The sequence below is a fragment of the Mobula hypostoma genome, chromosome 21 (genome assembly GCF_963921235.1).
Source record: "Mobula hypostoma chromosome 21, sMobHyp1.1, whole genome shotgun sequence".
Classification (NCBI taxonomy): Eukaryota; Metazoa; Chordata; class Chondrichthyes; order Myliobatiformes; family Myliobatidae; genus Mobula; species Mobula hypostoma.
In genome coordinates, this window is record NC_086117.1 from 21,346,807 (window position 1) to 21,490,985 (window position 144,179).

Consider the following 144,179-nt stretch of genomic DNA (forward strand, 5'->3'; position numbering starts at 1 on the left):
GAACCCCCACACTGATTTCCACCATTTCGTGTACGCTTATTCTCAAGTCGTTCCTCAGATAAAACTGTCACCTTTCACCCCACCGTCCTCTGCATGCAACATGTCATCCTTTACTGTTTCAGCCAGTTGCAGCATGATCCCACCACCACCAGGAACATCTTCTCCTCTCCCCCACATTCTGCTTCCTGCAGGGATACTCTCTTCTGGTCTATTAATCCCTCCCCATCTACCCCTCCAACTGTAGGAGAGGTATCACCTTCCCCATCACCAATTATCCCAGGGATACAAACAGCTCTGCCAGGTGAGACAGAGGTTCACCTCTTCCAACCTGGTCTATTGAATTCCATACTCAGAATGGTGAACCAGTTACTGTTTCTCAGAGGGTCTATATTCTGTCAACCATGGCCAGCTGGAGCTTTGAGTTGCATGTCATTTTAACTCTTCTCCCCACTCCCACATTGATCTGTGTGCCCTCAGCCTTCTTCATATACAGATTGGAGTAAGAACTTCTCACATTCCATTTGGGTAGATTACAACGGAATGGTGTGAACATCAAGTTTTCCATTTTTAAGTAAGCTGCACGCTTGGAGATCTTGACCCTCACACACTCACCTATCTACCTTGTTTCATTCTCTCTTTGATCCTTATTCCCATTATCCTCCTTCCCACCAGCTGGTTCAAGTTCGTTTAATTGTCATTCAACCATGCATGAATACCCAGGAATACCACCAAGTGTAACAGTGTTACTCCGAGGCCAGGGTGCAAAACACTGTACCAACAGTCAAACACAGAACAAGGCAAGTATAGCACATATAAGATAGCAGTAAAATACCGTCACACAAAAAATATACAGTCCAAGTTCCTGTGGCCATGAATGTTGCAGCAGTCTGCATCGAACACAATATAGATTGTCTTCTGCCAAATGAACACTAGGAGGCAGCACTGACTCCAACAGGGACGCCATGCCACACCTCCTCCAGCATTCCAATGGAGCGCTCGATTCCAAAGCTTTCCCCTGGGCAGCACCCTGGTCCACAATAATCCATTTGTCCATCTAGTTCCTCTTCTCACCTACCAACCTCTCTTCCACCATCCTCCCCACCACACTGCTACATATTGGCAATCCTTCTTCCGTCTCAGTCCTCATGCAAAGTGTGAACCCAAAATGTCCACTTCCAGCTTTTGTCTCACAGTTGCTGGGTAACCTGCTCAATTCTGTTCCTGCTCTAGATAGCAACATTTGCATTCTCTTTTATCTTTACATGTCTTCCGGTCCTTTTGAACCTCCTTCTAAAACACACACCTCATTACTTCTCTGCCTTTTCTTCAGGAACCTCTTCATTAACCATTGAATGTCAGCGTCATTTCTACACACAAAAGATCAAAGAAGGTTGCTGTGTCAATTGTTAACACTGTTATCAAAAGGCAAAAATAAGGAGAAGCCAAGCCTTTCAAGATGTTCTGCTTTTCAAAAGTATTCAGTACCTGTTCTAACTTTCTCCTTTAGCTCTGCACCTAACTCCTTCTGGAATACAGTTTATTCAATGCTTTGACTTCAACTGTAGCAAATTCCACGGGTTTTCCACTTGCTGGCGGAAGATATTCCTTCTCATTTCAGTTATTAATTTCCTGATCCTTAGGTTCTGAATCCTTGTTTCTGGACTTCCCCACCACCGGAAACATCTAGTCCGTCCAATTCCACCATGATGCCTTAAGTTACAGTGAGTTTTTCTCTCACTCTTCCAAACCTGAATATGAACCTGATTTTTCCAATGTCTACAGACAGATCCAGTTTACTGGAAATCTGAAAGTTTGCCAAGAATGCCAATTTTGAACAATAAACCTGAGATTAAACTCCTGTGGTTCATTCATCTCTTAAAAGATTAGACGATCTCCTCCAGTTTTTCCACGCTCACCTTCTGTTATAGCTGAAATCTTTAAACATTTTATGTGGTATCTCAGTTGTGACTTTGGACCATGACATCTGGATGTGTCTCCTGACTGACATCTGGAGGATCACATTCGGGAGTTGGATTTGCAAAGTGTCATCAGAAATGCATCATCTGATGCACGATATTGCTGTGCGAATTCCTGTGCATGGCATTTGTTAACAGGTGTCTGGAGTGCAGTTTCCTAGAGAGTGGTCTCTAAGACTTTTGTCCCGAGTGAAACATCAGGGATATGATGACAAGATATGGAGCGTGACCATGGAGTACCATAACTGGTTGTAAATCTGGTAGCTCTTTCCGCATCCTGACCTGGCAAATTTGAGCACAGAAAACAGCCAATTTGCTGTTTCTTTTCCTTCGTGCCACATTGACTTGTCCTCTCAACTACAGAGCACAGACCGGGGAACCTTCCCTCAGGAAACACTCTCATCCCTCCCCATCACTCCAACCTCCCAAAGCAGAAAACAGCCAAAATAGCTCAGCATGTGTCTAACCGCATACTCAGGTGGAATCAATTACTCTGTCTAATAAGACTTCCAGGGACTTTAATTAAAAGAAATTTAATTAAAACTAAGCCAGCTTTATATGATGACATGCTGCAGTTTACCCAGGGGGCTCGTGACTCTTTGGCGTAATTTACAAAGACGGAATTAATCACTGGCAATATGAGACGTTATGAACTGGTCAATTTTGCAAGCCTTGACACACCAACTGCACACACTGCTCTGTCTGAGTTTAAGGGGAAAAGAATTGCCTGACTTTTGACACACGTTTCATTACCACTGTTTGACAATGTGGAGGCACCTTGTTTGTTCATTTTCAGTCGGAGAAGGAGGAGACAAACAAACAAACAAGAGGAGGAAGGAGCAGACAAATTCTCGGTCTATGTTTGGGGTGAACGGTTGGCTTGCTGAATCGGATGCACAAAGTACTTCCATTTGTTGGCATCAGCCTTAGTGAAGTGTAGCCAACGCTAAGCACTATCCTCACACCCTGGATGTATTGGAACTCTGTTCCTAGCCACCACCGAGCAGAATGAGCTCATAACTTTACCTGGTCACAACACATTGATGCAGCTATAAAGGCAAAACAGCAGCTATATTTCATTAGGAGTTTGAGGAGATTTGGTTTGTCACCTAAAACACTCAAACTTCTACAGACGTACCGTGGAGAGCATTCTGACTGGCTGCATCATCGTCTGGTATTGGGGTGGGGGTGCTACTGCAAAGGATCATGTAAGTTGCAGAAAGTTATAAAATTAGTCAGCTCCATCATGGGTGATAGCCTCCCTAGTATCTCAGACATCTTCAGGGAGCGGTGCCTTAGGAAGGTGGTGTCTGTCATTAAGGATCCCCACCACCCAGGACATGCCCTCTTCTCATTGTTACCATCAGGAAGGAGGTACAGGAGCCTGAAGGCACACATCCAATGATTCAGGAACAGCTTCCTCCCTCTGCCATCCATTTTCGAAATGGACATTGAACCCATGAACACTACCTCACTACTCTTTTTTATTTCTGTTTTTGCTCTGCTTATTTTGACTGAACTTTTTAATATACATTTATATACTTACTGTAATTCACTATTTTTCTATATTTATCATGTATTGCATTGTACTGATGCTGCAAAGTTAATAAATTTCACAACATATGCCGATGATATTAAATCTGATTCTGATCTTACTACAGGCAGGGCATCACACCGATGGCTGCTTAGAATGGCACCATCAAAATTCTTTGGTCAGGGAAAGTATTGTTGAATTGTATGACACAGGCATTCTCCTTCTTTCTGAATAGGTAATAGTATTTGCCGTATTTTACAGAATGGAACCATTTGGCCAATCAATTGAATGCTCGTTCTTAGAGTAGTCCCAGTTTCACACTGATTTTCCCTGTAGTCTATCATTATTAGCTGCCCCCTAATTACATTAGGGACAACTTGCAGTGGTCAGTTAACCTGCATGTCATTGGGAGGCACAGCAAGAAACGGGAGCATCCAGGGAAAGCCCATGTGGTCACAGGGAGAACGTGCAGACTCCATGGAGGTCTGGATTGGATCTACGTTGCTGAAGTTACAAGGAGGCAGCTCCACCCAGTGTGCCATTCTGACACCATCTTGTGGTATGGGGCGAGTGTCCTCCATCTTCCTCAACGGTCATGACAATTTCCAAACTATGTATTCCTTTCGATTATACATACGTTCAATTTAGGACATAAGCGCTGAGATTAAGCACAGGAGATTCTGCAGATGATGGAAGTCTTGAGCAACGCACACAAACTGCTGGAGGACCTCAGGAAGCCAAGCTTGGAGAAGATCAAACAGTCGAAGTTTCGAGCTGAGACCCTTCATCAGGACTGACCTCAAATGCCAACCCAACATCAAGAAGTTGAAATTTAGAAGAACATCACCAGCTGCTTCACAAGTGCAGATGGCAAACAGAAATTGACTTCAAACCTCCTCAAGAGATACTTGATTGAATAGATCAGTCTTAAATCGTATTAATAGAGGTCAAGAGGTGTTGAGAGAGTTTGCAGAGCTTAGGACCCAGGTAGCTGGCTGGATGTATAACCACCAGTCTAGATGACCTTCCAATGGTTGTGTTGGAATTGGGAGGCAAAGGAATCCTACAGACCTGGAGTGCTCACAGTGACAGAGAGAACAAGACCTTGGAGAGGTCAAGAAACAAGCCGATCATTTGGCTGACAGTAACAATTATGGTCAGACAGACTAACTTCCTATTGACAGTAACACGTTGGAATGAGACTGGACTTTAGCCAGGTCACCCTGACGAGGCAGCCATCTTGATTTGGCAGCATGTGACCTTACATGACTTTTATTGTTCTGCTTCTGACAGCAGGTCAAAGAGGAATTGCATTTAACAATGAGGAGAGTGCTCAAAACGAGGGACAATCGTGTTCCGGAATGCACTCCCTTTGGAAAAGACTTACAGAGTCAGATGCGTGAAAGTGGCAGATTTCCTTCCCTAAAGGATACAAGCCAGCCCATTGGGCTTTTACAGCAATCCAATATTTCTAAAAGATTCGGATCTACCACAATGCACAGAAACAAAAGTTTCAGCTGAGCAGATCCGTGCTCATGCGAGTTTTCTCTACCAACAGTTTCTTCTAATCCCTTTCTCCATGATCAAGTGCCTTCCTAAAATAGGCTCAGCTATTCCATGTGACACTTTCTACGATCTAATCACTGTAGTGGAATTCCCCGTCTGTGCATTGAAGAACATGACCGTGACATCACTACGCTCTGCATAATGATGTCCCACTCCACCCGGTGGGAGCAGGAGGGATGAGGCAGGGGGAAGCGTGAAGCCCAAAGGCTGAGGCCAGATGTGTTAATCACAATGGTCTACGCGACTGTTCAAGTTTTTTACAGCTTCGCAAAAGGATTGAGACTCTTAACACTGCGCTGCCGTGGGGGGGAGGTTTCCAGTTAGTCCAGGACCTTGGATTGCTTTCACCGTATCACAATGCCCAGTCATGACACAGGCAGTTAGTGTAGAATATAGAGACCTTCAGGATCCATGTAGAACCTTTAAGCTGTGGCTATTAGTGTGATTGCTGGGGGTTGCTAAGTTCAAGCTGAAATGTCAATTTTCATCTTCAGGAATGGACTGGGTCTGGGGCTGAGGGATTTTTGAGCGGCCCTGACTGTGAAATCATCGCTCCCCTGGGGACCGCAAATTCTGGGCTGATGAGGACTGCCAATATTTACTTAAACGGATAAAGATTTACAAGGGTCACCCTCGTCAGGGCCCTGTTTTTAAGTCAGAAACTGTGAAGTCTGTTATTTCTTTCCTGAAGTGAACCCTTGGCCTCCCTGTCCAATTGTTTACGAGTTGCTTTAGGCTCTCGACACTGGCAGTGCACCAGGAATCCAGCAGTCAGCACTGACAGGAGTTTCTACTCTTCAGCTCGAAAGCCAAGAGCTGCTGGAGCCTAAGTTCGCAATTCACACTGCAACTTTGCCGTCTGACTCTGAAAGCCTGCAATGTCATCCTCGAGACCACAAACCCGGGGTCTTGCAGACCGGACTCTAGCTTGTCCAGTATCAATACTCAATCCCATTGTTAAACTTAATCCTGTGAGCATTGCTCATCGCTGGTTGAAGGACCACAGATGTCCAACACTTATTGCCCTGACAAACTCACTGTCAAAGTCTAGGGCAGGGGTTCCCAAATTTCTTTATGCCATGGACCCTTACCATTAACCGAGGGGACCATGGAATCCATGTTGGGAACTCCTGGTCTAGAATCTGAGAAAAACCTTATATTTCTCTCCACATCGCATGACAGAGACAAGGGGGAAACCTTTTTGTCCTCAAGATTAAAGCACACCCATCTTTTCTCGAGTTGCTAGCTCAAAGCTCAACCCAGAACAAATGGAAAGCGTGAAAGCCAGCCAGAATTGAACCCAGGACCACTCCCTTTGAAGTCCGGTGCAGACACCACTACGTCACCAGCCGCCTTAACACTGTCTTGAATATCTGAGGAATTGTAAGAGGACTGGGAGCAGGATGTGAGATAGAAGAACCTGGAACAATCCTAGACTAAACAAGTCTCTGTACCTACTCTTCCATTCAGTAAGATCGTGGCCTTGTCGCCACTTACCTGCTCTCTCCATACACCCCTTTATTTCCTATCAATAATTGTCAATATACTTCTCCTCCGTAACCAGGGTGAGAGTGACAAGATGATAAGAGGCATCGACAAGAGTGGATAAACAGAGACTTTTTCCTAGAGGAGGAGAAGATGGCGGCGCGACGCAGCGCGCACAGCCGTTCCGAATGAATATCGTATTTGTGAAGTAGGATGCCGTGCACAATCCGGATTTGATGGAGGCAGACGTGAGAAGCACGGAGGAACATCTGGAGAAACTTCTGAAATGCCCGCTTCGCTGCCGCTGCTACTGTGCGATCGAGAATCCCCGGAGGGGAAGGCCCCAAATCCTTGGCTTTGCCTATCGCCTGTTGCCGGGGCCGGGGTCAAAGCGCTCGGCAGAGATGGTGCTCAGTGCTCGGTGTCGGAGAGCTGGTCGGAGGCTCAGAGTTTTTGGACAGACTCGGAGTCAGACTGTGGTCGGATGCTTCCAGTATGCTGCATCGGCAAGTTGGCGGCGCTGGAGGTTCACCGTCTGCGTGAGATGATGGGACTTTTGAGAGACTTTGAGACTTTTACCGTGCCCCTGGTCTGTTCTTATCAAATTACGGTATTGCTTTGCACTGTTGTAGCTATGCGTTATAATTATGTGGTTTTTGTTAGTTTTTAAGTCGGTTTGTCATGTGTTTCTGTGATATTCTGGAAAAGCATTGTATCATTTCTTAATGCATGCATTACTAAATGACAATAAAAGAGGACTGTGTGTCCTCATAATCTAATCTAATCTAGGGCGGAAATAGCTAATTCAAGAGGGCATAATTTTAAGGCGACTGGAGGAAAGTTTGGGAGGGGATGTCAGAGGTAGGTCTTTTTGCTCAGAGAGTGGTGAGTGCATGGAACCCACAGCTCGGGATGGTGTAAGGGTGGATTCACTGGGGCATCTAAGAGACTCTTAAAAAGGCACGTGGATGAAAGGAAACTGGAGGGCGATGTGAAAGATTTTCCCTCTCTCACCTCATCTCACCAATCAACTTCCCAGCTCTTTACTTCATCCCTCCCCCTCCAGGTTTCATTCCCTCCCCCCATCTTTCAAATCTACTCCTCAGCTTATTTTCTCCAGTCCTGCCGAAGGGTTTCGGCCCGAAACGTCGACTGTACGTTTTTCCATAGATGCTGCCTGGCCTGCTGAGTTCCTCCTGCACTGTGTGTGCATTGCTGGGATTTCCAGCATCTGCAGATTTTCTCTTGTTTGTGGCTATGTGGGAGGGAAGGGTTAGGTTGATCTTAGCATAGGTTAAAAGGTTAGCACAATATTGTGGGCTGAAGGGCCTTTCTGTGCTGTACTGTTCTATATTCTATGTAACTGCCCACAGTAGAGAGTTCCAAAGATTCACGATTCTCAGGGAGGGAAATTCCTCCACTGACTTCAGTGGGTGATTCTATGAGGCTGTCTAATGCTATAATAGCTTAAAGATCCAATGAAAGTTGGACAGAGCAACGGCAGATGGAATTTAGTCCTGGCAGTGTAAGGTGATGCAATTTGGGAAGTCTAGAAAGAACAGGACGTATACAGTAAATACAGGGTGCTAAGGAATGTTGATGAACAGAGGGAACTTGGGGTTCAAATCAATAGTTCCCTAAACGTGGCCACACAGTAGATTGGTGAAGAAGGGATATGGTATACTTACCCTTGTTGTCTGGGACACAGAATATTAATATTCAGATGTTATATTGCCCATTCTAATAAATGCCAAGATTTCATTGGCCTTCTTAATTACTTGATTTACCTGAATGCCAACCCTTTGTGTTTCATGCACGAGGACCCCCTTTGTACTCTAACATTTTGCAGTCTTACTGTTTGCCGTTTCATTGTTCCTTCCAAAGTAGACCTGTTCGTTATGCGCCATGTCATATGACATGGGTGACCGTGGTCTTTCCTTGACCACGATTGCACTTGGTAAGCTTTTCCGCAGAAGTGGTTTGCCATTGCCTTCTTCTGGGAAGAGTTGTTGCAAGATGGGTGACCCCCAGCCATTATCAGTACTCTTCAGAGACAGTCTGCCTGGTGTCAGTGGTCGCATAAGCAGGAATTGTGATATGCACCAGATGCTTATATGACCATCCGCCATGCTCCCATGGCTTCACTGGGGGGGTGGGAATGTGGCGGGAGGGGGGTCTAAGCAGGTGCCCTGGGGTGACTTACAGGCTAGCAGAGGAAAGGAGCATTCCAGTAGGATCTCCACTTGTCCAGTGGCATCACCTTACTAACCCTAACCATCCATCTTTGGACTGTGGGAGGAGACTGGGGCACCCAGAGGAAACACATGTGGTCACGGGGAGAACGCACAAATTCCTTACCAACCACAGTGGGAGTTGAACCTTGACCTTAAAGCTGGCACTGTAAATCATGGCACTAACCACTATGCTACCATGCCGCCTACCCCTCTATGTCACAACTTTTTAATGTGGCACCTAATCAATTACCATCTAAAAATGCTAATATGCTACGTTTACTGTTTCCCCTTTATCCATCCTGTTCGTTACACCCTCCTCCTTAGCTTTCTTCCTTGGTCCACTGCCCTCTCCTGTGAGATTTCTTCTTCTTCACCCCTTTACCTTTTTCACCTATCCCCTACCAGCTCCTTACTTCATCCTCCTTCCCCCTCCCACCCATCTTCCCCCTCACCTCGTCTCACCTATCACCTGCCAGTTTGAACTGCTCCCCCTCCCCCCACCTTCTCATTCTGGCTTCTTCCCCCTTCCTTTCCAGTCCTGATGGAGGGACGCGGCCCAAAGCATCTTCTGCTTATTGCCATTCATAGATGCTGCCTGACCTGCTGAGTTCCTCCAGCGTTTTGTGTGCGTTGCTCACAGTGTCCTTCCCTCTCCAGCATATCCATTTCTCAGATCTAATATGCTTCTTGTTAGTTACAAAGTAAAAGTACTTGGAAAGCACAATGTCAAATACACAGGCAAAGGCTGCTAGAAGATTCCTTAGGTGTTCGAGTTGAGGAAAACTGTGAAATCACATGATTTTTTTCTCAGAGTTAATACAGAAACGTGAGTGATTACCATTGCCTGCAATGACAGCTTCTGAGCTGCTAATAGTTCTGAAGCTCAATCTTTACGGTAATTACATAAATCCTCCCTTTCATTCTCTCCAATCCTCCCCACATACTCTGCAACTTAACATTTGCTTTGCAGCTTTGCTGAGAAGTCAGAAATGACCAGAAACATTAACTGGGTTTCTCTCTCTCCACAAACTGTCCTTTTGGGTATTTGCAGCATTTTTTTTATAGCGATGTCTTGCTCTCCCACCGGAGAGAACATTGGACAGAGCACATAGAACACTCCAGCACAGTGCAGATCCTTCAGCCTGTCACGTTACACTGACCTTTTAACCTACTCGAAGATCAATGTAACCTTTCCCTCCTACATAGCCCTCCATTTTTCTATCATACGCGGGGTCCATCTAAGAGTTTCTTAAAAGCCATTAATGTACCTGCCTCTACCAGCACATCGGGCGGAGCGTTCCGGGCACTCACCAGTCTCTGTAAAAAACGTGCCTCTGTCATCCCCACATTAACCTGACAAATCCATGCAGATTTCACAAGTCAGCACATGGTGAGATAACCAAGTAAGGCAAAAGAGCAGGCACATAAAGGAGCAAGGAGAACTCCCTTTTATTGAATAAGTGTCAGGGTCACTGTTGGTCCTGGGTAACCTTCCACAGGCCCTTGTTAAGGATGTGTTACACTTAACCTTGGCAACAACTTGGCCAGGCTACTGAACACCAACTCTCAATTCAAGCTCTCAGTTATAAGTTCCATTATATATCAGCTCATGACAGTGTTAAGTTGTAATATACCTCGCCTCTTCATCATGCAACAGCATTTTTAATAGAGCACATTTAACTGTGAAAAGACCCAAAGCTCTCCTGTGAAGCTGCATCAAGAAATGTTAAGGCAGGTGACCAGCAACATGGTCAAACAGGTAGGTATTCGGGACTACCTTAACTGAGGAGACAAGGAGAGCAAGGGGAAGGAGTTCAGGGAGAAGATTCCAAAGCTTAAGACCCATGATGCTGGAGTATGGCCACCAGTGGTAGAATGATTAAAGTCTGGGGCTTTGCTGTGAAATAACCCCCTGCAGTATCTATGGATGAAGCAGGTCCATGGATTGAGACCAAGAAGACGTCTGAAGTATGATGCTAACACTGAGAACAGAAGGCAGAATTTCTGTGTGTGTGTGTGTGTGTGTGTGTGTGTGTGTGTGTGTGTGTGTGTGTGTGTGGGGTGGGGTGGGGATTAGGGTCACCTGTTTCCCTCACTGCGGCTTTTGCAGGGAGTTCAGAGGAGCTGAACAACTGGCTATTAAGTGGGACATTGGGATCATTTTGCAAATTCTAATTAGTGCCCATTTTGGAACTTCAATACTTCCTCCATCAGTAGAGGAAAAATTGAAGCTCTAAACTGGACACTCTGTTGTAGGAAAACGGCTTCATGTTGAGCAGGGTCTCTGGCAGATAAATTACCAAGAGACCAGTTTCTCTTCCTGCAAATTATAATTTGGCCTTGGCTTGTTAATTAGATACCTCCTCAAACTCCATGGCAATCGGCTTCAATGATTACAGTATCTTTTAATTAGTTAATCATTACTAACATTGGGATATTGGTTAATTAACCCCCTGCCCTTTCCAGGCTACTTTTGACATCAAAAGAAGAATTGCTTCATAAAGTAGTAATTAGTACGGGAAAGGGCAAAGGTCAGGTGAAATCATTCCTTGGCCGACTCCGGCCTTGTCCATCTGCACTTTCCAAAAGCAACCTTTCCCTAACGCTCTTAAACTACTGTCTACTCCCTATCCTACCTCAATTCTCCTCACTCAGGAATATCAACCACAAAGCTACTTAATGACAAGACATAACATAGGATCTGCTGAATAAACAGTCGACGTTTCAGGCTGAGATCTTTTATCAGGAGTCCTGATGTAGGGTCTGAGCCTGAAGTGTCGACCGTTTACTCATTTCCAACGATGCTGTCTGACCTGTTGAGTTCCTCCAGCATTGTGTGTGTGTGTTGCTCTGGATGTTCAGCACCTGTAGAATTTTTGTGTTTCAAATATGCTGACCCTGTTCTTAAACAACAGGTATCAGAAGTTAACTTCAGGCAAATTGATTGGTTTTAACTCCCATCCATTTAGAGGTGTTGAGACTAAAGGCTGATTTATACTTGTACGTCAAATCAACGCCGTAGGTGCAGCATAGCCGCGAACCCTATGCAGTGCCTACGTGGATCCATATGCCGTAGCCTGACACGCACCTCCCCCAAAATGTAACTACACGTCGCGGCAACGCAGACCGAACAACTGTGATTGAGCTGCTTGGTAGCATCGCATTTCCTCCTACGCTGCAATAGCTTCCCATTGGGCGACTGAAGGGCAGGGAAGGAACTCTGGCTGCAATGCTTTCCATAAAGCTTTACAGACCTCCGAAATTATGGAGGACACATTTCGCTTTTACGAGAAAAGGGCCTAGCTATGCCTGCCTTTTTGTTGCGTTTGTGGAACAATCTATGTTCCGTGCCTATTCTGGTATCTGTCCCCCACTTTTCCTTCGCTACATCGACGACTGCATTGGCGCTGCTTCCTGCACGCATGCAGAACTCGTTGACTTTATTAACTTTACCTCCAACTTTCACCCTGCCCTCAAGTTTACCTGGTCCATTTCCGACACCTCCCTCCCCTTTCTAGATCTTTCTGTCTCTGTCTCTGGAGACAGCTTATCCACTGATGTCTACTATAAGCCTACTGACTCTCACAGCTATCTGGACTATTCCTCTTCTCACCCTGTCTCTTGCAAAAACGCCATCCCCTTCTCGCAATTCCTCCGTCTCTGCCGCATCTGCTCTCAGGATGAGGCTTTTCATTCTAGGACGAGGGAGATGTCTTCATTTTTTAAAGAAAGGGGCTTCCCTTTCTCCACTATCAACTCTGCTCTTAAACGCATCTCCCCCATTTCATGTACATCTGCTCTCACTCCATCCTCCCGCCACCCCACTAGGAATAGGGTTCCCCTGGTCCTCACCTACCACCCCACCAGCCTCCAGGTCCAACATATTATTCTCCGTAACTTCCGCCACCTCCAACGGGATCCCACCACTAAGCACATCTTTCCCTCCCCTCCTCTCTCTGCATTCCACAGGGATCGCTCCCTACACAACTCCCTTGTCCATTCGTACCCCCCCATCCCTCCCCACTGATCTCCCTCCTGGCACTTATCCTTGTAAGCGCAACAAGTGCTACACATGCCCTTACACTTCCTCCCTTAACACCATTCAGGGCCCCAAACAGTCCTTCCAGATTAGGCAACACTTCACCTGTGAGTCGGCTGGGGTGATATACTGCGTCCGGTGCTCCCGATGTGGCCTTTTATATATTGGCGAGACCTGACGCAGACTGGGAGACCGCTTTGCTGAACATCTACGCTCTGTCCGCCAGAGAAGGCAGGATCTCCCAGTGGCCACACATTTTCATTCCACATCCCATTCCCATTCCCATTCTGACATGTCTATCCACGGCCTCCTCTACTGTAAAGATGAAGCCACACTCAGGTTGGAGGAACAACACCTTATATTCCGTCTGGGTAGCCTCCAACCTGATGGCATGAACATCGACTTCTCTAACTTCTGCTAGGCCCCACCTCCCCCTCGTACCCCATCTGTTACTCATTTTTATGCACACATTCTTTCTCTCACTCTCCTTTTTCTCCCTCTGTCCCTCTGAATATACCTCTTGCCCATCCTCTGGGTCACCCCCCCCCCACGTCTTTCTTCCCGGACCTCCTGTCCCATGATCCTCTCGTATCCCCTTCTGCCTATCACCTGTCCAGCTCTCGGCTCCATCCCTCCCCCTCCTGTCTTCTCCTATCATTTTGCATCTCCCCCTCCCCCTCCAGCTTTCAAATCCCTTACTCACTCTTCCTTCAGTTAGTCCTGACGAAGGGTCTCGGCCTGAATCGTCGACTGTACCTCTTCCTACAGATGCTGCATGTGTGTTGCTCGCTTTAAACTTGTTTACCCCGAGAAAGACTACCATGACCATGAAGCCTTGCGCGGGCAGGTGTGCGCGCATGCGTGACGTGCGCGAATTGCAGAGCGGCGCAGACACACCAACGCACAAGTATAAATGTTCACAACGGCGTAGCCCACTTGTGTACGCTACGGCATAAGCTGGTACGCGCAAGTATAAATCAGCCTTAACTCGAAGTCTTATAGCTGCACCCAAGTAGCAGGAACAGTGATTTTGCGGAAATGCTACTGAAAATTGCACAAGATGTGTTGAACTCCTTAAAACCATTGACCTTCAGAGCATGGAAGCCCAACATGCCCACGACAACCAACGTTTCTACTTGAGCAAGTCTGGTTTCCCCACATTTGGCCCATATTCTTCTAAACCTGCCCTATCCAGTGTACGTACCTGTCTAAATGTCTTTTAAACACTGCAAATGCACCTGCGGCTACAGCTTCATCTGGCAGTTCATTCCATATATCCGTCACCCTCCGTGTCTGAAATTTGCTTCTCAGGTTCCCTTTAAATCTTTCCCCTATTAGCTTAAAGCTAGAAGGCATCCGTTAGTCTTGCGAGGCCATGGATCTGTGCCTGGAAAGTCTTCACTCTCCAGGGCGCAGGCCTGGGCAAGGTTGTATGGAAGACCAGCAGTTGCCCATGCAGTCTCCCCTCTCCACGACACCGATGTTGTCCAAGGGAAGGGCATTAGGACCCATTCGGCTTGGCACCAGTGTCATCGCAGAGCAATGTGTGATTAAATGTCTTGCTCAAGGACACAACACGTTCTCTCGGCTGGGGTTCGAACTCACAACCTTCAGGTAGCTAGTCCAATGCCTTAACCACTTGGCCACGTGCCCACAGGGCTTAAACCCAAGTCCTCCAGTTTTAGATTCCTGTACCCCGAGAAAAAGACTATGACTGTTCACCTTATCTACTCCCCTCATGGTTCCTTAAGGCTGGTATATAGCTGGGGTTGGTAATGGGGACAAGCATGTGCCTCAAGTAGCCTCTGACAACCAAGTCCAGGTCCTGGTCTTCAGGTGTGGCTGAGCTACTAAGGTTACTGACAGGAGAAAGGGCAAAGGCGGGTTACTGGCGCCTTAAAACCAGTCGCTTTGGGAAAGTGGGGCTCGTCTGCTGTGGCTGGCAGCTCAGCTAGGAGAAGGAAAACTCTGATCTCAAACCTCCGCTGCCTTGAGGCTACACCCGCTCACAGGGAAGGCTTCGGGGGTAAACCCCAAGGAGAAAATCTGGAGCTGGAGCCCCTAAGGCAGTCTGATGTTGAGTTCAATACTGACTGGCCACTCCTGTTTCGTGGCTGGTACCGAACTGTATTGGTCTCTGCTGTTCCTTTGGGTTCATCAGATGCGTGGAGAGGGGGAGCTTGCTACACGGGCAACAGATTGCTCTCCATATCGAACTGCCCGGGCTTGCATAACTAGACATGGTCAACCCTGACTAATGGAGGCCCCACCCATACAACTCAAGGCTTTCAATCCTGGTAACATCCTAATGTATCTTTTCCCCACTCTTTTCAGCTCAGTGAGATCATTCCTATGTCCAGGCAACCAGAAGTGCACACAATATTCCAAGTGCGGTCTCACCAGTGCTCCCGATGCAGCCTCCTCTACACTGGCGAAACCTGACGTAAGTTGGCAGACCACTTCCCCAAGCACCTCCGCACCATCCACCACAAGTGGGACTTCCTGCTGGCCAAACATTTTAACTCCCAATTCTCATCCTCGTTCCAGCATGTTGATCCGTGGCCTCCTCTTGTGCCAAAATAAGGCCACCCACATGGTGGAGAATCAACACCTCATATTCTATATGGGTAACCTCCAACCTGATAGCATGAATATTGAATTCTCCTTCTGGTGAACATATTCCCTCTCTCCCTTCCTCTATTTCCCCTTTTGCTTCTTCTCATCTGCCTATTACTTCCCTCTGGGTCCCCTCCTCCTTCCCTTTCTCCTATGGTCCACACTCCTCTCCAATCTTTCTCCTCCAGCCCTTGACCTTTCCCACCCAGCTGGCTTCACCTATCACCTTCCAGCTAGCCTTTTACCCAATCACCACCTCTCCCACCTTTTTAATCAGGCACCTTCCCCCTTCCTCCTCAGTCCTGAAGAAGGGTCTTGGCCCGAAATGTCGACTGTTGATCTTTTCCGCAGATGCTGCTGACTGGCTGAGTACCTCCAGCACTTCGTGTGTGTTAGCCTTGGATTTCCAGCATCTGCAGACTTCCTCATGTTTGTGGTCTCACCAATGCCCTGTACAGCTCACTTACTGTTGATTTGCCACCCCCTCCATGGCCTCACCCTATCCTTAAGTTGCAGCCTGCCCCAGCCAATCCAACCCACAGTCTTCTGATAGTCCTGCCTTTGTCTCTTAGTGTCACAAAGTTTCTTCACCCCAGCTTTGGCCAATGAGTTTTCAACCACCTGGACCCTGAACTCAGAACTTCTCATCTCAAGACCTATGTTTCTGTCTATTCCCATTGCTTCTCACTTCTCCACCAAAACCATTCTAAAAGAGCTTTCAAACCCTACTTCTGATGAATAGCTTGGCCACTGGTTCAATTATCTTTCTTCTCGAGCTCCACCTGTCTGAGTAGGTTCCGGTGAAGTGCTTTGGGACATTTGGTTATGCAAGTTGCTGTCAATATAAGTAAGACGCATTTGAAATGGAAAGGAGTTGCACTTGCTCCATTCGAGTGAAGGGATTGCAGTTCTGTATTCTTCCTGATATGGATGACTTGCCAGACCTCAAACTCTATTTCATTATATCTACCCCTGCATAAACAGTGCCTAAAAATGGATGCCAAGGGGCCAACGTCTCGGTTTCAGCATACCAAACACAAATGCCCCAGCAGGGGTCAGTGTCAGAGTAAAGAACTAAATCTCTGACAGTGCTACTGGTTTCTCTTATCAACCTGATTTTCCTCCTGTCATTAAAGTAATGGATTACACTAAAACTATTGTTTGTCATTAAAACCACAAATACTAGAAATCTGACAAAGAAAAACACACAATACTTCAGCACACACACACAAAATGCTGAAGAAACTCGACAGTCAGGCGCATCTACAGAGGGGAATAACAAATCGACGTTTTGGGCTGAAGCCCTTCAGCAGGACTTGGCCTAAACCATTGGCTGTTGACTCCCCTCCAGAGATGCCGCCTATCTTGCTGAGTTCTTCCAGCAATTTTGTGAGTTTTGTTCAAGATTTCCAGCATCTGCAGAATCTCTTGTGTATGTGCATAATACTACAGCAATATCCTGGCAGAGAGAACCATTTCAGAACAATCACATTTACTCAGAGTCAGAAATGGTCTGCAGTCCCTTGATTTTAAAACTCTCCTCATTGTTTCCAAATGCCCCATGCACCGTCTGTCCCTCGAATCCTTGGGGGTCTCTGTGCCCCTCCAACTCATTCCCAATTTGGATGCAACTGTGCTTCATGTCACCTTGGCCCCCAAGCATGAAATTTCCACTCTGAACCTTTTCACTTTCTATCTTTCCCCTCCTTTAAGATGTCTTTTCAAACCTATCACCTGCCCACACAATGGCTGGATGACAGATTTGTTTCCAGTTAAGCAGTCGGGCAGGATTTTAGGATGTTTTAATACAAAAGCTGCTGTATAAATGTTAAATGGAACATGGTCCCTGCTGGAACTGGAGCAGGACAAGTTGAGGAGAGAAACAACGATGTATTTTTGGGTTATAGTAATGAGATAGCGAGGGAATACAGGGCATTCTGATGGGGTTCAGTGAGAGGGCTGGAAGGAGATGAAAACGGTGCACTAGCACTGACGTATCAGATGGGTCTAGTGGCCTTTTTCTGTGCTGTTTTTTACAATGCAATGCAAGTTGTCTGTAACATTCCCACTTCAGGAGACACCCCCAACCTACCAGGCCATGCGCTCCTGGGACAAAGGCACGTCACGAGAGAGGGAACTCCCTTCCAGTTGCAGTGTGATCCAAATCCAGTTGGAGGACTGGATCCAGGCGATTGGTCTGAACGAATACATTTTTCATTGTGCTCTAACAACAGCAGGAACTTCTGCCACTGAGTTAGTGAAGAAAAAGGATGAGAAGATTTCAGGCTTTTCATTCTAAGACGAGGGAGATGTCTTCCTTTTTTAAAGAAAGGGGCTTCCCTTCCTCCACTATCAACTCTGCTCTTAAACGCATCTCCCCCATTTCACGTACATCTGCTCTCACTCCATCCTCCCACCACCCTACTAGGAATAGGGTTCCCCTGGTCCTCACCTACCACCCCACCAGCCTCCGGGTCCAACATATTATTCTCTGTAACTTCCACCACCTCCAACGGGATCCCACCACTAAGCACATCTTTCCCTCCCCCCCTCTCTCTGCATTCCACAGGGATCGCTCCCTACACAACTCCCTTGTCCATTCGTCCCCCCCATCCCTCCCCACTGATCTCCCTCCTGGCACTTATCCGTGTAAGCGGAACAAGTGCTACACATGCCCTTACACTTCCTCCCTTACCACCATTCAGGGCCCCAAACAGTCCTTCCAGGTGAGGCATCACTTCACCTGTGAGTCGACTGGGGTGACATACTGCGTCCGGTGCTCCCGATGTGGCCTTTTATATATTGGTGAGACCCGACGCAGACTGGGAGACTGCTTTGCTGAACATCTCCGCTCTGTCCGCCAGAGAAAGCAGGATCTCCCAGTGGCCACACATTTTAATTCCACATCCCATTCCCATTCTGACATTTCTATCCACGGCCTCCTCTACTGTAAAGATGAAGCCACACTCAGGTTGGAGGAACAACACCTTATATTCCGTCTGGGTAGCCTCCAACCTGATGGCATGAACATCGACTTCTCTAACTTCTGCTAAGGCCCCACCTCCCCCTTGTACCCCATCTGTTACTCATTTTTATGCACACATTCTTTCTCTCACTCTCCTTTTTCTCCCTCTGTCCCTCTGAATATACCTCTTGCCCATCCTCTGGGTCACCCCCCCCCCGTCTTTCTTCCCGGACCTTCTGTCCCATGATCCTCTCGTATCCCCTTTTGCCTATCACCTGTCCAGCTCTCGGCTCTATCCCTCCCCCTCCTGTCTTCTCCTATCATTTTGCATCTCCCCCTCCCCCTCCAGCTTTCAAATCCCTTACTCACTCTTCCTTCAGTTAGTCCTGGCGAAGGGTCTCGGCCTGAAACGTCGACTGCGCCTCTTCCTATAGATGCTGCTTGGCCTGCTGCGTTCACCAGCAACTTTGATGTATGTTGCTTGAATTTCCAGCATCTGCAGAATTCCTGTTGTTTGAGAAGATTTCAGACCCAGATTGTCAGGAAGTAAAATGGAATAAGTGTTTGAAGTCCTTTTCTGAAAGAAATGTGTCGAGAAAAGCTTAAATTTTGTTTCTTGAATGAAATGCTTGGGGAATTTTTCAGTAGGATATTATATTCTGAGCTTTCTCTTTCCATAAATATTAAGGCAAAGACGGGAAAACACAGAACGAGATTAGTTCCCTATGAACAAAAATAATTTCACTTAAGTATTGTCTATGTGAGGGAGTATTTATAATCTACAAGTTGCCCAAATACTTAGAAGCAACTTTTTCTTTGTTAAAACATGACACAATTGTATTTAACACTTTTAGCTTCCACTCTCTTCGAACGTGCTCAGCTGCGAAATCCTCATCTGCAATTTTGGGACTTCCAGACTTGACTGTTCCAACACACTCCTGGCTGGCTGCCTGGACTTACTTTTTGTAAACAATCTCATCCTAAATCCAACTGCTTGGTCATGACCTTGAAACCATTCATCCACCATCTCTGTCTCATGTTGACTCCCAGTAAGGTAACACCAAGATTTTTTTTAAAAAATCATCCTTGCTTTCAAATCCCTTCATGGATTTGCTGATCCTCCTATTTTCTTAATCTCTTCCTGCACTTCATCTGTTCCAGTATCTGTACTGTGCTAACTCGGGACTTGAACATCCCTGTTTTTAATTGGTTAGCTACTGGTGGATGTGTCTTCAGCTGCTTAGCTTAAAATCCTGAAATTCCCTTCAAAAACATCTCTGCCTCCCTACCTCTCCGTTGTGACTACAATTTATATTTTTTTGTAATGTATTGCACTGTACTGCTGCCACAGAACAAGAAACTTCACAACATACGTCTGTGATAATAAACTTGATTCTGATTAATTATTTTTTGTCTGCTGCACGCATCTATGGTCTTTTTTTTTCAGAGAATCTTCCTACGTAGAGGTTGTGGAGTATGTGTTGCTTCATTTTTGCACCCACGGGCGTGACCGATTTGGTGTAAGATTCCACAGGACTGACACCTTGCTTGGGAACCCATTCTTTGGTTGTGAGCTAAGATCGCTGAGTGTCCATGAATTATTATATCAGAGCAGGAGTCCTTGTCTGAGGTCCACACACTTGCAAGGTATTTAACTATTGCTTAGCATTACGCAAAGTAAATATTGCATCATTCTGATGCTAAGTATTCATTGAGGAGCCAAAGCTCAAAGTCGCCAAACTGCTTGGTCTGAGCAGCAAACACACAAATTGCAGATTGCCTCCAGAGTACAGCTGTAAGCAAAACACAGAAAAATTTTGAAGGGCAGTACTTACTTCATTTTATTTATTTACAAATGCTCATCGGTTTCTTGAGACAATGTGGAGTGAATCAAGTTACCTGGAAGCTGTGGTGTGTGCTGGCAGGGATCTCAGGATGTTTCACTCACTCAGTGATACTTGGCTGTCGATGCTTCAGCCTCGTCCTTATTCACCTCAACGCAGGAGGCCGCTTGGCCCACGCCTGCTCCCAGTCGAGCAATCCCACCAGTCCATTCCCCGTCCCCCTGCAACTTGATCCCTCTCGCATGGGTTTGTTTATTATAGCCTGTAATGTCCCAGCACACTTTTGGGATGTTGGGGAAAACTAGAGCACCAGGAGGAAACCCACATGCTCAGGAAGAGGAAACGTGCAAAGTATACCCAGACAATGGCGGAGGTCAGCATTGAACCCAGGCTACTGGAGCTGAGGGATAAAGGCTCTGACTGCTCCAGCATTGTGCCAAACATAAACAGGGACCCTCTATCATTGACGCTCTTGGACTTTTCTTCTTCTTCTTCACTCATTGTTTAATCATTCATCGTTCATGACTGGACAGCTTTGGCCTTCAGAGCTTTGATGTGGTCTGTTGTTGGGAGATCACTCAGCTTGGTCTACTGTCATTGTTAAAGTCAAAGGCAAACGCCTCTGCTTCAGCTTCATCATGTTGACACATTTTTGGAGGGTATTTTCAGAAAGCGATACGTCAAGAGGGCAGCATCCATCATTAAAGACCCTCACCATCCAGGAATGCCCATTTCTTATCACTACAATCGGGGAGGAGCTACGGGAGTCTGGGGACGCACACTCAATGTTTTAGGAACAGCTTTTTCCCCTCTGCCGTCATTTTTCTGAATGGTCCATAAACGCTTGAACACGGCCTCACTATTTTGCTGTCTTTCAAAAACATTTATTTATTTATTTATCTATCTATTTATTTGTTGTGATGTGTCTAGTGTGGTAGTGTAGTGGGTAGTACTTGTCACTCTCACTTTCATCTCCCACTGTTAGCTAGCAGTATTGCGAGAAGGAGAGCTGAGTGTGCAAGTCTCTCCCTGCCTCTCCAACCGCAAGCCCCATGTAGTGCTTCCTCGCGGGCGACACACGGAAACTGAACTCCTTGTGAACTCAGGCTGAACTACAGAGGTTGGGGAGGAGGTCTGGCCCCTGCACAGGTAGCACGCTGGCCCACCGGCCTGTGGACACACCCTGGTGCTCGTGAACCAGATCCCCAGCCACGGGTAAATAGCCCCACTGCCTTGTGGGCAGCCTTGGGCGAGATGAAGGCTACGGGAGTAAATCCGGAGTGGAGCCCCCTGAGGCAACTGGACATCATTGAACATCCTCCCGGCAGCTCCTGCAGCCAAGCTGGTGCCAGACGTATTGCTTCATAAACTTTCATTTGGACTACACCGATGGTGAGGCCGGGAGGGGGATCTTGACAACTGGGCATCTCAGGATCTCCATATCCTGCTCAGGCTTGTGATGATGATCATCACCCATTGTCCTTCAAGACAGACAGCTGCCAACCAACCATTCATTTACTATTGTAATATTTTATGTATTATACTGTACTGCTGCCACAAAGAAAAATAAAACAAATTTCACGACATATATCAGTGAAAATGACTCTAATTCTGATTCAGAGGTTCTCCTGGTGCTGCTTCCATACACATTTCTGCCTTCATCATTAAACGAGGTCTAATGTTTTGATTTGAAGGGGTTGAGAGAGGTTTATGCCAGGTCACAGATTGTATGTGTCTGCTCTCACTGCTTGATGATTCACATACCCAGTTTCGAGCTGTGACATCCACTTGAATCTGAGTATAGGGTCTTACAGCCATTCTCCTAATATGAATGGGGAGGAGGTCTGGCCCCTCTGGGTATTTGTATGTGTCCCTTACGTGGTAAGACTTCTCCTAGGACAGGCCTAGCCTGACATGGTATGAGCAATGTAAACAAGTTTACCCAGCCTGGCTAAGTTCTGCAGATGCCAGTCTGCAGTTCAAATGTTCACTGACTCTGAAGGTGCGTCAACTTTACACTCTTCTTCATTATGTTGATTAAAAATTAAGCCATAAGAATGCAATGCTATTCCAGCGCCAGAGACCTGGGTTCAATTCTGCCGCTGTCTGTAAGGAGTTTGTACCTTCTGTCCGTGACCGCGTGGGTTTCCTCCGGGTGCTCCGTTTATTTTACAGCACGGTTATAGGCTCAACGAGCCCACACCACCCGACTACACCCATTTTCCTCCCACATTCCAAAGGTGTATGGTTAGAGGGTAAATTGGTCACATGGGTGCTAATTGGGCTGCGCAGTCTCATTGGGCTGGAAGGACTTGTTATCGTGCTGTATCTCTAAATCTAAAAACAGCCCGTCTGAAATGGGAACGTAATATAAGATTAATGTGAGTTACAGAGATGTAAAATCAGTGATCAGGAGCCATTGCAAACAGCAGATATTTATCAAGCTTTAGTTTTCTATTTGTGTTTTCTTTATAATTGATGAGTGCACCGTGTCTGATGGGTATAGTCGAGAGGTATCGTTGGGAATGCCAGAAAATGTGAAGTTATCCACTTTAGAAGGAAGAATGGAAAGCCAAACTATTATTTCACCAGACGGAGACAACAAAATGTTGCCAAGACAGGGAACTTGGGCAGGGGAGGTCTTAGTGCATTAGACGCAAAGTGTTGTCATGTAGATATTGTAGCAAGTAAGGAGGCTAATAGAATGTCACCCTTCACTGTAAAGAGTAAAGAGAATAAAAACAGAGATAGGCTTTGCTTTACAGGACACGGGTGAAACCACACCTAGATACTGCTTAAGGATGTGCTTTTATTGGGGGGAATGCAGAGAAGGTCCACTGAGTTGATTCCTGGAACAGAGGGGTTGAGTAGACTCGGTCCATGCTTATTGGAGTTCAGCAGAACGAGAGGCGATCTTAAGATGTCTCAGTGTGGATGCTGAGAAGGTCACAAACAAGAGAAAATCTGCAGATGCTGGAAATCCAAGCAACACGCACACAAAACACTCAGCAGGCCAGGCAGCATCCACGGTAAAGAGCACAGTCGATGTTTTAAGCCGAGACCCTTCGGCAGGACTGGGGAGGAAAAGACGTGGAGTCAGAGTTTGAGGGTGGTGGGAGGGGAGGGAGAAACACAAGGTGATAGGTGAAACTGGGAGGGGGGGTGAAGTAGGGAACTGGGAAGTCAATTGGCGAAAGAGATACAGAAAGAGATTCGTGAAAGAGAAAGAGATTGGTGAGAAGATGTTTACTCCGGAGGGGCAGTATTTAAAGCTACAGGACACAGTTTCAAGTGTCCTCACCCTATTTGAGATAAAGTAAGGAGAAACTCCTCTTCTCACTGGGGTGAATCTTCAAAGTTCTCTACTCCAGAGCTGTGGAGGCAGAGTCATTGAATATAATCAAGGAAGTGATTGACAGGTATTTAAATTTCAAGTGAGTCAAGAGAATAAGGAGTGAGTGTGAAAATGACCAAGTCTGGACTAGCTATGGCTTTATTAAATAGTGGAACCAGCTGGAGAGGCAAATGGCCAATTCCTGCTCCTGTTTCTTCTGTTACTTGACAGTGTTCTGATAGGTATATCAAAGAGAATCCTATAACCGGAAAGATTACAGGGACATTGGGAGAAATCAAGGGACTTATCTCATTGTTCCAATTTAATTTTATGTAAATAAATTAAAACTGAACAAATATACTTTCTCAAATGCCCACCATGCTCAATTAATGTTAACAAGTTAATGAAACAAGTATGTTCAACATTTAAAATGTTCTAAAAGACGATCAGAAAATTTTTTAAATAGCTGTGGGCTTTTCAGCACTGTCTTCCTTTTAGAACATTCCACGAGTTTGCCCCAAAGTCCTCTGAGTGGTCCTAAAATGGCAGGGAGACTCTTAATGGAGATAAGGCCACTGCCTCTTCACTTTCAAACAAGAGAAAATCGATGTTCATGCCATCAGGTTGGAGGCTACCCAAATGGAATATATGGAATACAAGGACCTGACGTAGATTGCAAGACTGCTTAGACAGGCACCTACACTCCATCCACCAGAACAAGTGGGATCTCCCAGTGGCCACTCATTTTAATTCCACTTCCCATATGTTCATCCATGGCCTCCTCCACTGTCGTGATGAGGCCACACTTAGGTTGGAGGAACAACACCTTATATTCCCTTTTGATCTCAAGGCAGCCAGGTGATTTCTGAAGTTATTCAGTTTAATAGGTAAGAACAAATAAACCACAGAGATGTAAGAGAGAAAGGTGAATCACATTATAGCACATTTTATCGAAGGAGAAATTTGGACTGTAGTTCCTGACCATTTCCTGCTGAACATCTTATGCACTTTTCACCCTCTCTGCACTGTGACTACATTTACTTTTTACAATTAGTGTAAGTGGGTAGTTGATGTTCTTGATGGGCTGAATGGCCTGTTTCCTTGCTCTGTTTCCCCATGACTCTGTAACTAATACTTGGGTCAAAGAGGTTGGTTTTAAGCAGTATCAAAAGTGGGAGCGGGGAGGGGATTCAGAGGGTTATGGGGAGATATTCCAAATCTTGGAAGTCAAGGACTGAAGCTATTGATGAAGCCTGGGATGAACAAAAGGCCAACAATGGAACAACGCACTCGGATCTAGGAAGTGTAGGATGAGTAAATGGGGCAGACAAAATTATATTTTGGTGGTGGTTAGCTCTGTGGGGAAGGATGAGGAAACGTGAGTGTTTGGGGCCAATATTGAGGAATTAAATTAACTTACTAAGACATATACAGTATATATATATATACACACAGTATGGTTCCAAGGGAGCATGTCTGGGTAGATACCGAGTACTCATGGATAATGTTGACCAAGGCAACATGGTTATAAGGGGTTGGGTTGGTTACTTAAAACATGTGCATAGGAGTTTCTTTTCAGAAGGAGTGGGGAAATTCTGGAATTCTTTACCCCAGCGAGTCGTGTAGACTGGGTTATTTACAGCGGAGCTGGACAAGTTGTTGAAAGATCAAGGAACTGTGGGCATTAGGGAACTTGTACATTTGCGGAGTTGTGGAACCTGTGTTTCAGTCGTGATCATATTGAATGTTGGGACAGGCCTGAAGGACTGGTGGCCAACTCCTGCTCCTACTTTCTGGTGTTCATGTGAATATGGGAGAAAACAGAGTACTGGGGATGGAGGAGAGCATGGTGATAACAGAGAGGAGGGAGAGCTGTACATAGTGGAGAATACTGCAGGGTTATAGACTCAGCCATCTCCAATACGGGATCTAGCCTCCTCTCCATCAAAGACATCTTGAGGCACCACCTTTTGAAGAAGGGCAGCATCCATCATTAAGGATCCTGGATATGCCCTCTTCTCATTACTACCATCAGGAGGGAAGTACAGGAGAATGAAGACACAATTTCAACGTGTAGGGTTCTCAGTAATACTAATTGTAAGGTTAATTGTTAAGGCTGACAAAATGGCTTCTCTGCAATGTTAACTGCTGAATAAGGGGTTCTCCGTAGCAGCATGTTTGGGTTATAATTAGTGATAACGGGACTTGTATTCATTTGCTAGCCTATGGAAGTCAAGTTATTCTATCTGTATAAGCAGGAACCGGAGGAGAAGCGCGGGCTTTTGGTGAAGGAGAAGAGAAGAGGTCGGACATGAGTCGAGCACTCTGGTAGATCACCGGGAGTGATCCCAGCCAAGGGTCGACAGAGTTCGGAGGAGATCGAGGGGAGGAACCGATACCGGATTTCGTGAGCTCCAATGAATTATTTGTGCACAGAACTGATAAATTTACTGATTTGGCACCTTTATTTTACTTGTTTCTACTAACCCATCACCAATAATTATCAAGTGTAATCATTTACTTGCCCATTGTGTATTGTCTGATATTTTATGTCATGGGCGTGTACCGGGCTGCAATCACACAGTACCCACACCAACACGATTACAGAGTTGGTGGGGTCAACGCCAGTTCACCCTAGACGAACGGGAGTTAAGTGGGGCATAGTCGCTACAAACGTTTTAGGGAACGCCTTCTTCCCCTCCATCATCAGATTTCTGAACAATCCACGAACAGTATCTCACTATTTCACTCTCTAGTTCCATTATTTATTTATTTTACCATATTTTTTTAATGAGGGTAATTTTTATATATTGCACTGTAACCGTGTTGCAAAACAACAAATTTTGCAACATATGTCAGTGATGATAAACCTGATTCTGAGAAGGGTAAAGTGGGGTTTGAGGAGGGGAAGGACAGGGAGAAGAAAGAACGTGGAAGGGGGAGGTTGGGTGAAGTGGGAAATGTTGTAATGGTTGAAGGTGTCAGTCATAAAACAGAGTTACACACGTAAAATGCTGGAAGAACTCAGCAGATCAGGCAGCATCTGTGGAAGAGAGTGAACAGTTGCCATTTCGGACCAAGGCCCTTCATTAGGACTAGGAAAAAAAGATGAGAAGTTAGAGCAAGAAGGTGGGGGGAGGGGAGGAAGAAGGTCAGGGTGATAGGTGATAGGTGAAACCGGGAGAGGGGGAGGGGTGAAGTAAAGAGCTGGGAAGCTGATAGCTGCAAGAGACACAGGGCTGGAGAAGGGGGAGTCTGATAGGAGAGGGTAGAAGACCATGGAAGAAAGGGGAGGGGGAGGAGCACCAGAGGGAGCTGATGGGCAGGTAAGGAGACAGGGTGAGAGAGGGAAACGGAAATGGGAATGGTGAAGGGAGAGGGGGCACTTACTGGAAGTTCGAGAAATCGATGCTCATGCCATCAGGTTGGAGGCTACCTGGACAGAATATAAGGTGCTGCTCTTCCAACCTGAGTGTGGCCTCATCGCAGCAGAAGAGGAGGCCGTGTTGGAATGGGAATGGGAAGTAGAATTGAAGTGGGTGGCCACCGGGAGATCTCGGTTTTTCAGGTGGATGGAGAGTGGGTGCTCAGTGAAGCCGTCTCCCAATCCACGTCGGGTCTCACCGATATGGAGGAGGCCACACCAGGAGACCCAATGTAGATTGGGAGACCGCTTCACCGAGCGGGATCTCCCGATGGCCACCCACTTCAATTCTACTTCCCATTCCCACCCCTCCCCCCTCCCGGTTTCACCTATCACCCACTACCTTGTACTTACTCCCCTCCCCCCACCTTCTTACTCTAACTTCTCAACTTTTTTTCCAGTCCTGATGAAGGGTCTCAGCTCGAAACGTCGACTGTTTACTCTTTCCAATAGATGCTGCCTGACCCGCTGAATTCCTCCAACATTTTGCACGTGTTTCTTTGGATTTTCAGCATCTGCAGATTTCCTCGTCTTTGTAATATCGGAGAGTTGGAGGATTGGGCGTGAGGGGTGGGGTTTGCTCGGGTGTCGGAAATGCAGAGAAAATATTGCAACCTATGCAGAAGTGTCAAATTACTCAACACCTGATCTGTGCCTCCAAGGAAACTTCTTCATGAATAATCACCCAGAAGCTGAAGAGGCTTCACTGCTGAATAATACATAGGGACTAGAGTCTGCCTAACAGATGGCACTGGTGGTTGTTACATGAGCTAGTTATTTAAGAGGGTGCGCACTCCAGAGAGACAAAGATCCTAGAGTTAACCCTTTTAATATTGATAGATTACTGATGCTGGATAATCTCGCTCTGCACGCTGCACCTCAAACTCAGGAAACTGATTAATTGCCATCCATCTCACCTGCTGATGTGCTTGCCCTTAATCCATTCAATCAGGCAGTAAATGTGCTGTTTATTCCACCGCTCTACTGGTGTTGGCAGCTAAAGCCGTGGTGGTGGTGGTTTGAAGAAACTAGGGGGTGATCCCTAGTTGCCAGTCCGTCACAGGCAAAGCCTTCCCCACTTCTCGCTCTCACCATCTGGAAGGAGGTACAGGAGCTTTAAATCCCACACCACCAGGCTCGGGAACAGTTATTACCCTATAACCATCAGGCTTCTAAACCAGCGCGGATAACTTCACTCACCTCAACTCTGAACCAATTCCACAACCTATGGGCTCACTTTTAAGGACTCTACAAGTTATACTCTCTACATTACCTACCTGTCTTTCTATTTATCTATTTAATCAATTTATGCGTAGTTTTTTTTCTTCTTTTGCACATTGGTTGTCAGTCTTTGTTTATGTATAGTTTTTCATTGCTTCTGTTGTATTTCTTTATTTTCCTGAATGCCTGCAAGAAAATGAATCTCAAAGTAGGATATCTTGACATTCTGTTTATGTACTTGGATAAAAAAATTACTTTGACATCCCCCCAACTCTAGAACAGCCAGAGACTTGCAGCTGAAACACAATCTTCAGAGGGAGGGGCCTCATCATTTCTGCCACCAACAGATTCATCCCAGGTTTCCCCAAGAGCAAAAGGAAGCAGAATGGAAAGACGTGATGAAACAATGGGGGAGAAAGTCACTTTGGTGGACATAATGGGACCTTACTGGAATGAATTGTGATTTGAGACTAGCCAGTATTGACATTAAAATATTTCACTCAACCTTCCTCCTGTTAGCTGAGAGTTTATAGTGTACATTTCCCTAATGCCATCACTTATTTGTGGCTTTGAGGCTAATATTAGGAATGGGAAAAGATAAGCCTCCAAACACAGACCTGGCAATGAGAAACTAGTCATTAAGCTGACAAGCCTTTACAATTCATCTCAATCCCATTGGCTCATCACATCCCTCAATTGCTGTTCTCTCCAGACATATCTCATTGTGGTTCGAGCCCATTTACGCTCCTCTCTTCAATCTCCTTCCCTGGAGGCTTCCTCCACACTAGCATCACTTGGCTGAAACAGCTCCACTTAAATTTCCCCTTTTACTCCTCATTTTTACACTCTTCCATCCTGGTATTTAAAATCTTCACCATGTACAGCAAATCAACTTGCAAAGTCCCATCGATTATCCTGAAAGAGCCTTAAAGGCCAATGGCTTTATGTATGAGCTGTGCTTGTGGCTGGATTGTCAATGATTGAGAATTATGTTCATATATTTCCTTTTGCCGTATAAGGTGGTCATAGAGTCAACGAGTAATACAGCATGGAAAAGGTCCTTCGGCCCAATTACGTCATCCTCCCTGCTAATCCCAGTGGTCCACATTTGGTCTATAACACACCAAGCCCCTCCCCTCCATGTACCTATCCAAGTGCCTCCTAAATGTTGTAATTGTACCTGCCTCGACCACTTGCTCTGACAACTCTGTATAGAAGCTACCTCTCACGTCCCTCTTAAATCTCTACCCTCTTATCTTGTATCTGTTCCTTCTAGTTTCAGACTCTAACTCTGGGGAAAAGACAATGACTATCCACCTTATCCATATCCCTCATGATTTTATGAGTCACACTTCACTCCCCTACACTCCAAGGATAAAGATCCAGCAAGACCAAGCTCTCCCTATAACTCAGGCCCTCTAGTCCGAGCAGCATCCCAACAAATCTCCTCCCCTCATCTCTCTAACTTGACAATGCCTTTTCTTTAACAGGATGCCCAAAACTGCACCGTGTGTGCTCGCTAATGCCTTATATAACATAGAAACATAGAACATAGAAACCTACAGCACATTACAAACCACAATGTCGTGCCGACCATGTAACCTACTCTAGAAACTGCCTAGAATTTCCCTAACACTTAGCCCTGTTTTTTTTAAGCTCCATGCACCTATCTAAGAGTCTCTTAAAAGACTTAGAAAAATAGAGGGCTATGGGTAACCCTAGGTAATTTCTAAGGTAAGGACATGTTCAGCACAGCTTTGTGGGCCGAAGGGCCTGTATTGTGCTAGGTTTTCTATGTTTCCATGTTTCTACCCTATTGTATCTGCCTCTACCACCATCGATGGCAGTGCATTCCACACACCCACCACTCTCTGTGTGAAAAACTTACCTCTGACATCCCCCTTGTACCTACTTCCAAGCACCTTAAAACTATGCCTTCTCATGTTAGCCATTTCAGCCCTGGGACAAAGCCTCAGGCTATCCACATGATCAATGCCTCTTATCATCTTATACACCTCTATCAGGTCACCCCTCATTCTCCATCGCTTTCCAAGGAGAAAAGGTCAAGTTCACTCAACCTATTCAACATTACAACATAATGACCCCGCTGCTAGACCCGATGCCCTAATGACAAAGGCCAGCAAAACACCTCCTTCACACCTTATCTACCTGCGCGGCCACTTTCAGTGAACTGTGCACTCATACTCCCAGCTCTCTCTGTTCCACAACGCTAATCAGTGCCCTGCCATTCACTGCATCGGTCCTACCTGTGTGAATGTTCAAAATGCATCACCTCACACTTACCCATGTTAAAATCTATCTGCCATTCCTCAGCCCAGCTCCCGAACTGATGAAGATCTCTTTGCAATTCACTGTAACCTGACTCACGATCAACAAGACCTCCTAAGTTAGCATCATCAAACTTGCTAATCATGCCACGTATGTTCCAAATTATTTACATCAATGAGCTCGAGGCTTTCACAGCAAAATGGAGAAATACAATAGAATGGATGAAAAACTACGCACAAAGAATGACGAAAAACCAATGGGCAAAAGAAGACATAGTGTTGAAGTGAATAAATAAACAATATAGAGGGCATGAGACGTAGGCTCCTGGAAAGTGAGTCCATAGGTTGTGGAATCACTTCAGTGCTGAGATGAATGAGACCGATGGTTGAACTGTTGTTGAACCTGGTGCTGTGGGACCCAAGGCTCCTGTACCTCCTTCCTAATGGCAGCAGTGAGAAGATGGCATCTCCTGGAGGGTGGGGGTCCTCGATGATGGCTGCTGCTTTCACATAGCAGCGTTTGTTGTTGACGTGCTCAATAGTGGGGGAGGGCTTTGTCTAAGATGGACCGAGCTGTGTCCATCACTCTTTGTAGGCTTTTCCATTCCGTTCCTTGGAAAATGCATCAACCAATTTGCGCACAGCAAGCTCCCATAAACAACAGTTGTGATAGTGACAAGGTTACCTGTTTTAGTAATGGGGGATAGAAACAGGCCAATGTTCAGGGGATACACATGTGGGGGATCATTTAACATCTCACGGTGAGACTACACTCAGGACTACGCCAGAACATAAAGCTAAAATTTTGTGCTCAGCTCTCTACAAAGTCCACTGAACAAACTACTGGCTGTTCCATAGGTGAGTGTGGGAAGAAAGATGTGAGGGATGAAAACTCAGATTCCTCACTCTCCCTCATCTTCGGTGATGTGAAGATCCTTTGCAACGTTTTGCTTCATTAAACACACCTCCTGAATGCATGTTGTTATCATCACCTTCCTCTTCATGAACCCATGTCATTAGCTCCTTACCCAGCTAAAGTGAGGGGAAATGTGCATACAAGTTGGTAATAGGTGAGAACTTTGAAAAAAATCAACAAAATGAAGGATAGAAAGGGAGGTGTGAATTTTCATGTTGGCAAAGAGGCTTAACAGTTAACTTTGCCTTGTTTAAATAACCCCCCATACTGTGAGGAGTGAAGTGATTCTAACCGTAGGCTGATATTTAATTGGTGGCCCAATATTTTATTGGTGGTCCATTTCATACCCAGCTGCGTTTCCCCATCCATTCACATGATTAGAAAGGACATTTAGGCATGGCGGCTAATTCAATAATCCCCACTTTATATTGTCAGTACAAGTCCCCTCAGTAGCCAGAGCTGTGAGACAGGAGTTCCAGAGTTACTAATGAGTCTCCGTTGGCCGTGCATTGACTTCAGTAGCTGTGATGGGACATAACAAACGCATATATAAACACACACAGAATAAATGCGCCACAGTTCTCCACTGCTTGGTGAAGTGTTCTTGGCCTTTGCTGCAATCCATAACCTTCTGCTTTTCCATTTTCTCAGGTACCTGTGAACACAAATCATTGTGACAACCCAATCACTAGGGGCCAAAATTTTATAAAACCTTACAGTTGTGAGCAATGATTCACTGCAAGAGCGTGTTTTGTGCTTTTGAGTAAATCTCTGCAAACGTGGGAGTTATTTTTGAATACAAACAGCATACAGTCTCCATCAGCTGGCTTTGCTTTGCTTTGCTTTTCCCCTTTCTGTTCCATTTTACTGACAACTGCATCCTAATAGTCCTTTTAAACTCATGATGAATGCCTATGCTGCATATTGATCGTCTCGGTGATTGATTACTGGATCCGTTTGACAGATGAGCTGCTAAGGTGCCTGCCAATATGGGGGCACCAAGGGGTGGATTACCTCACCGAAGAATCTAATGGATTCTGACCAGAAAGGGCAGAACGGCAATTCCCTCATTATGAGGAGGAAAAGGCTTTTCACTTTATAAGAAGAACTAAAAGAAAGAAAGACAATTCATGAGCCACTTAACATGGAAAGACTTGGGGAAATTGCAGATTGTAAAATATGATGGATTGTTGGTTAGAATGAGTAGACTACGGCAGACTAAATTGATCTGGTAGAAAATGTTTTTGTTCGCTAGTGAAAAATGCTCAATATCTACATGCCTCTGCACTCTAGAGGAATAATTTATTTTTCATTGCTCAAAAGCTTTTTTTAAAAAATTTCTCTTCATTTGTTTTTAAAGAAAAGAGCAAGGTCTTCCCACACCCCCACTACTTGCCCCACGTTTCAAAGGAGGTCCTTTAAACATTTCCCACTCCAGTTTTTGAAAATTAGAATCCTTGAGGCTTTCTGCGAGTTTAACCCTTTGATTACTGTGAATTAGGATTGCTGGTTCCAGCATGATTCCTTAACCCTAGCACAGCGCATTCTCATGGGGTGTTCACTAAGGTGGAGGCGGATGGAGAGAGGGGATTGGAGGAAAGGTAAAATAGATCCATATGGTGCATGACTAAAGAGATAGAAGATGCGAGAGTTGAAGAAAGGCAATACAGCTCAGTGACACAATAATAGAAATGATGCTGGAATGGTATCATTACTTGTTCTGCGATTATTCCCGTTATTCTGACTGGACAGAATGATCTGTACTGATCCTGATCACTAACACACCTCCCCTTCCAGACAGATTGGCCGAAGAGTGAAAACAATTTTCCTTTCACAAAGGGTGATTCACATTGGGAAGAACAAGATGTACACTAGGCAGCAAAATAAAACCTCCATTCTAGGTTATATAAAGTATTTTAAAATGTTTTGTCTCAAACTGGTAATATTGAGTTTTCATTTGATTTTTTAAAAAAAATTGTTTCCTTCTCTTCCTTTTATAAAGCCTCAGCTCCTTTTTCAGATCATAGATTATTTTCTCCTATTTTGAACATGGCGAGGGAAACTGGGTTAACTCTGCTGGTTGCTGACCCTTCATCAGTGTGTTAACCATTTCTCTCTGCATAGATGCTGCATGGCTGATCTTGTATCTCCAGCATGTCCTTCCTGTGTTGCAGATCCAATACTAGGGAAGTCTAAAATAAAGAATAAAAAGGAATGTGGTACAAAGCAATGATTAATCACATTAGAAACTTAAGGTAGCAACTAGAGACAAGGTTAAGAGGCATTCTTCATATGGCAAGTGCTTTACATGGCTCACTGTCTTTACTGCATACAATTCGCCTATTCCTCAAACTTGGTTACATACACTCGTTGGTCACCCTATTAGGTACCTCCTGTACTTAATAAAGCAGCCACTGAGTTTACGTTCATGGCTGTCTTTGCTGTAGCCCATCCACTTCAAGGTTCAATGCCCTTCTGCACACCACTGTTGTCGTCGTCGTCGTCTGAACCCTTAGTGCCTAGGCAGCACATGGGGCCTCACACCACTGTTGTAACACATGGTTATTTGAGTTACTGTCAATTTCCTGTCGGCTCGAATCAGTCTGGCCATTCTCCCCTGACCTCCCTCATTAACAAGGCATTGCACCCACGGAACTGCCGCTCACTGATGCTTTCTGCACCATTCTCTGTAAAATCTAGAGACTGTTGAGTGTGGAAGTCCCAGGAGATCAGCAGCTTCTGAAATACTCATACCATCCCCGTCTGGCACCAACAATCATTCCACAGTCAAAGTCACTTAGATCACATTTCTTCCTTATTCTTCTGTTTGGTCTAAACAACAACTGAACATCTTGACCACGTCTGCATGCTTCTATGCATTGAGCTGCTGCCACACGATTGGCTGATTAGATATTTGCATTAATGAGCTCATGTACAGGTCTACCCATTAAAGTGGACACTGAGTGAAGTGTGGAATTATTCTAGCTCATTTTAACATGGTATTCATTTCTATAGAGTGTTATAGTACATCGTTCAGTCAAAGTGACCCTTAGAGTACACTGTGAGCTTTCCACCATTTGCAGAACGAGATAAACTATCCAAACAGAATGCTTTTGACAGAAGAGTGTGCATTTCTGGACAATGCAGCCATTTGGATAGTTATTACAGATGATAAAATCAGATTAATTCTCAGACAGAGCAATGCTCAGGGCTATCTATTGCATTTTTAGATGTGGCAAACCTCAGCTACAAAGCAAAACCAACTGAGAGGGATGATCTGAAACGCAGACATACATGAGATTCTGTGAATGGCTGGAAATTTGGGCAACACACATACACAAAGTTCTGGAGGATCTCACCTCCCTTCTTTCCTTCCACTGCCCTCTCCTATCAAATTCCTTCTTCCTCAACCTTTACTTCTTCCACCTACCCCTCTCAGCTTCATCTTCAGCATCCACCATCCACCGACCCACCTTCCCCCCTCACCTGCTCTCATCTATCGCTCGCCAGTTTGTACTCCTCCTCCTCCTCCCCCGCGTTCTTATTCTGACTTCTGCTCCCTTCCTTTCCAGACCTGATGAAGGGTCTTGGCCTGTAAAGCCAACTGGTTATTCTCCTCTATAGACGCTGCCTGACCTGCTGCGTTCCTCCTGCATTTTGTGTACGTTGCTCACGACGATCTCAAAGCAGCCATCATCTAACCAGAGAAATCAGATGAAGGGTCTTAGGCTCATAGCATTGATGCTGTTTCTTTCCCTGCCTTTGCTGACAGACCAGCTGAGTATTTTTATATCTGTTGGCAACACAGTGACACAGCTCCAGGGATCCAGTTTCAACCCTGATCCCAAGAGCTCTCTGTACAGAGCTCGCACGTCCTCCCTGTCATGATGTTCCTTCAGCTTCTCCAGTTTTTTCCCTCAATTGTGGTGACTTGCCAGTTGATAGACTAACTGGCCACTGCAACTTACCCCAACCGTGTGGATGAGTGGTGGCATCTCATCTGTGGGAAAGAAAGAAGAATGAAACGGAATTAAAATAGTGTAACGCTCAGCTATATTGGCTGGTATATGTCTAGGGGAAATCCCGCCCAGCACCTGCCTGAACGCTTCCCACTGAGTTGGTCACTGCACCACTATCGCCCGAATCAATCCCAAACATCAATCATCAGCCAGCACACACAGTACGTTTTACCAAGTACACTTTATAGATATTACTAAGTCTATGAAATTAATATAAATTCGACACAGAAAAGGAAGTAATGGAAAAAAAAGGCACCAGACTTATCAAAGTCCAAGTTCTTCATGCACAACCGTTGGAGCTCAATAAATTCCTGACGACCACCCGAATCCTGTCGATTCCCAGCTCGGGACCACCCGGAGTGATCGACCGGAGCCTTTCCGCACGTCCACCATCCTCCTCGTCTCTCCTCCGACTCCCCGCCAAAAACCCCGTCCACAGTCCTCCCCGTCTCTCCTCCAACTCTCCGCCAAAAACCCCATCCACAGTCCTCCCCGTCTCTCCTCAGACTCCCCGTCTCTCCTCCGACTCCTCGTCTCTCCTCCGCCTCCCCGTCTCCCCTCCGACTCCCCGCCAAAAACCCCATCCACAGTCCTCCCCGTCTCTCCTCTGACTCCCCACCAAAACCCAGTCCGTCGTCCTCCCCATCTCTCCTCCGACTCCCCGCCAAAAACCCCATCTCCAGTCATATGAGACAGCATTATCACCCGAAAAAAAAGGATAACATGAATACCCATTGGCTAATAGCACCCTGATATCTGTATTAACCCAAGCAAATGTCTAGCTAGAGACTTTCTCAGCATTTAACATAACAAAGAAGCCATTTTAATTAGCCTATGCAGTAACATAAGAGACGAAACCCCCTTACAATAGTAAAGGAAATATTTGGGGAATTAAACGTAATGAGGAAAAGGCAGGTAGGTGGAGATGAGTGCATGGCCAGATCAGCCATAACTTACTGAATGGTGAGAGGCTTGACAGGTCACATGACTGACTCCTGCCCCTATTTCTAATGCTTTCATGCTCTTATTAGTGCTTCATGATTGGTGCAGAGTGATGGGCCGAACAGCCTGTTTGTGTGCTGTAAGGCACGGTTTTGTTTATGCAGTTCTTATTTTAGATTTCCATTATCTGCAAGGTCTTGCTTTTGTAATGGATTGAATTATTTTTAAAGTGTTACAAGGATATAACACTCAATAATAATGATCAGTTAGGCCCAGGGAGAATTACTGACAAGTACCTTCCTTGGCTCAGTTCACAAGCATGTGAATGAACACAACTGAATACCTGTGCGCACATCTACAGCGTTTCCTGACCCTCCCATGAACAGTCAAAGAAGAGGAAAGGTAATACCCAGGAAAAGGAGTCTATACTGGCTAGGCGTTCTTTGTGATCCTGATGTAATCCCCACCTCTCTGACATGGAGTAATTCATTTCTGTGATGGTTGATCTTCACAGAGTTGTCACTGCCTATGCTGCTAAAGTTCTGAATTCTCACTCTTTTCCTTATCAGATCAACCTATGGTGTTTCAATTTCATTGGAGCAACGTTGTCTGACTGAGCTGTGCCAGTTTCTCACTTGATGTTGCCCAAAGCTACAAGCAGTATTGCTTTACGGCTCTCCCTTCAGCCTCTTGACCTAGGTGATGTCTTTTCTTCTGTCCAACTCAGACTGGTTCAAGCCTATCTAACCAGGTCAGTCAAACACTGGACCCAAATGACCAGATCAAAGGCTGTTCCTTCTGCAAACTGACTTTTAAAATTACCTACAGCTCCTTGCCTGAGAATGGTCTCAGGTTTAGCAGATCATTAGCAGAAGCTCCTCCTGTCTACGGTTACCTGCTCTGATTAGTTGTCCTGGAGTTCACCTAACAATTCACAAAATGGTGGCTGCAAGGACAGTCTCACAGAATAGTTGCCTTCATTCCTGCCACCACACAGCAAGAAACAAAGACTTCTGTTTTATCTGTTTCCACCACCCTTGCCTCATTCCTGTTCACTGATTTGTAAATTGTAGTTATCTCTGGCTGACAAAAACAGTCATCAAACCAAACTGTAGCAGCCATGTTGTCTCCTTCTCTGTACGATTTCATACCTTGTGGCAATTGAACCCTGTACTCAAATCCACTGTGAACGTGCTTGTGCTCCTTGCACAGTGATGGCAGGAATGGACTGAAGTGCTTGTTGCATCACCTACTGTGTTGGCTCAGCAGGTGACCTGTTCCCCGTTCATCTTGGGGGTCACAAGGCCAGGGGCTAAGCTTCACCCTAAAGATCTGAGCGCATTAGCTGGGCTGTCAGTCCTAGCAAAGATATTGGTGATACTTTACAAATTAAACTTTAAACTAAGATCTTATATGTCATATCAGATAGATTTTCAATGTAATTTAGAAGTACTTGATGAACATGGAAGTTCTCCTTCACACCCTGTCCAACATTTTGTCCTAATTCCTTTTTAACAGATTACCTGATCAGTTGCTGTTGTTTATGAGGCACTTTTGTCTGCTTCACTTCCCTACACTGTAACAGTGACCACATGGCAATAGGTTTGAATCATGTGCACATTCTGAAATGCTGATCCAGGAATAGACAGTGTTCATGAAGATATCCTCCTTATCCACAGGTGAATGCTCCATCTTTTCTGAATTCTGAAGTCATGCAGTCACTTGAGTTGGGTATGATGTTCTCCCAAGGGGTTATTCCTTTCGTGGATTACACCGGTGCGTGACTTTGTATAACATGGGGAGGCTGATGCCTGGGCAGCCACCACACGGTCCTTGACAGATCGGGGTCAGAGTCCAATGGCTTGGCATTCAAGACAACTGGGGACCCGCCACTGCTGCTGCCTTCCTCCATCCTTAGTGCCATTGTGATGTGTCATCATCTTCCTCTGAGGTCCTGGTTGGATCACTCTTCTGTCTGGAACCTCTCCCCCTTGACCTTACTGCCATGGGTGACCCTACCAGGAGCTAAGCTCCAGACGGCCTTGCTCTTGGGATCTCCGGAACTGACAAGCCTCTCCACCACAACAAGGTGATGATCCTCAGAGGGGGAACTCTGAAGCACCCATTCTTGACCAGCTGCTGTTTAAACAGGAGAGCGTGCACGTAGAACTGTTACCCGTAAATGATGTACACGGGCCATTCAAGTGGTGAGTTACCCCCGTTGGGACTACAGTGGCCCTTTTCAGTCCTGGCACGTGGGAATGTCTGGCAAGAGCAGCACAGAGTATTCACCCTGAATTGGTTAGGAGTTGGTTTTGGTAAACTGAAGTGTTTCACAACACATGACAGTTAACCATCAACCTTATTGTGATGTGGCTGGAGTCACTTTCAGGCCATGCTCTCTTCTCGCTGCTGCCATCAGGAAGGAGGTACAGGAGCCTGCGGTCTCACGCCAGTGAGTTCAGGAATGGTTATTAGATTGTGAAGACACGTAGTCCTCTTTTATTGTCATTTAGTAATGCATGCATTAAGAAATGATACAATATTTCCTCCGGTGTGATATTACAAAACACAAGAGAGACCAAGACTGAAAAAAAACTAACAAAACTACATAATTATAACATATAGTTACAACAGTGCAACAATACCATAACTTGATGAAGAAGTCCATGAGCACAGTAAAAGTTCAAAGTCTCTCTAATGTCCCACATCTCACGCAGACGGGAGAAGGAAGAAAAACTCTCCCTGCCATACCCGACCATGGTCTAACCCTGAATCATCCGAAAACTTCAAGGTCTGATCAGCTCTCCGACACTGAGTACCGAGCGCCATCTCTATCCGAGCGATTCGACCTCCATCTCGGTCGCCAACAGCAGGCAAAGCCGAGGATTTTGAGGCCTACCCTCCGAAAGATTCCCAACCATGCAGTAATGACAGCAGTGAACGAGCGTTTCAGAAACTTTTCCAGATGTTCCTCTGTGCTTTCGTGTCCGTCTCCATCAAATCAGAATTGTCCACGGCCCCTATTTAACAGATATGATATCATTTTTCACCGGAGGGTGCGCTGCTTTCTCTCCTCCCAACCAAAATTATCCTTCAACCATCAGGATCCTGAACCAGTAACTTCACTCACCTTGAGAATAAACTGATTCCACAACCTAAGGACTCAGTTTCAAGGGACTCAACAACTTATGTTCTTAGTATTAATTATTTATTTATTGTATTTGTGCAGTTTGTCTTTCTTTTCACATTGGTTGTTTGTCAGTCTTTGCGTGTAGTTTTCCATTGATTCTGTTGTGTTTCTTTGTTCTACTGTGAATGCCTGTGAAAAAATGTAAAAGAGAACTTATGCACTTTGATAATAAATTTACTTTGAACTTTTGAGGCACAGGAAATAAGAGTAGGTCCCCTTTGCTGCATTGCTATTTAATAATTTCATGTTCTATTTTGTTCTATTAAGGTGGGGGTTTATATGGGAGGCAGGGTTTGAGGGTCAGCACAACATTGTGGGCCGAAGGGCCTGTACTGTGCTGTACTATTCTATGTTCTATGTACTAACCCCATATTCGTTGGAGCTCCTTGATGCTTATAGGTCTATTGTTTTCTTTTTTTGAATATTCTTTGTGACTGAGCCTCCACAGTCACTCGCTGGGGGAAGAATTTTCTGCTTGTCCTGAATAATCAACCACCCCCCCCACACACACTTTAAGACAAAGAGTTCTGTCTGTAAGGGGAGGAGAAGATGGCGGTGCGATGCAGCGCGCGCAGCTGCTCCAAAATGATATCGTATTTGTAAGTAGGTACTGTGCATAATCCTGATTTGATGGAGACAGACATGAGAAGCACGGAGGAACATCTGGAGAAACGTTCTGAAATGCCTGCTTCACTGCCATTGCTACTGTGTGATCGAGAATCTCCAGAGGGGAAGGCCCCAAATCCTCGGCTTTGTCTATTGCTGGGGCCAGGGTTGAAGCGCTCGGCAGAGATGGTGCTCGGTGCTCGGTGTCAGAGGGCTGGTCGAAGTTTTTGGACAAAGTTTTCAAGAGTCGGCTGTGGTCGGGTGCTTCCAGGGTGCTGCATGTTTGCAGCGCTGGAAGATCATGGCAGGGAGAGTTTTTCTTCCTTCTACCGTCTGCGTGAGATGATGGGACTTTCGAGAGCCTTTGAGACTTTTTTTTACCATGCCCATGGTCTGTTCTTTATCAAATTATGGTATTGCTTTGCACTGTTGTAATTATATGTTATAATTATGTGTTTTTTGTCAGTTTTTCAGTCTTGGTTTGTCTTGTGTTTCTGTGATATCATTCTGGAGGAACATTGTATCATTTCTTAATGCATGCATTACTAAATGACAATAAAAGAGGACTGTGTGTCCTCACAATCTAAATCATCTAAATCTAAGAGAACTTCAGCGAGTAAAAACACCAACTCCACATCTAGCCTCTCAAGGCAGGAGTTTTATACAATTCATGGGGATAGGGCCAGATGAAGGATGGCAGATTTCCATCCAGAATATGCATCAGTGAACCAGTGAAGTTTTCAGTGGCTGCTTTGCTTAATGGACATTTCTTGGGAAAAATACTTCTTCTAGGTTCTCTTAATTTAAGATGAATTTAAATCCCTCAGCTGCAACGTTGGATTTTTGCCTCTGTCTTTCTGGTATTAGTCTGGTTTACAAAAGACCCAACCATTAACCACAGCCACACTGACTGTTGCCCACGCTACTCCAGAATTTGCAGATCCCAGATCAGCCTGTGTAGCCTCCTGAGGGCCTGCCAATAGACAACTCCTTAGTTCAGGGGCTCCCAATCTTTTTATGCCCGACCATTAGCCAAGAGGTCCATGGAGCCCAGGCTGGGAGCCCCTGTGCGAGGAGAACATCATACTCGACTTGCGTGAGCGCATTACTACTACTAGTCCGGTAATCAGACTGCAGGCAAGTCCCTACAAGTCACTAGAAGTTTACCAAGGCCAAAATCTCGGAGAATGCAAATTCTTATGATTATTAAGGATTCAAGTTCATCATTGTAAGCCCATCAAAGTGGTAACAATGGAATCGGACGGGGGCATTTTGTTTATTTGTTCTGCACGTGGTGGTGGATGAAGTTCTAAATTGTACAGCGGTCGTTCTGCAGACAGTCAGATACTGAATATTCTCCCCTCCAGCTCATTAGCATTCCATCAGGGCCCTGTAACTGCTCAATCTCTGCCGCATCGCAAAGGCTGGAGGTGTATCCCAGGCCAATCTCCCTTTGAAAACCCTCCTGATTATATTGGACAGATAATTATTGATCGCCCTGCCGTTTATCCCCACTGACTATTTTCAATAAACAGCAGCTAGAAGAAATCACCAAGGGATTCCATTTTCAGGATTTGTCAGAAACAGGAAGATTTATTTGTATCCGAGTAAGATTCTCATTTGCTGAAAGATTCTGGGATTTGTGCACAGAAAACAAGGTGATGTTGGCTGATTGTGTTCTGATTTACAGAACTGGGCTTATGGATTTTTTTTTCTTTTAAAACACCTTGCAAGTATCCTCAGAGGGAAGGATGACACTCCATATTTCTAACATACATCAAACAGCAGGGGGTTTTACAAGTAATTCAACACACGTATGATAGACAGAGCTTAGGATGTAAAGTAAATTAAGGAATGCCCCTAGCTCTGTTAGGCCGACACAGAAGATGCAGCTGGGATCTTTGAACAGTGCATTCTCCATTGCTCCGGCTTGACATCAAACACGACATGGACAATACGCTGGAGGAACTCAGCAGGTCAGGCAACATCTATGGAGAGGAATAAACAGTCGATAGCTCGGGCCGGGAACGCTCATCAGGATTGGAAAGGAAGGGTGAAGAGGCCAGAATAAGAAGGTGTGGGTGGCGGAGAAGAACAACAAGATGGCAGGTGAAGCCAGGTGAGGGGGATGGTTGGTGGGGGGGGGGGAGGGGGTGAAGTGGGAGGCTGTGAGGTGATAGGTGGGAGAGGAAAAGGGCTGAAGAAGGAGGAATCTGAGAGGAGAGCAATGTGGACCATGGGAGGAAGGGAAGGAGGAGGGGCATCAGTGGGAGGTGACGGTTGGGTATTGAGAAGAGAAGGGGCAAAGAGCGACAGAGAGGGAGAGAAACTTTGGGAAGTTAAGATTAGTATAAATGGACATATGATAGTTGAGATTTGGTGACAGGAGGGCTTGTTCTATACAGTATCCCTCTATGACAACTTATAACAAAAATATAAATGTTTTATCATTATGAAGTCTGTTGGGCTGGAACATGATTTTTTTGCTATACCTACAGCGCAGTAGTACAGTGGTATCACAACGCTTTACTGAACCAGCAACCTGGCATATTTCCCACCACAGCCTATAAGGAGTTTGTATGTTCTCTCCGAGACTCCCACAGCCCAAAGGTATACCCGATAATAGGTTAATTGGCCATTGTAACTTGTCCCGCGATTAGGCTAGGGTGAAATCGGAGGTTGCTGACTAGTACGGCTCGAAGGGCCTGTTCTGTGCTGTATCTCAATAAATAGACAGAGACTATAGGTTTCAGGGGTATCTAGGAATAAGGGAGCATATTTTGTAAGAATACTCTGTGCCTAATAACAAAATGACCCTGAACCCTGGGCAGCTACCAAAAATGTAGGATTGGGCCTCTTCTTCCAGTAATGCTGTCAAACCACATTTTGGATCTCTCTGGGTGATAAGCATCTTTTTTCTCTCCTAAAAAAATCGATGGCTGATTTTTTGCTGTGAAGCAGGGAAAAACTCAACAGGGTTTTCAGTTGTGCTGACTCCCAAGAATTGTTTTCTGGGCATGGTCAGTGGGGCCGTCGGTGAGCCTCTGTAGTTGGAGAGCAGCCCTGAGCAAGGTCAGGTCGGTGCAGTTTCACCTTATTATTCAGCTCCAGGCAAGGGCATGTAGCCGTAGGGTCATAGAACATGGAAACAGGCCACTGGCCTAACATGTCCATGCCGACTAAAGCAACATTCTAAGCTAGGCTGTTTGCCCCAAAGGTTTTTCTGATCTGCAAACCTGTCCATACATCTTTTAAAAAACACTGTAATTGTGCTTCCTCTGGCAGCTCGGTCAATATACCCACCACCCTCTGTGTGCAAAATTTGTCCCTAAGGTCCCCTTTAAATCTTTCTCCACTCACCTTAAACATTTCGCCTACGCTGGAAAAATGACTGTGACTATCCATGATTTCATTCACTCCTATGAGAGTACTCCACAGCCTTGCATCACTCCCAGGAAAACAGGCCCAACCAATCTCCTTTTAACACAAGCCTTCCGATCCTTGCAAATCGTTCTGCAAGCTCACCAGCTTAATCACGTCCCCCCCATAGTCCCTGAAGGGCTGGGAAAGTATTACAAGTGTCTGCAGAAGCCAGTGACTGGATCAGGAGTAAGAGCCCTCTGCAAACTCTTCCCCCATCCACACCATTGAAAGACTCCCAAAAAGTTACCCTTTATCCAACTCTTATTGAACCCATGTATTAACTTCGTTTTGAAGATGCTGCTGAGGAATCTTGGTACACGAGTTCAAAGTTCAAGGTACAAAATTAAAGGTTCTTTAAATGCAGGCTGTTGTTTTAATTGAATTGCTCATTCTAAGCCAGGGAATGAAAGAAAGTGCTATCAAAGTAAACTTGTATGTTTCAATTACCACATATTGTACTACATTGAGATCCATTTCTTGCAGGCATTTACAGGAAAATGAAGAAATGCAATAGAATTTATGAAAAAAACTATACATACAGTACCGTATCTATCTATGGGGTGCCTAAGAATTTTGCACAGTACTGTACTTGTCAATATGGAGTGGAGAGCCAGTTTGTATATCCGCAGGAAGCAAGGATGTTGAGAATGGCGAGGGTGGAGCACTGTGGGAGGGGTGTGGGACAGGTGGCAGGTAAGGAGTGCCAGGGTAGGGGTGGCGCAGGTACAGACACACCCAGCCCCGAGACACCAGGCAAGGTCATTTGATTCCAAACAACTGATTTATTGATCATTACAGAATGTCTCTCTGTGCTTCCCACTCCCTCCCCTCTCCTGCCTCCTTTTCCCAACCATGATTGCCCTCTCCCTGCCCCCTTCCCACTCTCAGTCCACAAGAGAGACCCGTATCAGAATCAGGTTTATCATCACTCACAAATGTCATGAAATTTGTGGGTTTTTTTGCGGCAGCAGTACAGTGCAATACATAAAATTACTACAGTGCTGTAAGAAACTCAGCTATATATATGCACCTAAGACTTTTGCACAATACTGTGTATGAAGACCTGACAAATATCCAAAGTACAAAAGAAGTCAAAATGTGCAAATATTGAAAAAATACTGAGAAGATGAGTTGTCGAGTCATTGATCGGGGTGACAATTGCCTGTGTAAGGGGAGAAAGTATCGCCAGCGTTGCCAATAAGATCTGGCCGCAGAGTGTAACTGTGCAGTTTTCAGATGATAACTACGTCAGCCTTCCTTTGCACTCCTGGAGTTTTCATGGCTGTGTCATTAAATGAAGAAAGTGGGCAATTTATGGACAAGAGTAGGCTATTCAGCCTGTCCTAATCCACGATAGCTGCCAAATAGGTGAAGTTCTGAATACCTGACTTCTGTTGCATTTCCTATACAGAAGACACAAGTGACTGCAGATGCTGGAGCTCAGAGTGAAAAAATAAACTGCTGAAAGAACTCAACAGGTTGGGCAACATCTGTGGAGGCAAAGGAATGTTTAGTGTTTCCAGTCAAGGGCCTGAATCAGTCCTGAAACATCAATCATTTCTTGTCTCTATAGCTGCTGCTTGAGTTGCTAAATCCCTCCAGCAGTTTGGACTTAGGAGTTAAGACATAGGAGCAGAATTAGGCCATTCAGCCCATCCAGTCTGCTCTGACATTCCATCATGGCTGATCCCAGATCCCACTCAACCCCATACACCTGTCTTCTCGCCATGTCCTTTGATACCCTGACTGATCAGGAAACAATCAACTTCCACCTTAAATATACCCATGGACTTGGCCTCCACTGCAGTCTGTGGCAGAGCATTCCACAGATTCACTGCTCTCTGGCTAAAAATAAATTCTTCCTTACCTCTGTTCTAAAAGATCGCTCCTCAATTTTGAGGCTGTGCCCTCTAGTTTTTGTTCTATACAGTATTTCCTTTAATCTTGTTTTCTTAAGAAAATCTATCACCTGAAGCCCCAAGGTTTCTGATTTTACACTGCCCCTGTGTGAAAATGTACTTGCTGACATCGCTTCTGTGCAGTCTACCAGTTCATAGATCAGATCATTCATTGGATCATCGATCATAGTTGGGAGCTTAGCATTCAGAGATACACCCTGTATTAAAAGGGCAGGCAGGTAGGCAGAGGGGTGGGATGGCTTTGTTGGTAAGTAATGAAATCAAATCCTTAAAAAGAGGTGACATGTGATCAGAGGATGCAGAATCCTTGCAGGTAGAGTTAAGAAAATGCAAGGATAAAAAGACCTTGATGGGAATTATACAGACCTCAGAATAGTAGCCAGGATGTGGTCAAAAAATTACAACATGAGATAGAAAAGGTCTGTAAAAAGGGTAATATTCCTGCAGATTGGGAAAACCAGGTTGCTGGATCCCAAGAGAGGAGATTTGTAGAATGCCTATAAGATAGCTTTAGAACAGCTTTTGGTTGAGCCCACTAGGAGAATGTCAGCTCTGGATTGGGTGTTATGTAATGACCCAGATTTGATTAGGGAGCTTAAGGTAAAGGAACCCTTAGGAAGCAGTGATCATAATATGATAGAATTCACCCTGCAGTTTGAGAAGGAGGAGCTAAAACTGGAGTGGAAAAGTGGAAGATTGCGAAGCTTTTAAAAACCAACATCAGGCAACTAAAACCATTAAGAGAGAAAAGATTAAATATGAACATAAGGTACCAAATATAAAAGAGGATACAAAAGTTTTTTCAGATATATAAGGAGTAAAAGAGAGACGAGAGTGGATATGGGACCACTGGGAAATGACACTAGAGGTAGTAATGGGGGACAAAGAAATGACGGATCAACTTAATATGTATTTTGCATCATTCTTTATTGTGGAAGACATTAGCAGAATGCCAGAAATCCGAGTGTCAAGGGACAGAAGTGAATGTCAAAAGTTCAAAGGTTCATTTATAATCAGAGTATAAAACTCTGTAATTCTTCTTTTCCAGCTAGCCATGAGACCAAGAAGAGAACAGCAGCATGTCATAAATTCCAAAATCCCTCCTCCCCACACAAAAAAAATGGAATAAACACATCAATCCCCAAATTCCCCTCTCCCATACACAAAAAAAAATTAGAACGATCAGGTGAAAAACACAGAGTATAAAAAACTATAAGACTGAAAAAAAGTCTATAGTCCAAGTCCATATCCAAAATGCAGAAAGTCTGGGTAACGTTCACCGGGCACAGCAACAAGCCCTCCCTCTCTGGCAGCAGAACGATCTCACCAGCGATCAAAAGACAAGGCACCAGCACTCACTTTCTCCTTTTGCCTCGAGGTTTCAATCTCCCTCGTTGCTTTAATCGGCAAACAATAGAAGCTTTGATTGGTGAAATGGAGTCAAACATCACATCGGCTCGTGCCCTGCAGCTGTACCACAACCTTCTCGCTACAAGGTTCGTGCTCACTGCCTCTGCCTCCCGAAATCCTCTCGGAGACCGCAGAACGCTGATACGCTCTGAGTGTCATCGCTATTACTAAGAAGGAGAAGGTGCTTGAGAAGTATCTGGTAAGATTGTGGTGCACTTAGCTTCTAAGGGGGCCAACCAAAGGTGTTATTGCCTTTTTTTAAACATTTTTTTACGATTGCAAGACCCTGCTGGACATTGAGAACTTAAAGTACATCAGCGAGTTGTTCATCAATGGAGAAACTGAAGGAGCTGGACTTGGTGTGGACCATGATGCTGCCTGAGACAGAGAGGTGTCAGAGTCGGTGCGTGAAGGACGTGTGCAGTCTAACAGCAAGTGATCATCTCAGTCATTTTTCCTGTGATCGCGGGACCCTGTTGGATATTGTTAATGTGGAATCCTGCAAGTCCAATTATTTGCAAATGGTGGGGGGGTGGGGGGAACAGACAGCCGGGGGAGCTGTGTGACCTCAGCCATAGCAAGGGCTAGGCTGCAAGCTGTGTTGTATGTTTACAGTTGCCCAGGGGGAGGCGTTGCGTCGGGCACTCCACTGGAGTGATGGAGGCAGTGTGGCGTGGCATCTGTGCTGGAGTTGGTGCTGCCGCCCAGTGTTTGCTCAGCAGAGGACAAGCTATATTGTGTTTGACTGCAGACTGCTGCAACATTCATGGACTCAGGGACTTGGACCATATTTCTTTTGTGTGTGACTGTATTTTACTGCTACCTTATATGTGTTATATGTGCCTTGTGCTGTGTTTGACTGTTGGCACTGTGTTTTGCACCTTGGCCCCAGAGTAATGCAGTATTCATGGGTATTCATGTATGGATGAATATCAATTAAACTTGAACTTGAAAAATCTGATGATAGATGAGTCAGCTGGACCTTCTGCACACACCTTACTTCCTCAACACTACCTGCCCCTCCACCTATCTTTGTATCAATCAGAACCCCGGGGTGTAGTTGAAGAGATTGTGGAGGCATTAATAATGATCTTTCATGAATCATTCGATTTTGGAATGGTTCTGGAGGACTGGGAAATTGGAAATATCAGAGGGAAGAAAGGAAATTATGATGAAGGGTCTCGGCCAGAAACCTCTTCCTAGAGATGCTGCCTGGCTTGCAACTTTTATGCATGTTGCTTGAAATTATAGGCCAGTTAGTCTGACTTCAGTGATTGGAAAGATGTTGGAGTCAATTATCAAGGATGAGGTTTTGGGGTACTTGGAGGCACATGAAAAAAATAGGCCAAATTCAACATGGCTTCCTTGAGAGGAATATTTACCTGACAAATCTGTTGGAATTCTTTGCAGAAAATACAGGCAGGATAGACAAAGAAGAATTAGTGGATGTTGTTTGCTTGGATTTTTAGAAGGTCTTTGACAAGGTGTCGCAGATGAAGCCGCTTAACAAGATAAAAGCCCATGGTTTTAGCAGAAAGCATGGATAGAAAATTGGGACATGGGTCAAAGAGTGGGAATAAATAAGAGTCTTTTCTGGCTGGCTACCGGTGACTAGTGTTGAGCCGCAGGGGCTGGACCGCTTCTTTCTATGTAATATGCCAATGATTTGGTTGAAGGAACTGATGGCTTTGTGGTCAAGTTTGTGGTTGACCAGTGCAAAGACAAAGTGGAGGGGCAGGTGGTATTGAGGAAGCAGGGTGTGTGCAGAAGAGGTCGAAAGCAAATGCAAGAATGTGATGCTGAGGCTTTATAAGGCATTGGGCAGACCAGAGTATTGTGAGCAGTTTTGGGCCTCTTATCTAAGATGAGGAGTGCTGGCGTTGGAGAGGATCCAGAGAAGGTTCATGAGAATGATTCCAGGAATGTAAAAGTTAACTCATGAGGAGCATTTGATGGCTCTGGGCCTGTACTAACTGGAGTTAAAAAGAATGAGGGGGGAATCTCATTGAAACTTATCAAATATTTAAAGGCCTGGATAGAATGGATGTGAAGAGGATGTTTTCTGTAGTGGGAGAAACTAGGAGCAGAGGGCACAACCTCAGAATAGAGAGACATCCATTTAGAACAGAGACGAAGAGGAATTTCTTTATCTCGAGGGTGGTGAATTTGAGGAACCCATTGCCACCGGCTGCTATGCCGGCCAAGTAGAGGTTGATAGGTTCTCAATTAATCAGGGTGTCAAAAACTACGGGAGAAGGAAGAAGAACATGGATGAGAGGGATAATAAATCAGCCGTGATGGAATGGCAAGCTGACCCAGTGGGCCGAATTGCCCAATTCTGCTCCTGTGTCTTACGGTCTAAATGCAAGGTCTTGTACTCCAGTTACTCCTTCTAAGCTGAGGTGGCAGAGAGAGGGGAAAAGAGGGAAAATTAGAGGTGAGAGCCATTTTTAAACGATGTTAATTGACTTTACAATCATGGTGATTACATATTGTGGTGTGTTTTTTTTTTCCCCGAAGGCATCTATGAAAGAAACTGCCAGAGGTAGCTTTTGTTGAAATATTCCTTTTGAATTGCATTGCGGAGTTGGAGGGGTTAGAGGCATGGGGTAGGGGGTGGTGAGGGAGCATTTGGTATCGGACAAAGGGGCGATGCCTTTTGGATGCTGGGAAAGAAAGGAAACAAATTTTCCTGAATATCTAGGTGCTTAAAGTTTTGCAGTTTTTTTCCCCTGTTGCCCTTGTGCCATTTTCAGCAAATATAAATTTCAGTCATTGCCCTTATGCAGCAGATGTTGGTCCGATCGCTCTCCTCAATTGCTCCCCTGTGACAAGTGCTATTGATTTTTTGCCTTGGACTGCATGGCCAGATTAACACTGGTGATAAATGGCTAAGGATTGATTTGCACTTAATTGACAATTTGGTGAACCTGTTTTAAAATCCCTGGGTTTGGGTCTGAGAATGGAGTATTCATGGGTAATTTATGGTCTGATCAATAAGACTTGGCCTAACATCTATAGTCTTAGTGAGGAGGCTGGAGAACTGTCAAATTGTAGTCAGGACTTATATTGTTGCCCAGCCTTTAACTTACACGGCAATGTTACCAGGCTGACAGCAGAGGGCAGTGGTGTCTCGGGGAGAGAAACCTTGGGTTTTTGAGGTAATATCTTCACTTTGAGACAACAGATTTGAACTACTTGTCAGCTTCCTACAATCTTTCACTGTAAGAAATGCTTAGAAAATGCTACAGCTCAAACAATATTTGGAAAGAAATTGAGTGTGGTAATACAGGAGTGAAGTTCCTTGTCTAATACTGCAGTGGAGTGATTTACAATCTACCAGAATGTCAGTTTAAACCTCAGTCTCGTATTGTCAATTATGTTTTAGAACATAGAACACTACAGCACAGTACAGGCCTTTCGGCCACAAAATTATGCCAAACTTTTCACCCACTCTAAGATCAATCTCACCTTTTCCCCTCTACATAGCCCTCTGTTTTTCTATCATCTATATGCCTATCTAATAGTTTCTTAAACATTTCTAATATATATGATTCTACCAACAATCCTGGCAGGGCATATCATGCATCTACTACTCTGTGTAAAAAAAAAAATTACCTCTGACATCCCCCTATATCATCCTCCAATCATCTTAAAATCATGCCCTCTATTTAACCCTGGGGAAAAAGTCTCTGGTCATCCACTTGATCTATGCCTCTTATCTTTAAAACAAACCTTTCAAAAGTGTGGTACCAGTAACTGTGATCACAAAGTCGACCCTTTCTGATAAAAACCTAGCTGGTTCACTATGGGTTCTTTGGAAAGGGAATACGTCCTGCCTGCTTTATCCAGTTCTTACGCAGAACCTGTTCTGCATCTTATAGTGTTGACCTTTAACTGAAGTGGCCCAACAAGTCAGACAATATTAAATTATAGTGTGGCTTGCCAAGCTCTGTCTGTTTTTGGAGAATGAACAACAAAAGATGAAAGTCATGTTAGTTTATGGGCATATTCTTCCACTGGAGCTGAAAACCAGAGGAAAATCTAATCTAGTCTAATCTAAAAAAGCAAGCTTCTCCTTAAGATTTTAAGATGGAGAAATGCCGTACCTACTACCGTCAGGGAGAGAGAGGTTTAGTGATGTTTAATCTACTAAACAGGTTATCATCTCAGTGAAGGCGTATATATTAAAATATCATCAATGAATTACAGGATAAAAATACAAAACACAAATAATATAAGGGGGTAAATTGGGGAGTAGAGTTGGTTTCTGTTCAGTGGTCTCCTTCAGTCACCTATAGATAGGGATGGCAAAGTACTGGAGAGGGTGATGAGGAGCTGAAGCCTGAAGACCAAAAAAGTCGAAGGTAGAGACCGAGAGGAATCATGAGGGCCCAGGTCTTTGGGGTTGGAGGTCCATCTGAGTCTGGAGATCAAGGCCCGAAGGTCAAACCCATGATCGACTAAGCTGGAAGCTCAATATCTGTGAGTACGAGAGTCAAGGGCCTAGGACTGGGGGTGTGGAGGCAGCCTGTAATGAGGTTGGAGGCCTGTGTCTGTGTGAGGGTAGGGTGGAAAAGGGGCTTGTTTTGCTGTTGTTGTTGGTGTTGTTTGTGTTGTTCTGCTGAGCACTGTGAGTATTCTATGTTGTCCGATACTTGTGAGCCTCCCTCAGCACATTCTTGGGTGTATTGGTTGTAAAATCAATTGCTTCGATGTACCTGTGATAAATAAATACCCGGACAGTACCAGGACTTTAGTTCTGTGGAAAGACTAGGAGATGCGGGGATCATTTTCCAAAGAGCAGAGTAAGTTAAGAGGAGGTGTAACAGAGGAGATTAGATCTATTATGAAGAGTTGGGATTGGGTTAGGCCAAGATGCTTCCACTAGCAGACAATGATAAATAAAGAACACAAATTTAAGATAACCTGTAGTTCAATTTCTTTGAATGCAGCAGGCCAGGCAGCATCTATAGGAAGAGGGACAGTCGACGTTTTGGGCCGAGACCCTTCGTCAGGACTAACTGAAAGAAGACATAGTAAGAGATTTGAAAGTGGGAGGGGGAGGGGGAGATCCAAAATGATAGGAGAAGACAGGAGGGGGAGGGATGGAGCCAAGAGCTGGACAGTTCATTGGCAAAAGTGATATGAGAGGATCATGGAACGGGAGGCCTAGGGAGAAAGAAAGGGGGGGGGAAGCCCAGAGGATGGGCAAGGAGTATAGTGAGAGGGACAGAGGGAGAAAAAGAACAGAGAGGACAGAGGGAGACAGAGTGTCCCTCTCACTATACTCCTTGCCCATCCTCTGAGCTTCCCCCCTCCCTCTTTCTTTCTCCCTGGGCCTCCTGTCCCATGATCCTCTCATATCCCTTTTGCCAATCACTTGTCCAGCTCTTGGCTCCATCCCTCCCCCTCCTGTCTTCTCCTATCATTTTGGATTTCCCCTCCCCCTCCAACTTTCAAATCTCTTACTAGCTCCTCTTTCAGTTAGTCCTGACGAAGGGTCTCGGCCCGCAACGTCGACTGTACCTCTTCCTAGAGATGCTGCCTGGCCTGCTGCGTTCAGCAGCAACTTTGATGTGTGTTGCTTGAAATTCCAGCATCCGCAGATTTCCTGGTGTTCAATTTCTTTTCTCCCCCATCTACGTCAATATCACTAAGAAAAAAAAAAGCATTTAATCATAATCCCTATTTACAAACTGCAAATTCGGGGATGTTTTCCAAACATTGTTCATTTGAGAGTTTGTATTACTGACTGGAAATGGGCATTGATCATGCTCTTATGCTCCCCATCTGGCCCATAGATTCCACATCCTTTCTTTAGAAGATCAACCTAACTGGTGCATTTCCCCCACTCACTTCTTTTTATCCAATTATTGATTTGTGCAACTTGTTTTTGAAAACTAACATTAAATCTGTTTCCACCATCTCTCAGAAGAGAACGTTCCAAGTCTTCGCCATTTACCAATTCAACTATAAATTTTTTATGCCACTCGTCTTTTTCCAATCATATACTTTAAATCTGATCATCAATCCTTCAAACATTGGAAATAATTACTCCTGATTAACTGTCAAAATCTTTAGTTATTGTAAGCACCAGAGGTTCTGTAGATGCTAGAAATCCAAAGGAACACACATGAAATGCTGGAGGAACTCAGCGGGTCAGGCAGCATTTATGGAGGCAAATAAACAGTCAACGTTTTGGGCTCAGACCCTTCTCCAGGGTTGGAAAGGAAGGGGTAAGACGCCAGAATAAAAAGGTGGTGGGAGGGGAAGAGGAATATCTAGAAGGTGATAGGTGAAGCCAGGTAGGTGGAAAAGGTCATGGTTGAAGAGCCAGAGGGCAGTATTAATCACTGACAAGGAGCAGTGAGAGAGGGTCTCACTGAACTCCCGTTGAAGAGAAGATTTAAACATCTTCAGGGTACTATACCTCGAAGTTACTTCATAGTGGAGCAGCAAATCATATATTCAGCCTCCTCATGGCTTTCTCTGTTCTGTGGACAATACTGCTTTCTCCAGTAATCATTATCAATCAATTCCCTCATCCCTGATTTCATTATTCAATGAAATATCTTCCATATCTATTCCAAACCCTATAGACCTTCCTGAAGAGTAGTGCCAAGAAGTAAGCACAATATTCCAATACAGTTGATCTAGTGTTTATATAGATTAACAAAATATCTAACCTCTTTTTAAAACAATTGACAGTCCCATTCTTAAAGTCCAATTTCCCATTTGTATTATTGATTGCCTCCTGACCTGTCTTACCACCTTCAAGTATTAGATTACCCTTTCTGTGTACTCATTTATTTACAGTTAAGCTTCTCTTTCTGATCTTCACTTATTTAGTTTGCTATTTTCTGGGAGTTGCAAATTTTAAGATAAATTTGTTCACTATTATCAGGCGCACTGTTTGCAAGATAGACAGAGGTGTCACAGCAATGCTGAAGGCGCATTTGCAAACAGAACCATAAAATGGGACTAGTCCTGTATGGAGGAAAATTCTAAGATTCAAGATTGTTTATTGGCATTTTTCAGTGTACAAGTGTTAGGGAGAGTGAAAGTATTGTTGCTTCAAATCCAGTGGAGCATAAAAAACACAATATAAATATAAACGCAATCCTATAAAACACAATGTACAAGTAACTGTTTGAGTGTGGTTGTATATACACAAGATTAATTTATACACTCAGTTGTCACTTTATTAGGTACACCTGTACACCTGCTTATTAATGCAAACACCTTATCAGCCAAACACTTGGCAGCAACTCAATGCAGAATAGCATGCACGCATGGTCAAGACGTTAAGTTATTGTTCAGACCAAGCACCAGAAATGGGGAAGAAATGTGATCAAAGTGACTTTGACTAGGAAACAATTGTTGGTGCCAGATGGCATTGTTTAAGTACCTCAGAAACTTCTGATCTCCTGGGGTTTTCACGCACAACAGTCTCTAGAGTTTACAGAGAATTTACAAAATAAAACATCCAATGAGTGACAGTTCTGTGGGTGAAAATGTCTTGTTAATGAGAGAGGTCAGAGGAGAATGGCCAGACTGGTTCAAGCTGACGGGAAGGCGACAGTAACTCAAATAACCACGCGTTACAACAGTAGTGTGCAGAGGAGCATCTCTGAATGCACAAGCTTTGAAGTGGATTGGCTACAGCAGCAGAGGACCATAAGCATACACTCAGTTTGTCCGTTCATTATGCGCCATATCTTATGGCATGGGTATCGTGGTCTTTCCATGACCGTGATTGCTTTGGGCAAACTTTTCCACAGAAGCGGCTTGCCATTGCCAGGACTTGTGTTATGAACTGGCTGCTCATACGACCATCCACCACCTGCCCCCATGGTTTCACATGACCCTGAATGGGGGGGCAAAGCAGGTGCTACACCTTGCCCAAGGGTCACCTGTAGCCCAGCGGAGGGAGGGAGCACCTTACACCTCCTTCGGTAGAGATCTATCTCCACCCCACCACTCAATATACTTCGTGGTCACTTCTGGTCTTATAAAGTGACCACTGACTGCAGGAACTGACTGATTGTACGTAAGGACAATTCATTCTGTTTACATGGTTCCTCTTGAGATTCTACACCACTAAATACTACTTCCTCAAATCATCAACACAGGTTAACCTGTTCTCATGTATCAGCTCTCATGCGAAGCTGAGTATTCAGTTTAACATCCCCGAGCAGACACTAGCAATGTAACATATACCACATATCCACTATTAGGCAGATTAACTCACTAATTCCACATACGTTATCCATACAAACCATTAGAATATAATACCATATATATTATCCAGCTTAAACATAGCACTCATTTTGTATTTCACCTCAGACAGTTGAAGAAGTTTGGTATGAGTCCCCAGATCCTAAGGACTTTCTACAGGGGCACAATTGAGAGCATCCTGACTGGCTGCATCACTGCCTAGTAAGGGAACTGTACTTCCCTCAATCACAGGACTCTGCAGAGAGTGGTGCGGACAGCCCAGCGCATCTGTAGATGTGAACCTCCCACTATTCAGGACATTTACAGAGAAAGGTGCGTAAAAAGGGCCTGAAGGATCATTGGGGACCCGAGTCACCCCAACCACAATCTGTTCCAGCTGCTACCATCCGGGAAACGGTACCGCAGCATAAAAGCCAGGACCAACAGGCTCCGGGAAGCTTCTTCCACCAGGCCATCAAACTGATTAACTCACAATGATACAATTGTATTTCTATGCCAGAATGGCTGTTGTTTATTACATTCTATTTATCATAAATTACTATAAATTGCATGTTGCACATTTAGATGGAGACATAACGTAAAGATTTTTACTCCTCATGTACGTGAAGGATGTAAGAAATAAAGTCAATTCAATGTTGTCAAATCATTTCACTATAAAATAGTGTCATCAGCTCAATTATTTACAGTAATTGCCCAAACCATCACAAAATTTATTCAGTAATGACCAGCGTGTACCAATCTAACAGCACACATCTTCCAGCAGTGAAGAAAGAATTTTTCACCTCACACCATCGGCTGAAGAAAATTACCAGCACCTGTGCGCACACGTAGCATACTGTTCTCTCACACCTTGCTGTACAATAGAACAGCTTTTGTGATACTTCGAATTGGGTATTTCACAAAAGGTGTTAAATACATTTTCCACTGAGTTGTGTCTTTAGACTGTGAAGGTGCAATTGTTATGTAATATGTAAGTAAGTTGTGTGGTGCACAGTACCAACCTTGCACTCAACGTCAGTAAGACCAATGGTCTTCAGAAAGGGGAAGACAAGAGAACCCACACCAGTCCTCGTAGAGGGATCCTCTGAGTAATCAGGACAAGTTCAAGTTCCTGGGCGTCAATATCTCTGAGGATCAAACCTGGACCTAACATATCAATGCAGCTACAAAGAAGGCACGACAGATTTGATCTGTATCCTAAAACACTCGCAGATTTCTACAGATGCACTGGCTGCATCACCATCTGGTATGGTGGAGTGGGTGTGGGGGGGGGGGGTTACTGCCCAGGATCGAAGCAAGCAGCAGAGAGTTGTAAAATTAGCCAGCTCCATCATGGGCAATAACCTCTGTAGTATCCAGGTCACCTTCGAGGAGCGATGCCTCAAAAAGGTGGCGGCCATCACTAAGGACTTCACTACCCAGGACGAGCCCTCTTCTCATTGCTACCATTAGGAAGAAGGAGGTACAGAAGCTTGAAGGCACACACTCTGTGATTGAGGACCAGCTTCTTCACCTCTGCCATCTGATTTCTGAATGGACACCGACCAATGAACATTACCTCACTTTTTTATTTCTATTTTTTGTACTACTTATTGAATTTAACTATTTAATATGTATATACTTACTGTAATTCACAGGTTTTTTTCTCTCTATTATTACGTATTGCATTGTACTGTTGCTGCAGAGTTAATAAATTCCACAATATATGCCAGAGATTTTAAACCTGACTCTGATTCTAAGCACCTGATTTAAAAAACAATCCTGTGTTTTCTGTTTTGCTTAAATATGGGTTCCAAAGGAACAATAGTGGTTAATCCCTCCTTTTACTTCTAAGTCTTTTCCCACCTCTGCTGGGACCCGAGCTTGAACACAACGCATTGTCAAGCTTCCTCTCAGAGATGGTGTTTAATTGAGTGTCAGACAATGCCAACTTTACTTAATTATGCTTCGAGTCCGGGACACCTGATTTTGCCGATTTTCAGGGCTGGTATGAAGGCTTCAGCTGCCAGAGTACAATCAAGAGGAGGGCCATGTAGACGAAGTAAGCAGCTAGACAGTAAGGCGGTAAGTTTCCAAGATCAGATACGCATAATGAGGGGTGCAAGTTTCGTGCTCACTGTGTGGCATCTAATTCATAATGGAATGAATGGAATGACTTTCACCTTAACGAGTAAACAGAAGGCCAATTTGTTAAGTTTTCCATTGTGCACTTTCACCCACAGAATAAAGTCACGGGCTCACACAGCACTGAGTTCACCTTTGAACGTCTGCAAATTTTTTTGCAGTGAATTCACTTACAGAAGATAAGCAAAGCAACGCGACTAATCCCAATGTAATGAGTTTGGAAATCCCTCTGTGTAAATCAGTAGAAAGGTTAATACAGACACATTGTTTTGAAGTCAGTAGAACAGTGAAATTATTGGACGTTAAACCTCTTGTGTCACCTGCTAAAATCCTCACAATTCCAGGTGGCAAAGGGGGAAAAAAAAGGACAGCCATTTCATTGTTGTGTTTAGTTGCTCCACATGGCTATTCATTTCTGCTGAACTGTGTAATTTAATTTAATACCATTGTATATAAGGCCTTATTACCAGAGTAAAACCATATCAGTGGGGTAGAGACTTCACAAAGGCAAGATTTGAAATTCTTCATGGTAGGCATCCCTGGAAGAGACTGGATGAAGGATCTCGGCCTGAAACATCGTCTGTTTACTCTTTTCAATAGATGCTGCCGGACCTGCTGAGTTCCTCCAGCATTTTGCGTGTGTTGTTCAGTGGGGTATATAAGAACATAAGAAATAGGAGCAGGAGTAGGCCATCTGGCCCGTCGAGCCTGCTCCACCATTCAATAAGACCATGGCTGATCTGGCCATGGACTCATCTCCACCTACCAGCCTTTTCCCCATAACCCCTAATTCCTCTACGATGCAAAAATCTATTCAACCTTGTCTTAAGTATATTTACTGAGGTAGCCTCCACTGCAGAGAATTCCACAGATTCACCGCTCTCTGGGAAAAATAGCTTCTGCTCATCTCCATCCTAAATCACCACCCCTGAATCTTGAGGCTATGTCTCCTAGTTCTAGGAAAGGTAGAGAGTGGAAGGCCTTCATCCTATCACAGATGGCTGGCTCTTTGCAGCACACCATTTAAGCTTCGTGACTAGGTAACATGCTCTCCCTTTGGCAGGAGTGCTGTGCCAAGTTCTGGTGATGGAATCGAACCAAATATTGATAGAGCTGTACAAGATGATAAGAAGTTTAGATCGAGTGGGCAGCCAGAGACTTTTTCTTTCTCCCCAGCATGGAAATGGTTAATATGAGAGGGCAAAATATTAAGGTTTTTGGAGGAAAGTATAAGGAGGATGTCAGAGGTATGTGTGTTGTTATTTTACACAGAGAGTGATAGGGTCATAGAACATGTTGCCAGGGGTGGTGGTAGAGGCAGATACATCAGGGACATTTAAAAGGCTCTTAAATAAACACATGGATGAAGTAAAAATGGAGGGCCATGGGGCAGGGAAGGTTTAGACTGAACTGGTTAAAAAACTTGTATTTTAGGTATCCTCAGGATACCAAAGTATAACAGCATAGATATGAATTGGGTCGTGTGAATGGACGCAGAGCTTTGGATAGGGATTTCAGCCCACTTTCCTTTCAGTCACATTTTACTTGCAAGTGAGCTTCTTCAGTCACGGGGAGGCTTGGCTGCCAGTCAGGCAGGAAGGTGGTGGATCTGGAGGTGTTTTGATCCAGAGGTTCTTCTGAAGTCAAGAATGAGGTACCTGTAGTTATGGCTGTTTTATTAGGTGTTCATAAAAAAGAAATAATGGTAACCAACTTAAAGAAGGGAGAGAACGAAAGAACAAAGAAAAACAGAAAAAACAAGAACCATAAACCAAGAAGCTGGACAGGTAGCAAGACATTCCATTGCTAAGAGATAACCTAAGCGATAGTCAAATTCAGAGACATGACACAGGCTGCAGAGAACCTTCTAGAAAATAACAGAATCACCCATATTACAATTCCTGAAAATTCACTTAACAATTACACTACAATTACACACATATAGGTGATTATATGAAAATTATAAGCAAGCATAAGAAAAGTTAAACTGCAAGAAAAATAACAATTTTACACTCTAATCCAACAAAGGCATTGTCAATGGCCCCATGACTAAAATGCCCAAACCCTGGCCCCAACGGAAGGTGTCCAAATCCCAAGAATGAATCTGATGCCAAGAGGGAGCCGGAATATTGAGGGGAGTGGCTAAATAACCATCCCCTACACTTGGATTTTTCAATGGACAGGAATGCAACAGAGCATTGGATACTGGGGGAATTTGGGAGCTTGGAAAGAATGACTTCTGCTTTGACCCTGGATTTTCAAATGTGGGGTTAGGCCCCCTGTGATGGGGTGGAGTGGTGCCAGATGTGTTCCTGGGGATGACATAATTATAAAAACAAGTGCCTTTAGTTCAACTGTTACAATTAGGTTGGTGAATTGAGAGAAGAAAATCTCTCTGAAAAGAGGCACAAGACCAACTATTGAGAACCTCTGCTTTACCTAACAAAATGTACTTCCCTGTATTCTGTTCATCTGCCAGGTTTCTCAATGTCTGATAACATTCAACTTGTACAACAGCTTGAATCAGAGGTTACAGCCTGGGACCTGGTTAGCTGCTATCCCAGGAAAACTGGAAATGTCGCTGCTGGAGCGTGGCTGGGAACAGCTTTAACCCGCATCCTATAGCAGTTCACGGAGGCCTACTGCCACTTGCCTGCATCATTTAGGGGCGGGTGACAAACGCCACCCTTCCCAGTCCCATCCACACCACTAAAGCGAGCATCTAAATATAGAATGCCTTGGCAGCATTGGACATTGTGACCACATTTCAAAGTTCAAAGTAAATTAATTATCAAAGTACGTATATGTCACCCCGAGATTATTTGAAAACAAATTAGATATGTAGTGGCAAAATAGCAGGCCAAATGGCAAAGTCAGTTTTAAGGACACCACAGCCAGTGTGTAGAATAACCTCCCTTTTAATTTGCACGATTCTGGTCCTTGGTCAGCAGGTGGGTTCTATCTCATCCATTTCTGCACTTGGAGTTAAATTAATGCATCACATAGATACCTTGTAATAATTCCTATTCTTCCGCAAAGTACATTCCAGAAGGCATCAGTAATAAATAATTTGCTTAGCTGGTGGATATATGAAGATTATTAAGTACATTGCAAATGAACTCAGCCTGCAATAGAATCCATTTACAGAGGGTTCTTGCCCTATGTTTAAAGTCCAAGATCAGACACTGATGGTGGAGATTATTTATCTCAATCCCCCAAGCACTTGACATGTTTCCTGGTCATTAATAACTATAGCAAACCAAAATGAACTATCCCCGACATTACCACAATTAATATCAGAGAGGCAAAAAGCGCTAGAGGACGATGACTCTATTAAAAGAACAAATATTTGCTTGAAACTTATCTTTTCACTATTCTAATGATCTGATTCCATTCACTTCTCCATTCTTGGACCACTAGTTTTCAGTTCCAATTTAAAATTCTGGCTGGCTTGGTCTTTGCATAGTTTAAAGCACATCATCAATCCTTTACTGAGTAGTGAAGTGATCTATACCAGGATCCGAGAGATATTCCCATAAGGTCACATACGCTCAGTGACCACTCTATTAGGTATGCTTGCTTGTTATGCAAATATCTAATTAGCCAATCATGTAGCGGCAACTCAAAAGCACAAAATCATACAGACATGGTCACGAAGTTCAGTTGTTGCTTAGACTGAACAGTGGAATGGGGAATAGGGAAGAAATGGTCTGAAAGTGACTTTGACTATGAAATAACTGTTGGTGTCAGATGGGGTGATTTGAGTATCTCAGAAACTCTCCTGGGATATTCACACACAACAGTCTCCAGTGTTTACAGAGAATGGTGCAAGAACGAAAAACATCCAGTGAGAGAGGCAGTTCCATGGGTGAAAATGCCTTGTTAATGAGAGAGGTCAGAGGAGAATGGCCAGAATGGTTCAGGTTGACAGGAAAGTGGCAGCAACTCAAATAACCACATGTGTGCGGAAGAGCATCTCTGAACACACAACACGCCAAGCCTTGAAGTGGATGGGAAACAGCAACAGATGAGCATGAACATATACTCAGAGACTCTTCATTCAGTATAGGAGGTACCTAATAAAGTGGCCTCTGAGTGTGATAGATGTGAATGGAAACTCTTTAATCTGGAGAACAAACTCACAAACAATGTAGGAGCAGGGATCAGTCTGATCTGCTCTCCCACACTCCTGTTATCACAGCCGCACGGGATACATCTGTGATTATAATTGGTGCCTCCGTTTATAAGTTGGGTTCTACTTTGTGCAATATGGAATGTATTCGCACTGCAGCCTCAGCATGGAAGTTCAATGATCTCCCTCCATTCAGAATAAATTTTGGAGTTAGCACAGAGTGGGGCTGCCTGCAATGGGGTGACGTACCTTGTAGGTCTTTAGTGTGAACACAAGAGGAAGACCCCCCCAAAACAATTCTCATTTTCAATCAAACTCCAGGATTGGCACTTACATTTCTTAGAATCAGAATGTTCGGCAGTGTGTGTGGGGCCATTCAGCCCAACATGTCTCCCTAGCCCTTTACACCGAGTCTTCTGCCTTTTCCCATAACCCTCCAATATTTTTAATTTTCTTCAGGTATTTATCAATTCTCTTATTAAAATTGCACCAGTGCCCAGTCCTGCCACGTTTTCAGTGATTGAAATCCAGATCACAATAACTCACTAACTGAAAATAAGGTAATTCTCTCCCCTTAGACAATTATGTTAATTCTACACATCCTCCTGCTGGAAGTGGTTCCTATCCTTCATTGTCTCAAACCCTTCATTTAAATCTGTGTGTAATCTGCATAACCAGTCCCCACCCACAAGCTGGACTGCACGTCTCTCCATGTTAGCCTGACCTATCCAAAGATTGATTCCACGACCACCCTTTTTATCAAGAAGTCTTGAATTTATAGACGTTGAAGTGTAACAAATCACTGGGCAATAAAATTTACAGCCTTGCAGAATGTAAATTGACTGCATGGGCTCAGCGACCTTTGAAGCATGCCCTTCATTTCTTTAATACATTTGGAAATGTAAATATGCAAGCATCAGCCTGCAATCTGAATTTTATGTTAAATGCACACAATGTTCTGCCATAACTCTCGGTTGCATATGATAACATGAGAGTTCCATTCAGTCCATTACATAAAGAGACTGGTTATGGGCTTTAAGCCACCTCTCTTACGTTTATGGTTTTAAATGGCGAAATGCACTAAATAAAAGTCAAAGATGCCGGTGACATTTTAAAAATGTGCGTGCGAAAGGCTCGGCAGTTTTACGAGTCTCCCCTTCTGACATATTTGATTGCTTTCATTCTGATGGGCATTGCAGTAATGTACAAGGCAGCAACTCAGGCCTGGTTTCAGAGTGTTTCACATGCAGGTGGTGTGGGGGAAGAGAGAAAAAAGGGGATCAACTCTTCCAAGTGACTTTTTTTATGATGAAAGTCTGATGGGCTTTTTCTTGGTACTGCTTCAGCCAGTAAAGTGTTTGAGAAAGTCACACGGCCCACTGGGGCCAGAGCCCCCAGCAGACTGGATGCAACCTGCATCCCTGTGCTGTCGTTACCTGACACTTCCTTGCCTACCATCTTATTTTACCCGCAAAATGCTGGAGGAATTCAGCAGGCCGGACAGAATCTATGGAAAAGAGTAAACAGTCGACGTTTTGGACTGAGACCCTTCATCAGGAGATCTTCACTGGTCCGCCTGAAGGGTCTTAGTCCAAAACACTGACTGTTTACTCTTTTCCATAGATGCTGCCTAGCCTGCTGAGTTCCCCCAGCATTTTGTGTGCGTTGCTTGGATTTCCAGCATCTGAAGATTTCTTGTGTTTGTGATCTTATTTAACCTACTGTTTCATATAACCAGAGGGATTACAACTCATCACAAATCCCTTGATATCTGTGTTTGATCTGTGGGGATGGAGATAGAAAACAACTGAATTTAAAAAGTTCAGTCAAATTTTAATTCAACCCCTACTTGTTGTTGTAACTGAGAACATTCCGAACGCCACAGGTGCTCTACACAGACACGTTACGTTCTTTAGAGTTCTTTTCAGTTTTTCATGGATGTCTGCGAAGAGTAAGATTTTCAGGTTGTATACTGTAACTGATATTAAAATGAAACCATTTGAACCCCCATCCCTCCCCACCGATCTCCCTCCTGGCACTTATCCGTGTAAGTGGAACAAGTGCTACACATGCCCTTACACTTCCTCCCTTACCACCATTCAGGGCCCCAAACAGTCCTTCCAGGTGAGGCAACACTTCACCTGTGAGTCGGCTGGGGTGATATACTGCGTCCGGTGCTCCCGATGTGGCCTTTTATATATTGGCGAGACCCGATGCAGACTGGGAGACCGCTTTGCTGAACATTTATGCTCTGTCCGCCAGAGAAAGCAGGATCTCCCAGTGGCCACACATTTTAATTCCACATCCCATTCCCATTCTGACATGTCTATCCACAGCCTCCTCTACTGTAAAGATGAAGCCACACTCAGGTTGGAGGAACAACACCTTATATTCCGTCTGGGTAGCCTCCAACCTGATGGCATGAACATCGACTTCTCTAACTTCCACTAATGTCCCACCTCCCCCTCATACCCCATCTGTTACTTATTTTTATACACACATTCTTTCTCTCACTCTTTTTCTCCCTCTGTCCCTCTGAATATACCCCTTGCCCATCCTCTGGGTCCCCCCCACCCTCCTTGTCTTTCTTCCCGGACCTCCTGTCCCATGATTCTCTCGTATCCCTTTTGCCAATCACCTGTCCAGCTCTTGGCTCCATCCCTCCCCCTCCTGTCTTCTCCTATCATTTTGGATCTCCCCCTCCCCTTCCAACTTTCAAATCCCTTACTCACTCTTCCTTCAGTTAGTCCTGACGAAGGGGCTCGGCCTGAAACTTTGACTGCACCTCTTCCTAGAGATGCTGCCTGGCCTGCTGCGTTCACCAGCAACTTTTATGTGTGTTGCTTGAATTTCCAGCATCTGCAGAATTCCTGTTGTGAACCATTTGTAGATGCTTTTAATCATCTAGTCCTGTATAGTACAAATCTCCCAAAGCCAGTCTGCAGGTTCAATGACAAAATCCAGCTACTGCCAACACCAACCTCCCCTGACAGGAATGTTGCTGCTTGGCATCTCAAACCATTGGCCAGAGTCTCAAACTGCAGGACCATCTTTCAGAGCAGAGACAAGATGAAATATCTTCAGCTCGAGCATAGTGAATCTTTGAATTTCCTCAAGCGTGATGGTTGTAAAGATTTAATCACTGAGTATTTTTAAGACAGAGGCTGATAGATTTTTACATATTGCGGGGATTGAAGGAAATGAGATTAGCACAGGAACATGACGCCAAGGTGAAAGATCAGTCATGATCGTATTACTTGGCTACCTCGTGCTTCTACTTATACTCTTGATGATCAGACTAAGTGAAATGCGTGGGCACATTTACGTTTGCAGGTTAAGATTACAATAGAGAAAAAGACAAGTTGTAGAAGATATACTAGTAGGTGGGGTAGAATTTACAACATCTCCAGTTTACCTTGTCTAATTTTTTACAACATTGCAACTTGCCGTTACATTGACGGAAATGCAGAGGGGAGTGGTGTAAGTTCTCTGAAGGAACAGTTTGGCCAGTCCTGTCAGGTCTTATCATCGTTGATTGCTTGTCAAATGCAGCCAGGCTCCTCTGGTCTTTCCTCAACATTGAAGCCTTCCATCTTCGACATAACAGAATCAGAGTCAGGTTTACTATCACTGGCATATGTTGTGAAATTTGTTGTTATGCGGCAGCTGTATATTACAATGTAAAAACTGCAAATTACAGTGTAAAAGTTCAACTAAATAAGCAGTGCAAAAAGAAAAAAGTAGTGAGGTAGTGAATTCCTTCTGCACTTATTCTAGTGTCTATACTAAGTCAAAGTACTAAAATTGTTTGCTCTCCATTTTGTAGACTGAAAACCCACAAGACTGAAACAGTATTCCACATACATAATCAGCTGGACTTAATTTCATAGATCGGTGTGGACAGGTCCATTGTCCATGAATAAGACGTGTTCTCACCTGACACCCATGTTCTCTGGTTGCTGGATATTTGTGTCAGAGAGGCTGGAATAAACTGTATATAAATAATTGAAATTGGGGCTTTATTTGACTTTTAAGCCAAGTCAAGCAATGAATTCACATTAAGATTGCCACATTGCATATCAAGTCAAATTCCCTTGGCATTAAAAAGACTGACTTTTGTTTGAAACATACCTTTCATGTGAGCATAGGGATGCAAACTTACAAGTTAGGATCAGGAGTACGCCATCAAGTTCTTTAAACCTGCTTTGCTGTTTAAAAAAAACAATGGCTGATCAGACTACAAACCTCTTCTCTGCATTCTAGTCCAAACACAATAAACTTTTACCCTTTACTTTTCAAATATCTATCTACTTGAAACTAGTCAAAGAAGCTGCTTCCATCACTCTTTGAGGGAAGAAGTCCCAAAGGCTCATGTCCAAAAAAAAGGATTTTGCTTCTTCTGTGTCTTAAATGGGCAACAGTTTATCTTGAACATTGACACCTACTTCTCACAAGAAACATCCTCTCCACATCAAGATTGCCCACACCCCTCAGGAATCAATTAAGTCACCTCTCCTTCATCTAACCTCCAGTGTATAGAAACCCAGCAAGTCTTTTCTTCATAGGATAATGTGCCCATTCCAGAGATGAGTTCCAACCCTCTAAATTTGAAGATCACTGGAGGACGCACTCCTCCAGAAGTGGCCTCAGCAAATAGACTATTTGATGAAAATAGTAACCTCCTTACTTTTATATTCCATTCCTCTAGCAATATATCCTAGCATGAGTTTGAGGAGATTCAGCATGTTACCAAAGGCTCTTTCAGATTTCTACAGATGTACGGTGGAGAGTATTCTGACTGGTTGCAGCACCACCTGCTATAGAGGCTCCAATGCACGGGATGAAAAGAAGTCTGCTGAGGGTTGTAGACTTATCCACCTCCATCATGGTCACAGATCTCCCCACCATCGAGGACACCTTCAAAAGGCAATTGCTCGAGAAGGCTGCATCCATCATTAAGGACCTTCAGAATCCAGGACATGTCCTTTTCTCATTTCTACCATCAGGGAGGAGGTATGGGGGCCTGAAGACGCACACTCAACAACTTAGGACCATCTTCCATCAGATTTATAAACAGTCTATGAACTCATGAACACTACCTCACTATTTCCCTCTCTTTTTGCACTACATATTTATTTATATTACCTTATAGTCATGATTTGTGTATTGCATTGTACTGCTACTGCAAAACAACACATTTCATGACATACGTATATCAAGGGTAATAAACCTTATTCTGATTCTGATCCCAGGAGGTACTAAAGCTCTTCCCACCCTTCTAAGTATTCTTGAATTGTAATACTTGGTCATAGAGTGAAATGGCCCAGAGTCAGGCCCTCTGTCCCACCAAATCCACACTGACATTGACCGGTCACTGCACTAAGCCTGCACCAATCCCATTTTTGCTTATTCTCCATCAACATCCCCAGATTCTACCACTTATCTTCACATGGGGGGTGGGGTGGCAGTTTACTGCTGCTAGTTAACCCACTGGCCCATGTCTTTAGGATGTGCAAAGAAACCAGAGTACCCAGTGGAAACACATACATTCACAGGGAGAACGTGCGAACTCCACACAAGCCTGTATCATAGAATTGAACCCATTACTCTAGCACGGTTAGACAGCAGCTCTACTGGCTGTGCCTCTGTGATCCTGCAAACGGTGCCCGATTGGTAATCAAATAATCTTAGTTGCAAGAGGAATGTAGGCCAGGATATTGGAACAAAGTTACATGTTCTCCTTCAGTAATATTTTGTGTACATTCATTGGAAAGGATGTACATAACCTTGGATTAATGTCTCAAACTAAAACAACATAGTTGGTTTTATGTCTTGTAACTTCAAAACATTAAACTAATTGAAAGCAAGACACGAGAGTCTGGGAATGCGGGTCTAACTTTGAGTTTACTTTAAGCGAGGTGTGTATGTATCATGTGATGACATACGTAATTCATGTATTTATATGTATAACCAGTAATGAACTATTTAAAGAACAAGAATGATATATATACACACACATACACAAGCTTACTTAAATATATCTGAAATATTAAATACACAACACTTGATTGCACAGTTCTTTCTCAGTTCATGAATTAGTATTTGAATGTCTATTCCAAAATTCGTTCAAAAAACAAGGATGCTCCTGCTTTTTGCTGAATATGTTATGAGCAATCCCCTGTGAATCTTTCGTTTGTGTAAGCGGTTCAATAGGAATCTGATATCTAATTCTCACAATACAACCCATTGTAATGGACGGTCTCTTATTGAGAAGCTGAGGGTCCTTTTTATCCCATCGACTGTGGGAAAGCTATCAAGCATTTTATAGATTTTATAAGCAAATTATTGAAAGAGTTAACTTTTCTTTACATCATCATTTGCAGTGTTCTATTGATTATTTTCTCCAAGACCATGTAATGATCTCATCAAAGAATTAATGGAGTGCCTTCCACTCTATTTAGGAGAACCAGAATTTTTGCTTTCTCTTCTGTTATTGTGTGCCTGCTCCTTGGACTGGTAATGATGGAAAGGCTTTGAGATTAGGAACACTGGCCTTGGCTGATATGAGCTATGGAACACATCAAAGTAGAGACTCCCATCTTAAAAAAACACCAACACATCACAATCAGAATCAGAATCAGAAAGAATCAGAATCCTTTATTATTGCCAAGTATGTGGACACATACAGGGAATTTGATGCCGGTTTCCCTGAGCTCTTGCTGTACAGAGTCAAAAAGCAAACAAAACAATAGTGCAAATAAACGTGAACTATATACAATGAGGTATACCTGTGTATGTACAGGTGGACTTAGTTTATAATAGACTGAAATTCAAGTAGTCATAGTCATACTTTATTGATCCCGAGGGAAATTGGTTTTCATTACAGTTGCACCATAGATAATCAAATAGTAATAAAACCATAAATAGTTAAATAGTAATATGTAAATATGTAAATTATGCCATGAAATAAGTCCATGACCAGCCTATTGGCTCAGGGTATCTGACCCTCCAAGGGAGGAGTTGTAAAGTTTGATGGCCACAGGCAGGAATGACTTCCTGTGTTCATAAAAGTGTTTATAAGACTGATGGCATACGGAAGGAAACTGTTCTTGTACCTATTTGTCTTTGGAAATCATCATAAGCAGTGCAGATTGACATAATAGGGCTTTGGTCCAATTGTGCCAAGTTCTTCACAATCAACAAAGTATGATATAAGTGCAAGACAACATAAGACTTAGTATAACAACACATTCAGAGATCAGCACTTCCAACAGAGTGGCACTCCCTCAGCGTTGCAGAGATGCATCAGTACGGATTGTGTGTCCTGGAGTAGGACTTCAAACTGAAACTTCTTGAGTCAGAGATGATATAATTAACCCACGTCAGGCACTGAATGGTACTGGCTCCAAGTTTACGCACAGTCTGTATGCTGCTATTCCAACAATTTGCCTCATCTCCAATCTCTGAAGACAAATGGTGCATCTCTCTCAAACAAGAGGAAGTCTGCAGATGCTGGAAATCCAAGCAATACACACACAAAATGCTAGAGGAACTCAGCAGGCCAGACAGCATCTATGGAAAAGAGTAAACAGTCGACGTTTCGGTACCTGATGAAGGGTCTCACCCGAAATGTTGACTGGTTACTCTTTTCCATAGATGCTGCCTGGCCTGCTGAGTTCCTCCAGCATTTTATTAGTACATCTGTCAAATACTTTTCCATTTCTTTCACTGGCCAATGTTAGCCCAACGGATCATGATAACAAATAGAGTGTTAAACACTGAAGACTGAAAGACAATTCTGAATTAACCTGGGGTTAGAATGAGTTGTACAAATTCATGCCTTGTGAAATCGTGACTGGCAGCGTCCCATCAGAATCAAGTTAATATCGCCTCCGTTTGACATGAAGCTTGTTAACTTGCAGAGATGTATCATGTCTAATGCATCAGAGATGTATGTGTAGCAGAGCACTGGACACTGAGGGGCAACCCAGAACCACTGTCCAGCAGGAATTCAGCAAGCCCTGCAGAATTCCTTCCCCTTCCCCCAGCCCCTTACAGATGCTGCTCGACCCTCCAGCAGACTGTTGGCTGTGTCAAACCCCAGCATCTGCAGTCTCCTGTCACTTGTATTCTGAAAAGTTCTAGAAACCATAAAAAGATGACCTTCATTTCTATGTCACCCATGGTTACAAGTCCATCATATCAATCAACATTAGTTAAAATAAATTCAAAGTTCAAAGTAAATTTATTATCAAAGGACATACAGTTCATCACATACAACCCTGAGATTCATTTTCTTGTGAGCACAATCAGTAAATCTATAGAATTAAAAGTATAAAAGAATCAATGAAAGATAGGGCATTCAACCAGTGTGCCAAAGACAACAAACCGTGCAGGTACAAAAAGAAAGAAATAATCATAATAAATAAATAGGCAATAAATATCAAAAATATAAGATGATGAGTCAATTAATATTTGAAAGAAAATTGTTGAAATAACTAATTTTAAGTAATAAGATAATAAAGCCAACCACTGAGGTAATTGGGTAACTCTAATTCCAAGTATATATTTAAATTTCCCACTTTGCTTCCTATAAATCATTATTGTAATTGCACTCTTAACAAAACTGCAAGTGAATAATCTTTAAACATCATTTAGCTTGGATTATATGGTAATGCAGACATACCTTAATTATTCCCATAAACCTCCAGCTTCATTAACAAGAAGCATAAGAGTCCAGTACATATTAATCACATTTTATTTCCTAGCTTTGTGACTCTGACTGGCCATCTCGAAGTTAAATTAAGGTCAGATCACAAATCCGAAGTGTGTGTTTTGGGAGAAGGAGCTAAAACCTGGAGACTGTCTATTATTACCTGCTCCCCCTGGAAGGAGGGCAAATTGGTCAAACAAGCAGGAATTAGTGAAAGTCACACAGTGAGACGATGTGAGGGAGAGTAGGCACACTGGCAAACTAACCAGGACTTGTTTCTCTTCCAATTAAGGAAGCTATCTCCACTTATGTGAAAATTCATTTTGTGAAATGCCTGTGTGTTAAGAACACAAATGTCTTAAGGGGCTGTTCCAACTTCAAAACCATATTTTTAAGTAGAGAAAAAAAAATTGGAGAAAATGGAGGGAGGACAAAATACTTCTTCAAAAACTCAGCAAAACATTATCTTCTCAGCCAGCATCCATAAAGTCCATTCCCTCCAATCATACACCAACCATGGCATTGATCCAGCCTCTTCTTTTTATGATGAAGTATCTGTATGAATAGAATTTGCATGCACATTGTTCATACACTGTAATACATTTCTGTGATGTAGATAATTTCTTACTCTGAGGATCTCATTCCCCATTTCAACAAGATTCCCCTTATACTAACATTGTACATTATTTCCCTTTCATTGGCTTCTGGTCCAAGCAGTGAAAGAGTTAATTTTGCAGTGGTATAACCCCATGGAGCACAGTGGGAGTATGACCTTTTGCCCTTGAACCTTGGGAGAGGGTGTACTGTGCCTCAGCATCAAATACTTGGACTGTGCCAGGCCTTGGTGTGGACAGCTCCTTTCCTGGAAGAGCAGCAGGCTTCAAGGAGATGAGTATGTGTCTCACTAAGCAGTAGTTAATGCTTGTCTCAGGAATATTTCTGGGAACAACCCACAAGGCCTTTGTTATCGAATTCCCTCAGAAGAACTTTGACATTGATCACCGCCTCTATTTCCAGACATTTCTTTGCAGGAGATGAATGACAGGCTCATCTCAGGCAGTGTGGAGAGACGCTGGGACTCTGGCTATGCATGAAGGATCATACAGAAAGGTCTTCCTCATCACCCTGGTGCCTACGTGAAGGTTGGCGGAATGGCTCACTATCAAGAGTGCCTTTGACAGGACTATCCGCCGGGATCCACTATCATTCTTTTCCGTTCCATGCATCTCACTGCCCGATAAACATATCAAAATATGTTCCTTTTTTCACGGGAACATGTGATGCATCCCTGCCTAACTGGATGGTGCATTCTGCAGTCTCATGGCTTTACCCATCCTTTGCAATCCTTTAATCTGAATCAGAATAACATTTATGAATTCAACGTATTTCATCAGTACTTCCAGGTGAGGCAAATCTGCTGGGGTCGACTATCGTATCCGGTGTTCCCAGCGCGGCCTCCTCCATATTGGTGAGACCCATCATGAGTTGGAGGCCCACTTCGTTGAGCACCTCTGCTCCATCCGCCAAAAGCGGAACTTTCCGGTGGCCCAACGTTTTAATTCCGGTTCCCATTCCCGTTCCGGCATGTCGGTCCACGGCCTCCTCTTGTGCCACAACGAGGCCTCCCTCAGGGTGGAGGAGTAATTATTATATTCTGTCTGGGTAGACCCTAACCTGATGGCATGAATATTGATTTCTCACTACGGTAAAAATAATTCCCTCCCCCTCCAACTCCTAATCTATTTCTCACTTCGGTCTCTTACCTCTTCTCACCTGCCTATCACCTCTCCCAGGTGCTCCTCCTCCTTCCCTTTCTCCTGTGGTCCACTCCTCTCCATATCAGATTCCTTTCTCTCCAGCCCTTTACCTTTCCTGCCCACCTGGCTTCGCCTATCACCTTCTAGCTATGCTCCTTCCCTCCCCCACCTTTTTATGTTGTCTTCTTCCCCCTTACTTTCCAGTTCTGAAGGAGGGTCTCAGCAGAAGCATCACTTTCATGGATGCTGCCTGACCTGCTGAGTTCCTCCAGCATTCTGTGTGTGTTGCTTTGGACTTCCAGCATCTGCAGAATTTCTTGAGTTCATGAAGTGTATTGATTGTGGCAACAGTATAGAGCAAGGTATTAAAGAATACTATAAGCTCCAATAAAAATGAAAATAAATAAATAGTGGGAAAGAGGAACTATGACATAATTCATAGGCCATTCAGAAACCTGATGGTGGCGGGGAGGAAGCTGTTCCTAAAACTTTGAGTGTGGGCCTTCAGGCTCCTGTAGCTCTTTCCCAACAGTAACAATGAGAAAGGGGCATGTCCCAAATGATGAGGGCCCTTAATGACGGATGCTGCTTTCTTTAGGCCCTGCCTTTCAAAGCTGACCTCACAGGTGGTGAGGGTTGTGCCTGTGCCTTGAAGGAGCTGCCTGACTATACAACCCTCTGGCAGCCTCTTTCCATTTTGTACACTGGAGCCGCCACACCGAGAGGTGAAGCAATCAGTCAGAATGTTCTCCATAGTCCATCTGTAAAGATTTGCTCGAGACATACCAGATCTCCTCAAACTCCTAATGAAGTACAATTGTTGGTGTGCTTCTTCGTGATTGCATCAAGTTTTTGGGCCCAGGGTAGATCCTCTGAGATACTGACACCCATGAACTTGAAGCTGCTTACTCTTTCCACTGCTGACTCTTCGATGAGGACTGGTGTTTGTTCTTTCTGAAGTCCACAACTAATTCCTTGGTCTTACTGACAATGGGTGCAAAGTTCTTGTTATGACACCACTCAACCAGCTGACGTATCTCATTCATGTACATCTCCCTGTTGCTGTCTGAGATTCAGCCAACACTGGTGTCATCAACAAACTAATAGATGGTGCTTGAGCTGTGCCTAGACGCGCAGTCATGGGTTCAGAGAGGGTAGAGCAGTGGGTTAAACACACATGCTTGAGTTGTGCCAGTGTTGATTATCAGCTCCTTGGTGGAACAGCGAGGCTGGTTGTGTCCTGGGTCAGGCATGGAGAACCTGTCGCGCTGCTTTCTTTCTCTAACTTGTAGACCGAACAATCTCTCGGCTTAATGTTCCAGTAAGCAGGTCAGTTCTCATAACATGCCAACTTTTGGTTCCTTTATCTAGGAAAGGTTGCGCTGACATTGAAGAGGAGGTTCATGAGAAAGATTCGGGAGTGGAAGGGTTAACTTATGAGGAGCATTTGATGGCTCTGGTCTGCACTCACTGGAGTTTAGGAGAATGAGGGGGGATCTTATTGAAACCTATTGAATAATTAAAGGTTTAGATAGAGTAGACTTGGAGATGATGTTTCCTATTGTGGAGCTGTCTAGGACCAGAGGGCACAGCCTCAGAATAGAAAGACATCCCTTTAGAACAGAGATGAGAAGAAATTTCTTTAGCCAGAGGGAGCTGAATCTGTGGAATTCATTGCCATGGATGGCTGCGGAGGCCAGGTTATTGTGTATTTTTAAAGAAGAGGTTGATACGTTCTTGATTATTCAGGGCATCAAAGGTTACAGAGGAGAGGGAGAATGGGGTTGGGATAAATCAGCCATGATAGAATGGCAGAGCAGACTCAATGGGCTGAGTAGCCTAATTCTGTTCCTATGTCTTATGGTCTAATCTTAAACCACACCTGAAGTGGTGCACAGGGCATGTTTGAAGTACAGTTGTAGTGGGTACTTTTCATCTGTCTTCACTGTGGAAGACACTAGCAGTGTGCCAGAGGTCTGTGAGTGTCAGGGAACAGGAGTGAGTGCCATTGCTATTACAAAGGAAAAGGTGCTAGGCAAACTCAAAGGTCTTAAGGTAGATAAGTCACCTGGGCCAGATGGACTACATCCTAGAGTCCTGAGAGAGGTTTCTGAAGAGACAACAGATGCATTGCCTTCTTTCAAGAATCACTTGATTCTGGCATGATCCCGGAGGACTGGAAGATTGCAAATGTCACTCCACTCTTTAAGAAGGGAGGAAGGCAAAAGAAATTGTAGGCCAGTTAGCCTAACATCAGTGGTTAGGAAAGTGTTGAAGTCTATTATTAAGGATGAGGCTTTGAGGTACTTGGGAGTCTAATGATAAATAAGTCAAAGTCAGCATTGTTTCTTTAAAGGGTAATCTTTCCTGACAAATCTGTTGTTCTTTGAGGAAGTAACAAGCAGGGTGGACAAAGGAGAGGCAGTGGGTGTCATTTACTTGGATTTTCAAAAGGCTTTTGATAAGGTGCCACACATGAAGCTGCTTAACAAGAAAGAATCCTATGATGTTACAGCACTAATCAGGCTACACTTGGAGTATTGTCAACAGTTTTGGGCCCCATATCTTAGAAAGGACCTGTTGCCATTGGAGAATGTCCAGAGGAGGTTCACAAGGATGATCCGGGAATGAAAGGGTTAACATATGAGGAGCGCTTGGCGGTTTTGGGCCTGCGCTGACTGAAATTTAGAAGGTTTCTCATTGAAACCTACCAAATGTTGAAAGGACTAGATAGGGTGGATGTGGAGAGGATGATTCCTGTGATGGGGGTATCCAGAACTACAGGGCACAGCCTCAAAATGGAGGGGCGACCCTTTAGAACAGAGGTAAGGAGGAATTTTTTTAGCCAGAGAGTAGTAGATATGTGGAGTGCTCTGCCACAGACTGCAGCAGAAGCTAAATCCTTAAGTATATTTAAGGCGGAAGGTGATTATTTCCTGATCAAAGGATATGGCAAGAAGGCAGGTGTATGGGGTTGAGTGGGATCTGGAACCAGCCATGATGGAATGGCAGAGCAGAGTTGATGGGTTGAATGGCCTAATTCTGCTCCTATGTCTTATGTCATTTCCCTCTTTGGCAGCATGTGTGTTTTCCAAAAAAAATACCGTTACAGAGGAATACAGCATGGATACAGGCCTTTTGGTCTAATGTTATAAAAGATTTGAAATATTTACAGGTCTTTTGAGTGCAATTTCAGACTTGATTTGAGCTGCAAACCTTCTCCTCGGTATATCCACCTTTGGCCATCCCTGCTCAGAGTTTTTGTTTCAAACAATTTAATTTAAGGAATGACATCATCGGATAGGCCCACTGAGCAATATCAATTATTCTTATTGATTAGTCTTTTGAGAGTTTAACGTTCCCATGTCCAAGAAAAGTGTTCTTTTCCTAAAATCCTATAGCAGAAGGAGACTATTCAACCCATTGTACCTGTGCTAGCTCTTTGTTAGGGTTGCCCAATTAGTCCCACTCTTCCCTGTAGTCCTGCAGTTACTGATTTAAGACACACTACAAGTGAGCTGCTGCACTGCTGAACCAACAGACCCCATGCCAAAGGATATAATTTTTGCAAAAAATAAACTTTGCTATTTATTTAATCAAATATAGATAGCATCTACTACACCCACACCCTGGGGCAGGCATACAGTTCAGCTCTATATTCACATCATCAGCAAACACCTGCAAAGCACTTGCAGGATGAGACCATTTGACCCAACAGTGGTCTCTGTTAGTGATGCACAACTTATTAGCCTGAAGCCCCTTGAGTGACTGCTGGTGCCCCAGTGACGAGGATGCACCAGGCTGTGCACACAGGATGCTGCAGTATATCCCAGTGTTTATACCCCTTATACAGTACATTTCCACAGTCCTCTTCATCAACGAACCCTTCCCTTCCTTTCTTCCACATGGAAAAACAGGCATCTCCCAAACTCTTTGCTCGATTTATCAGTGACCATCAAAATGATACAATTTATTGAAATGCGGCCCTTCAAGCCACATCATCAGCAATCCCCAATTTAATCATAGCCCAATCATGGGATAAGTTACAAGGACCAATTAACCTATCAGCCGGTATGTCATTGGACTGTGGGAGCAAACTGCAGCACCCGGAGGAGACCCGTGGGGAGAACGTACAAACTCCTTATTGGCGGTAGCCGGAGTTGAACCTGGATCACTTGCACTGTAAAGCATTGTGCTAACCGCTGTGCTGCCCCTTACGGCCTGTAATTCCCGTTCCCCCTCAGGTAGAATCTCTGAGGTAGAAACGTCTCCTCTCTTGTCAGCGCCATCTCTGCAGCATTGTAATGCATTCACGTTGAGATCTGTTGATGAATTTCACCTCCCTAAAAGATGTCAAAGTATACATATGACTATAATTTCAGGGTTCAGCATGTATACTTTGCCCTATCACTCATTTAATACATGCAGCAGAGGCCTAATTTCCACCCAGTCTTCTCTACATTTGTCCTTATCAAACCCCTTCATAACCTGAAAGAGCTTGATCAGGTCAACCCCCTCCAGCTTCCCTTTTCAGGCAGACGAGCTGCGCCAGAGCGCGTGCAAGCGTTGATCTGGGGCGAAGGGTTCTCTCTACTCACTAAAGGATGCGTTGTTGCACAGACCCCCCACCCCCCGCCGCGTCCCAGGTTTATAAACCTCACACCGCTCTGCGGCTTACACTCAACAGAAAGAGTGATACCCAGAAACAGCGTGCAGGTGATCATTTTAAAATGGAAAACGAACACATCGAGACAGATGCTGCGTCTTTGATATACTGCAGCAACCTGTGCATACAGCATGGTGCATCCCCATCACCGCCAGCATTCATTACAATATTAAAATGGCCACAGCCCAATAAATTGTGCATTATTAACACAGTCCATTGATTTTTTTTGTGCTGCCAACAGCCTAGGCAGCCAGTCTCTCCTTGTCAGTCTATTGGATTGAAATTCATTTCCTATTTAAGGGTCAGAGTCCAGGGCCTCTTTAGTCTGAACTTTCCAGAGGCCAAACCTGATCAATATTTGGAGATATATTTGATCCTTGGCTGGTGGCATGGATTAAGTGGTCATAAATACAATAAAAAAAAACAGGGACTGCTGCTAACTGGCGACTGGGAAGTGAAAGCTGAGCTGAGAGTGTGAACTCTCTGCTGCATGAGTTAGCGTGCACTTGCAGAAACTGCACACTGAAACACAAATGCAGTCAAACACACAAGATTGAGGCTGTTTACGAGGCTTTCTCTATCAAGGATCAACTATATAAAGTATGACTATGACTATTATTCACCGTATACATTTCCATGTATCAGGAACTTGTTGTGGTGTGTTGGTCAGCGTGTGACAAGCAACAAAAAGCAACAACAGTGATGAAGGGTCTCAGCCCGAAATGTCGACTCTTTATTCCTTTCCAATGATGCTGCCTGACTTGCTGAGTTCCTCCAGCATTTTGTGTGTGTTACTCTGAATTTCCAGCATCTGCCGAATCTCACACAAAATGCTGGAGGAACTCAGCAGGCCAGGCAGCATCTATGGAAAAAAGTACAGTGGACGTTTCAGACCGAAACCCCTCTTCAGGAGGTACTGAACTCTTTTCCATAGATGCTGCCTGGCCTGCTGAGTTCCTCCACAATTTTGTGTGTGATGCTTCGATTTCCAGCATCTGCAGATTTTCTCTTATCTTCAGAATCTCTTCTGTTTAACATTGAACAATTATAAAGAATAAAGAATTATATAAAATAAACTTCAAGGTTAAATACAGATATGGAATAAAATGTGCATAAGTACACGAATCCCAACATGTATTTACAATGTAAACAGCATTATAAAAACTGGTTTAAAATGTTTACAGTTCAGTGGAGTGACGAGGTTATTAGATAGAGAGTAGGTGCGAGGGCTAACTAGGATGGTTAATCAGATTACCCGGCTAGGAGATGGCATGAAGTTTTTGTTTTAACAGCCCTATAGCGCTTTCCAGAAGTGAGCTTTTGGAAAAGACAGTTTGCAGGTTGGGTAATGTCTGCAACGATTGTTTCTGCCCACTTGCCTGCCCTGGACACGTACGCATACAGCTGTGGTGGTAGACTGCAGATTTCTCTTGCTGGCTTTTCTTAAGTAAGTTTGAGGTTGCAGTGGGAATGAGGAGAATGAAACCATCTATTCATAGAAGAACCCCCATTGAGATACCAAGTAATTAAACCAGTTACATGCCCATTTTGCTTTAATGCAGAAGTTTTGTAAGAATATTGGATGAAGATGCAGGAAAATGTCATATGGCTCTCAACTCAATTAGATCATAGAAGACTTTTTACCTCACTGTACTTCCCAGTCCTAACCGCACTACACTTGATTTCTTTAAATGGGATTGCTTCTCTTAGTATCAGGATGTCATAGATATTAGACTTTTTATAGGTATTTTACTGTTTTTATTTATCAGAAAAATAACAATTAGCCTTTATTTCTATCATTATTTTAATCCACATTAGACAATTTGATAATAAATCCTCCAACACGTTTCGCTCTAACTTTTGTGTTTGCTTAGCCTCATCAACAAAGTAAACACAACAAGCACTGTGGATCAGCTCTGACTAAAAGTCATCTGAAACATTAACAGTGTATCCATCTCCACAGAGGAATTATCCTTGATTTGCTTCATAATTTTAATCCACATGAGATAACACATTAATTAATTCTACAAAGCATTCCTATAGAAATTTTGTGCTGACTAGCTCCATGAAAAATGTAAACACAACAAACACTACTGATCGGCTCTGATGAAAAGTCATCTGAAATGTTAGCATGGTGTCCTTTTCCACAGATGCCGCTTGACCTTCTGGGTATTTCTGACATTTGCTATTTTAATTGTGGGGAAAAGGACTCTGCTTCCTGAAGCAGCAGGAATTTGATTCCTTGTTCCTTTTGTTACGTAACCGGCAACAATGAATATTAATCGAGACAGGTTATATAAAAACCACCAAACATTTATTAAACACGTATAAACAATAACGAAAAAAAAAACAAAGGAAAACTTTAACCGGAGATTAACAGGTACGCAACCATTCACCAACTCGCCACTCGGCTCTGGTTCTTAGAGTGTTAAATGCGAAAACAGTTCTTAAAGCAATACAGTCAGATATAGTTCTTAAAGCGATAACTTCAAAAGTCTAACAGTTTTACACATTCAATTGGGAGAGACTTCACTGGAGAAAGATTTCTTCACCGACGCACCTTTACTGCTGGTTCTGTCCACAGGATTCCCGATGCCGAAAATAAACAATTTAAATCAACTGACCTTAAATTCCTTTAGAGACAGAGCACCTTTTTGCATGAACTCATTGCCCTATTGCAAGAGTTATCTCAATGCAGGTTCTCTCCCAACAAAGACTCAATAAGGTCAATTCTTTATTAAACTGCCAAACGATGCCGACTTCTCTCAATCCTTCACTTCGATGAATTGTTCACTCTGCCTTTAAAACTGTCGGAATTGAGTGAATTGGCACTTCCAGCCACAAATTTCCAGTCCAAGTAATATGGAATCTTTCAACAGAACGTACAACCGTTTTAAAAATGAAACTGCATCACAAAAACAAACACGCAACAGAAACAGAGGCACAACACGTTCTACCTGGAAATCTACAAACTCAAAATCTAACTGTGTCACCTGGGTCGACCCTTATATAGTCACGGGGCACATGTCATCACGTGACCTCACATCGGTGGGAAAATCACATCAGGTGACCTCCAAAAGACCATTACATCATTCTCACAAAAAAAAACAGATCTCCTTGAGCATGTAACACTTTAACCTCACATCATGATATTGACCACTTATTAAACAAGCATATTGACTAGTGACATCACAGCTTGGTATGGAAACACCAGTACCTTTGGACAGAAAATCCTTGAAAAGGTAGTGGATTTCACATAGTACATCATTGGTAAAGCCCTCCCAACCATTGAGCACACCTACATGAAACACTGTGGTAGAAAAGCAGCATCCATCTTCAGAAATCACCACCACCCAGGCCATGCTCTTTTCTCACTGCTGCCATCAGGTAGAAGGTACAAGAGCCTCAGGACTCACACCACCAAGTTCAGGAACAGTTACTATCCACAACCAGCAGGCTCCTGAACAAAGGGAGATGATTAAACTCACATACCCATCCATTGAGATGTTCCCACAACCAATGATCTCACTTTAAGGACCCTTTATCATGTTATCTCATGTCTTCGTTATATATTGCCATTTATTTATATTTGCTGGCGTGGGGCCAAGTGGTTAAGGCATTGGGCTAGTGATCCGAAGGTCGCTAGTTCGAGCCTCATCTGACGCAGCATGTTGTGTCCTTGAGCAAGGCACTTAACCACACATTGCTCCGCGACGACACCGGTGCCAAGCTGTATTGGCCCCAGTGTCCTTCCCCTGGACAACATCGGTGGCATAGAGAGGGGAGACTTGCAGCATGGGCAACTGCTGGTCTTCCATACAACTTTGCCCAGGCCTGCGCCCTGGCAAATCCACGGTCTTACGAGACTAACGGATGCCTATTATTATTTATATTTGTGTTTGCACAGTTTGTTGTCTTCTGCACTCTGGCTGATCTTTCATTGATCCTGTTATAGTTACTTTTCTGTAGAGTTGCTGAGTATACCCACAGGCAAATGAATCTGTATACGGTGACACATACATACTTTGATAATAAAATTTACTTTGAACTTTGATCATCATTGGCTGACCCGGTCATTCACTTGTCTATCATAAGACACTTCCCCACCTAACCATTCATCTGTTACCCCACCATTCCTCCCATACCCGCCCCTGGCTCACGTTACCATGGTGAAAGGAATCCATTCAGCAGGAAACCAGGGAAGTTTGTGAAGCAGAATTATCGCTCCACAGTTTCCTGAAGTGATGGATGCACTTTGAGTTGAAATAGCAACTCTGTTTATCTCTTCACAGACTCATCTCACCTGCTGAGCATCTAATGCTTTTATTTTTGATTTCCAGCAGACACATTTTTGAAATTTTTTAACTGCTATTAACAGTGCTTAAAATCAGAGTTATATTCAGCACAAGAAATGAAAAGCTTCAAAGAGTTATATCTAAAGTAAGTGTGGGGAAGACAAAAAGGTTTAGAGAAGAAATTCCATAATTTGGCTTTGAGGCAGCATGATCACCAGCAGTGTAATGACTGAAATCCTGAGCCAAGTATCTTGAGTTCACCCATTTTTGTGCACTGAACCATTATTGTGTGTGGTACCCTTACCAAAGTGGCTCCCAAACAAGTGTGTAATAAGACTTCATGGACTTGACCAGAAGTACCTGGTCCAGTTTTGCAAATGGCATGTTCTCACTCTGAAACAATGCCATTGTGGTATACTCCAGGTTAAACCGATTTGGATTGCGTAGCAATGAAATCAAAACATCGTCAGGCAATCCAGTTCCTTTGCAATTGTTTTTAAGCTTCTGGGATGTCACACAGCTGTTAAAAGGGTGCTATATAGATTTTTACTCCTCTTATATACAGTAGTTTTTTTGTATTGTGTTCGGTCTTTCTCATTTTTTTGTGCAAGGGCGGATAGATTGGGGGGGTTGATGTGCTTGTTCTGTTTTTATTCACTTTTTTTGTGTGTGTGGGGGGAAATGAGGGTTGAGGATCGTGCTGCCTTTCTTTTTCTTTTCATTCTTGGTTTCATGGCAACCTGGAGAAGAAGAATTTCAGAGTTGTATACCTTTGAACTCTTATAGATGCCAACTCTTTCGTTCTTCTACACAAACACACATTTCTCTGTATCAGTAGATAAGTAGAGAGAACGTGACTGCTCATTTAATTGCAGCACACATTCTATCTAGCTGCCAGCATTGTTTTGTATTAACTACCTATTATTATTGTTAATGAAACATTCTAAATTAGAACAGGACTGAATATCTGCTCTGAAACGTGTCTTCTCTGTCATTATAGGGTTCTGTCTCTTATTCTTCAAGATCAAGGTCATGGCCGTGTAATATATGCATGCTATCATGTTATTAGGCAGATGAATAATATGTATGAGGTTTGAACCTTGAACTTTGCTCTCTTACCCTGACAGAGATGCACTTTTTGCCCAGACTAATCTCTCCATGTTGGAGCAGTAATTCCATTAGTTTATGAAAAGCATCTGCACATACTCAATGACCTTGCATGCAATTTCTTTATGGAGATAGGCAAAGGAATATTAAAATTTTGGGTACGTAGACATGTAAATTAACATTATATTTATTACATGCACAAACCATTTTAATAATTGTAGCTGAAAAAAACATGAAAGGAAAGTTCAAAGGCCAAAGTACAAAATAGGCAATGAAGTCCATTTGTTTTTGAAATTAATTGCTGGGAGCATGCTTTGTATCTACCGACTTAAGAGCCCTGTGCAATATGCTTAGAAAATCATTTTGAGCTTAAAGATAATTAGTTTCAATTTAATGTCTTAGTTCTTCATATTTGAGAGCTAATAAATTTTGTCAGGTACTAGCCAGGAGAATTTAAAAAAATAATATCCATTGAATCCTAGAAATTTATAGTACCATATAAGAACATTCAATCCATAGCTGTATGATTAAGAACTCCAGCAAGAGATTCAATTAAAGTTAGCAACTCTGGCTTCTGTTGTATGGCCTAAATGATTAGATATGCAATGGCCTAAATGATTAGATATGCAATGTGCCTAGAATTACTATGAACCCCCCAGAGTACTACCTGACAGTGATAGATGAAGAACAAGGTTGTCATCACTGTCTTGTTTGGCTGGAGATACAAGCAGATAACAGAATAGCTTGGCTGTGTTTTATGGTGTCAAAGCCAAGACCAACTGCTGTTTTTTTTGGACTGAGCTCTGGATAATTGGCCATCTTGTTTCATCAGGCCCTGTCTTGTCATTTCCTTCAGCCCCATTGCCCTCTAGTGTTCCCTGGGCTCTAAACACTCCAAATGTTACAGGCTTTCTTTTCTATGGGTAAATATTATCCTCAATTTTTCCCTGTTTCAGCTGAAAATTTAAATGCTAACCCTTCAAGCAGGCTTCATTTTAATGTAATCTCTAATATTACTAGTCCTCTGGATATCCTAACTAGTGAGATCGGTTCACATGTTGTAATAATTGACCTATCTCCTAGTTTGCTTTGGGCAGAATGTGCAAACTGGAAACTTTCAGTTATACAATGTCCTAAAGCACAGTACAACCATTTCATTCTGTACATAGAAGAGGAAAGTGTGGATGTCAGTTTGAGCATAGGGACGGCAGCACAAACAAGGTGATAAATCATGAAATTGTTAGCACATCATTGTGCTGTTGATTAGTGGGACCACAGGAAGAACTCCACTGTCTGTCAGAATGAGATAGTTTCTATTGCCTCTTTCTGAAAGGGCAGATAGTACCTCCTTGTATAACATTTCATTAGCTTTCCAGCATCTCCAATTACGCTAATCTCCCTTGGTGCAATAGCTTGGATTCACTGCACAAGTCACAACTGTGGCGTAAAAACATAGTCTTCAGAGCCAGAGGCATGACATTGCAAAATATTAGCCATACCTGTTTAATTCTTCTCTACGACAGAAGTTCAGTGAAACCCTCTCTCACTGCTCCCCTTCTGTGATCTCTGCTGATTTTGAACAACCTCCCCCCACCCCACCTTCTATTCTGGCTTGTTCCCCCTTCCTTTCCAGTCCTGGTGAAGGATCCTGGGCTGAATATTTATTCTTTATTCTTCTCCGTGGGCACGTGGCCAAGTGGTTAAGGCATCGGACTAGCGACCTGAAGGTCATGAGTTCGAGCCCCAGCCGAGGCAACGTGTTGTGTCCTTGAGCAAGGCACTTAATCACCCATTGCTCTGCGACGACACTGGTGCCAAGCTGTATGGGTCCTAATGCCCTTCCCTTGGACAACCAACATTGGTGTCGTGGAGTGGGGAGACTTGCAGCATGGGCAACTGCTGGTCTTCCATACAACCTTGCCCAGGCCTGCGCCCTGGAGAGTGAAGACTTTCCAGGCACAGATCCATGGTCTCGCAAGACTAATGGATGCCTTTACTTTATTCTTCTCCATAAACTCCTGCAGAATTCCTCCAGCACTTTGTATGTGTGCCTCTGCATTCAAATTAGTTATGTGGCTTTTTATGTTTTTCTTCCCCTTTATTCTTTCTTCGTTTTGTCTTGCCATTAAACTGATGACAATATTCCATTTTGCTCTTTACAGTTTGGCTTGCTGGAATATGCACTGATTTCTATCAGGATGGTCCAGTTAAGATCTTGTCCTTAAAAGGCATGACTGACAGCACAGCCATGATTCAGAATGAGAGCTGGAAGACTTCGCAGTTGGTGTGGAGTAGGTTCGAAGTGTTTTGAAAGCAAGCTTGAGGATTTCAAAACTGAGGCGTCCTTGGAAAAAGAGACAACATAACTTAGCAAACACAGGCTTAATGGGTGAACAAATCTTGGGGCGGGGTAAGATACAGGCAGCAGAGTTTCAGATGCGCATAAAGTTTAATAAGTGAAAGGAGACTGGCCGGGAAAGCTTTTCAATGGCCGGGTGCAGAGAAAACGAGGGTGCTGCAAAGGTTTCAGCAGCAGAAGTCGATTCTGCCAATTGTCAGATGAAGAGTGGAGAATCATTTAGTTTGCGAACTAACCAGCAAAGCCCGAATCACCACTACAGTTTAGAAACACTCTGAAGACTCCTTTCACTTTATACTGAAGTGAAGTTTTTTTATTTTTTTTTTCTTTTACTTGAAAAAATTGTGTATAATTTATGTTAAATTAATAGTTTGTTGTGAACACTGCTTATATGATGCAATGTATCTGTGATGGTGCTGCAAGTGAAGCCACCAGACAGAATAATAGTTCGGCACAAATTAGATGGGCTGAAGGGCCTGTTTTTGAGCTGTAGTGCTCTATGACTAAGTAAGTTTTTCCTTGCACATATACATACATGTATTTGTGCACATGATAATAAATTTTACTTTAGATGATCTGATATGGAGTGATGCATCTCCACTTCCGTAGTGAGAATAGGGAGAATATGTGGCATGTTGTATCTGGAGTTCATAATTCACAGAAGGATGCAACTCAAAGAGAGGATGAAAGCTCATAATGAATTAACGTTTATAGGTTAGAACTCAGTTACACATGGTTCATAAGGGCCAAAGCCTCAAATGGTGGTTGAGCAGTCAGATCATGGGGCAGCCGTGGTATGAGAGATCATCTAAAGATCACACTCACTTCCAGAGCGACACACACACGAAGCTGGAGGAACTCAGCAAGTCAGACAGCATCTACGGAGGGAAATAAACAGATGGCATTTTGGGCTGAGGCCCTTCAGCAGCATTTCCTTTCATGTTATTTTGTTGCAATTTCCATTGTGTCCCCAATGTCTGTATGTCTGAGTTTTCCATCTAGGATTAAGTAGCTCACACCGTCTCCATCTTCCTCCTTTCCACTGCTTTATGCGATGATGTCGTCCTGAGGTGCTATTCCCAAACAAGTACAGATCAGTGCAAAAGAGAAAAGTGTGAAACTCTCTCCCACAAACACAGTAGATGCTCACTTAGTGAATAATTATTCAGGTCAATGCAATTTCTCTGGACAAGGGTATTAAAGATATTTAGGGAGGATCTCAGTCTATATCGGGACATGGGCAAGTGGCCGTACCCCTGTCCCTCAAACAGTCTTGTTCCTCTTCCTTCCTGGTCTTGGGACAGTTCCAATGTCACATTCTCTCACCCTAGCTGAGGGCTTTAGGGTTGCTTCCCTTTTGACTAGCATCTCTCTGTCACACTTGGCACTGACACAATGAACCATGTATGAACTAGCTATGTAGAATACTCTTCTGATGGTGCAAAATATTTCTCAGCGAGATGCAAGTAATTATGAATCTGTTATTATTCCTAACATTCAATTGCATGTCAAATCCTGGTGAGAGAGAAAGGTCTACAGGGATCTCTTTCACTGACCTAAAAATCTCTTGTGAGCCTCTTACAGAGACCTTGCAATTCACTTAATCTACTTTTTGGACAAAATAATAATCTGCAGATACAGTGCCTTGAAATAGTATTCAGCCTTTACAACTATTTTCACATTTTCAATAATTTAAATATATTGAAGTAGGAATTTTTGAGCTCATCGACAAAACATTGTGCATCATGTCAAATTAAAGTAAAAATTCGAAAACCTGTCAACAATTTTCCAAAAATTAAAAACCAGAATTGTGAGGGTGAAAAAGTATTCATCCCCTTTGTAACTACTGAGCTAATTTTCCTCAGGTGCAATACATTACCTTACCAACTCAACCAATTTGTTGATATAGAAAATTGGAGGAACCCCTGAATAAATATCCCCTCTTTCTGTAAGGTTCAATAGTATGGTAGATTTTCAACAGACCAAACCAAAATGAAGACAAAAGAGCATTCAAGACAAGTCAGAGAAATAATAACAGAAGAGCACAAGTCTGGGGAAGGATACAAGACCATCTCAAAGGCATTGAATATATCACGGAGTTCAGTGCAGTCCACTGCGAAAAAAAAGAGGCAAAAATATGAAACCACAGCCATACTGCCTAGGTCAGACCGCCCCTGTAAACTTGGTCGCCAGAGAATAGTGGCATAGGCAAGAGAGACTACCGTGATGCCAACCCTCTTTCTGACTGAGCTGCAGCTGGAGATGATGCTTATGGCTCCACAATCTCTAAGGCCTTGCACAAAAAGGGTATTTATAGAAGAGTGGCAAGGAAGGAGACCCAACTTTTAAAAAAAAGCATATCCTTGCCTATAAAGACTTTGCAAAATGTCACTGAGAAGATACTGTAAAGATGTGGAAGATGGTCTTGTGGTCAGATGAGTCTAAAGTGGAACTTCTTGGCCTCAACACTAAGTGGTAACATATGGTGTAAATCGAATACTGCACATTAGCCAGGAAACACCATCCCTACTGTAAAGTATGGTGGAGGTAGCATCATGCCATGGGGATTCTTTTCAGCAGTAGGGACTGGAAATCTGGTCAGATTTGAAGGGAAGATTTTGTTGTTATTGGCATCTGTCTGTCTTGAAGGACAATGGGAGATGATAACCATCACAAGCCTGGGCAGAAGGTATGGAGATCCTGAGATGCCCAGTCGTCAAGATCCCCCTCTCGGTCTCACCAGTGTAGTTCAAAGGAAAGCTTATGAAGCAATACAAAGCTTATGAATCTTGGCTGCAGGAGCTGCCAGAAGGATGTTCAATGATGTCCAGCTGCCTAAGGGGCTCCACTCCAGATCTGCGGTCTGGGTTTATTCCCGTAGCCTTCGTCTCTCCCGAGGCTGTCCACAAGGCATTGGGGCTACTTAACCATAGCTGAGGATCTGGTTCACGAGCACCAGGGCATGTCCACACACTGCTGGGCCTACATGTTTACATGTGTAGGTGCCAGATCACCTCCATGGGAAGATTAATACTGCTAAATACAGAGAGATCCTGGATAAAAACCTGCTAGCCTCTGCCAGAAAGCTTAAATTGGGGAGTAGGTTCATCTTTCAACAGACATCAATGCAAGGCACACTGCCAAAGTGACCATGGAGTGGCTTTAAAGGAAGAAAATTGAAGTCCTGAGTGGCCCAGTCGGAGTCCTGACCTTAAACCGATCGGACATCTCTGGCAAGACATCAAGATTGCTGTCCACGGTCGCTCCCCGACTAATCTGGCACAGCTTGAGCAATTTTGCTCCATCACAAGCTATTAGAGATTGTCCAAAAAGTCTGCTAGCTGTAATTACTGTGAGAGGTGATTCAACTAAGCACTGAGCAAAGGGGGATGACTAGTTTTGAACTACCGACGTATCAGTTTTTGCAGTTTTAGTTTGTCATGCTTTACAAGTTTCCCTCTTTTTTGGGTTCTAATGTGAAAAAAGGAACAATGTGAAACAAATAAAAAACTCTCAGATAAATTGATCAAATTCCCTGATTGTAACAAACGGTTGGGGGCTGAATACTTTTACAAGGCTCTGTAAATGCTGGACAGTGTATTAACTGCTTAAAGCAGCAAAGAAATGTAACTTTGCAAATTAATATCCAAGCCTCCTTCAAAAGGAATAATAAAAATTCAAGAGTACAGTTATCGAGTTCCTTAGGTCTGTGGTCCGGTGAAATGATTAAAGTTGCATAGACATAGTTGGACGTATATGTGTAAATAGAATCAAATATTGGGGTGCACAGTAGTGTAGCAGATAGTATAACACTATTACAGGGCCAGCTGTATGATCAGGGATCAAATCCCATCGCTGTCAGTAAGGAGTTTGTACATTCTCCCCGTGACAGCAGGGATTTCCTTGAAGTGCTCCGGATTCCCTCCTACATTCCAAAACATGTACATTTAGGGTTAGTGAGTTGTGGGCATGCCATGCTTGTGCCAGAAGCGTAGCGACAATCCTTGTTGATTTGATTTGGCACAAATGATGCATTTCACTCTATGTTTCAATGCACATGTGACAAATAAAGCTAATCTCTCTAATCTCTATTGATGTAGTCTGGATCTCCCGGACTGCTACAAATTTTATTCCTTGTTGTGATAGATGCTCATTAACCATTTGTATTTAACCCATACATCCCCATACCACTGACCCACATAATAACTATCTAACTTGGGCCAATGATGAACTGCACACAAGAAAGGTCTGCACTGAGGTATCTGAATTTGAGCTAGGTTGGCAATCAAGGGCACAGACAAATTGCTGGACTTCCCATAACCAACGGCAAACGCAGCAAGTATTTACTTGGCTATAGGTAGCTGTGAAACACCACACCGTCATGATTTGCACCTTCTAAATATCCTTCGCTTGACAACATGGGCATGTTTTTACTTCTGTTGAATTCAATGGACTCCCAACTCATTTTCGCACAAGCAGAAATTAACCTCACTTAATTGCTATGATCACAAGTTACTTGTATCTGGGTAGGTCCTCACGTCCAGGAGAATTGAAGGAGTCCATTTAATCTCATGCTTCCTATTTTCAGACTAATCTTACATGGTTGGCTGTAGCAGGATCTATATGGCCAATAAAATGGATCTTAAAGTCGAAGGAGCAAGCATGTCTTCCAACCACAGGGAGGAGGAAATGTCCAAGGACAGCTCTTGGAACAAACCCAGATCTCACTGCTTATGCTTTTAAAAGGGATGTCAGGAGAGCACTGAACGCAGGTGCAGACGGCGGGATAATATCCAACACCTGGATGACCAGGAAGGTTCCTCTGCCTACATCAGCAGACCTTCCTTGCTTTGCCAGCTCTGCCTGGAATGGACTGCCACTCGAAAGGCATCAGCTGGATGCCTCCCTTGTGCCTTACGCCACTTGAGTGATACAGGGAGCACTCGAGTTTGGAGTGAAGTTGCTTTGAAGTCTAATGGAGCAATAAGGAAACAACACGACTGAGCAAGAACTCCCACTTCCTTCCCACCTCATTTAAACACTTTTCCCATCGTCAGAAGGTCATCAACTAAGCCCACTGGAATACAAGTAGTTCAAAAACTTCAAAATTCAAAGCAAACTTATTATTAAAGTACACGTATCACCCTGAGATTTGTTTTCTTGTGGGCGTACTCAATAAATCTAATAACCATAATAAAAGTCCACTATCTGTGCAAATGCAAAAGAAAAAATGTTAATAATAAATTAAAATAAGCAATAAATAACAAGAACATGAGAGGACGAGTCCTTGAAAGTAAGTCTGTAGGAGTGGGAACAGTTCAGTGATGGAGCAAGTGAGATTATCCCCTCTGGTGCATGAGCCAGCTGGCTGAGGAGTAATAACTGTTGTTGAGCTTGGCAATGTGAGTCCTGAGGCTCCTGTACCTTCTTCCTGATGTCAGCAGTGAGACCTGGGTGGTCTGGATTCCCGATGATGGATGCAGCTTCCCTGCGACAATGCTCTATATAAATCTGCTCAACGAGGTTGATGAATAAGAAGACAGGCGCAAATATCAGTGAGAGTTTTGACACTACCAGCCTTCTTGCCCCTTCTTATCCTAGTTCTCATCCATGCAGGGGCTTCACTATCCCTTCTGACCTTCCCCTCTCTGAGGCAGAACGCTCTGTCCTCAGTAAGGGCCTCACCTTTGTCCCCCTGTGCCTGCACCTCAGTGAGTTCCGTACCCATCATGACGCTCAGCTCTTCTTCTGCTGCCTCCGTCACCGTGCCTCCTTCTTTGGCAAGGACTCTCCAACCCTCACTGATGACCCCTTCTCCTGTCTTCAATCCTCCTGCTATTCCTGGACACCTGATCTGGTCTTCTGCCTGCTCTGGATCTTTTTGTTGATAACTAACATTGAGGCATAAACCATTTAAACTGGGTCGCCTGCAATCTGATGGCATGAACATCAATTTTCTCAAACTTCCAGTAATTGCTCCCCCTTCACCATTTCCCATTCCAGTTTCCCCTCTCTCTCCTGTCCCCTTACCTACCCATCAATCCCTCTAGTGCTCCTCGCCCTTTCCTTTCTTCCATGATCTTCTACACTCTCCAGTCAGATTCCCTCTCCTTCAGCCCTTTATCTCTCACCAACCAACCACAGAGCCCTTTACTTCACCCTGCGCCTCTCCCGGTTTCACCTATCACTTGCCACCTTGCGCTTTTTCCTCCCCTCCCCCCCCAGTCTCTTGTTCTGACTTCTCATCCTTTTCGCCCCAATCCTGATGAAGGGTCTCGGCCTGAAACGTCCACTGTTTACTCTTTTCCACAGATGCTACCAGACCTGCTGAGTTCCTCCAGCATTTCATGTGTTTTGCCTTGGATTTCCAGCATCTGCAGATTTTCTCATGTTTCAGAGATTTACCTGCTCACCTCTACATCCTCTGGACTATACGGTATATCAAATGGCTTAGGCTGAGGAAATTGGGTATTAGGGTGATTGAGTTGGAAGGGTGCTTCAGGAAAATCCAGATTTCATTTTTGCTACTGCAGCCGGATTCTTTTTGTTTTTGACTTCCCATTTAAAAAATCTCTAAACGGTTTGCTTTCAAGTTCAGGAACAAATAGATCACAACACAAATCCTGTTGTCATGCTTTCCTGACCTCGGCATCTCAGATAATCTGAAACTGTACAACTGTATAAAATTAAAAATAAAAGAAATGATTTTCCCATTTAAAGCTGTAAGCCAGTTATAAAACAATAACTTTTCTGTAATACACAAATAGCCTGCCTCCTGGACAAAGCACAGCAAATTATAGCCTTCAGCTTCCAGATTAGACTCCTGATATACTTCTTTAATCTACAATCAATCCGGTGAACTCACCAGTGGAATCAAACCGTGCTCTTTCAATCAGAGCAGGCAAGCAGTTTAAAACCATGCTAGATTGCTTAACAAGATCCACCGGCAATTGTGGTACATAAGCAAGTGCATTAATAAAATACATATACCAATGTATTCAGAAAATAAAGCCCAAGGCATTATAATAAATTCATGTAAATACTTATTAAACTGATAAACCAAATGCAATGTCCTGTAGGATTCTTTATTTAGGTCAGTGTGATTATCCTAATCCCCTCATGTCTTCATGACAAGTTGTCATTCTTTCTTCAGCTGGTGAAAGAGGTCATGGCTTGACACAGTTTGGAAAAGCATATTTTAATATTTTAATTATTGCATTAGTGGATTATCCCTAACCTAAAAAAAAGCTTAACAATCACAGCTGTAGAATTTGAACAGTATCCGTCTTGTTAAGTTTAATCCCAGACTTGAATTAATGGTGGGACTAACTTGCATTTATATAGCACCTTTAACAGAATGAAACTTCTCAAGCCACTCAAGGGAGTCTTATGAAACTTCAACAAGTCATACAGAGGGACAGTGGCCCAGATCTTGTGTTTGTAATAATGGTGAAATCAGCAGCAGTGATCATTATGGCATGAAACTGACATACAGAGCTTGTAAGAAGTATTCACCTCCCTTGGAAGTTTTCACGTTTTATTGCTTTACAATTTTGAATCACAGTAGATTTAATTTGGCTTTTTTTGACGTTGATGAACAGAAGAGACTCTTGTGTCAAAGTAAAAACAAATTTCTATGAATTAGTCTAAATTTATTACAATTATTAAACACAAAATAATTCATTGCATAATTACCCACCCCCTTCAAGTCAGTATTTAGCAGATGCACCTTTGGCAGCAATTACAGCCTTGAGTCTGTGTGGATAGGTCTCTATCAGCTTCATACATCTGACACTGCAATTTTTCCTCATTCTTCTTTACAAAACTGCTCAAGCTCTGTCAGATTACGCAGGGATCGTGAGTGAACAACCCTGTTCAAGTCCAGCCACAAACTCTCAGTTGGATTGAGATCTGGACTCTGACTTGGCCACTCCAGGGCATTAACTTTGTTCTTTGTAAGCCATTCTTGTGTAGTTTTGGCTTTATGCCTCAGGTCATTGTCTTGCTGGAAAACAAATTTCTCCCAAGTCACAGTTCTCTTGCAGGCTGCATTAGGTTTTCCCTCCAGGATTTCCCTGTATTTTGTTGTAATTCATTTCACCCTCTGCCTTCACAAGCCTTCCAGGGCCTGCTGCTGTGAAGCATCACCACAGTATAATGCAGCCACCACCATGCTTCATCATGGTAGGGATGGTGTGTTTTTGATGATATGTGATGTTTGATTTATGTCAAACATAGCATTTAGTCTGATGGCCAAAAAGCTTTATTTTTGTTTCATCAGACTATAGAACCTCCTTCCAGCTGACTTCAGATTCTCCCATATACATTCAGGCAAACTCTATCCAAGATTTCATACAAGTTCTTTTTCCAACAGTGGCTTTCTCTTTGCCGCTCTCCCATAATAAGGCTGCAATTGGTGAAGCACCTGGGCAACAGTTGCTGTACCCGCAGTCTCTCGCATCTCAGTCTCTGAAGCTCGTAACTCTTCCAGAGTTATCATGGGTCTCTTGGTGGCCTCCCTCTCTAGTCCCCTTCTTGTACAGTCACTCAGTTTTTGAGGACAGCCTGCTCTAAGCAGATTTATGGCTGTGCCATATCCTTTCCATTTCTTGATGATTGACTTAACTGTACTCCAATGGATATTCAGTGACTTGGAAATTTTCTTGTATCCATCTCCTGACTTGTGCTTTTCAATAACCTTTTCGCAGAGTTGCTCAGAGTGTTCATTTGTCTTCGTGGGGTTGTTTTTGCCAGGATACTGACTGGCCAGCAGTTGGACCCTCGAGATACAGTTGTATTTTTACCACAATCAATTGAAACACCTTGACTGCACACAGGTGATCTCCATTTATCTAATTACGTGACTTCTAAAACCAATTGGCTGCACCAGTGATGATTTGGTGTGTCATATTAAAAGGGGGTGAATACTTATGCAATCAATTATTTTGTGTTTTATATTTGTAATTAATTTAGATCACTTTGTAGAGATCTGTTTTCACTTTGACATGAAAGAGTCGTTTTCTGTTGATCATTGTCAAAAAAGCCAAATTAAATCCACTGTGATTCGATGTTGTAAAACAATAAAACATGGAAACTTCTGGGGGTGGGGGTGAATACTTTTTACAGGCACTATAGGTAGTTAAATGGGATAATCTAGAAATTGTTGTCTCTTATCTCTTATTCTGCCCCTGCATTGCAGGTTCTCACAAAACACTCTGTGTACCGACCCAGTAGTTCGGGTGTTCTTGGACTATTCTCTCCAAAAAATATCCTGAAAACATTCCTGTTAAGCTATAAGGCACAATTGACATATTCAGCACACCTTGTTTTAACCACTGCTGGTACAAAAATGCATGTGTACAGTACATTGTAATTCCCTCAACCAGGTATTTTAAAATAAAAAGTAGGCATTAAAATCCATTTATATGTTAAAAAAGGGTTGGTAATGCTAATTTCAGCCTCTGTCTTCATTTTGATAAACTGTGATGGTTACAGGTTAGGATTTGCAACCTGAGAATCTTTAAATGTGATTGGCTGTTCAGCTTCCTGTTACCAGGGGTCACTACAATGGACCCTTGCCAACAACAGAAGTCAGTAAAAGGAAAATCTGTGCCCCAAAGATCTATAGATCATTCTGAAGTGTCCTCTTTGAGGTCAGACGTGAGGGCCATTACTTCATCATTGCCTTCTAGGGCAGAGAGAAGTGAGTAGTAGATTAGGAAAGGGATTCCAGATCTTCAAGCTCGAACATAAATAGTCAATATTATCTTTTTTTAGGAAGAGAAGGGACAGCATTGGATAAATGTAGATATCTCAGAGGGTTACAGTAGGAATGAGATTGTACAGAAAGGGATGGCTGAACGTACAAAGGGATCGGAAAAGAAAGAAAATAATATTAAAATCCCCATGTCACCAAACACTCCCAGCACTCCCCAGCACTGGAGGCAGGAACAACCTGAAAATACTAGAAATCTGAAGTATAAGGAGAGCACAGATTTCAATTTGAATGCAAAATGTCCATTTTCTAGGTTTGCTAAGGGATAATCATCTTTTTTTCTCTTTAAGTGGGGATATTTCAGAAGAGGTTTAAGTGCAGAAAATTACAAAGGGTCTCGTTAGAACAAATAAACTTCCATTGACTGGAGAATCAAGAAGCAGAGAGCATAGACTGTAGAACTTCAGAGTGGAGAGTGGTATACATTTTTACACAATGAATAATTACAATCTGAAACACATTAACTGACAGTCCTGTAGAAGCAGATTGAGGGGAAGAACGTTCAAAAAGGAAAGTGAATGTTTACTTGAAAAGGAAAAAAATCTCAGTGCTTTGGGACTGGAGTGGAGGGCATGGGATTTCTCTTGTAGACTTGAGAAAAGCATGGAAGTCTAAAAGTTCTCGTGTTGGATCTCAACAGATGTGCTTTCTCAATGGATTCTTGTTTCTAAGCCAAATGATACTTTCCTTATCAAATAGTCGTTTACCCTTCAGTAAACAACCAACATAAGCTATTTCTCATTTTGTTTACCATCTCAGGGACATTACCCCCTTAAAAAACAATAACATCACAAGTATTGGTTTTAAAACAGTATACCGATTCCATGAAGAGAGTGCTTACCCACTATTCTTGAATGACGCTTCTTTCCATATCTGGTTTCAAGGCAGTCTTTCTCAGGGCTGCCCAGATGCTGTTATTGCCATCTTGGTTTTAAATGGTTCCTACATGTTAGTTTTGTTCCTGCTTTCATCTTTTCCCCATCTTATTATGTACCCTCACTGGCTAAAGCCACTGTACTAGGTCATCTCTCTCAAGGGATGGCTGACTGTTTTTCCTGTTGTGCTAGAGTTCTTTCTTTAAATCCCTGAAAGGGACACACAGGAAGTGTGTAGACTCGACCTGCCACTCCTGGGTTACGAGCAGGCTCTTTAGCTCTTGGAGTCCTTCCTGCATTCGCTTAGATCGGAGTGGTGAAGTGCCCAGGTAGCAGAGCTGCTGCCTTACAAAGCCAGTGACCCAGGCTCACTCCTAACCCCCTTGCTGTCTGTGTGGAGTTTTAATGTTCCTTCTGTGCCTGCAAGGGTTTCTCTGCGGGCACCAGTTTCCTCTCATGTCCCCACTACCTTGGCAGATGCATCTGTCCAGCTTCAGAGGAACTGATCACTGCACATTCACGTGGAGGGAGCACGCTCGATAATGTGTGGCAAAAAAATCACTCAACGTGCAACAGGCTCAGAACACATCCTCCAGCTCAGAACCAGAGATCCATGAGCAGTGACAGAAATATACACCAACCCGTAACAACATGCAAATCTGTCACTTCGTCACTATCATCAACACTGATTCAATGAGAAGTGCAGGAGGAGTACCAGACATATCATAGGATTAGTGGTAAAAGGTGAAGTTGCAACTTTTGGACTATGACCATGCTAAACAGCTCGAACACCATGCATTGAGCAGAGCTGAAGAATCTCACAATCCATGTATCAACATCTTCTATATCTAATCATGAATATTGAACAACTAGGCAGCCAACAGAAGCTCCAAGAACATTCTCCATCATCAAAGCCAGTAGAGCCCAGCAACTGAGTGTCAAAAAAGAGCTGAAGTATTCACCAACATGTCAAGTGAATGATACACGTTGGCTTCCACCTGATGTTCTGCCAATATACCAACCAATCTTCAGTCAATTCAATTCACTCTACCCAATATCAAGAAAAGACTGAACTACACCAGAGGCTAAGGGAACAGGTGATATCCTTGGTCAGATGTGAATCCTGTTCTATTCTCTGCTCTAAAGCCACTCCAGTACAGTCATTACACTGTCTCTACCTGGCAATATGGAACGTTGCTCTGCTATGCCTTGTTCATAAAAAAAAAGACAAATTCAATCTGGTTGATAGCCATTCAATTAGCCTATTCCCAATCATCAGTAGAGTGATAGAGCGTGTCATTGAATGTGCAGTCAAGCAGCATTTATTTCTCAATAATCTGCTCACTGATGGCAAGTTTTGGATTTGGCAGGACCACTGGGCTCCAGAGCTGATCACGATTGTAACTGCACCGGTCCAATGAAATAATGGCCACGCAACATACAGATGTCCTTGAAGATTTATTTTTATTTCTCTCTCTCTTTCTTCAGTAGACATTATGAAAACTACAAGAAAATAAAGGACATAAAAGTTTGAAACATACATCTCTTAGTCTTTCAAAGTCCCTCAGGCTACTGTCCGCCGATAAGCAGGCCCAAACACATCAGAAGTGTGCTGAAATCAAATAAATCACTAAAACGTATCACACTGTGCATGTAACAACATTATATAAAACAAATTAAGAAAAACAATTACCGTGTGCACCTCTTGGACCACATGCAGAATGAGGTTATTTTAGGGCCATGTGTCTTCCTCTGTTTCCATGTTGGTTCTGTCCCATAATACCACAGTCATGTGACCCATTAAACTCTGGTCATGTGACCCATTAAACTCTACATTAAATAAACCTTACATAAAATATTTTAAGGTGATAAATTAATCAGGAATTTATGACAAAAACATATAAAATAAACATCTCAATGAAACACGTCCCTGAGATAGTTACAACGATCTTAGTCCAAACATGGGGCCAAAGAGCTGAATTCTGGAAGTGAGATGAGAACGTTTACATTTGGCACAGAGATGAGAACAGGATCAGGCTATTTGACTTTCAATCTGACCACGGCTGTTCACCCACTTCACTACCTGTCACAGATCCCTTCCCACATCCTTGGATTGCTTTAACGTTAAGAAATGTATCTACCCCCTTGAATATAGTTAATAATTGATCCTCCATTCGTTTTTCCGGGAGAAATTTCAATATGTTCATCATTCTCCAGCTGAAGACATTTCTCCTGATCATGATTCTAAATAGAACGTCCTGTATCCTGAAGCTTTAACCCTTGATTCCGGACTCCCCAGCCATCAGGAACATGCTCACTGTATCGAGCTTGTCTGGTGCTGTTGGAAGAGATCTCCTCTCACTCTTCTGAACTTCAGTGAATGGAGGCCTGGGCAGGAGAATCTGTCCTCATACATCAGTCCTGTCATCCCAGCAACCACTTCACGGCAAGAACATCCTTCCTCAGATAAAGAGACAACAGAGACACTGCCTTCTCCCTGAAATCTTTGACACCCTTACCAATCAAGAAACTATCAACCTTTGCTTTAGATTCCACAGATTCACTACTCTATGGCTAAGGAAATTCCTCCTCATCTCTGTTCCAAATAGATATCCCTCTATTCTGAGGCTGTGCCCTCTGATCCTAGACTATCCCATTATAAGAAACATCTCTCCACATCCACTATATTTAGGCCTTTCAATATATGAGATCCCACCTCATTCGTCTAAACTTCAGTGAGTACAGGCCCAGAGCCATCAAACAGCCCTCATACATTAACCCTTTCATTGCTGGAATCATTCTCGTGAACCTCCTCTGGAACCCTCTCCAATGGCAGCAATCCTTTCTTAGATAAGGGGACCAAAACTGCTCACAATAAATTTTTGTTGACAATTCATTTTGTGATTGAACTCTATGTACTGCAAAATGACCAGACCAGCCAGATCCAACCAAGCTTTGCACAAGCACAAACACAAACTTTGTCCCCCTCCTTTCTCTGTCACAGAAACACAGTTTCTGTGTACTGAGATTATCCGAATCATTTTGAATCTGAGGCATCAGCTCTTGTCATTGCTGACTGTAAAAATGGAGCATCTGGACTTTCCCATTCATCTGTTTGTGTCAGCAAGTAACCGGTTACCCACCGAGAGTCACTAACTCTGGTTGGTTCCTGGAACTTTTATAAATGCCCTCCTGCCTCAAAGGCCCACCCATTCAAAACATAGAACATAGAACATAGAACATAGAATAGTACAGCACAGTACAGGCCCTTCGGCCCACAATATTGTGCCGACCCTTAAACCGTGCCTCCCATATAACCCCCCACCTTAAATTCCTCTGTATACCTGTCTAGTAGTCTCTTAAATTTCACTAGTGTATCTGCCTCCACCACTGACTCAGGCAGTGCATTCCATGCACCAACCACTCTCTGAGTAAAAAACCTTCCTCTAATATCCCCCTTGAACTTCCCACCCCTTACCTTAAAGCCATGTCCTCTTGTATTGAACAGTGGTGCCCCGGGGAAGAGACGCTGGCTGTCCACTCTATCTATTCCTCTTATTATCTTGTACACCTCTATCATGTCTCCTCTCATCCTCCTTCTCTCCAAAGAGTAAAGCCCTAGCTCCCTTAATCTCTGATCATAATGCATTCTCTCTAAACCAGGCAGCATCCTGGTAAATCTCCTCTGTACCCTTTCCAATGCTTCCACATCCTTCCTATAGTGAGGCGACCAGAACTGGACACAGTACTCCGAGTGTGGCCTAACCAGGGTTTTATAGAGCTGCATCATTACCTCACAACTCTTAAACTCTATCCCTCGACTTATGAAAGCTAACACACCATAAGCTTTCTTAACTACCCTATCCACCTGTGAGGCAACTTTCGGGGAGCTGTGGACATGTACCCCCAGATCCCCCTGCTCCTCCACACTACCAAGTATCCTGCCATTAACCAAAACAACTTGGTTCAATGCTTTTAAAGCACACAGAAATGCAATGAAGCAAAGTGGGGATACAAAACGACCACAATCATCTCCTATACATTTCTTGCAGCAATCTTTAATTTCCAGAGAGAATTGGTGACTTTCAGCATCAGTTTCCAAAGGGGAAGGGTTTGGAAACTGAGGGAGGTGCAGCAAGTTGTACTCCTCTCATGTTTACTCTTTCTCCCATTTTTCTATATAATAGTATTTTTTAAATGAAGATTTGACAGACAGAGTGTTGAGCATTCACATAATTGAGCTATAGTTCTGCAATAATCTTTCCAGGCCTTCGCTTTATTTTTCAGCATCAAAAAATTGATGGTCCTTCAATAAATCACTGCAAGTCTTCCCCTTCGCAAGGGCTTGACAGTGGAGAATTGACGACAGGCAGGGCAAACGCATGTCAGCCTCTAATGAAAACATCCCCGGTTTCAGGCACCAATACCAGCTGCCTGGGAGCGTAATCTATTGGCATATGAACAAGGCCACTCTAATCTTCCACAAGGTCATTAACAAGGAGGTGAAAATTGCACGCAGTCTGCCAGCTGTGCTCTCCTGAACTTTCCCTCCTCCTGGTATGTGCGGTGTAATTCTCTGTAAGGTGGTGGACACCCACTGCTGATATAATGATTTGGGTTTGTTTCCTCTTTGCGTTTCTTTACTCGGCCAATAACTTGGACGCCGCCTGGCTGCAGCTTCACAAACACTAGCTATCCCCACTTGTTTTTAAATGTGAGGCAGCAAATTATTACTGGGGGGGCTAACTGACTGTAGGAGGCAATCGTACCTGGACCAGGGCCCTCACTCACTCCACGAGATGGTCCTGAGAGCATCAGGACTCACATCACCAGGTTCAAGAACAGTTACTACCCCTCAACTAACAGGCTCTTGAACAAAAGGGGATAACTACACTCATTTAAGGACTCTTTCATCTTGTTATTTCATGTGCGTTATTGATTGCTATTTCGTTATTATCTGCATTTGCACAGTTTGTTTACAGTTAAAAGATCCTGTTTACAGTTACTATTCTATAGATGTACTAAGTACGCCTGCAGAGAAAGAATCTCAGGGTTGCATATGGTGGCGTGTATGTACTCAGATAATAAATTTTACTTTGAACTTTTTTCTAATGTGGTCCATGCAGCACTTGAGTTTTTCTGCACAGGAATCATGCCATTGATGTATGATTAATATGTTAGTCTCACCCACTAAACATTTGTTATCTATCCATTCTGTCAAGCATTGCTTAATTTTACAATATTTTCAGTTATTTTGCAGCATTTTTTTCCCAGCCTTCTATTTCAATCCAAGGGTTAAGGTTAAGTTTACTGTTTGTTTCTCAGCCTGCTCCTCAATTCACTTAGTACACACCTTCCTCTTTTATATGTATTTTATTGTGTAACAAAAGGTTAGTAGGTCCATAAGTTTATTTTTATATAATTCTTTATTCTTATAATTGTTGGATGTTGTACGTTGTGCCAATACAACACAGCAAATTCCTAATACAGGTAAATGCATATGGTGAATAAAGTTGATCCTTGATCATGGTTAATTTGTCACCAGGGTGTAACCGGGTGACATGAGCTCATTGGCCAGAAGGGCCTGATACTCTGCTGTATCTCTAAATAAAATGAAATAAGATGTGATATTAGGCTTCGCTCTCATAACGGAATCAAAGTGACCAGTAAGTTGATAAAAATAAATCCTGCTTTGGATCAAGTGGAAATTTCAAACCTGAGCCACTTTCCTCCTCCTTCGTTTCCTCCCATGGTCCACTCTCCTCTCTTATCAGATTCTTCTTTCCCTTTACCGTTTCCACCCACCTGGCTTCACCCATCACCTTCCAGCTAGCCTCCTTCCCCTCCCCCCACCTTTTAATTCTGGCATCTTCCCCCTTCATCCTCAGCCCTGGAGAAAGATCTCGGCCCAAAACGGTCAACTGTTTATTCATTTCCATGAATGCTACCTGACCTGCTGAGTTCCTCCAGCATTTTGTGTGTGTTGCTTTGGATTTCCAGTATCTGCAGACTTTCTCATGTTTATGAATAGGTTCGTGTTGAATAATGTTATTAAAGGATAAGAATCCAAAAAGTTAAAATACAGACCAGTTGTTGCATCATTAAATGGTCAATAGGTCAGAGGGCCTTAGGGCCCCCTTCTACTTCTGTGATCCATTCCTACCGATAAGACCATAGTGGGTTGAGGTAATAAAGCCTACAGACTTGCCTTTTGGTAGCAGGTGCAAATCTATTAACCATACTCCCTGGGAAGATGGAGAAAACAGTTAATATTGAATCACATATTACATAATAGTAATAGAACCTATCCAGTCTGTGGTGGTGTTAACACTCCGCACAGATCTTTTCACTTTCCATCCACCTCATCTGGTCAGCGAGTTTCCATTTGGGAAGATCTAATCTGTTTGCCTCAGCCTCTACCTGCAGTAGTTCCACATTCAAAATCACTGAGGAAAAGCTTTAAACCATTTCTCCCTGCTGGACTCATTGCAACCCAGCTTGTATTTATGGCCCCAGCTATTGAGTCATTAAAATGCAAATAAGGTAGATTACTTTGAGGAAATAACACTTTGGGACGTGTGCATGAACAATCTGGGACATGGCATGGCTAAGTGCAGCTGTTTCGGGGAAACGGTTCAGACCAATCCTACAGGCATTCTCATGTGGTTTAATAGATTTACAAATTCACAGAAACATTCAGCACAAAAACAGAATCTCTCAACAACCTTGTCTACATTGACCATGATGCTAATCCCGTTTGCCAGCATTAGACCCATACCTCTCTCACCTTTCTACCCCAAGTGAGAATCAGAATCGGAATCAGAAATTTGTTGTTTTGTGGCGGCAATACAGGGCAAGACAAAAAATCACTATAAGTAACAATTTTAAAAAATGAAGAAATAGTGCAAAAGAATATTAGTAAGTTAGAATTGATGGGTTCAAGGATTGTTCAGGATCTGATGGCATAGGGGAAGAAGCTGTTCCTGAAGCTCGTGTGGCTCGTATTTCTTTGGCTCTTAGTGGTTTGTAGATCGTGCCTATTTCAATATGTTTGTTTATGGAATTATCAGAAGAAGACCACGCTTTTAAAAATTCTTATGCATGCTTCATGTTTGCCTGTGCCAGAACTTGTCTGGTATCCTTCTTGGTTTTCATATACCAAGATCAGCAACAGCAGATCATGTCTCTGTGCACCAATTTGTGTTCCCGTAAATAAGTTGGGAGTTTACGTCCTGTCTAGTCAACGTAGTTCTTGTTGCAGCCTCCACAGATAATCCTGTACACCCCATTACACCACATTGCTTTTGTCAGTTGAGTGTGGGTCTTCAGGTTCATGGTGGTGATGAGAAGAGGGCATGTCCCAGGTGGCGAGGGTCTTTAATGATGGATGCCAATTTCTCGAGGCACCTCCTTTTGAAGATGTCCTCGATGTTGAGAAGGGTTGTGTCCATTATGGAGCTCAATGAGTGGGCAACTCTGCATTCTCTTTCAGTCGTGCGCATTGGCACCACCATGCCAGGCTGTGATGCGACCAGTCTGAATGCTCTCCACAGAACATCTGTAGAATTTTACCACAGTCACTGGTGTCCTACAGCATCTCCTCAAACTATTAATAAGGTATAGCCACTCGTGTGCCTTCTTCATGATGGCATCACATCTACCTCTGCCAATTTCTCTGGAAGTTCATTCCAAGTTTTCACCACTTTCCACGTGATAAGCTCACCTTTCTGATATCCGTTACATGTCTCACCTCTCATCTTAAACCTGTGCCTCTAGTTCTGAGAAAATCATTCTGACTGTCTATTCCAGGGGTTTCCAATCTGGTCTCCACATGGTAGGGGTCCATGGTATAAAAAAGTTTGGGAAGTCCTGGTCTATTTTGTCTATCCCCCTTTGCTTCCTACATTCCAATGAGAATAAATACAGACTATCTAATCTCTCCTTATAGCTACAGCCCTCCTGTCTATGCAACTTCTTGGTGAATCGCTTCTGTACTCAGTGGCCACTTTATTAGGTACAGGAGCCATCTAATAAAAGTGAACACTGAGTGTATAATATAGGAGATACAGGAGTGAGGATGTCTATCACTGACCTGAATCTTTCAGTCTTTTCTGTCAAACCTTCCTTATCTCCATTAAAATCAATGGGATCATTGGGCTTCCAAGTGCAGGCTTGGTAAGGAACTACAGAGGAACCACTGAAATGTGGTGATGCGCTTCCGTATCTCCCGACTCCGTTCTACAATGCAGTATAGTTAGAATGGCAGCGGCAAGCACCTTAATGAATGTTCGAGACGTTCATAATTGTGTAACAGTTTCAAGCTGTCAGTCTGGCTCTTAGTTCCAAAACGTTGTGTACCACAAGTCTAAAGTTGTCCCCCACTCATCAGGTACAAACCTAGAATGAGATAGAGGACAGTTCCAACAATCCTAAAAAAGCTTGATATTACCTAGAGCAAAACAAACCATCCACTGGCATCCCCCTCTTTTATTCCAAGCATTTCTCCTCTCCAACATGAGTGTCTTTGGTGCTACCTAAGCCATTTAGAAAGGGTACTATAATGATCTGCCAAATCTTGTTTAATAGCATCTCCGACACTATCATCATCTATAAGGCTCAGGTAGCAGAGGCATAACATGAATGTTAGTTAAACACTGTGTTGTGTTTGTTGTATAAAAATTATCCCAGAGCAGCTGATGGAAAGGACAGGAGGTCTAGACTTTGAATACGATGGGCCTGAAAAATTACGGAAGTGTAACAGCAAAGAGAGACTGTGCATACGTCTCACTCTTTCAAACACTTCAACGGTTGCCTACTCCCCATTTCCCACACTCCTACATCCTTTCCCTTTAAATTCTTTTCTATATCCTTTTTGGAAGATACTGTTGAATCTATTTTGACTATACTATGAGGCAACATGTTTCAATTCAGATTCAGATTAATTTATCTCATGCACATCGAAACATACAGTGAAATGTGTCCTTTGCGTTACAATGAGCACACCCAAGGATGTGTTAGGGTCTCCCTGCTGGTGTGACCTCACATTCCAGTGCCACGTAGCATGCCCATATTGCTGAGTACAACAACACAAGCAGCAGCAACATCAAAACAAAACACAAAAGGGATTCTGCAGATGCTGGAAATCCAGAGCACCACACACAAAATGCTGGAGGAACTCAGCAGGTCAGGCAGGATCTACGGAATAGGAATAAAGAGTCAACGTTTCGATCATGATGAAGGGTCTTGGCCTGAAACGTTGACTCTTTATTCCTCTCCATAGATGCTGCCCGACCAGCTGAGTTCCTCCAGCATTTTGTGCGTGTTACAACAGAATAAAACAACATCAAAACAAGCTCCTTTCCCACCCACCCACCCCTTCAAACACACAGACATTCTATCTAAATTTCCAGCCCTGATGTAGTAAAATTGTTTTGCTCGCAATAGGAATCAAGTGCAATGATTTGTGTACTCAGATGAGTTAGAGAGAGAGTTCTCTGTTCTAATTCCCCTTCGTGATACCATACAGCTAAATGTCAAGCAATAAAGATTAACCCCTGATTATGACTGAGGCTGATAATTCAGAATTAGAAACTCACACTGCTATTTTTTAAGATGACCAAAATTATGTCATCATCACCATAATTCTGTGCCGTGTCATATGTCATAAGTGATCACGGTCTATTCATGATCATGATTGTTCTTGGCAAATTTTTTTCTACAGAAGTGGTTTCTTTTGGGCAGTATCTTTACAAGACTGTGACCCCAGCCGTTGTCAGTGCTCTTCAGCAATTGTCTGCTTGGAATCAGTGGTCGCAAAACCAGGACTTGTGATATGCACCAGCAACTGATACGACCATCCACCACCTGCTCACATGGCTTCACGTGACACTGATCTGGTAGGGGGAAGGGTACGCAGGCACTCACCTTGGCCAAAGGTGACCTGCAGGCTAGCGGAGGGAAGGAGCGCCTTACACTTCCTTTGGTGGAGACGTATCTCCACACCTGCCACCCATCAAAATTATATAGGCACTACACTTGTAATAATATTTCTGATTTATTGAAGGAAGAAAAATAATTAGCGGTATTTCCTCAATATTTTCACTGTTCCCTATGGATCCTGGCTAAAGGTGCTCACAGTAGTTACTTGAGAAGACAAGGCTGCTACCCTCCATTTTCCAGTAGCCCACTGAAGCAGAGCAACTGGTTACTAGGGTAAATTGCAAGATGGGTGGCAACTGAACTCCAATGGTGGTCATTATCAAACAAAGTATTAAGTATGAACAGCATGGTTTCATTCCTGTACAGCAGGTGAACAGAAATTTGGAGATGTCATTACAGAGCCGTGAAGTGCCTTGCTCAGCGCAGTCTCTCCTATTTTTATCCCTCTCCAATCCGGCTGATGGAAAATCTCAATATATTGAAATAGCGTCAAGAGCTGTCCTTCATTTTTCTCATAAACATATGCCTGACAATGTACTGTGCCTGACAGCTATGAATAATATCATTTATACTGTCAATCAATTTTAGAATATTAATAGTGCTGGGTATATTCGTACATTTTATCAATATCTTGGAGTTTCTTTAATAAGAGCATCATGTTATTTGGTCTGTTTATGTTACTCTAGATTTTCAATCAGTCTCTGAGCAGTAAATGTGTCTTTTATTTTGCAACCACAATAATCTGAATTTTGTACAGTCTTGCGATGCAAGTGCGAGTTCCCAGCCCTGTTTGCACCCCTCCTACTTTTTAATTCCACTGTAGTGACTTGCAAAAGGAAGGAGAGAGGAGCAGTGACTTTAGATCAGCAGCAATTGAGATCAGGAAGAACCAGAAAGACACTCAACCTTTGAACAAAAGTCTAAGACTTGCGTTTAACCTCAAACTATTGTACAATTTGGTTATGTTTGCTGTTCTGGTTTATATATGTTGCCAGATGTCTAAATATTATTTTAATGCATATTGATCTTACAAGAACCCTACAGCCATCTCAATTCAACTGTATTTTCTACATTCTTGAAGATATTCTCTTTTCTTTAAACTCACGTGGTCAAAAGATGATTAGTTATTGATAAGAGGCAGTGCTAACTCAGACTTGACAGAAATTCCATCACGAAAGCTGCTATTGTGAAACATTATGACGGAGTTATTGTATTGTACAACACAGAAACAACCACTCCAGGTTGCCACGGCACTGCTGACATCATTCCCCCATCTACATGAATCCTTTTTATCCATACCTGGTCCATAGCCTTCTCCAGCATAGCAATTCTAGCGCTTGTCTAGTTGTTGTGTGATTCTCTGCTACCGCCCACTCCCATGAGTCAACTTCCCGGTGTGAGGTATGACACCTGGCTAAGTGATGCAGCAACAACAACCTCTCGCTAACATCAACAAAACTAAAGAGCTCATTGTTGACTTCAGATAGAGGAAAGAGGACGAACAGGCATCAGTCTACATTGGAGGGATTGGCAGAGGAGAAAGCTTTAAATTCCTGGGTGCTAACAGATCAGGTGACATGCCCTGGCCCACCGCATAGATGCCATCAAAAGGAAAACACACCAACAGGTTTAGGAGGTTTAGGGGGTTTAAGCAACACTCTCAACACACTGGAGGAACTCAGCAGGTCGGGCAGCATCCGTGGAAACGATGAGTTGACGTTTCGGGCTGGAACCCTTTGTCAGGACTGTAGAGGGAAGGGGCAGAGGCCCTATAAAGAAGGTGGGGGAGGGTGGGAAGGAGAAGGCTGGTAGGTTCCAGGTGAAAAACCAGTAAGGGGAAAGATAAAGGGGTGGGGAAGGGGAAGCAGGGAGGTGATAGGCAGGAAAGGTGAAGAAGGAATAGGGGAAAACACAATGAGTAGTAGAAGGAAGCGGAACCATGAGGAAGGTGATAGGCAGCTGGGGGAGGGGGCAGAGTGACATAGGGATAGGGGAAGGGAGTGGGAGGGAATTACCAGAAGTTGGAGAATTCTATGTTCATACCAAGGGGCTGGAGACTACCTAGACGGTATATGAGGTGTTGCTCCTCCAACCTGAGTTTAGCCTCATCATGGCAGTAGAGGAGGCCATGTATGGACATATCAGAGTTGAAGTGGGTGGCTACTCGGAGATCCTGTCTGTCTGTCCTGTCTGGGAGGTGCTCGACGAAGCGGTCCCCCAATCTGCGTCGGGGGTTTAACTTGTCATAAAACACTCTAACAAACACCTACAGATGTGCTGTTGCGAGGATCCTGACTGGCTGCATCAGGCTCTGGTATGGCAATTTGAACGTGCAGGAATTTAAGGAGTGGATTCTGCCCAGTACATCACAGGCACCTCCCTTCCCACCACCGGTAGTACCTACAGAAGATGCTACCTCATGTGGGCAATATCCATCATCAAAGATCTCCACCATCTGGGTTATACCAATTTTGCATAACTATCATCGGGTAAAACGTACAGAAGCCCGAAGTCCCATACCACCAGGTCCAAAAACAGCCACTTGCCTTCAGTGATTCAGTTCTTGAACCAACCAGCAAACTCCTTACACTGAAGTTTAGCAAAATCCTTTCCACTGAAACGGATTTGGTTTGTTTTCATTCTAAATGTGTGTTTCCTTGTAAAACTATGTATAATTTATGTTGAGTTTATGTTTTAGTTGTGAATGTCTGTATCCTGTAATGGGGGAGTCTTAGGACCAGAGGACACAACTTCTGACTGAGGGACGTCCATTTAGAACAGAAATGAGGGAAAATTTCTTTAGCCAGAGGGTGGTGAATCTGTGGAATTTTTTGCCATAGTCGGCTGTACAGTCCAAGTCGTCAGGTATATTTAAAGGAGGAGGTTCATAGGTTCTAGATTAACCAGGGAGTCAAAAATCTTATGGTCTTATCCGATGCTTCTGTTTGTGATGTTTTACATTGCACCTGTGTATATGACAATAAGCTCAACTTTGACATTGATTTTGATGCATGGATTAAAAGTAGATAACAGAATGGCAGCATTTTGAAGTCCTTCGCAAACTTGGGGTCTTTCTATGATAAAGTCAATTGTAAAGCCATCAGCATTTTGAAGTGGTATAAGTTATATTCTGGGGCAGCAGGATCACAGAGGAATTTGATATTCAACTTAGCTGGTTACCTCAAAAACCCGAGGTGAACCTGCCTACAATGAGCTCTGACAGCTGGGTATTGTTATGAAGCGATCCACATTTTTGCAAGAGCAGCTAAAGCACAAGAGTTTGGGAGGCAAAAAAATAAAAATTGAAAAGGAGATTATGATATGATCTTTAAAAGTTTTTTTACTATTTGTTGTCATTCCCATTGCCTACTGCCTCTTTTCTTCACTACTAACAACTGAGGAGCAGATGGATTTGTTAAGATTGTTTAACTTCACCTGCTCCTTTTCCTCCCTTGTTGCTTTTGTTACTCAACCTCATTGACATTAATCCTGAATCTTTCTCCACTCTTATCTCCCACCGTCCTTCATATCCTCTCCAAGCTCTTCTTGTCCATGTAATCTATTTTCCATTCATTGTTCCTACTAGACTGCAGTTCTCCCCATCCATTATACCACCCTACATCCTACAATCATTTGGAACACAAGAGCACAAGAAACAGGAGCAGGATTAGGGGAAGCAAAACTGATCCACCATTAAATAAGATCATCACCGATCCGGTCTTGGCCTCAATTCCACTTCCATTCTTCTGGACTTCCTTGCATTTTATGGTCTGTCATTATTCAAAGATTCTGCCTCCACAACATACTGGGGTAGAAAATTCCACAGGTTCATGACTCTCTGGGAGAAGAAATGCCTTCTCATCTCCTCTGAAATGGGTGACCCCTTATTCTGAAATGATGCCCCCAGGTCCTAGATGCCCCTACCAGGGAATCGCCCGCTCAGCATCCATCCTGTAAATCCCTCTCTGAATCTTAAATGTTTTAATAAGGCGGAGAAATAAGGAAATAATGGCAATACCATGGAAGATCTATCATCAATGATCATACAGGATAAACCATCTCAATAGCACATTCTTGATCTCGCTCCAGACCCTTTGATATGTTAGCGAAAGGAATTTCCTTCTTAAATACAGTCAGCAACTTGACCTCCATAGCCCTGTGTGCTGGTGAATTCCACAGGGTCACTGTCTTAAGGTGAAGAACATTCTCACCTCAGTTATAAATCTCACCCAATAACCTGAGGACTGTGACATTTTGCTCTAGACCCCACGCCCTCAGCCAGGGGAAACATCCTCACTGCATATTCTCTGACCATCCCTGTCAGGATAGTGTAAATTACAGTTAGAATCCGCTCATTCTCTAGACCCCAGTGAATGCAAACCTTGTTGGCCCATTCTCTTCTCATATGAAAGGCAAATGAACTGGGTGTTATAGGAAATTGGCACAGAAGACTTGACACCAGTGTATATCATCAGTGAAGATATTGAATGGCAGCGCAGGCTCGAGGGGCTGTGTATTACTGCTCCTCCTATCGTCTTATGCTCTTGTGTTCATACATCAGTCCTTCTACCCAATAAATCAGTTTGTTGAGTCTTCATTGTTCTTCTTCTACAAGTTTGACATTTTAGGTAAGGAGACCAAAGCTGCACATATTACATCAAGTATGATCTCACCAAGGCCCTGTAATTTCTTAGCAAAACATCTTTTCTCAAACCTTCTTTCCATTTTTGTTGATACTATAGAGAGGGTACAGAGGAGATTTACAAGGATGTTGCTTGGGTTGGGGAGAATGCCTTATGAGAATAGGTTGAGTGAGCTTGGCTTTTTCTCCTTGGAGCGACGGAGGATGAGAGGTGACCTGATAGAGGTGTACAAGATGATAAGGGGCATTGATCGTGTGGATAGCCAGAAGCTTTTTCCCAGGGCTGAAATGGCTAACATGAGGGGGCATAGTTTTAAGGTGCTTGGAAGTAGGTACAAGGAGGATATCAGGGATAAGCTTTTCACACAGAGAGTGGTGGGTGCATGGAATGCACTGCCAGCAAAGGTGATGGAGGCAGATACAATAGGGTCTTTTAAGAGACTCTTAGATAGGTAAACGGTGCTTAGAAAAATAGAGGGCGATGCACTAGGGAAATTCTAGTCAGCTTCTAGAGTAGGTTACATGGTCGGCACAACATTGTGGGCCAAAGGCCCTGTAATGTGCTGTAGATTTTCAATGTTTCTATGTTTCTATAAAGGCCAACATACCATTTGCCTTTATGCTTCGAAGGGCACGTCCATATTTGCTTTTAGTGACTGATGTACAAGATCGCCTGTCTCTTTGTGCATCAACACTTCACAGTCTAGCACTATTTGCATACTATGCCACCTTTCTGTGTTTCCTCCCACAGTAGATTGGCAGTCATTAATTCGTGCTCTACTGATTCTGCCCACTCTTGCCTCCTCCTCCCCATTTATAATTCTCATCAAAGTTGCTGGTGAACGCAGCAGGCCAGGCAGCATCTCTAGGAAGAGGTACAGTCGAAGTTTCAGGCCGAGTCCCTTCGTCAGGAGTCCTGTCAGGAGCAACTTTGATGTGTGTTGCTTGAATTTCCAGCATCTGCAGAATTCCTGTTGTTTGCATTTATGATTCTATCTAGTTTAGCCCCTGTCATTAAACTACTAATATTATTCTGCCTCTCATTCAAATTATTGATATATGAATAACCGAGGCCACAATGCTGACCACTGTTGGTGCTCACTAGTTATTACTGACCATGTTGCAAAGACTCATTTATTTTGCCTCTCTACGTCCTGCATGACAATCAATTTACAGTTCATACTGATTATCATCCCAAAACATTATACTTTAATCTTATGCACTAATCTTTCATCTGGGACACTGTCAAACACTTTCAGAAAATTCAGGTATACTCTCCACCTTTTATCAGTCCAGTTGCCCTTGAGTTTTGATCCAAGCTTCACAAACTCTTTTCACACATTAAACCTTCATCAGAGGATCAAGCTAACGAACCTTCTCTGTGAATCTTCAAAGTGCTGATTGCGCAACCTCCAACTCTGACACGGCCCGAAACGTTGACTATACTCTTTTCCTATAAATGCTGCCTGGCCTGCTGAGTTCCTCCAGCATTTTGTGTGTGTTGCTTGGATTTCCAGCACCTGCAGATTTCCTCTTGTTTGCGATTGAACCTTCTCTGTGTTGGTTCTAATGCAAGTATATCAATCAGAGTGTGTTGAGACCAGAACTATTCAGGGCCAGTCTTGTCAGGCTCTATAAAACTACAAAACGTTCCTTCGTCTGTACTCTATGCCCCTAGTGTAAGAAGGCACACATTCTTTAAGCCTTCCTAATTACTTGCTGTGTCTGCATGATAACCCTTAATGTTTCACATTCCAGTGCAGGGTTTCCAACCTGGTGTCCACGGATCCTTTGGTTGATTGTAGGGGTCCATGGCATTTGAAAGGTTGGGAACTCCTGTTCTAGGGCCTCCAAATCACTTTGTACTAAGAATTTTGTGATCTTATTCAAAATGATAATTTCCCTTTTCATTCCTCCTTCCAAAGTGGATTACCTCATATTTTCTCACATTATACCACGTCCGCCATCTGCCAAACTTAGTTCTAATCCTCACACCTTCCTAACTCCCCCCCCATCTATCACCTGTAAACTTGGCTTCAGTACATTCAATCCTTTCATCCAAGCCGTCAACACGGAATCGAAATAATTGAAGCACCAGCACTCATTCCTGTGACACCTCAGTGGATACTGAAGCCAACGGAAAATGACGCATTTATCCCGACTCTCTGCTGAGTCACCTCTGTTGTTCCTCCATGCAGTTGTGATGTACGGCTGTTAGCTTGGCCTGACGATTGTAGGCTGAAGTTCTGTAAATAAGCAGACAAATATTTACACACTAATTGGTCCTGGTGTCTGACATTGCAACTGAATGGGGAGAGGTGCAATTATCTCAAGGTCAAAGAAATGACCAGAAATATTTATCTTTCACATACTGCATACTTCTATTTTTTTTCTTTATAGGTCGTTGGCACACCTTGACCGACTGGCAATCAAAATAAAACTTGATGGGCCGAATGGCTGACTTCTGCTCCTTTGTCTAATGGTCTTATTAAGATATTACACACATGTAGACCAAAGAAAGTGTGTAAAAAACAAGAAGGGACTATTTGTGAGAAAGCGGTATTAATTTAGCATGGAAGTGAAAATTCCGTGAAGGACTCCCGTGTTCGAATATGAATGGAGATGTGATAGGGTAGATCGCTGGGGACCATTCTATTTCTTGGGATTGTTTCCCACGAATATCATCTTGCAGCCAGACTGGTCCCAATGACCTTGGATTTTGCTGCTCCACCTATTTAGTGAAACAGCGCAGGTCACAAATGTTGAGAATGCCTCAGGCAGACCAACCTGAGACATTGTCAGGAGATGGCCTTGATGTCCCCGGTAGCACTTTTCCAAATGTCTCAAAGAACACATAGAAAATTATTATTATTTTTAAAATAGTCTTATTTAAAATACATTGAAATGTTGCTAATTAATTTTAAATGAAGTATACGATAAACATGAGGATGTATGAAGACACTGGAAATCCAAAGCAACGCACACAAAATGCTGAAGGAACTCAGCAGGTCAGGCAGCATCTGTGGAAAAGAATAAACAGGCTGAGACCTTTCTTCTGGACTGAGGAGGAAGGGGAAAGATGCTGGAATAAAAAGGTGGGGGGAGGGGAGGGGAGGGGGCTAACTGGAAGGTGATAGGTGAAGCCAGGTCAAGGGCTGGAGAAGAAAGAATCTGACAGGAGAGTGGACCATAGGAGAAAGGGAAGGAGGAGGGGACCCAGGGGAACAGATAGGCAGGTGAGAAGAAGTAAAAGGTCAGAGTGGAGGATATAGGAAATGGAGGGTGGAATTTGTTTACTGGAGGAAGAAATCGACATTCATGCCATCTGGTTAGAGGGTACCCAAATGGAATACAAGGTGTTGCTCCTCCAGCCTGAGGGTGACCTTATCCTGGCACAAGAGGCGGCCATGAACTGGCACATTGGAATGGAGATGGGAAGCAGAATTTAAGTGTTTGGCCACTGGGAGGTCCTGTTTGTGGCGGAGGTGCTCGACAAAACAGTCCTCCAGTTTACGATGGGTCTTACCAATGCGGGGGGGGGGCTACATAAAGTCATATAAGGAAAAATACCTTTCCTAAATTTGCTCTTCAGTTAAGGTTGGTGACCCTTCCCCACCTCTCATAGAGCTCAATACCCCAATATACCAGCTATAACTGAAGGAAAGCTGAGGGGCCAAGTATGAAGTAGATCTGATCGTCCTCTCCCCAGTCCCCTCCCCAGATGAGCAGCTTACATATTGTCCATTAACTCAACGGTCAGTCCAGGGAACGAGCCGGTCAGATGTGCTCGGAATGGGACTCTAGCATATTCCAAACTTTCAGACCAAGTTGGCCAGTGTGCTTTGGCCCAGTATGCTGGGGGTGGCAACTGAATCGTAAGCCACTAGAGTACACAGAATTAAGACATTTTTGCAAGAGTTGCTAAGAGTGGAATGAGGAAACATTTTTATCCACATGTCGTATTTCTCATGACTTCGAAAAGGACTGAGTCTGTGTCAGCTCCCAGAACAATCCAATCAGTCCCACACCCAACTTGTATCAAAAGCAAAGGTAATGCTGTGATCTGAAGCGTGCTGCCTGAAAGGGTGGTAGACCAATTTCCAAAAAGGAATTTGGATAACTGCCTGAGGGGACAAGATTGGGCTCATGGGGAGTTGGCGGTGGTGGAGTGCAAACTGGGAAAGATTTAGACATCACTTTCAAATAGCTGTTATGTGCATGGTGAGTAGGATGGAACAGCAAAATACCAGGTCATGGGGAGCTGTCTGACTACATGAAGTTACTGCGGAAAACAATCAGAAGGCATGGAATAGTCCTCGGTGATCTATCCCATCACATCTCCATTAACCTTCCAAACTCGTAATTCCTTCACTGAATTTTCATTTCCATACCAAATCAATACCACCTCATCACAAATGGTCCTTTTTTTGTTTTTTACATATCTTCTTTGTTCTACATGTGTATAATATTTTGATTGCAAATATCTGTCAAAATGTGTCAGTAGTGCTGCATTATTAACTGCTAAATGTATAAAGAGTGTTGTCCAAATAGGCACGAGCAGTGACAGGGGGAGCTACATCAAATGGAGTGGTGTTGAGCAAATCAGCAGGCAGCTAAACAGTCCGAAACCAGTCAAGATGTCAATTTGGATATTGGATTGTGGATGGGATGTGAAGTGACACTGACATCTTTATGGTCAGATAGGCAGCAACCACTTACTCAGTGTCAGCAAAACCAAGGAGCTGATTATTGACTTCAGGAGGAAGTAATCAAAGTTCCATGAGCTAGTCTTCATCAGAGGATCAGAGGTAGAGAGGGTCAGCAAGGTTAACTTCCTCGGTGTTATCATTTCAGGGGACCTCTCCTGGGCCCAGCACTTAAGTGCAATTATGAAGAAAGTACAGCAGTGCCTCTAGTTCTTCGGAGTTTGCGAAGGTTTGACATGACATCTAAAACTTTGACAAACTTCTATAGATGTGGGGTGGCAAGTATATTGACTGCTACACATCAGCTTGGTATTGAAACACTATTGCCCTTGAACAGAAAATCCTACAAAAAGTAATGGATATGGCCCAGTCCATCACTGGTAAAGCCCTCCCAGCCATTGAGCACATCTACATAGAGCGTTGTCGCAGGAATGCAGCATCCATCATCAGGGACCCTCCACCACCCAAGTCATGCACTCTTCACGCTGCTGCCAGCAGGAAGAAGGTAGGGGAGCCTCAGGACTCACACCACCAGGTTCAGGAACAGTTATTACCCCTCAAACATCAGGCTCTTCAAAGGCGATAACTTCACTCACCCTTCATTGAAATATTCCCACAATCTCTGGACTCAATTTCGAGGACTCTTCATCTCATGTTCCCAATATTTATTATCTATTCATTTATTTATTTATTCTTTCTTTTTTATATTTGCACAGTTTGTTATCATTGGAATGCCCAGTTGTGTGGTCTTACTCTGATTCTATTCTGGTTGTTATTCTATTACGGATGTATTGATTTTGCCTGCAAGAAAATGGATCTCAGGGTTGTATATGGTGACATATACGTACCTTGATAATAAATTTACTTTGAACATTCACTTGTAGACTCTGATGAGACGTCACTTGAATAAAGTGCCAAAGCACCCGCTCACTAGGGTTGTACCTTCACGCTCAGGCTCAAAGGTAAGACATTCATAATGGTATAGAAAGGTGATGTGGTGTGCTAATGAATGATTAAAATAAATCCTGCACTAATAGATTTTTAAATGAATAAAAAATATATAATTTTTTGTGTTCTGCCAGTAACCATTTTGCATAAATATCTGTTAGAATGATTAAAAATCCTGGTTGTTTTATGGCTGAAGCCACGATAGAGGAATTGTACCTGTATTGTGATTAATGATCAGTGCCATTGGCATCTGGCCTGCAAGCCACCTTGCAAGTTATGAGGCAGGGTACTATGGAAATAAATAATGCAATGAATGTCAGAGTGGTTGGCCTGACATTGACCTTTCTCTGTTAACTCAGGGTAGCCATGTAAAGTCTGCGGAGCATGCTCACAGAGATCTACAGACTGGACCTTGCACTAAGAATGGGCATTCGGCTGTCATGTTGGTTTAACACTTCGAGGAGTGATCAGCAGCACTGAAGTGTAGTAATGAGATTTGGCTAAATCATATCAGATTCGATCAATGTTCAATAACCTTTAATCACTCTTGTCCTATTTTTCTGAATTATTAATAAATAATTATTAATATTTAATTCTTAATTATCCTTATTTATTATTTCCACTATTGGCTAATTTTAATTTTGGATTTTCAAAACGTGTTGCTATTTGGGGATGGGGAGTACAATTCAGTCCTGGGATTGAACATTAATGAAAGCCAACAATTCTCCATCTGAGAGGTGCAGTGACTCATTTGATTTTCCTCTTTCCCGTTCATTCTGAAGTAGGTGTCATTTTACTCGATGCTCTTATATGGGACTGTTTCTGAGCTGTGGCCCCTTTTGCTTGGATTGTTATGTCAGTATTTGGTTTTTATGTCACTCTGCCATTGCAAAATGCTGCCCTTAGTTTTAATTACTCCTTCTGGCGAATTGCCCAATCCTCATGAATATTAATTAAGGGGGCGGGGTTAAGTGGGGGAGGTTTTGATACGAGGGTGCCACTGTAGCGTAGCGGTTATCATGACGTTCTTACAGCTCAGGGTGTTCTGGAACTTGGAGTTCAATTCCAGCACTGTCAGTAAGGAGTTTGTCTATTCTCCCCATGAACCGTAAGGATTTTCTCTGTGTGCTCCAGTTTGCTCCCGCAGTCCAAAAAAAACCGCTAGCAGGTTAATTGGTCACTGCAAATTGTCTTGTGATTAGCCTAGTGTTAAATAGGTGGGTTGCTGGGCGGCAGGTCTCGTTGACCCTGAAGGCCTGTTCCCCGCTGTATCTCTAAAAAATAGATAAAATAAAATTGCGTTGCACAGAAGTTGTTGAACTTCAGGCATGTATCAATCCCATTGTTTGCTGGGACCTGTGGAGTGTGTGAGCATCACATCCATAACCAAACACTAACCCATCCATTAACCAAACACTAACCCATCCATTAACCAAACACTAACCCATCCATAACCAAGCACTAACTCACCCATAACCAAACACTAACCCATCCATTAACCAAACACTAACCCATCCATAACCAAACACTAAATCATCCATTAATCTATCTGTAATTATGTCACTGAGGCCATGGGGTCATGGATATTTATGCCCATTCTTGTGATTTTCACCAAACTTGATGACAAACAGCATTGCAGGACATTAATAAGGATTTATCTCTGCTCAGAGTGATCAAAAGCATTGTTGTGACAGGGCTGTTACCAAGTTTGATGTTCTCCATTCCTCTAGGTAATGATCATGATTTGCTGCAGACAGCTACTTGGTTTTCTTCTTATCCAGTAATCTTTGGTCATCCCTGACGGTCATTGCCAGATCTGAATTTCTTAGTTGTGCTTACAAGTCTCCCACCCAAGTCTGCTGACACCATTTCCTCAACACACATCCTTTCCATCAGATCTATTCAAGGAAAACCTCACCCCCATTACTTGAAAAAACCAAGATGCTTTTCCAATTGTTTGTCTAAAGTTTATATTTACGAATATCAGTAAAAGGCCATTCAGTCTTCATCAAATCTATTCCTTCCACAAAACCAAGCACATTTTATTTCAGAAAAATGATTTGCCATTGATAAAACTTTTTCAGTCATCAAGTGGATCTCAACATAATTCAACAAACCCAAGAACAATCTGCTCTCTTGTGATTCTTTGGAAAGCACTCCAGTTGCAGAATGACTACAAGCACAGCATCAGTAGGTCGAAGCCGTGTATCAGGACCATATGATGCAGGGGTTTGACCTTAAGTGCCAACAATTCCTTCCTACTCACAGATACTGCTCTGGCGCTGATCTCCTCCAGCAGATTGCTTGTTGCTCCAGATTCCAGTATCTGCAGTTTCTTGTGTCTCCATCATAGAATAATGCTGTGCATGACCAGGCACATCTGATCTGCGCTGTTTTTGGTTACAAGGTGACTTCTCAAGAGATTTCTTGGCGGCTTCCCCTGCAGTGCCAGCGAGAACCAATCAGGATTTGATTCCGGCCACTGTCTGTAAGGAGTTTGTACATTCTCCCTCTGGCCCTGTAGGTTTCCTCTGGGCCCTCTGGTTTCTTCCACATTCCAAAGACGTTAGGGTTAGAATGAGTGAGTTGTGGGTAGGTTATGTTGGTACCAGAAGCATGGTAATACTTGTAGGCTGCCCCTAGCACAATCGCTGCTGATTTGATTTGATACAAACGACAGATTTCACTGTATGCATTGATGTACATGTGACAAGTAAAGCTAATCCTTTGCTCTACAAACTTCTCTTTTACTAAGTCATTATCCAATTCCTTTTCAAAAGTTACTATTAAACTTGTCTCTACTCTCTTCAGGCTGTATAAAAGTTTATAACTTATTTCTCTGATACAATGCCTTTGTCTATTCTGTCCACCTCATCATTTTGCCCAGTATTTTAAGTCTTGTTGATGATAACAATGACTAGAAATTCAGAATTATTTAGGGTGTAAAATGCTCTGGGATACCCTGAGGTTACATGTTAGATTAGATTAGATTATGAGGACACTCAGTCCTCGTTTATTGTCATTTAGAAATGCATGCATTAAGAAATGATACAATGTTCCTCCAGTATGATATCACAGAAACACAGAACAGACCAAGACTAAAACTGACAAAAACTACATAATTATAACATATAGTTACAACAGTGCAAAGCAATACTGTAATTTGATAAGAGCGGACCATGGGCACAGTCAAAAAAAAGTCTCAAAGTCCCGACAGCCGCAACATCTCACGCAGACGGTAGAAGGGAGAAACTCTCCCTGCCATGAGCCTCCAGCGCCGCAAACTTGCCGATGCAGCATCCTGGAAGCACCCGACCACAGCCGACTCTGAGTCCGTCCGAAAACTTTGAGCCTCCGACCAGCCCTCTGACACCGAGCACCATCTCTGCCGAGCGTTTCGACCCCGGCCACCGAGCAACAAGCAAAGCCAAGGATTCAGGGTCTTCCCCTCCAGAGATTTCAGATCACACAGTAGCAGCGGCAGCGAAACAGGCATTTCAGAAGTTTCACCAGATGTTCCTCCGTGCTCTCACGTCTGCCTCCATCAAATCAGAATTGTGCACAGCACCCTACTTGACAAATAACAGATATTCATCACTGGAGTGGCCGCCTGCGCTGCGTTGTGCCGCCATCTTCTCCTCTCCTATACATACATATAGAAGCGAGTTTCCTTGTATTAAATAAACACAGTAAATTGTATCTGGCCCTCTCCCCGGACAGCTGAAGCAACCCTTTCCTACGCTCAAGGGCATTCAACACCTTGTGTTATTATCGGCTGAACAAATGCTTTACAGGATAACTTGGCCCCACCTGTCATACTGTCGTTGCAGTTTATAGACGTGTTATGGTTAATATCCTGCAGATGGATGGGGAATTTAAACATAACATACTGCAAAGGCCTTGATTAATAGCATTCGCCAAATACATCCCCTGAATAAACTGAAAGTGCGAACTCTGCTAGATTTATTGACTTGTCGCGTAGAAGGTACTGTACACCTGCGATGTGCTAATAGTATTCTGCTAATTAATTAGAGTCGCCTGGTGCTGTCATACTGAAGGGTTTTGTGGAATAATGTTGCTTGAGTACTTATCAGACAATTAGTTGGCCATATATTTTCTCTTCAATTAACCTTGCTCAATGCTTCACAGGGCTACAAAAGTAACATGTATTAACCCTTGCTTATAAAGATAACAGAATGAATGGATCAGTCTTGGCTGTGTAGTACTCTCACCTTTCACTGGAAGGATATGGTTCAGATTTCACTTCAGATATTTGGGCATGCAGTCACAGCCCATGTCACAGTCACAGTCCAGTGCAGTACTGAAAGAGTATGCAGTATTACCAGTGCTATCTCTCAGACGAAACGTAAAAAAATGAGTTCCTGTCAGATAGAGGTAACATTCCATTTAACGATGAGCACTGAAACTCAGTGTTGTATCATGGTCAATATTTAAACCAACGTTAATAAAACAGCCTTTCAGATTATTATTGGGATATTTTTATTAAACCTCACGTTGGTTGCAATATTTACCACAATACAAAAACAGAATTCTTCCTACAATTTACTGGTGTTGCACTGGATTTCCAGCATCTGCAGAGTCTCTTGTGTTTGAAGAATGTCTACATTTCATCAGTTTTCAATGAATATTCTGTGTATTTCACTATCAGAAGCCGCGGATGAACCACGAGATCGGCAATCTGCTGAGAACCAGATCAGAGGCATTCAGGTCTGGTGACCAAGGAAGTACGATCCCACAACCAATGGACTCACTTTCAAATCTGCCACTTCATCTCATGTTCTTGATAGTTGCTGATTATTTATTTATTATTATTATTTCTCTCTTTATGTATTTGCAGTTTGTTGTCTTTTGCACACTGGTGGAACACCCAAGTTGGTGTGGTCTTCCATCGATACTGTAATGCCTATTATTCTATAGATTTACTGAGTATGTCCACAAGCAAATGATTCTCAGAGTTGTATATGTACTTTGATAATAAACTTACATTGAATTTTGAACTTTAGTCATAAAAATTCTATGGAAATGCAAATTCTTCTTTTTTATTTATAATTCTAAACTGAGAAAATATTATTTTAATTAATTTCACCCTCCCTGAAAATAATCCCCAGGAAACATTTTAATGGTATTAAATGCCCACTGGATATTTCACTTAGTTATTCATGTGGGAACGCAATGATTGTTCATCTGTGGATCATCACAGCGAAGTCCTTACCTGACTCCACAAACCCTCTTTTTTGTGAAATGGCTGATGCTATTAGATCACTCGCTAAGGTTCCCCCCTCTCCTTCCCACATAGACTGGAGTTCAAATCCAGGACTTTGGTTCATTTCAACAGTGCAGTGTGTTAGCCAGATGATCCAGTGGGAGTAATTCAGCAGGGGTCTCCAGCTCTATGTAGTGTCTTCTTAATTACTTGATCAATATACTGCAATGCCAGCCCAGATGAAAACTGCAGTCCTAATCATGAGGCCCAATCATTGTACAATTGTCTGTCAGTACACCCAAATGAGTACTTGCACATCTAGAGTGCATTATCGTATTGACGTTTCTCAATACCCTCCAATGATATTAATATGCTATAGGTCTCCTTCTTGTAAATTTCTGGATCACACTGAAATTGTCTGTGACATTTTTTACGATGACAGATATCAAAACATGATTATTTTGTTTAGCAAATGAATAAAAATCTGACAAAGTATAATGGGGGTGAATTAGGTGTTTTAAGCAAAATAAAAATAAGAACAAGTGAATAGGCTTTTGAAGAGGATCTCAATCAAATATAGTGCATGTTATAATAAATAGAGACAAGGTAAGCAGAAGGAATTGATGATTGAACAGAAATTGCAAGATAAAAAACACCAAGGTCTCTCCAGTCTCTTTACTATTGAATAATCTTATGATCATTGTAATCATTGACTAATCATTGTAATCAATATTTATTCGGAGAGTTGATAGAGATTTACTAACAAGTTGTCTGTTCATTTCAGGCTTTGTGCAACTATGAGAGAATGGTACCAACAGAGCAGAAGTTAGCCTTCAACTCAAATGGTCCATAATAATGTTTATACTCTTCATTTTAAGTACTTGTCAATACTCTGTCTCCATTTTCATCTGTTTCCATATTTCATGCATGCTTCCATCAAACTTTCTCAAACCATCAACAAAATTGGTAATAACAACTCCGGCACAAACTTCCATCCATTTCATTTGGGCAAGAAAACACCATACAGACCATCAAAGTTAACTAAGGAACCCCCAAAATCTATTTTCATCCATTCCTCTAATAATTATTAATAAAAAATTGGCTTGATCAAATGATGTTCTGGTGGATTCTAGCACTGTGGGAAATCTTTAATTATCAGGGACAAATGAGGAAATCCTATCTCACAAATCCGAGATTTTGAGGAGGCGACTAAGAAAATTGATAAAGGTAGCATGGTAGATTTGGTCCATATGAACTTTGGCAAGGGTTTTCAGAAAGTCCTGATGTTAAGCTCATCCAAAAGATTAGGGCACATGGTGTCCAAGTTGTGTTGGCAGAATGGTTCCATAATTGGCACGGTGACAGGAATTAGAAAGTAGTGGTTGAAGGGCGTTGTTCTGACCATAAATCTCCAAACAGTAGTGTACTGCAGGGATCAGTGTTGTGGCTATTGCAGTTTCTCATTTATATAAACAGCTTTGATAAGAATGCAGGTGGACTAATAGGCAAGTCTGGCAATGACACAGAGCTGGTGGAGTAGTATGAAGTGAAGAAGGTTGTCTATGGATATAGAGGGACATAAATCAGTTGGAAAGTTATAGACGTGGTGGCAGATGGAACTTAATCCAGATGAGTGTGAGACAATGCAGTCTGGGGAGTCAAATGCCAAAGGGACACATATCAGGTGGTAGGACCTCGAGGGTGTTGATGTACAGAGAGACTTCCGGGTGCAGCTCCATGAAAATAACAACACAGATGGACAGTGTAATGAAGAAGGAATTTGGCAAACATTCCTTACTAGGCTGGGGCATTAAGTATAAGAGTTTGGAGAGGGGGCAGAGGGCATTGGATTAAAGTGAGAAGGGAGAAGTATGATAGAATCTGAGGGGCAAGTTCTTCCACACAGAGGGTGGTGAGTAAATGCCAGAGCAAGTGGTAGAGTAGGAGAATGGGGAAGGTTTCAGGCGTACAAGTACATAGTTCCCTGAAAATGGGAACACAGGTGGTGAGGAGGATTTGGTATGTTTGACTTCACCGGCCAATACATTGATTAAAAGTGTTGGGACGACAGTTTTACAGAATATTGGTGAGGCCTGACTTGGAATACTGTGTGCATTTCTTGAGGGAGAAGGTTTAAAGGGATCGGAGGGGTAAAATTTTCACACTAAGAGCAATTAGCATCTCAAATGGACTTCCAGGGAAGGAATTGGAGGCAAGAACAGTAACAACGATTAAGAGACATCGGGGCAGGTACCTGAATGAACAGGAAATACTGTAAAGGGATATGGAATTAATACAGGCAAGTAAGATTAGATACAACTGCAATATTTAAAAGCATTTGGACAGGACCTTGGATAGGAAAGGAGCAGTTCAGTACCAAGCTAATGCAGGCAAAACAAATTAGCATAGACAGACAGGGACGAGTTGGACTGCAGGACCTGTTTCTGTACAAATCTTTAATGCTCTCTGTCTATAATCTGAGATGCTATTCTTTTCAATCCCATTCCAAGGGAACTATTTTCCTTTATCTCTACATTTTTGCTGTATATTATATAAAGTATAGAACACTAAAGCATAGGGGTAGGTCCTCTGGCTCACCATATCTGCAATGCTGTTGGTAGTAATCTGTAATAATCCTTTCTACTTTGTATATGGTCCATATTTCAACTGGTTCTGTCTGTCTAGCTATAATATCTGTTTCTACCATCTCCTTTTAGTAATAAAACATGTCTCGCACATCCTCTTTAAAACTTACCCTCTCTCCTGAAGCCTATGCCATCTAGTATTGACCCCTCCATTCTGGGGAAGAGACTCTGGCCATCGACTCTATCGATGCCTCTCACAATTCCAGCCGATTGGCTCTCAGCCTCTGACCCGCCAGAGAAAAACAAACCAAGTCTGTCCAAACTCTCCTTGTATCCAGTACACTCCAATCCATGCAAACCCTCTCCTTGTATCCAGTACACTCCAATCCATGCCGAGCCTCTTCTGCAATCTCTCCAAAGCCACCTCATCCTTCCTACAGTGTGGTGACAAAAACCTTGCACATTCCATAAATGTGGCCTAACCCAAGTTTTATACAGCTACAACACGACCTCACAATTTTTATACGGACTGAGGAAGGAAAACACGCTACAGGCCTTCTTTAACACTATATCCATTTGTGTGTCACTTTCAGGCACCTAGGGACTTGCACCCCAAGGTCCCTCCGTACATCAGTGTTTCCAAAGATCCTGCTGTTTATTGTATCAACTGGTCTATATCCTGCTGTATCATTTGACAACCTTCCTCACTATCCACAGCTCCACCAATTTTTGTGTCATCTTCAAACTCACTAATCAAGCCACTCACATTTTCATCCAGTCAGTTCATTTATATATCACAACCAATGGAAACCCAGCACTCATCACAAACCTCCAGTCAGAGGAACACCCCTGTCCCACTTCCCTCTGTCTTTTATGACCAAGCCAATTTTATACCCAGCTTACCAACTGACTGAGAATCACCATGTGACCTAGTGTTCTGGACCAGCCTATCACAAAGGACCTTGTTAAGAGCTGTACTAAAGTACATTCGACAGCATCCAGTGCCTTACCCTCATCAATCATCTTCATCACCACCTCAACAAACTCAGACAAATTTATGGGACTAATTAGGGATAGTCTGCACAAGTCCACGCTTTTCTGAATACAATTAAATCATGTCCCTAATAATATTCTCCAATCATTTCCCTAGAACTGATGTAAGGCTCATCTGCCTAAAATATTCAACCTGAGCCTGAGGCTCCGGAGGGTTCCTGTAATGTGGAAAAAGTCCTGCCTCGTCCCTGTGCCGAAGACTCCGCGCCCCAGCGGCCTTAATGACTACAGACCGATGGCATTGACCTCCCACATCATGAAGACCCTGGAGAGACTCGTTCTGGAGCTGCTCCAGCCTATGTTCAGGCCACACTTAGATCCCCTCCAGTTCGCCTACCAGCCCTGACTAGGAGTTGAGGATGCCATCGTCTACCTGCTGAACCGTGTCTACGCCCACCTGGACAAGCCAGTGAGCACTGTGAGGGTCATGTTTTTTGGCTTCTCCAGTGCGTTCAACACCATCCACCCTGCTCTGCTGGGGGAGAAGCTGACAGCGATGCAGGTGGATGCTTCCCTGGTGTCATGGATTCTTGATTACCTGACTGGCAGACCACAGTACGTGTGCTTGCAACACTGTGTGTCCCGACAGAGTGATCAGCAGCACTGGGGCTCCACAGGGGACTGTCTTGTCTCCCTTTCTCTTCACCATTTACACCTCGGACTTCAACTACTGCACAGAGTCTTGTCATCTTCAGAAGTTTTTGGATGACTCTGCCATAGTTGGATGCATCAGCAAGGGAGATGAGGTTGAGTACAGGGCTACTGTAGGAAACTTTGTCACATGGTGTGAGCAGAATTATCTGCAGCTTAATGTGAAAAAGACTGAGGAGCTGGTGGTAGACCTGAGGAGAGCTAAGGTACCGGTGACCCCTGTTTCCATCCAGGGGGTCAGTGTGGACATGGTGCAGGATTACAAATACCTGGGGATACGAATTGACAATAAACTGGACTGATCAAAGAACACTGAGGCTGTCTACAAGAAGGGTCAGAGCTGTCTCTACTTCCTGAGGAGACTGAGGTCCTTTAACATCTGCTGGACAATGCTGAGGATGTTCTACAAGTCTGTGGTGGCCAGTGCTATCATGTTTGCTGTTGTGTGCTGGGGCAGCAGGCTGAGGGTAGCAGACACCAACAGAATCAACAAACTCATTCGTAAGGCCAGTGATGTTGTGGGGATGGAACTGGACTCTCTCACGGCGGTGTCTGAAAAGAGGATGCTGTCTAAGTTGCATGCCATCTTGGACAATGTCTCCCATCCACTACATAATGTACTGGGTGGGCACAGGAGTACATTCAGCCAGAGACTCATTCCTCCAAGATGCAGCACAGAGCGTCATAGGAAGTCATTCCTGCCTGTGGCCATCAAACTTTACAACTCCTCCCTTGGAGGGTTAGACACCCTGTGCCGATAGGCTGGTCCTGGACTTATTTCATAAATTACTGGCATAATTTACATATTACTATTTAACTACTTATGGTGCAACTGTAACGAAAACCAATTTCCCCCTGGGATCAATAAAGTATGACTATGACTATGACTATGACTATATCCTGGTTTGTCTCTGCTACCCTTCTCAAACAAGGGGAAAACATTCGCTATTCTCCAGTATTTTGGAACCTCATCTGGGACTAAAGAGGATAAAAAGATCTTTGTAAAGACCACCATAAGACCATAAGACATAGGAGCAGAATTAGGCCATCAAGTCTGCTGCAGCATTTCATCATGGCTGATTCATTATCCCTCTCATCCTATTCTCCTATCTTCTCCCCATAACCGCTGGCGCCCTTACTAATCAAGAACATATCAAACTCCACTTCAAATAAACCAATCACTTGGTGTCCATAGCCATTTGTGGCAACAAATTCCACCATCTGATGAAAGAAATTCCTCCTCATCTCTGTTCTAAAGGGACTTTCTTGTTTTCTGAAGCTGTGCCCTCTGGTCCTGGACTCTCCCACTACTGGAAACATCCTCTCCACATCCACTCCATCTAGGTCCTTCAATATTCGACAGGTTACAATGAGATTCCCCACCCCCACCCCCACCCCCATTCTTCTAAACTCCAGCGAGTACAGGCCCGGAGCCATCAAACGATCCTCAATGTTAATTCTTTCACTCCCAGAATTATTCTTGTGAACCTCCTCTGGGCCCTCTCCAATGCTAATACATAGTTTTTTTAGATAAGGGGCTCAAAATTGCTCATAATACTCCAAATGCGGTCCGAACAATTGCCACAGCAATTTCCTTGCTTGTATCCCTCAGTAACCTGGGATACATTCCATCAGGCCCTGTGGATTTATCCACCTTAATACTTCTCAATACACACAGCATCTCCACCTTTTTAATATCAACATACCCTAGGATATCAACACCCACCCCTAATCTTCCTTCTCAGTGGAGTGAATGGCCTAATTCTGCTCTTGTGTCTTATGGTCTTCTTCTGTTGAACACCGGTGCAAAGCGCTCATTTGTAACCTTGTCCATTTCATCTGATTCCTGCAGTTCCTTGAATGAACCAAACCTTTCTTGAACTACCTTCTTGCTCCTATAATACATCTAACATCCCTTGAGATTTTCCCTAATGCTACTTGCCAAGGACATTTCAAGGCCCCTCTTAGTCCTCCTACTTCCTTCTTTAAGTTATTTCCTGTTTCCTTTATATTCCTCGAGCTTTCTCTGATTTCAGGTCCTTAAGTCTTACATAATAATCGGAAGAAGGGAAGCTTATTATTGCAGTTTTAATGGAGATACATCGCGGACACAAAACAGAGATGTAATGAAATTATGCTGGGTCAAAATAAGAGACATTCAGACAAAAGGAGAAATCTAAAGAGGTGGAAGAGGAGTTCTTACATGAAACGTACTTGTTTTGGAAGGTCTGTGTAAAGAAATTGTTGTTGCAATGGTATACTGCTTGACTGCTTGAGCCATGAGTCTAGATAGCTGAAGACACTATCACCACTGGCCCATGGCAAAGATCCCAACACTACAGATGTCTGGGTCTTTCAATACAAGTTATTTTCTCCCTTCTGTTGGGAGAAAATCAACTTTACGCTTACACTCCACACCTGCACACCTGCACTGACAGTCACTGTCCTACTGCATTTTCATATGCATATAGAAGAGTTCTACTTGTCAAGAGGCTCTTTGTCACTTTATCATTTCCTGTCAAAGTCAACTTATGTACAAATACTCCTACGTCTTGTGTCACTTTATGTGCATACAATAGGTCTATGTATAGACACTAATCTTATGTATGTACAGCCACACTCAAGTTACTTCTACATTCATGAGAAAATCTGTGAAGCTGGAAACTCTTTTCCATAGATGCTGGAAACTTTTCCATAGATGCTGGAAACTCTTTTCCATAGATGCTGGAAACTCTCTTCCATAGATGCTACCTGTCCTGTTGTGTTCCTCCAGCATTTTGTGTGTGATACTTTTTTTTTAAACAGGATTCTTTTTATATTGATGTTTATTGTGTTTCTTATGTTTATAGTGTTTTGGCCTGAAGTAACAATCATTTCATTCTCCTTTACATTTGTGCACTGAAGAATGGTAATAAACGATCTTGAATCTTGGATCTTGAGGTGCAGGCCATCAAGGTTATAGTAGGCAAGACAAAAACACAAGAAGGTTTTTTACTGTCACCATCCCAAGCACTTTACCCACAACTTGCCAGACCCTGGCTGGACAATCTGGTTGGATGCCTAGTCAAGGACATCTGGTCCACGAATTCCGCTGAAGTAAGCAGGGAAAGTGAATCAGTGTTGAATTGTTTCAAGCTCATTCACCAATGGCTTGGTTGTTGCAACTTTCAATTGACACCACCTTCTTCCAGCGGTCCATGGTGAGACCTGCCACAGATCAACGGGTTACCTGAAAGCTAACATCATTGAATAAACATTCAATCACATCAATGTCTTTCTCCATTTGTATTTTACAGAGGTTGAAACACTGGGGAAGGGAAATAAAATGAAAAAAGGCAGAAAGACCCTTCTGCAGATTATAAAATGCCTTGACATTTGCAGGATACCTGATGAATGGGCAAGTAGCAACTCTCCAGTGAGCAACCTTGTCATGGGTTTTTTTTTCAGGCACTTCTGAATGGGCGTAAAACTCTACCATACGCTTACATGTGACACCTGGACCGAGGATGCGTCTCGGGTTAGAGATGAGTGGCAGTAGGCCGAGGATTAGGACCTGGAGAATGAGAAAGCAAGATTGATTGAAGTGGGGGAATTAATTGTTTGGTTCTCTTGGGAATTTTATAAGGCTTCAAGGTCCAAAGGTAATTATTGCAGTTACTTTGCAAGGGAGCCAATCCAGCAACCTATTGTGAAGTGGAAGGCCCAGTGATGTTCACCCTCTGAAAGGAGCACAGTATTGGGAATAGATCAGTGAATCGCTTCTGACATACAAGGATAAGTCTCAGCCAAAAGTATCTGCTTGGATTTCAGTAGTGTCATGATTCATCCTAGAAAATGGAAACTTGTGTTCCATTCCAGAAAAAAAACAATGAACAAAAAAAGGCAAGATATTCAAATTTCCACAACCTTGTCCAATACTAAAGACTAAGGTTATTAGTGTTCATGTGGATATTTTTTCACTTTTGAAGGCTATTAATATAAAACCTGACCAGATTTTAATGTGGGCCTAATGTATAGTTCTTTTTCCTTGATGAACCCACAACCCTACTTTTATAGTGCTAATAGGCATTATTTCTTCCATTATGTTTATATCATTCATGGCCACTTTAGGTGAGATAGGCAACATTCCGTCAGCTTTGTATTGTGAACTCATGCGACTTGGATCAGATAATATCCTCAGAATTTAAAACAAAATGTAAGGCCAGCTCCCTTAGTCCATTCAATTTAATTGAACCAGTTGAGTTTAGTTAAGATCGCTTGATATTTATTACCCAACAAAAGCTCCCAAACTGTTCACGAATTGATCCCAAAGCCTCAATAGCTTTATGGCGAAGAGAGTTAGAGATTTTCTATCATCTGTGTGAATGAATGCTTCCTTGTTTCATTCCTGCATTAATATTAAAGTTACTCTCCCCTGTTCTGGATTTCACCGCTAGAGGAAATTGTTACTCACCATCTGCCCTATGAAATTCTTCAATCATCATAAACACCTCAGTCGGATGGCCCCTTAATGCTTGACACTCAAGATAGTACAAAACTAGTTTACGCACCGGTTCCTCATAACGTAACATTTTACCCACAACAACCAGCACATAATTCCTGTCCGTCAGGTTGCACGTGTGCATTTCTGCATCATATCTTTTTTTTCAACTATTACAAAGATGAGGACAACTTTTCCATGAAAGTAAACATTTTATGATAAGCGCACAAAATTTCCAAATTTGGAATTGAACAATAACAAGATTCTGATCAGATAGAAAATAATTGTTTTCAAGTAAGGCGCTCAGCACTTAAACCTTCTCTGAGTTCTGACTCTTAAAGAGATGTTCATTAATGCTGCATATGTAATGCCTACTTGCCATCAATAATGACAAAGGAAATCTGTGGGACTAAATTGTGGTGGAAACAGTAACAGAACGGGACCTGAGCCATTCTCCCAATCATACATAACCTGCAACATTTGGAGGGTACAGCCCAGATCCGGGTCGGGATCCGCTCAGCAGTCTTATCACAGATGGAAAGAAGCTGTTCCCAAATCTGGCCGCATTTTTCTCAGATTTGGCCTCAAAGTTAGCAGTTTTAACAATGCAATGCCCACTACTTTCTGCACAAGGAAAGTCAGCACAGAGTTTTATACAACCTAGGTGAAAATATCTTTTTTGTAAAGCAACAACAGGGTGAGTTTTTGTATTCAATCTTGAGAAATCCATACAATTATTACCAATAAAGATCTTTTAATCATTTCAGAGAAAAAATATAGACCCAATTTCCAGAATTAATTTGGATTACCTCCCTCTGTTATATATGAGCTGAGTGACTCGTGACTGATTGAACTTGCAAAAAGATTTAGAATCCCAAAGGGACACTACTGTTTATAAAGCTGTCAAGACCACAGCGCTAAGGATTATAGAGTTTTACAAGACAATACTTTTGGGACCTCGACTCAACAAACACCCTGGAAGTTCCAAACGGAATTATCTTTCTGTTTATTGTAATCCCATGCTTAGTACTAATCTGCAAGTAAAATAATGTCAAGTGCAGTGTACATTTAAAAGGTTCTTATTCTATTTAGAAAGTCTAAAATGAAATAAGTTGTATTGAGGTAAAAACAGAGTTACACATCCTACAAGAGGAAAAAGAAACAGAATCCAAGGCAATTTTTGAATAACTCTGAATGTTATAAAACATACTGCTTCACCTGGTTTGGTTAAAAATTCATCCCTGTGATATTTGCAAAACAATACACCACTGAAATGCATCTGCTGACATGTGTCAAAGTACTCAATGCTACATAGTTTTAAAATGCATGTTCTCAAGTTTTGACTTCAGTCAAAAATCACCATTATAGTTTTCACATTTAAGCTTTCCATTTTCAGTGTAATTTGTATAGATCTACAATAGAAATGGGGGTTAAACTATTTTATTTATCTCAATATTTTACAAAAGGAAGGGAATGGTGTCAGACTAAGATGGGTGAAAGTAGTCATGGTCATAGAGTTGGAGAACTACAGCACAGAAACAGATCCCTTGGTCCAACTAGTCCATGCCAAACTGTTATTCTGCCTAGACCCATCAACCTGCACGTGCATCGTAGCCCTCCATAACCAACCCACCCCCCAATTCATGCTTCTTGCTGCCTATACCTGCTATGCGCCTCCTTCTTTATAACCAGGACTTCAACATCCTTTGAAGAACAAGACTCCCTAAGCCTGATGCGGGTTCCAACGACCATGGACACTTTCAAAGCGATTGCTCAACCTCCGAGTGTGACTCCAGGCCGGGTCTTCACGTGCTGCTATTGTGACTCCCGTCTCCCCTTCCCCCACCACCATTCTGCAACCCCGTCTCCCTCAGATCCCGTTGTCAGCTCCTGGGCCCTCAGAGGCTCCATCTTCCTCTCACCCTAACCCTCCTCTCTCCACTGACACCCCCAGCCTCCCCCCTCCCCCCTCTGATCCCAGCTCTCATCCGTGCCGGGTCTTTACCATCCCCTCCGACCTTCAACTCTGACGCAGAGCGCTCTGTCCCCAATAAGCAGCCTTACCTTTGTCCCCCTTCACCCATACCTCAGCGAGTTCCACGTGCGCCATGACGCTGAACTCTTCTTCCGCTGGCTCCGTCTTCGAGCCCACTTCTTCGGCAAGGACAATCCCACCCCCACCAATGATCCCTTCTCCTGTCTTCAATCCTCCTCCTCTTCATGGACACCCTGCTCTGGTATTCTGCCTGCTCTGGATCTCTTTATTGCTAACTGCCAACGGGACATTGACCATCTCGACTTCACCACACCTTGTTCCCATTCCAACCTCACTCCTTCTGAACACTCTGCTCTGGACTCCCTCCGCACTAATCCTAACCTTACTATTAAACCTGCCAATAAGGGGGGTGCTGTTGTAGTCTGGCGTACTGACCTCTACCTTGCCGAGGCACAGTGACAACTCACGGATACCTCCTCCTATTTACCCCTCAATCATGACCTCAGTAAGGAGCACCAGGCCATTGTCTCCCACACCATCACCGACCTTATCAGCTCTGGGGATCTCCCATCCACTGCCACCAACCTCATGGTTCCCACACCCTGAACTTCCTGTTTCTACCTCCTACCCAAGATCGACAAACCTGCCTGTCCTGGCAGACCTATTGTCTTGGCATGCTCCTGCCCCACCAAACTCATTTCTGCATACCTCGACACTGTTTTATCCCCCCTTGTTCAATCCCTTCCCATCTATGTTCGTGACACTTCTCACGCTATGAATTTTTTCGATAATTTTAAGTTCCATGGCCCTCACCGCCTTATTTTCACCATGGATGTCCAGTCCCTATATACCTCCAGCCCCCACCAGGAAGGTCTCAGAGCTCTTTGCTTCTTTTTGGATTCCAGACCTAACCAGTTCCCCTCTACCACCATGCTCCTCCGTCTAGCAGAATTAGTCCTTACTCTTAATAATTTCTCCTTTGGCTCCTCCCACTTCCTCCAAACTAAAGGTGTAGCCATGGTCACCCGTATGGGTCCCAGCTAAGCCTGCCTTTTGGTTGGCTTTGTAGAACAGTCCATGTTCCAAACCTATACTGGTATCTGTCACTTTTCCTTCACTACATCGACGACTGAATTGGCACTGCTTCCTGCATGCATGCTGAGCTCGTTGACTTCATTAACTTTGCCTCAAACTTTCACTCTGCCCTAAAATTTACCTGGTCCATTTCTGACACCTCCCTCCTCTTTCTTGATCTTTCTGTCTCTGTCTCTGGAGACAGCTTATCTACTATAAGCCTACGGACTCTCACAGCTGCCTGGACTATTCCTCCTCCCACTCTGTCTCCTGCAAAAATGCCATCCGCTTCTTGCAATTCCTCTGTCTCCACCGCATCTGCTCTCAGGATGAGGCTTTTCATTCCAGGACGAAGGAGATGTCTTCCTTTTTTCAAGAAAGGGTCTTCCCTTCCTCCACCATCGACTCTGCTCTCAAATGCATCTCTCCCATTTCACGCACATCTGCTCTCACCCCATCCTCCCACCACCCCACTAGGGATAGGGTTCCCCTTGTCCTCACCTACCACCCCACCAGCCTCCAGATCCAACATATAATTCTCCGTAACTTCCGCCACCTCCAACGGGATCCCACCACTAAGCACATCTTTCCTTCCCCCACTTTCTGCTTTCTGCAGGGATCGCTCCCTATGCGACTCCCTTGTCCATTTGTCCCCCCTATCCCTTCCCACCGATCTCCCTCCTGGCACTTACCCTTGTAAGCAGAACAAGTGCTACACCTGCCCTTACACTTCCTCCCTCCCTACCATTCAGGGCCCCAGACAGGTGAAGCAACACTTCACCTGTGAGTCAGCTGGGGTGATATACTGCATCCGGTGCTCCCGGCGTGGCCTTCTATATATTGGTGAGACCCAATGCAGACTGGGAGACCATTTCGCTGAACACCTACGCTCTGTCTGCCAGAGAAAGCAGGATCTCCCAGTGGCCACACATTTTAATTCCACATCCCATTCCCATTCTGGTATGTCAATCCATGGCCTCCTCTGCTGTCAAGCAGACAGCTCTCCTTGAATGAGAATCAGAATCAGGTTTAATATCACCGGTATATGTCAGGAAATTTGTTGTCTTTGCAACAGCAGTACAACGCAATACATGATCATAGAAAAAAACGTGAATTACAGTAAACATATATAATAAAATATTCAATCAAATAAGACATACAAATGCTTGGCACATTCTTGTGCAGGTAGACTCTGTGGTTAAGAAGGTATACGGTGCATTGGCCTTCATCAACCATAGGACTGAATTTAAGAGCTGAGGGGTAATGTTGCAGCTATATAGGACCCTGGTCAAACCCCACTTGGAGTACTGTGCTCAGTTCCGGTCACCTCACTACAGGAAGGATGTGGAAACTATAGAAAGGGTGCAGAGGAGATTTACAAGGATGTTGCCTGGATCGGGGAGCATGCCTTATGAGAATAGGTTGAGTGAACTCGGCCTTTTCTCCTTGGAGCAACGGAGGATGAGAGATGTCCTGATAGAGGTGTATAAGATGATGAGAGGCATTGATCGTGTGGATAGTCAGAGGCTTTGTTCCAGGGCTGAAATGGCTAACATGAGTGCACAGTTTTAAGCTGCTTGGAAGTAGGTACAACGGAGATGTCAGGGGTAAGTTTTTTACGTAGAGAGTGGTGAGTGCGTGGAATGGGCTGCGGATGATGGTGGAGGCAGATGCGATAGGGTCTTTTAAGAGATTCCTGGACAAGTACATGGAGCTTAGAAAAATAGAGGGCTGTGGGTAACCCTAGGTAATTTCTAAGTAAGTATATGTTCGGCACAGCATTGTGGGCCGAAGGGCCTGTATTGTGTTGTAGGTTTTTGATTTTTCTATGTTTCTAAAAATAGAATTTAAAAAGTAGTGAGGTAGTTTTCAGATGGCAGAGAGGAAAAAGTTATTTCTGAACTGGGTGTGTGCCTTCAGGGTCCTGCACCTCCATCCTGTTGGCAGCAATAGAACAGGCATGAACTGGGTAATAGGGGTCCTTAATAATGGGTGCCATCTTTTTCTGCTGCATCAAAATGTTGGGTCTTCAGCGATATTGACACCCAGGAACTTGAAATTGCTCACTCTTTCCACTTCTGATCACTCTATGAGGCCTGGTGTGTGTTCCATCGTCTTACCCCTTCTGAAGTCCACAATCGGTTCTTTGGTCTTACTGACACTGAGTGCAGGGTTGTTGCTGCGACATCACACAACTAGCTGATATATCTCGCTCCAGTATGCCCTCTCACCACCATCTGAAATTCTGCCAATAGTTTATCATCAGCAAATTTATAGAATTATAGATCTATAAATTTTTGAGCGGTGCCTAGCCACACAGTCATGGGTGGAGAGAGAGTAGAGCAGTGGGCTAAACACAGGTGCGACAGTGTTGACTGTCAGCCAGGTGGAGATGTTATTTCCAATCCACACAGACTGTGACCTTCCGGTTAGGAAGCTGAGGATCCAGTTGCAGAGGGAGGTACAGAGGCCCAGGTTCTGGAACTTTTTCATCAAATGTGTAGGACTGATTGTGTTAAACACTGAGCTGTAGTCAATAAACGGAATCCTGACATAGGTATTTGTATTGTCCACAAATACCTATTTATGGAAGGTGACACATTATACATGGTAGTAAAAAGTACCTGCATAAATTAAAGGCATATAGCTGAGAGACAATAGCATTCAAGGGAAAACTAAGTAAATATTCTGTCTTACTCTTTCATTTAATACTTCTGCACCGGCTCAGAAATCCAAGTGTTTTAATTGTATTTTATGTTTTCCTTATATTTGCTCCCCAGATGTGAGGGTTGTGTAGGAAATACAGTGTGACGTTTCTGAAACAGGTATTAAAGGTTCTGTGAGGCAAAATGTTATTTCTTCATATGATCTCCAATCTCAGAATTCTGCCACACTTTATAAAGAGATCCATTTCTGAAAGCTTCGTCCTGCAATCTATTTATGAACAGAGAGGGATGCTGTGGAATTTGAGGACAACAATGGGAAAATAATACTCAAAAACAGTTGAAGCAAAGATCATGTTGGTTGAGATTAATCAAGATGTGGCTGATAAGTGAAATAAAAGCACAAAATCTAGAAATATGAAAAACAGAAAAGGTACAGTAACATAAACCTAGAACTTGCATTCTAGTCATCTTTTTCCTCCCATGCAAGAGAAATGATGACTACAACAGAAGTGGCCCACAGGAATAGGCTATCCAGACATCCCAGCAGGTTCCACCACTCAAAATCAAGACTGAACCTGTCTCAACACTATCCCCATATCCTGCCTGATATCCTATTGATCTCTATTTGAATGAACATGTGCAAGAGCATCCACTGTCTTTGTCAGGTCGACAATTCCAAATGGTCACCACTCTCTGAGTGGAAAATATCTCCCTGTCCCAGTCCAAAATTACCACTTAGTCTCAAACTGCCCCTCAGCCTGGCACCATTGTGTCTAGCTGCCAAACATTATACATTTCAGTTATAATCCTCTTATTCCTCTAAACTGTGGAGAATACAGTTCCTGGTTTCTGGGTCTCTCCTCATAAAGCGAAGCTGATATCTCTAGCAACAGTCTTCACTTTACTCCCTCTGTGGCTAGTTCATTAGGCCATATATGAGGGGGGGATCTAGTTGAAAGGCCTCAACAGAGTGGATGTGGAGAAGCTGCTTCCTCTGGTGGGGGAGTCTAAGACCAGAATAAATGGACATCCATTTTGTTCGGAGATGAGGAGGAACTTCTTTAGCCAGAGAGTGGTGAATCTGTGGAATTCATTGTCACGGGTGGCTGTGGAGACCATCTCACTGGGTATATTTAAAGCAGAGGTTGATAGATTCTTGATTGGTCAGGGCATGAAGGGATATGAGGGAGAAGGCAGGAGATTGGGGCTGAGAGGGAAATGTATCAGCCATGATGAAATGGTGGGACAGACATGATGGGCCAAATGGCCTAATTCTGCGCCTGTATCTTATGATCTTATCCCTTTTTAGGTAAACAGACCAAACTGTATAGAAGCATGGCACCCAGGTGCCCTGGAAAATCTGCAGTCAATGGTCATTGAAGGGAAACCTCCGCAATGGTAGAGCCACACCCTGCACAGAGAAAGATGGTTGTGGTTGCCAGAGTCGATCATCACAGCCTCAGGACATCACTTGTGAGTTCCTTGGGCGGTGACTGTGTATAAACTATCTTCAGCTGCTTTATTGATGACCGTCCTCCTATGATAAGGTCAGAAAAGGGGATGTTTGCTGATGACCGTGCAGTGCTCATTTTGCAGCACTATCTCCACGTTGCAACTCCTCCGCAAATAATGCGACCCCTTGCCTGCATGCTGCAAGACCAAGACAACATTCAGGACAAGTGGTAGGTTACAACTGCATGACGAAAGTGCCATGAAATCACCACTTCCTACAGGAGAGAATCAAGTTATTCAACCTTGACATTCGATGGCATTGTCCTAGAATTCACTATTGCCCCGAAACTCAACTGGATCTGCCGGCTAAACATTATGGCTACCAGAACAGTTCGGAGACTGGATATCTGCAGCAAGTGACTCACTTCCAGACATCATAAAGCTCATCCCCACGCTACCTTCTCTGAAAACTAGTTAACTGGGAGTACTGTTCCCAATGCTGTCCCATTTAGTATTACAGCCTTAGAATGGTCACAATGCAAAGCCATTCTGCCCATTGCATTCACATTCAGTAGATCCACTTGCTAACCCTTTTCTATTGCCTAACAAAGCTTCCTTCTTTGTTTTAACATTATAGATATTTATAAATTTGAGGGCCATAAGATACATGGTCAGAGTCTTTTTCCTAGGGAAGGGAACCAACAATTAGGCTTAAGACCATAAGGCCGTAAGCCATGGGAGTGGAATTCGACCATTCAACCCATTATGTCTGCTCCACCGTTCAATCACAGCTGATGGGGAGAAATTTAAAGGCAGTTTAAGGTGCATTTTTCCCTCAAACAAAAGGTGGTGGTTATCTGGAATGTGGTGGTAGGTACAATAACAATGTTTAAAAGACATTTGGACGGTACTTAAATAGGAAAAGTATAGGTCCTGATTCAAGCAAATAGAATTAACGTAGATAGGCATCACTGTCCGGATGGATGAGGTGGGCAGCACGTGTGTGCCATAAGATTCTAGGATCCTATGATAATTATCCAGTTCCCTTTTGAAGTCCACACTGGAACTTGCTTCCACCATATCTGCAGGCAGTGTGTTCTGAATTCCATCTGCCCCCTGTTTTTTTCTCACTCATGTCACTCTTAATTTCCTCCATCATTATTTCCGACTTGTGATCTCAAAGAAGCTCCCTACAGCTACAGCCTCCTATTATCCACCCAGTCCAAAGCTCTAATCATTTGATATACTGTGATCAAATCTCCCTTCACTTTCCTCTTCTCAGAGGAAACAGTGCTCGAGCCTCTCCTCATGTTGTACTCTGCCATCTCAGAGTCATTCCTGCAAATTATTTCTGGACCCTCTCTAATGCCCCTTGCACCTTTTCTACAATGTGGAGCCAGGATTTTGAACAATACTCCACTCGAGGCTGGACAAGCATTATGTAAAAAGTTCAGTATGACCTCCAGCTTTTCACTATATGTCTTGAAGACATGTTGCATAATAACTATAACTATGCAACTCTTTACAACCATAATGAATCATCTTATTCATTACATTGACATATGGACAAATATCATTAAGGACATCAAGATTACTTTTCTCATTCCATTTTCTCATCTTTGTTTCCTCTACATTTCAAACTTGCTCACTAACATACATTTCATCTACTGTTTACCCTTCTGAATCTACACTCAGAGGACAGTTTATTAGGTGCAGCGGGGTAGGGCTATTCTGCTGTGTATAGGTTTGATGTGTTTTACGTTCGGAGATGCTCTTCTGCACACCACTGTTGTAACTCATGGTTATCTCAGTTACTGTTCCCTTCCTGTCAGCTTGAACCAGTCCAACCATTCTTCGCTGACCTCTCTCATTAACAAGGCATTTTTGTCCACCGAACTGCCAATCACTGTATTTTTTTTATTAGTTTTTTGCCCCATTCTCTGTAAACTCTAGAGCAACTGTTCCCAACCTTTTTTTTAATGCTCTGGACCAATACCATTCAGCAAGGGGTTCGTGAACCCCAGGTTGGGAATCCCTGGCCTACAGAATGTCGTGTGTGAAAATCCCAGGAGATCAGCAGTTTCTGAGATACTCAAGCCACCCCGTCTGGCACCAACAATCATTCCACAGTCAGAGTCACTTAGATCACATTTCTTCCCCATTCTGATGTTTAGTCTGAAGAACTGAACCTCTTGACCATGTCTGCATGCTTTTATGCATTGAGTTGCTGCCACATGATTGGCTGATTAGATATCTGCATTAACGAGCAGGTGAACAGGTCTACTTAATAAAGTGTCCATTGAGTGTATATTTAATTTACTAATCCACTGGCAAGATAGGTTAAACGTTCCCCCCACCCCACAAAAAAAGAACTAGTAACCTACCATCAAGTATATTTCTCTAGTCCTGATTTGCAATCCCATGTGCTCTGAACAGGTCCCATCTACCCAGTGCCCCAGAACTGAAGCCCTTCCTCTAGCACAGGCCTCTCCAGACATCAAATCATCTCCACTAATCTCTCATTGCTATATTCTCAGAACATGGCACCAGGTGTAATCTGCAGATTACTGACTTGAGGTCCCGATTTTTAAATCTCTTTCTAAACTCCTTAAAATATGCCTGCAGGAACTCATCCTTTTTTCCACTTAAGCTGCTCATAATGAGGTGGCCCATAACCTTTGGCTATTCACCCTCCCAACTGAGAATGTTCTGTGTTATACCCTTGATCTTGGGACCAGGGAGGCAAGATGCCATCCTGGAATCCTCACAGCCCAATAATTACTCAATTTAGGCCCATCTTACTATTGAGTCCCCCAATTAGGTCTCCACTCAGCCTCCTCTGTCCCAAGCAAAACAATCCCAGTTTATTAAATTTGTCAGGAATGGCAAAATCCTCATAAATTGCCTCTACACCCTCCCCATTGTGGCTCTGGCGTGGTGGTAGAATCTCATTGAAGATGGCGGAAGTGTGGAGAATGATGTGTTGGATATGGAGGCTCATCGGGTGGTAGGTGAGGACAAGAGGAATTCTATCCCTGTTAAGGCAGCAGGAAGACGGGGTGAGCGCTGATGTCCTGGAAATGGAGGAGGTGCAGCTGGGGGCAATGTCAATGGTGGAGGAAGGGAAACCCTGTTCTTTGAAGAAGGAGATAATCTCTGATGTCCTAGAAAGGAAAGTCGCATCCTGGGAACAGATACAGCGGAGATGAAGGAACTGAGAAAACGGAATAGCATTTTTATAGGTGACAGTGGGGGAAGTGGTACAGTCAAGATAGCCATTGAAATAGGTAGGTTGGTAAATTGATGACAGAGGACAGTTTGTCTCCAGAGATTGAGACAGAATGAGAAAGGGGAGAGGGGTGTCAGAAATGGACCAAGTGAATTTAAAGGCAGGGTAAAAGTTGGATGCAAAGTTGATGAAATTTACGAGCTCAGCATGAGTACATGAAATTGCACCAATGCAGTTGTCAATGCAGTGCAGGAAGAGTGGGGGAGCATTACCGGGGAAGGCTTGGAACATGGACTGTTCTACACAGCCAATGAAAAGACAGACATAGCTGGGGCCCATGTGGGTCCCCAGAGCTACCCTTTGGGTTTGGAGAAAGTGGGAGAAATTATTGAGGGTGAGGACCAGTTCTGTCAGATGGAGGAAGAAGATGGTGGAGGGTGACTGACTGGGTGTTCTGTTATGAAGAAGCAGAGGGCTTTGAGGCCTTATTGATGGGGGATAAAACTGTATAGGGACTGGACATCCATGGTTAAAACTCGGCTGTCAGGGCCGGGGAATTGAAAGTTGTTGAGGACATCAAAAGCATGTGATGTGTCACGGATGTAGCGGGAAGGGACTCCTACCAAGGAGGATAGAAAGGGGTTGAGGTATGCAGGCACAAGTTCAGTGGGGCAGGAGCAGGCAGAGACAAAGGGCCTACCTGAATAGACAGGTTTGTGGATCTGGATAGGAGGTAGAAATGAGCAGTGCTGGGTAAGTGAACTATGAGTTTGGTGGCAGTGGAAGGAAGTTCTCCAGAGTTGATGAGGTTAGTGATGGTGTCGGAGACAGTTTTCTGAATCGAGTCCTTTTCAAGGGGTAAATAAGAGGAGGTACCTGGTATATGCCACCTGGCCTTAGCAAGGTGAGGCCAGGCCACCACACTACTACGGCAGCCGCCCCGCCCCCCACCCACGTCTGCAGATGTGATGGTAAGGTTGGGATTGATGCAGAGAAACTAGAGAGCAGTGCATTCAGAGGGGGTAAGGTCTGAGGACGAGAGGAGAGTGTTGAACCAGCCAGTTTCTAGTTTTCAATTAGAGATGAAAAGATCCAGAGCAGCAAAGAACTAGAGTGCAGTGTCCAAGAAGAGGGGGAGGGTTGTAAATGGGAGAAGGGATCATCAGAGTGATGGGGAATTGTTGCTAAATAGGCACATTTCAACGATGAGACTCAGAGACCATTGACAGACCTAAAGATATAGGGGTAGTATTAGACCATTCAGCCTATCGAGTCTGCTCCACCGTTCTATCATGGTTGATGTATTATCACTCTCAACCCATTCTCCAGCTTCTCCCCATATCTTTTGATGCCCTCACTAATCAAGAACCTATCTCCCTCCGCTTTATATATGCCCAATGACTTGATCCTAGAATCCTCCCACTATAGGAAGAGTCCTCTCCCCGTCCTCTCTGTTAAGGCCTTTCAATATTCGATATGTTTCAATGAAATCCCCCGTTATTCTTCTAAACTTAGGGGATCCAGCGAAATTGGAATCTGGAGCAAAAGAAAAGCGAGCTGCCGGAGGAATTCTTGCGGGTCAGGCAGCATCGGTAGAGGGAAATTGCCGGTCAACGTTTCGGGTCCAGACCATATGCACGACAAGATCTGAGCCATGAAGCTCTGTCTGGCGAAGTAGGCGCACGCAGAGTATCTGCACTAACCTTCCCCACGGTTACAGGTCACACTTCACCGCGTTGGCTCCTGGCACCTCATATTCCTGTGCCGAATCACAATTGTACCCATGTAGCGGCAACATTAACACGTGGTTACAATCCTCGATCTCTCTTCTGCAATAATATCTATAGGAATGTTTTCCCTTAAACCCTTTACATTTTTCAAACAATGCAGATTACCTTTCTGCATAATCGTTTTAATCAACAGTCGTTGCCCACCCGCCCCCAGTTCCCTCTGTCGGATCTCGCCCCCCCCCCACACCCCCAGTCCTGCTCATTACGGAATTCACCCCTCCTCCCGCAATCCCCGAGGAAATCAGCTCCCGCAAACCAGGGCTCGGGAGTTCACAGCGACCGCCCATTGCTGTCTCCTTGCTCTTTTTTCAAAAGCAACTCTAATGTGCTGCGCGCGTGCCGTGCATTACTTTGGCGAACTCTGATAATAAGATGATAAACGCCAACCGTTACCTAAAATAATTAATTATGGAATGTTTCCAATGCGCGTTTCACTCGCAACGGCAAGAGCCACTTAATTACCGCGGAGATACGTGGAGACATCTACATCGAGACAGCGGACACCACACCCGGAATCCACTCGAAACGGTCGGCGGGGCGGCAAATCTGTGGGAACGTAGGGGACGATAGACAAAACAATGCTGCATTAAAACGACTTGGATTTGTAAACATCCCTTTCTATAGATACAAGAGATTCTGCAGATTCGGGAGATCCAGAGTAACACGCACACAGTGCTGGAGGAACTCAGCAGGTCGGGCAGCAGCGATGGACATCAGACCTTGCATCAGGACTTCCCACGGAGGCTGCCTGATGTGCTGCTTTCCCCCAGCGCTACGTGTGTGTTACTGTGCGTTTATAAAGCCCCGTTCACCCTCCACAGCAAAAGATGTACTTGTTAGGGTGTAATCACTAAATCAGGAAAGATGCGAATTCCATCACCAATATCCATAAGAGAGGTTCCCAGCATTTTTTAATGCCATGGTCCGATACAGTTAAGCAAGAGGTCCGTGGGCAACAAGCTGGGAACCCCGGCCGTAATCCATGGCGCTGAGGTTGTGAAGACTGCCCCGGCGACTGTCCACTACTATGATGAACTAATAGCCAGGCTTTGGGCTTACTCCGGGGTTCGGATCTGAGGACTCAGTTTGGTTCGGAATGTTGTTCGCTTCAATTGTTTGCATGATTTGTGTTTTTTTTCTCTCTTGCGCATCGGGTGTTGGCCTTGTTTTCTTTAATTTGGTTTTTTCGGGTTTCTTGTTTTGTGACCATCTGTAAAACAAATTTCACGGTTGCATAATTTATACATTCTTTGATAATAAATGTACTTTGAATCTTGAATAAAATTTAGGATATATTTTTAAAATTCTAAAATGTGCAAAAGGATTTATAATCTGCAAATAGTTTGTCTCACGTGCAGCCGAACTAGAGAGAAAAAAAACAACTTTTGTCTGAGCAACACACATCAAAGTTGCTGGTGAACGCAGCAGGCCAGGCAGCATCTGTAGGAAGAGGTGCAGTCGACGTTTTAGGCCGAGACCCTTTGTCAGGACTAACTGAAGGAATTGTGAGTAAGGGATTTGAAAGCTGGAGGGGGAGGGGGAGATGCAAAATGATAGGAGAAGACAGGAGGGGGAGGGATAGAGCCAAGAGCTGGACAGGTGATTGGCAAAAGGGGATATGAGAGGATCATGGGACAGGAGGTCCGGGAAGAAAGACAAGGGGGGGGGACCCAGAGGATGGGCAAGGGGTATATTCAGAGGGACAGAGGGAGAAAAAGGAGAGTGAGAGAAAGAATGTGTGTATACAAATAAGTAACAGATGGGGTATGAGGGGGAGGTGGGGCCTAGCGGAAGTTAGAGAAGTCGATGTTCATGCCATCAGGTTGGAGGCTACCCAGACGGAATATAAGGTGTTGTTCCTCCAACCTGAGTGTGGCTTCATCTTTACAGTAGAGGAGGCCGTGGATAGACATACCAGAATGGGAATGGGATGTGGAATTAAAATGTGCGGAATAAGTGCTACACATGCCCTTACACTTCCTCCCTTACCACCATTCAGGGCCCCAAACAGTCCTTCCAGGTGAGGCAACACTTCACCTGTGAGTCGACTGGGGTGATATACTGCGTCCGGTGCTCTCGATGTGGCCTTTTATATATTGGCGAGACCCGACGCAGACTGGGAGACCGCTTTGCTGAACATCTATGCTCTGTCCGCCAGAGAAAGCAGGATCTCCCAGTGGCCACACATTTTAATTCCACATCCCATTCCCATTCTGACATGTCTATCCACGGCCTCCTCTACTGTAAAGATGAAGCCACACTCAGGTTGGAGGAACAACACCTTATATTCCGTCTGGGTAGCCTCCAACCTGATGGCATGAACATCGACTTCTCTAACTTCCGCTAGGCCCCACCTCCCCCTCGTACCCCATCTGTTACTTATTTTTATGCACACATTCTTTCTCTCTTTCTCCCTCTGTCCCTCTGAATATACCTCTTGCCCATCCTCTGGGTCCCCCCCCCCTTGTCTTTCTTCTCGGACCTCCCGTCCCATGATCCTTTCATATCCCCTTTGCCAATCACCTGTCCAGCTCTTGGCTCCATCTCTCCCCCTCCTGTCTTCTCCTATCATTTTGGATCTCCCCCTCCCCCTCCAACTTTCAAATCCCTTACTCACTCTTCCTTCAGTTAGTCCTGACGAAGGGTCTCGGCCTGAAATGTCGACTGTACCTCTTCCTAGAGATGCTGCCTGGCCTGCTGCGTTCACCAGCAACTTTGATGTGTGTTGCTTTAACTTTTGTTTGAG

At 43.5% G+C, this 144,179-nt stretch overlaps 1 long non-coding RNA gene across 1 annotated transcript; it reads right to left on the reverse strand.

Annotated features, from left to right (window-relative positions):
* Positions 1 to 31,763: 31,763 nt before the first annotated feature.
* Positions 31,764 to 96,772, reverse strand: LOC134359626 (uncharacterized). The gene is made up of 3 exons (XR_010021154.1): positions 96,692 to 96,772; positions 35,411 to 35,442; positions 31,764 to 32,097 (listed from the first exon to the last, which is right to left on the reverse strand). It is a non-coding gene; the product is annotated as an uncharacterized LOC134359626 (long non-coding RNA).
* Between the last annotated feature and the right edge of the window lie 47,407 nt (positions 96,773 to 144,179).